The sequence below is a fragment of the Arachis ipaensis genome, chromosome B2, assembly GCF_059453495.1.
Source record: "Arachis ipaensis isolate K30076 ecotype BB chromosome B2, ASM5945349v1, whole genome shotgun sequence".
Lineage (NCBI taxonomy): Eukaryota > Viridiplantae > Streptophyta > Magnoliopsida > Fabales > Fabaceae > Arachis > Arachis ipaensis.
In genome coordinates this window covers 118342795-118485749 of record NC_142437.1, presented here as the reverse complement: position 1 = coordinate 118485749, position 142955 = coordinate 118342795, and the positions used below count along the sequence as shown (strand labels likewise).

At 35.7% G+C, this 142955-nt stretch overlaps 16 protein-coding genes, 1 non-coding gene and 2 pseudogenes across 22 annotated transcripts; 13 read left to right on the top strand and 6 right to left on the bottom strand.

Moving 5' to 3' along the window:
• The first annotated feature begins 2414 nt into the window (after positions 1 to 2414).
• On the top strand, positions 2415 to 10036 carry LOC107626033 (disease resistance protein RML1B). 3 transcript variants are annotated; one of them, XR_015904941.1, is made up of 6 exons: positions 2416 to 3044; positions 6613 to 7708; positions 7794 to 8093; positions 8194 to 8869; positions 9096 to 9533; positions 9644 to 10036. XR_015904941.1 is itself a non-coding variant. In XM_016328803.3 (5 exons), the coding sequence occupies exons 1-4, from the start codon at positions 2545 to 2547 to the stop codon at positions 9535 to 9537; spliced, it is 3240 nt and encodes a 1079-aa protein (XP_016184289.1). In that variant the 5' UTR covers positions 2415 to 2544; the 3' UTR covers positions 9538 to 9552; positions 9644 to 10036. The 3 variants fall into 3 exon arrangements, 2 of the variants coding, with proteins under 2 accessions (XP_016184289.1, XP_016184288.1); XM_016328803.3 differs by having other exon boundaries at positions 2415 to 3044; positions 8194 to 9552; XM_016328802.3 differs by having other exon boundaries at positions 2415 to 3044; positions 8194 to 9533; positions 9644 to 9879.
• A 12360-nt stretch (positions 10037 to 22396) lies between these two features.
• On the top strand, positions 22397 to 22711 carry LOC110269315 (uncharacterized). Its single transcript, XM_021117077.1, has one exon. It carries the CDS (start codon positions 22397 to 22399, stop codon positions 22709 to 22711), a length of 315 nt encoding a protein of 104 aa, XP_020972736.1.
• A 16638-nt stretch (positions 22712 to 39349) lies between these two features.
• LOC107627894 (uncharacterized) lies at positions 39350 to 40072 on the top strand. The gene has a single exon (XM_016330707.1). It carries the CDS (start codon positions 39350 to 39352, stop codon positions 40070 to 40072), a length of 723 nt encoding a protein of 240 aa, XP_016186193.1.
• Positions 40073 to 44239: 4167 nt separating this feature from the next.
• LOC110269314 (uncharacterized) lies at positions 44240 to 44554 on the top strand. Its single transcript, XM_021117076.1, has one exon. It carries the CDS (start codon positions 44240 to 44242, stop codon positions 44552 to 44554), a length of 315 nt encoding a protein of 104 aa, XP_020972735.1.
• An 867-nt stretch (positions 44555 to 45421) lies between these two features.
• On the top strand, positions 45422 to 46822 carry LOC107627893 (disease resistance protein RUN1-like). Its single transcript, XM_016330706.3, has 2 exons — positions 45422 to 46384; positions 46484 to 46822. Exons 1-2 carry the CDS (start codon positions 45422 to 45424, stop codon positions 46820 to 46822), a joined length of 1302 nt encoding a protein of 433 aa, XP_016186192.3.
• A 9530-nt stretch (positions 46823 to 56352) lies between these two features.
• Positions 56353 to 65739, top strand: LOC107626034 (disease resistance protein RML1A-like). Of its 4 annotated transcripts, none has more exons than XM_088504006.1 (6): positions 56364 to 56898; positions 60001 to 60047; positions 62434 to 63526; positions 63612 to 63911; positions 64012 to 65411; positions 65502 to 65739. In XM_088504006.1, the coding sequence occupies exons 3-5, from the start codon at positions 62558 to 62560 to the stop codon at positions 65362 to 65364; spliced, it is 2622 nt and encodes an 873-aa protein (XP_088360132.1). In that variant the 5' UTR covers positions 56364 to 56898; positions 60001 to 60047; positions 62434 to 62557; the 3' UTR covers positions 65365 to 65411; positions 65502 to 65739. The 4 variants fall into 4 exon arrangements, with proteins under 4 accessions (XP_016184290.1, XP_088360132.1, XP_088360130.1 ...); XM_088504004.1 differs by lacking the exon at positions 60001 to 60047 and adding an exon at positions 60951 to 61685 and having other exon boundaries at positions 56371 to 56898; XM_016328804.3 differs by lacking the exon at positions 60001 to 60047 and having other exon boundaries at positions 56353 to 56898.
• Positions 65740 to 67254: 1515 nt separating this feature from the next.
• LOC148575372 (uncharacterized) lies at positions 67255 to 67566 on the top strand. Its single transcript, XM_088506197.1, has one exon. The coding sequence runs from the start codon at positions 67255 to 67257 to the stop codon at positions 67564 to 67566; it is 312 nt and encodes a 103-aa protein (XP_088362323.1).
• A 2570-nt stretch (positions 67567 to 70136) lies between these two features.
• LOC148575371 (uncharacterized) lies at positions 70137 to 71985 on the top strand. Its single transcript, XM_088504420.1, has 2 exons — positions 70137 to 70935; positions 71027 to 71985. The coding sequence occupies exons 1-2, from the start codon at positions 70137 to 70139 to the stop codon at positions 71983 to 71985; spliced, it is 1758 nt and encodes a 585-aa protein (XP_088360546.1).
• Positions 71986 to 79210: 7225 nt separating this feature from the next.
• Positions 79211 to 82706, top strand: LOC107626035 (ATPase GET3A). Its single transcript, XM_016328807.3, has 7 exons — positions 79211 to 79712; positions 80248 to 80372; positions 80476 to 80626; positions 80992 to 81102; positions 81369 to 81507; positions 81606 to 81721; positions 82227 to 82706. Exons 1-7 carry the CDS (start codon positions 79455 to 79457, stop codon positions 82395 to 82397), a joined length of 1071 nt encoding a protein of 356 aa, XP_016184293.1. The 5' UTR covers positions 79211 to 79454; the 3' UTR covers positions 82398 to 82706.
• Positions 82707 to 83374: 668 nt separating this feature from the next.
• On the top strand, positions 83375 to 83455 carry TRNAL-AAG (transfer RNA leucine (anticodon AAG)). Its single transcript has one exon. It is a non-coding gene; the product is annotated as a tRNA-Leu (tRNA).
• A 602-nt stretch (positions 83456 to 84057) lies between these two features.
• Positions 84058 to 86298, bottom strand: LOC107626032 (ubiquitin-related modifier 1 homolog 2). Its single transcript, XM_016328801.3, has 4 exons — positions 86148 to 86298; positions 85080 to 85155; positions 84901 to 84983; positions 84058 to 84455 (listed from the first exon to the last, which is right to left on the bottom strand). Exons 1-4 carry the CDS (start codon positions 86168 to 86170, stop codon positions 84338 to 84340), a joined length of 300 nt encoding a protein of 99 aa, XP_016184287.1. The 5' UTR covers positions 86171 to 86298; the 3' UTR covers positions 84058 to 84337.
• Positions 86299 to 86410: 112 nt separating this feature from the next.
• SSE1 (shrunken seed protein (SSE1)) lies at positions 86411 to 90713 on the top strand. Its single transcript, XM_016328799.3, has 8 exons — positions 86411 to 86728; positions 87599 to 87656; positions 88044 to 88260; positions 88384 to 88664; positions 89018 to 89286; positions 89498 to 89565; positions 89693 to 89754; positions 90204 to 90713. Exons 1-8 carry the CDS (start codon positions 86660 to 86662, stop codon positions 90263 to 90265), a joined length of 1086 nt encoding a protein of 361 aa, XP_016184285.1. The 5' UTR covers positions 86411 to 86659; the 3' UTR covers positions 90266 to 90713.
• A 3189-nt stretch (positions 90714 to 93902) lies between these two features.
• On the bottom strand, positions 93903 to 98469 carry LOC148575370 (uncharacterized; annotated as a pseudogene).
• A 10144-nt stretch (positions 98470 to 108613) lies between these two features.
• On the bottom strand, positions 108614 to 110492 carry LOC148575369 (uncharacterized). The gene is made up of 3 exons (XM_088504533.1): positions 109563 to 110492; positions 108923 to 109075; positions 108614 to 108748 (listed from the first exon to the last, which is right to left on the bottom strand). The coding sequence occupies exons 1-3, from the start codon at positions 110490 to 110492 to the stop codon at positions 108614 to 108616; spliced, it is 1218 nt and encodes a 405-aa protein (XP_088360659.1).
• Positions 110493 to 131391: 20899 nt separating this feature from the next.
• LOC107627889 (uncharacterized) lies at positions 131392 to 131766 on the top strand. Its single transcript, XM_016330702.1, has one exon. It carries the CDS (start codon positions 131392 to 131394, stop codon positions 131764 to 131766), a length of 375 nt encoding a protein of 124 aa, XP_016186188.1.
• A 751-nt stretch (positions 131767 to 132517) lies between these two features.
• On the top strand, positions 132518 to 133178 carry LOC148575368 (uncharacterized). Its single transcript, XM_088506196.1, has 2 exons — positions 132518 to 132632; positions 132748 to 133178. Exons 1-2 carry the CDS (start codon positions 132518 to 132520, stop codon positions 133176 to 133178), a joined length of 546 nt encoding a protein of 181 aa, XP_088362322.1.
• Positions 133179 to 135585: 2407 nt separating this feature from the next.
• Positions 135586 to 137053, bottom strand: LOC107627888 (protein FAR1-RELATED SEQUENCE 5-like; annotated as a pseudogene).
• Positions 137054 to 137065: 12 nt separating this feature from the next.
• On the bottom strand, positions 137066 to 137536 carry LOC148575367 (protein FAR-RED IMPAIRED RESPONSE 1-like). Its single transcript, XM_088506195.1, has one exon. It carries the CDS (start codon positions 137534 to 137536, stop codon positions 137066 to 137068), a length of 471 nt encoding a protein of 156 aa, XP_088362321.1.
• A 30-nt stretch (positions 137537 to 137566) lies between these two features.
• LOC107627886 (putative protein FAR1-RELATED SEQUENCE 10) lies at positions 137567 to 138007 on the bottom strand. Its single transcript, XM_016330699.1, has one exon. The coding sequence runs from the start codon at positions 138005 to 138007 to the stop codon at positions 137567 to 137569; it is 441 nt and encodes a 146-aa protein (XP_016186185.1).
• Between the last annotated feature and the right edge of the window lie 4948 nt (positions 138008 to 142955).

Here is a 142955-nt window from a genome sequence, read left to right as displayed (position 1 = left end):
TTAATTTTGCACTCTCTGTCTTTTTCCGCTCTATGGCTTTTACATACAAACCTCACTGTTTGCCTTTTTCCATAAGACTCAAGACATGACAAAATTAAACAAAAAAATACAAAACAGAATACATTGAAGGAGAAGAAAAACTACTAGCTTAGGTAGCTCTGAGACTTCTGTGCCTTGCACTCTCAAATCTTACTCTTTACTCCAAACAGTGGCTGTTCTCTCTTTTTAAAGAAGAGGGAAGCCTCCACTATTGAAGCCAAAAGCCAAGCTTAACTTCTAACTCCTTCAAGAAACAGAATCGGTTCGGCCACATAGAGAGAGAAGAGATAACCATGCAAAATTCAACATGCAATTACCTCTAGTCCTTTCTTGATCATCACTCTTCATCAATCCGAGCTCTCCATCCTTGACTTGCTCTCCAAGATGAATTTTTGGCCCTTGATGCTTCATGATGATAATGACTTCATCTGCTTCAATCTCTGCCTCAACCATCACTTCGCCACTCTAGCTACTTCCTGTGGTGGTTGAGCAGAATCAAAGACAAGCCATGCTTCAAGAATCTCCTCCTTGCTGGCCGAATCTTCATCCTCCATTTTTGGTATGGAGAGGCTAAGATATCATCACCATATCTTACCATATGTGATAAGAATCTCAGCCACTATATTTTTTGTGTTTTCTTGCCATCTTCATGATGGTCTTGAAGCATGCAACTTCTTCTTTTTCTTGGTAGATGAACATAGCATCCATAGTTTCATGGACAAGGACCGAATAAGAAGAGAGAAAGAGATGAGAGAGAAGAAATTGTGAAAGAAAAAACAATCAAGTGTTTGAATAAATTAATTCAAACGAGTTGCTTTTACTTCCCTAGCTAGAGTGGCGTGTAGCACTATGGCCATCAATCAATTCAGCTGCAACTTTCTCTCTCATAGTTCCCATGCAATAAATGACAATGTAATGAATTTTGGAATCCATCACATGGTGAAGTGCTTGGATCCGTTGGAAGCATTTTTGCTTTCTTTTTCATTTGTTTCGGATCATGCATGAGGAACTCTCATCAAATGTGAAGTTGGGCTTAGTTGCAACAACATTTAATTTATGACCCAATAATAACATTTGTTTTCCTGATGAAATTTGGATCAAGCCATGAGCAAATGGGAAAGCATTCTTTGAGCTTTGAAGTAATAAGATTTATTCCTGCCCAACATCTATTATAACCATTCAGCCAAAATGTAAGAAACATTAAGCAAGGTTGATTGCAAATTTTAATTTTGGGCTTGCTGTTTTTTCATTTATTCTCGGCCCAGTAAAAAACTGCACAGCAAAATTAATTTAATTAATATATCAATCAAAATTAGATTAATAATTTTGCTGTTAATAATATTTGATCATCATCAATTTAGTTTAGAGTTTTCCAAACTCATCAAGGTATGATTTTTTTTAATAGAAAAACTTATCTTTCAGCAAAAATATAGCCTATAGGGATACATTTGTAAATTAATATTTTTTTTATAAAAAAGGTAAATAGATAACTCAGAAATACATTTGTTATGTGCTTAAATTTAGTGAAAAATTAGAAAAAAAAATAGAATAATATCTACAAATATTAATATATAATATAATAAGTATTATATTCAAAAATCTTATATTCAAATTGAAAAATGGAATATTGTATTAATTGATCAAATTAAATAAAATAACTAAAAACAAAATACAGAAATAATAAAAAATTTATTAAAAAATGTATTTATTTTATTCCAAATTTTATTTTAATCTAAAAAAAACAAAAGATTCTAATCTAAAAACCGTTAAAGAAAACATTTTTCTTCGTAGAAAAAAGTACAAATAAAAAACTCAAAATATAAAATAAGTATTTTATTTTTTAGTACTTCTTCTTGTATGTTGTATACCTGTATGTCTTAAAATGAGGAATATAGATTGAGACACGGAGTAGTACTCAGCGTAATTGAAGGGGGATGAGCCCACTAAAGTAAAGCAAAGCTATCATTATATATAGTTACTTTTAATAAGGGAGAGGAATCAACCAAGAAACATCCAGGAAGAACCTAGCTATCATTATGGCTGACTACTTGACTTCACTTGCCTCTTTATTTAATCTTAGTCTTTAGCTAAGAATTTAATCACACCATACTTGCTAACACACAACATTCGATGGCATATTCTCCTTTCTCTAGTTCATCGTCTTCTTACTTTTTCTAAAAAAAAGTACAAATAAAAAATTCAAAATATAAAATAAGTATTTTATTTTTTAGTACTTCTTCTTCCTGTATGTCCTAAATGAGGACCATATATCGAGACACGGAGTAATCCTCAGCGTAATTGAAGGGGGATGAGCCACACTTAAGTAAAGCAAAGTTATCATTTATAGAGACCTTTAAATCAACGAAGAAACAACCTGGAAGAACTATAGCCACCTAGCTATCATTATGGTTGACTACTTTGACTTCACTCACTTAGCTCATTATATAACCTTAGTCTCTTCAGCTAAGAATTCATCACACCACACTAAAACACACACAACCTTCAATGGCATATTCTCCTTTCTCTAGTTCATCCTCTGCTTTCAATGTTCCTCTAATCAAACATGATGTCTTCGTCAGTTTTCGAGGAACAGACATTCGCACTAATTTTCTTAGTCATTTGACAACAAACTTGAAGCGTAATCAAATTGATTTCTTTGTTGACGATGAAAAGCTTCATCCTGGAGATGAGATTTCATCCACCCTCCTTCGAGCAATCGAGCAATCATACATTTCATTGGTCATCTTCTCCGAACATTATGCTTTTTCAAGATGGTGTATGGCGGAGCTTGTGAAGATTATTGAATGCATGGAACAGTATGAAAGGATTGTGATACCTGTTTTTTATAATGTTGATCCTTCTCATGTAAGGTATCAAAAAAGAACTTTTGCAGAAGCTTTTGATGTCCACAAAGAGAGATATGAAGAGAAAATTATGCAGAATTGGAAATCTGTTCTCAAGAAGACGGCAAATTTATCTGGAATTCATTATCCATCAAAATATCAGTAAGATCTTTCACCATGAAAGTATATGCTTTTGTTATGTAGCCTCTTTTACTATTTATTGTTTAATTTTATATTTGTTACCCCTATATTACATCAAATTAGTTTACTTTAAATAGATTAATAGAGAAATCGTATCTATACCATTTTCTATATAATTTTTGTTGTATTTGTTTTAGGTAAAAAATTCATTTTTTTTTTATTTCTTATGAATCACTTCTAATATTAAAGTTAAAAAATGTATAAAAAAGTGTACAAAAAAATACATATAGCATTTTTTCTTTAAATATTGTTGGCTAAAATCTAAATATTAAGAGAGATATGTATCTAGCAAGCAACAATCATAGCAACTAGGAAGGAATATATTATGGAGAGTGTTAGGTAAATAATGACTATCTTAAACAACATGAATAACTATTAATCAAATAAAAATATAATACATCCTAATTTAATACTACTAATTACATTTAAGATTAATTTATTCTTTTAACCCTATTAATTCACATTGTTCACACATTATTCAAAAATGTTATTGATTACCTATACTTTTCCATATATATTATATACATGGGTGAGTTTTATCGTATCCCTCTTAATTAAGAATAAAAATTATTCTTTCTAGTTGATTTTATTTGAATTTAATTTAATATTATATTATTAATCAATAATTAATAAATTATATTTTAAATTTCAATATTCATATTTGTATACTTTTATTCAAAATATTAATTAAATTTTAAAATATATAAGAGTTTATCTAATCCTAAAATATCCTTTAAATTATTTATAAAAGACTAAAATATTATTTTGAGTAATGTTAGTATGTTACAAAAGATTTAGAGCATCGTTTTTAACATTATAACAAAACAACCTTTTAGTATTAATAAAAAACTAAAATACCCTTTTAACTTAAAGATTTTTAACTGATATTAGAACTAAAATTTGAATAGGATTTTAAAAATATTAAAATATTCAGAGAGTTTATTATAAAAGATTAAAATGCACATTTAGCATTAATTTTAAAAAGACTAAAATATTTTTATAGTTTATTTTCAAAAAACTAAGAATAGTGAAATATTATTTTAAAATTAGTTTTAAAATATCTAAAATATCCTTATATGATTAATAATGATTATTTAATTTTATTAGAAAATATAAGTTTTAATTTTATATTAAAAAGACTAAAATACATTTATAGTTCATTTTTAAAAGACTAAAATACCTTTTTAGAATTAATTTTGTTTAAATATATTTAAAATTATAAATTTAAGTATTTAAAAATATTAAAATATCCATATAATTAATTTTTAAAAAAAAATTAAATCACATTTTAGGATTAAGTTTTATAAACACTAAAATATCCTTATATATGACTAATTAATATTGTTTGATTGTATGAAAAATTAGACATTTAAATTTAATTTTAAAATGATTAAAACACGGAAAGAGTTCATTTTAAGAAATCAAAATACGTTTCGAGAATTAATTTTAAAAGACTAAAATATTTTTATAATTAATTTTTTAAAAGACTAAATAATCTTTTAGGATTAATTCGGAAATTAAAATACTAAAATACTATAGGATGAAGAACGATTATTTGGTTTTTTTAGAAATTAGGAACTTGACTTTAATAATAAAAAGACTAAAATAATAGCTTCTAGAATTAAAGTTGTTTAATTGTATTAAAAAAATTGAATTTGATTTTAGAAAGACTAAAATAAAATATATTTCTAGTTAATTTTGAAAAGATTTAATTACCTTTTTAAAATTTAATTTGTTTAATTGTATTATAAATTTAAAACATGTGATACTAAAACATCCTCTTAATCATATTTTAAAAAACCAAAATATCTTTTTAGGATTAATTTTGAAAGACTTTATAAATAGTTTAATTATTCTGTCGATACAGAATAATTATTTTGTTAATTCCAATGTTTTTGTCATCACATAGACTTAATTACAAAATTTGAAATAATATAAAAATTTAATAAAAAATATAAAAACCTAATTAAAAATTTAATAAAATTATATGAACTGATACCTAATTAAGCCCATACAGTAGTGTATTAGTGTCTGAAATATCTTTAATAGTCTCACTTTCTTCTTTTTTAGTTATTGTTCATTATTTTGGAGAAATCCACATTCTTGTGTTGTTGTCCTATTCATATTCGGCTAATTTTTTTTAGAAATGGATGAGCATGCTGTTGTGTTATCCATTATTATGGGTAAGTTTGGTGTTTTTTATTTTTAATATAAAAATTCATTTTTTTAATTGAATTATCAAATTAAATCATCATATTTGAGCGTATGAAAAATTCAAAAAAAAAAAAATTTGAGGGTAATTTTATGATGGCTGAGATGTGAACTTTGTAAGTACATAAAAAAAATTCAGATTTATGATTTTAAAATAATAAAAAAATTTATAAACACAAATTTGATATTAAAATTTATTATTTCAAAAAAATAAAAAATTCATATACGCAAACCTAACCATCAGATTTTGATATCAAATTTTGATTTTTAGAATTTTTTTTAACTGTCTTCCACAATTTTGTGATATATTTTTCACTTTTATAATACATCAAAAGATATATTCCTCTCTAAAATTTAAAATAAAAATACTATTCTAACCATCCATTTATTTTATTAATCAATAAAATAACTATCTTTGAGAAAAAATAATTAATTTTAAAAGATTAAAATATTCTTTCTGAGTTAAAATTATTTAATTGTATTAAAAATTAGAAGTATCAATTTACTAATACTAGACTACTTTTTTTTGAATTTTAAAATGGTTAAATTTAGGATTAGTTTTAAAAGGAATTAAATAAATTACCTTTTAACGTTAACTTTGTTTAGTTGTATTAGAAATTTGGTTTTGATTAAAAAAAATATTATTTCACACATACATAAAAATATTAGTATAAGAATCAAAGTATTTTAATATCATAATTATTATTATCTTGGAATTCTAAATTGAATAAAGTTACATAAACAATTTTGAATCAAATATTTTCATAAATTTTCACATAGCTTTATAAATTTGTAATTACATAATTGTTAAATTTTATATTAATTTATATATCTATCTAAATTTCGTCACATGCGCGGATATAGATCTAGTTTCATACTAAATTGTACAAATAAACAGAATTATGCATTCACCTTAAGTTGGTCATATCTGTTTCAACGTAGAAAAGCAAACTGACAAAGATTTGCATGATTTTCATACTCTGTTGGATGAGAGTAAATGCACATTAGAATAAGAAACAGTAATAAATAATAATATTTAGTTACTTTAGATATTAAAAAAGTTAGCTACACATGGAAAAAAAATTCACTTTTATAAAAAAAAAGTTAAAAATTAATTTAATATATTTTACTAAATATCTAAATTGCTTGATATAATTAGTATTAAAATATAAATTCACTAAAATCACCAGCTTAAACTTGCTCATTTTCTTTTTTATTACTCGTCTCCGTTATTATTGTTTTTTTCCCTCTTCTTATTCTTCTCTATTTTTACTTGTACTATGATATACTTTCTCCTTTTCTTTTCCATATACGATAGAAATGAATCAGAACTCATCCAAGATATTGTCAAGAATATTTCGGAGAAATTATCGCATCTTTTTTCAAATGCACCCCAAGACCTTGTCGGAATTGATGAGCATTTTAAATTTTTTCAACCTTTAATGGCAATGGAGTCTGATGAAGTTCGAACTGTGGGGATTTGGGGGATGGGAGGCATAGGTAAAACAACAATTGCTAGAGCAATATTCGACAGATATGCCTCTCGATATGAAGGTTGCTGCTTTCTACAAAATGTAAGAGAAGAATCTCAGAAGTCTGGTGAACACAACTTATATGAGAAACTTATTTCTGAACTACTTGAGGGAGAACATCTCCTTGTGAAAGGATCAGCCCATGCAAGATCTATGTATGTTAAGAGAATGTTGAGTCGGAAAAAGGTGCTCATAGTGCTTGATGATGTGGATGCATTAGACAAGTTAGATTATCTAACAAGAGAAGCAATCTGTCTGGGAGCAGGTAGTAGGGTCATTGTAACAACAAGAGACGAGCAAATTCTAATTGCTAAAGGAGTGGATATAAGATACAAGGTTTGGGGATTGAGCTTTGAGAGTTCCCTTGAGCTTTTTTGCTTAAAAGCCTTTCACAAAAGCTGTCCTGAACATGGATACCAAGAGCTTTCAGAAATGGCGGTTAATTATGCAGAAGGCATTCCATTAGCATTGAAAGTATTGGGATCCTTTCTACACTCAAGGAGCATAAAAGAATGGGAAAGTGCATTGAGAAAACTCAGGGTTCATTCTAATGTGGACATCTATAATGTCTTAAAATTGAGTTATGATGGATTAGATGATTCAGATAAGAACATATTCCTTGACATTGCATTCTTTTTCAGAGGAGAATACATGGATAATGTTATAAGCTTTCTAGACTCTTGTGGTTTCTTTGGCGACATTGGAATAAGCACTCTTGAGCGTAAAGCTCTTATAACTATTTTCGGCAATAGAATAGGAATGCATGACTTGATACAACAAATGGGTTGGGAAGTCGTTCGCCGAGAATCAAACAAAGATTCTGGAAAGCTCACTCGAATAAATAAAGCTGAAGATTTCTGCAACTTATTGAAAAATAGTGAGGTAAGAAACTGGTACACCTATTTTGTTTTTGCTTGTATTAAACTATCACAATAGCATTTTGTTAGTACTCGTTTTTGGTTTTCAGGAAAAAAGTTTAGTAGAAGGCATTATGATAGACTTGTCCCAAATTGGAGATTTACACTTAAATGCCGACACCTTTAAAAATATGCCTCGTCTAAGATTTCTTAAGTTTTATGATCCTTTGAATCGAAGACAGTCCAAAGTCCATGTTCCCACAACCCTGGACCCGTTTCCGGCAAAACTCAGCTATTTGGAGTGGAATAGTTGTCCTCTGAATTCTCTACCATTAAGGTTTTGTGCAGAAAAACTTGTTGAGCTTAGGATGACTAACAGTCAAATTTCTAAACTCTGGGATGGAGCACAGGTACTAATACCAATATGAACTTCTGTTTTATCCATTTTCTTTTAATTGGAAATCAAGGATTTTTGCATAATGTAATGAATGTATCTCTAAATTGTTACAGGATTTTGTGAATTTGACAAAGCTTGACCTTAGTGGATGTATAAAGTTGGTAGAGCTCCCAGACTTGAGTAAAGCAACGAAGTTTAAAAGGTTAAACCTTTGGGGTTGTGAAAATCTATGTCAACTTCATCCATCTATTTTATCCATCCAAACACTTGAGGAATTGCAGCTTTATGGTTGCAAAAAATTGAAGAGTGTCAAAGGCAACACATATTTGAAATCTCTTAAAAGACTCGAGGTTCGAATGTGCTCAAGCCTGGAGGAATTTTCGGTGTCATCAGAGAAACTGACGACTTTGTATTTATCTTTTTTGAGAATTAAGAGTGTACCATATGAATTATATTGCTCTACATATCTTGTGTGTCTTTGTCTTTGGGATTGCAAAGAGCTAATTGAGCTTCCACACCATATCAAAACCCTATCAAGCTTATTGACTCTGGACGTAAGTGGTTGTTTTAGTCTTCGATCTATACCGGAGCTTCCACCATCTATTGAAGTGCTTCTTGCTAATGACTGCACATCACTGGAAAGAATATTCAGTTTGAAGGCAGAATTTAGTTTGAACAGAAGACATCTCTCATTTGAAAATTGCGTGAAATTGGAAGAGGAGTCGCTGAATGATATTGCAGAAGATGCCCATCTCACAATATTGAGAAATGTTTTGTTTTTTTTAACAGGTAAATATCAGATGATAAATTATTATCATTATCCTAGAATGGATGGTCGTATTTGTTATCCAGGGTACAAAGTTCCAGAGTGGTTTGGATGTCAGACAACAGAAGCGTCCATAACAATTGAACTTGATCAACCTTACTACCAATTGTTGGGTTTCATCTTCTGTTGTGTTGTTTCTCAAAACTTACCTCCTCCTTTTTTTAATAAATGGGGTTTTCTCAACATTAGGTGTGAATACGGCCACTTCGGAGATGATGTAAAGCACACATTTCTAATTACAAGGCGAAACTTTGTTCCTGAAAGACGACGGAACTCTGAAGATCACGTTTTTATTTGGACATATCAATTTCCTGATGAAGACATGTTTAGGGAAATTGAAATGTGTGATGATGATGACAGTACTAGCAACCAAAAGATGTCATTCGGATTCAGTGTTGATAGACATGATGAATATGGGAAGAGAGTAGAAGAATGTAAAAAACATTATTTTATAAAAGGGTGTGGAGTTGTGCCAATGTATGCCTCAACTGTCGTGGATGTCATTCAAAAACTTGAATTGGAGTTGAACCCTCATCGTCATAACTCCATCACAAGGCAGAGTATAGACGCACTGAAAAGCAAGATGATCCGGAAGATTAAAGGAAAATCACATCGACTCTTGAAGAAGTAAGTTGCATGATCAAAGGTATTATTAATCAGGCACATTCTAAAATGATTATAATTATAGAGTGTGCACGTTTATGTTATTGAAATGCACTTATTTTATTCATTTGCAGAGTAATCTGGATTTAAAAGGCAGCAAGGGGAGTAATACCACTACATTTGATTTTCAACATTAGCAAAAGCTTCATGCCGCTAATTCCACCTTGTACTACTATTTGAAAGTTTGTACAAACAGATGCACTTACATTCACTTTTGTGGTCTTGTGAAACTCTTATTTGATTTGTGTATCCTAATGTAATTGAACCACTTTTTGTCATGATTCTTGGGATTGCCACACTTTTTTTTACACAAGTGAGGAGTTTCTATTCTTAAGTTTTAATTTATGTATTACTGCATGTAAAGCCTTCTCAAATTCACACGATTTTAATTTATTCTAGTACTTCTAGCATTCAATCAAAGATTCTTGTTTCAATTTTAATAGCATGATACATTTTCATTAATTATACAGATTCTGTTAGCAGACATGAGTAAATGGTTTGAGTAATCATTTAAGCCCAATAATCCAAGCCTGCCTCCATTGAATTTATGCATCATTACCAAGTTTTATTTTTCTGTTTCTCTACTTACATATATGCACATGGTTCCTCTGTTGGTAGAGAGAGAGAGGCAGAGAAATAAAACTACTCTCATTAATCATTATTGTTGCTCAACTTCATTTGTCTCTCATTTGTCTCTCACTATTTCATTTGTCTCTCACCATTTCAAAACTAGGTCTAATTTATTCAATACTTAGTTACATTATCACATGACTCATCATAAAACTAATTTATACTTTGAGTGAGTTATGATTTATGCATTTAAAACTAAAAAATTTATTGACATACTATAATCCAATCTAGAGATAAAATAAAAAACCAAAAAAATTGGATATTAGAATGTGCAGAGTCACACTAAAATTTAAAGTTAATATAGTAAATGTAAACAAAATGAGTTTGAATTTTTTTTAATTGACAAGTTAGAACAGGGACTAATGACTCTCTGGTCAACTGGTCAAGTAGTAAAGATAATTAAAGAAGAGAATTTGACAACATCAAACATTTCAAATTCAAGCATATATTCAATCTTAACAGTTAACACTTTTAAGTCATGACAAATAATTATAACAATCGGATCGATAATTAATGTCAAGATACACACTAAAAAAATATATTTAAACAAAATTACTCTCAAGAATGAAATTATTTTTAAACTAATTAATTATTAGCGAGCTAAGAATGCCTAAAATTATTCATAAAAAAGAAAAATAAAAAGAACATTTTATTCGGATGGTTTCAGTGGCTAAGAGAAGGGGGTTGAATCTTAGCCCCCTTTTTGGTTGCTAACACTTGCTGAACTTCAGAGGAGACTTTTCTGTTTTAGCTCGTCACTGGACACGAGACATTTTCTTTTGTCTCGTTCCAAGTCACGAGACTTTTTGTTTTGTCTCGTCACTTTGCACGAGATACTTCTGGTTTTTGTTCCTGTGCAGTAGAAACAGAAATGGAGTAGAGAAGAAAGAGAATTACACCCAGATATATCCTGGTTCAGCTGCTAAGTGCAGTGCAGCCTACATCCAGTCTCCATCACAAATATGATGGAATTTCACTATAATCAATCTGATTACAACCTGTAAAGTGCTAACCCAACTTACAAGGGGATTCTCACAGAATCATGAAACACAACATAGATGAACAAAGGAACTCTAAGACATCTATGGCTTTTTCTTTTAATTTTGCACTCTCTGCCTTTTTCCGCTCTATGGCTTTTTCTTACAAACCTCACTGTTTGCCTTTTTCCATGAGACTCAAGACATGACAAAATTAAACAGAAAAATATTAAACAGAATACATTGAAGGAGAAGAGAAAACTGTTAGCTCAGGTAGCTCTGAGAACACTGTGCCTTGCACTCTCAAATTTTCTCCTTGCTTCAAACAGTGGCTGTCCACACTTATTATAGAAGAGAGGAGCCTCCACTTATTGAAGCCAAAACCGAACCAACTTCTTCCTCCTTCAACCAACAGAACCGGTTCGGCCACATAGAGAGAGAAGAGATAACCATGCAAAACCCAACATGCAATTACCTCTAGTCCTTTCTTGATCATCACCCTTCATCAATCCGAGCTCTCCATCCTTGGCTTGCTCTCCAAGATAGATTTCTGGCCCTTGATGCTTCATGATGATAATGACTTCATCTGCTTCAATCTCTGCCTCAACCATCACTTCGCCACTCTAGCTACTTCCTGTGGTGGTTGAGCAGAATCAAAGACAAGCCATGCTTCAAGAATCTCCCTTGCTGGCCGAATCTTTGCCTTCCATTTTGAGCATGAAAAACTCAAGATAACCTCACCAAATCTAACCACATTTGGTGAATATCTTAGCCACAGCTCATTTTTATTTTAGTATGTTTTCTTGCCATCATTAGCTTAATGGTCTTGATGCATGCAGCTTCTTCCTTTTCTTGGTTGATGAGCATAGCGTCCATAGCTTCCTGGACAAGGATCGAAGAAAGAAGCAAGAAAGAGATGAGAGAGAATAAACAACTTAGAAGAAAAGCAATTCAATGTGATAAACCACTTTGTTGGTTAAAGTTGCTTTTACTTCCTTAGCTTAGAGTGGCGTGTTGTCATAATAGCCATCAATCAATTCAGCTGAACATTTCTCTCTCATATTTCCCATGCATTAATTAACAATGTAATAGATTTTGAAATCCATCACATGGTGAAATACTTGGATCCGTTGGAAGCATTTTGCTTTCATTTTAATCTTGGTTTCGGACCAAGTTTGGAACCATTCATCACAAATGAGATTTGGGCTTGTAGCATTGAAATTAAAACTGGCCCAATTAGTTAACATTTGCTTTCCTGATGAATTTTGTTTCGGATCAAGCATGAGAAAATTAACCATGGGCTTGGTTGTAACAATATTGAGTTTGGCCCATCAATAAGAATTCAGCCACTTGTTATAAACCATGCATCAAGGTTGATTGTTGGGCTTAAACCAAAAGCTCATTTTTCGGCCCAACATAAAATCTGCACAACAAAATTATTAATTAAGCAAATATGAATTAAGATCAAATCAATAATTTTGTAATTAAATATTTTAATAATATTTGTTCATCATCAAAATTAAATAAGAGTTTTCGAAACTCATCAATCTCCCCCTTGATGACAAACATTATTAAAATTGAAATGGGAAAAATTTAAAAGGTTGAGTAAAGAATACTCCCTTTGAAGATTGAATTTCTCTCCCTTTCTAAATGTCACATGGCTCCCCCTTGATGTATGCTTGTTTTACCAAGGGAAGCACTTACCTGTAACATTTTAATCAAGCTTGAAGAACTATGTTATTTAGCATATTATTTGATGCTAAATGCTTGATTTATGAGCAGTTTTAATTGATAATCAAAACTCATTTGATATCATAAACTGATTTACTGCTCAAACTTATTCATACATCAAAAAAAATATCCAAACATTTTTCAAACATTTTCCTATTTAGGATATCAGAGCAGATAGAATGATGGAAAAAATATTTGAAGTACACATGATCAAAATAAGGCAGTTTTTATACTTTATATAATTTAAAGGAATGCCAAAAATAAGTTTTCAATCCAACAAGTTTATCAATGATGAATCAACAGCCAGGCATCAAAATAAATCAAACATCATTATAAATCAAATGCCATATGCAGTTCAAGCAGCAGTGACCAAGGTAAAACAAATGCAATAAACACATGCATTCTTTGAACAAGGTGATCATGAATTTTCAATTTGAAAATTTCATTCCCTGTTCTTATCCCCTGTTTTTTGTTTTTATTTGTTCTAATTTCAATTTTGGAAACTAAATTTCCTCCCCCTTTTGTCATCACGGGGGCACCTGCACAAAACATGATTATCATAGCAAAATATTCAAGATAAAGTAGCAAAAGTATTTCACAGTATCCTAGAGATTATCCTAGAGCAGGGAGTATTAAGTCATGCTCCTACAAAAAAATAGATTGAGCCTAATGGAGCCAATATCAAACAAAGTAAACAAACAGTTCATTAATCATCAGAAAAATTAATGTCTTCTTCCCCAACGCCTCCTTCACTATCATCTCCCAGATCTTCTTTAAAGCTTTCGATCATCAGATTGACCCTTTCTTTGCAATTTTTCCAAGCTTTCTCGTTCTCAGAGGCTTGCTTGCGAGTTTCTTTGTGAGACTGAATCATCATGTCTACTATGTTTGAGAATTCACCCAAAATTTCTTTGATGGATTTGACTGTTTTGGAGGATTCTGGCCGTGACTCATTGTCACCATCTGATGCAGCCGATTTGCCTCCTTTTGTTCCCTTAGTTGCTCCTCCTCCTCTGATTGAGGAGACTTTGTTTTCTACTGCCTCATTCAACAAATCAACTTTAAAGTATTCAAAGATTCTAGTTAAAAACATACCATAAGGCAGGTTAGCCTTTTTGGTACTTCTAACAGAATCCCACATATGCCTAATCATAACATAACCAAAGGATATAGGTGTAGAGGTAACCAAAGCAAATAATATGAGACAGTCAGAAAATGTTACTCGGTTGTGTGAGCCGCTTTGGGGAGTCAGAATGTGGGTGATGATTCGGTGAATCAGTGAGTTGACTGGTCCTAGAGCTTGATGAGTTGGAGTTGTTCCATGCAAGCCAGAAAGATTCTCGCAAATGTGCTGAAGAACTGTTTTGTATGAAACGCCTACTTGTGTGTCCCATTTGTCTGCCATTTACGCTCGTGGTCCTTCTTCCTTGAAGCCCAGGGCCGCTCCAAGGGTTTCAGCATCAAGGGCTATTTGAACCCTTTTGACATAGGAATGAATAGTGCCATCAAAAAGACGCATATTGGCGTAAAACTCTCGGACAAGGCCAGGATAGACTGGTTTCTGAATGAGAAGAAGCGGCTTCCAGTTGAGGAGTTCAAACAGAGAGGAGATGTTAATGCCTTTGTTGGTGAGAGTGTCAAGATTCACAAGGTAGGTAGCACACAGATGGCGTTTTTTCATAACCTCATTGTGGAACTCAAAGAAAGTGCAACAGTTGAATCTGCTTGGATCAAAGTGAGAGTGAGTCTTGGCATACTTATTTTTGAATTTCAGGGATTCCAAGTTTGATGGTTCGGTGGTGTCATTGAGTGCAAAACCCTTAGTCTTTTGAGCACTCTTCCCGGATGCATGGGGACTTGATCTCTTTGGTGGTGATTGTGGAGGGGAAGGAAATGGGAGAAGTATGAGACTCTTCTTCTTCTGCCACGGGAACTCCTTTCTTCTTCCTTGAGGAAGTTTTTGTGGCAATGACTTTTCTTCTCATTGTGTCTGTGCGTTTTGAAGGGGGTGAAGGTGATGAAGATGATGTAGAATGGATGTGAATGTGTGTGTGTGATTGTGGAGTAGACTGTTTTTGAGAGGATAGAAGCCTTTCACTCTTTCTTGGCACGGTTTTCTTTTTCATGGTGATGGAAGAATGAAATATGAGGGGTTGGTGAGGTAACCGAATGAGTGGGGAAGAAGGAAGGTGAGAGACGCATTAAATGAGGACATGAGAGAGAATTTGGTGGGAGTAATGACCATTAGTGGGCGGTTAATGACAATAATGGAGAAGTTATTACCCAAAAGTGATTTCCCTTTTAATTTTGAAATCTAAAAACTGAAAAGTTGTTGCCTTAAATCAAGGGATTAGATGGAGAAAGGGATTTGATTTGACAATAACTACTTCCAATAAGATATGATGACACAAGGAAGAAGATTCTCATTTGCATAGATAGATAACTAACAAAACTGTTAGGGTGGGGTCAAGGAATTTTGGTGGGGCCCATAAAATTTTGAAATCTGCGTTGCTTCCCCCTTGACCACAGCTCTTCCATCATGCCATTATTTTTATCTCGTCCAAACCTACGAGCAAAACTGAACAGAGTCACTTATTCACAAATTTTCAATGAAACTTAAATCAAACATCCCCAAAATTTTTCTCAAGGTACAGAATCTGTCTTCACAGAGGGGTTTTGTAAACATATCAGCAATTTGGTCTTCAGATTTTACAAATTGAATATCAATAGTACCCTTTTGCACATGTTCCCTAATGAAATGATATTTTATCTCAATGTGCTTAGTTCTTGAATGCAAAACAGGATTTTTTGAAATATTTATAGCACTCATATTATCACAAAATAAAGGTATACTATTGATTTTTAATTTGTAATATTCCAATTGTATTTTTAACCAAATTAATTGTGAGCAACATGATGATGCGGAAATATATTCAGCTTCGGCTGTGGATAGAGCCACTGTGGCTTGTTTCTTGCTTGACCACATGTTGAGTGAGCTTCCAAGGAAGCAACACATGCCGGAGGTGCTCCTTCTATCCACTCGATCTCCCGCATAATCTGCATCACAAAAACCTACTGCACAAAAGTCATCAGATTTAGGATACCATAATCCATAATTGCAAGTTCCCTTAATGTATCTAATGATGCGTTTAACAGCCGTGAGATGGGATTCTTTTGGGTGAGATTGGAACCTTGAACATACACCCACACTTTGGACTATATCCGGTCTAGAGGAGGTGAGATACATGAGTGATCCTATCATTCCTCTATACCTTGTTTCATCCACATCTTAGCCATCATCATCCTTTTCAAGTTTAGTATTGGGATGCATAGGAGTACCCATTGATTTGGAATTTTCTAAGCCAAACTTTTTGATAAGTTCTTTTGCATACTTTTCTTGGTAAATAAAAGTACCACTAGGAGTTTGTTTAATTTGGAGGCCAAGAAAGAAAGTAAGCTCTCCCATTAAACTCATTTCAAACTCACTAGTCATGAGTTTTCCAAACTCTTCACACAAGGAAGTGTTGGCCGATCCAAATACAATGTCATCAACATAAACTTGAACAAGAAGTATATCATCATTAGATGCTTTAATAAATAAAGTAGTGTCGGTGGTACCTCTTTGAAATTGATTTTCCAACAAGAAGGCACTAAGCCTTTCATACCAAGCTCTTGGAGCTTGTCTAAGACCATAAAGAGCCTTAGTTAATTTGAAAACATGATTTGGAAACTCTTTATGTTCAAAACCGGGGGGTTGTGCCACATACACTTCTCTATCAATAAAGCCATTAAGAAAAGCACATTTAACATCCATTTGAAATATTTTGAAACCTTTATGGGCGGCATATGCAAGAAGCAACCGAATTGCTTCCATTCTAGCTACCGGAGCAAAAGACTCATCAAAATCTATACCCTCTTCTTGATCGTAACCTTGGGCCACTAATCTAGCCTTGTTACGAACAACTTGTCCATCCTCACCAAGTTTATTTTTAAATACCCACTTAGTACGGGTCACTTTCTTACCATCCGAATGAGGTACTAGTGTCCAAACCTCATTTTTTTTAAATTGGGCAAGCTCCTCTTGCATTGCTTTAACCCATGATGGGTCTTCTAGAGCTTGTTTGACATTGTTGGGCTCTATTTGTGACAAGAGAGCAAAGTTGCTAGGTTTGGTTTGCCTTTTGGTGGAGGATCTTGTTGTTACACCATGAGAGGGATCACCAATGATGAAGTCATGAGGATAACCCCTCATAGACTTCCATTCTCTAGGTTTTCGGCCAGGTGTTGAACTTTGATGAACTTCTGGTGGTTTCACTGTTTCAGTTTCTCGTGTCTGCTCAGGAGATAAAATGGAAGTTTCTCCTTCAATCTGACGAGATAAAACCGGGCTGACAGATTCTTCATTTTGCACAGATTTGGGATTTTCTTTACTTGTTCCAGCCTCTTCACAATCTGAATCATTATCCTTCATAATACTGGGAATTAAGTTAGAATCACAAAAAGTAACATGTATGGATTCCTCTATTGTCCTATGCTCCTTGAGATAAACTCTATAGGCCTTGCTTGTGGTTGAATATCCAACAAACATTCCTTCATAAGATTTTGGATCAAATTTTCCAAGGTTTTCCTTATTGTTGAGCACAAAACATTTGCATCCAAAAACATGAAAATACTTAAGATTTGGAGGGGTTCCTTTCCATAGCTCATAAGGTGTTTTCTTTAACCCTTTTCTAATGATTGTTCTATTCAAAATGTAACATGCTGTGTTCACAGCTTCAGCCCATAAAAATTTAGGAATTTTATTCTCACATAACATAGCCCTAGTCATTTCTTGAAGGCTTCTATTCCTTCTTTCAACCACCCCATTTTGTTGGGGGGTTCTAGGACATGAAAAGTTATGAAAAATCCCTAAGTCATCACAAAATTTTTCAAAATCTTGATTTTCAAATTCTCTTCCATGATCACTTCTCAAATGGGCAATTTTCAAATCTTTTTCATTTTGAATTTTCTTACATAAAAAGCATGAAAGGCATCATTCTTATGAGCAAGGAAAAGTACCCAACCAAATCTAGAGTAATCATCTACCACCACAAGACCATAGTATTTACCTCCTAAACTTTGAGTTCTAGTAGGACCAAAAAGATCAATATGTAACATTTCCAATGGCCTTTTGGTTGAGATTCCATCTTTAGATTTAAAAGAGGATTTTACTTGTTTGCCCAATTGACAAGCGTCACAAGTAAGATCCTTGTCAAACTTGATGTTTGGAATTCCTCTAACTAAATTTCTTTTGACTAGTTTAGAAATTTGATACATGCTAGCATGTCCCAACTTTCTATGCCAAAGCCATTTTTCAGATTCAAAAGATGTAAAGCATGTTACATTTTGTTTCTTTAAATCCTCAAGAATTAATCCATACACATTGTTGCATCTTTTAGCTTCAAGAAGAACATTCCCAGTTTTCTCACACACAACTAAACAAACAAATTTCTTAAAAATAACTTCAAAACCCAAATCACAAAGTTGACTAACACTAAGTAAATTATGTTTCAAGCCATGTACAAGGAGAACATCATTTATACAAGTTGAAAAATTTTTACCCACTTTTCCAATAGCCACAATTTTTCCTTTTGCTTCATCACCGAAAGTGACAAGTCCTCCATCATATTCATCAAGCTTTATGAAGAAGGTTGTCTTTCCAGTCATATGCCTAGAGCATCCGCTGTCCATATACCACATGTTTTCCTTCCTTTTGGATGCTAGGCACACCTACAAAACAAGCTTAAGTAACCTTAGGTATCCAAATCTTTTTGGATCCTTTCACGTTAAACCATCTTCTATGTCCTAAGCCATTGTAATCAAAAACAATTTTATAAACTTTATCACCCACCATTCTTTCACCAAAAAAACATTGAATGGGAAAGTGTCCATTTCGATTGCATAGCCTACAAAATCTTGGAGTTGCTATTTTGTTAAAGTAGGTTGGGTCTTGATACCTTGTATCATTTGAAGATGAAGCAATGTTTTCAACATGAGATTTTTCAGTTTTAGGGTTATGAAAGACTACCTGATCTATGTGGTCTGCCATGAGACATGTTTGTGACTTGGTCTCGGTTTGTTCATCATCATCAGAGTCATTCTCCAAGTCTTCCCATGATGCTATCAATCCTTTCTTCTTTCCTTTTTTCGGTTTTTCCTCCTTCTTCAACTTGGGACAATCAGATTTGAAATGCCCCATTTCCTTGCAATTGTAGCAAATTACTTTGCTAAGATCTTTCTTCACTCTCCTTGAGCTGCTACCTCTGCTTTTGAGCTTTGCCATTTTCCTGAATTTTTTTGCAAACAACACAAACTCATTTTCAGAAGAGTTATCACTGGATTCATCATCCAGAGGGTTAGTCACAGAAGAAAAGGCAATTCCTTTCTTTTTTGTATCCTTTTTCAAATAGGTGTTTTCAAAAGCAAGAAGATTTCCTCTTAAATCATCAAGTGTCATGGAGTCTAAGCTACTACTCTCAGAAATGATTAAGGCTTTTGTTTCCCACTCTTTTGTAAGACATCTCAACACTCTTCTCACTAGCACAGATTCTGAATGTGTGATTCCAAGAGCATCTAAGCCAACAATAATGGAGTTGAACCGTTCGAACAGTTCATCAATGGACTCTCCTTCCTTCATTGCAAACATTTCATACTCTCTATTCAACATGTTTGTCCGAGTCTTCTTTACAATGGTGGTTCCTTCATGGGTGATTTGCAATTTATCCCAGATTTCCTTTGCCGTTGTGCATCTTGATACCCGTCGGTACTCCTCAAAGCTGATAGCACAGTTTAGCAGATTTACTGCCTTGGCATTTAATTCTATCTTCTTCCTATCTTCCTCAGTCCATCTTGCTTCTGGTTTGAGAGAGACTACTCCTTCTGCACTCGTGATAGTTGGAAATTGAGGCCCTTCCAGAATAATCTACCAGAGTCTGTAATCCACTGCTTGTACAAATATCTTCATCCTCTCCTTCTAATAGGTATAGTTTTTCCCATTGAAAAGAGGAGGTCTGTTGCTTGATTGTCCTTTAGTCAGATTATAGGACACCACATTTGCGCCACTGTTTTCCGCCATAAGGATCTTTACTCCAAGCTGCAAAGCTTGATCTCTTTGAGACCAAGCTCTGATACCAATTGATGGTTTCAGTGGCTAAGAGAAGGGGGGGTTGAATCTTAGCCCCCTTTTTGGTTGCTAACACTTGCTGAACTTCAGAGGAGACTTTTCTGTTTTAGCTTGTCACTGGACACGAGACATTTTCTTTTGTCTCGTCCCAAGTCACGAGACTTTTTGTTTTGTCTCGTCACTTTGCACGAGATACTTCTGGTTTTTGCTCCTGTGCAGTAGAAACAGAAATGGAGTAGAGAAGAAAGAGAATTACACCCAGATATATCCTGGTTCAGCTGCTAAGTGCAGTACAGCCTACATCCAGTCTCCATCACAAACATGATGGAATTTCACTATAATCAATCTGATTACAACCTGTAAAGTGCTAACCCAACTTACAAGGGGATTCTCACAGAATCATGAAACACAACATAGATGTACAAAGGAACTCTAAGACATCTATGGCTTTTTCTTTTAATTTTGCACTCTCTGCCTTTTTCCGCTCTATGGCTTTTTCTTACAAACCTCACTGTTTGCCTTTTTCCATGAGACTCAAGACATGACAAAATTAAACAGAAAAATATTAAACAGAATATATTGAAGGAGAAGAGAAAACTGTTAGCTCAGGTAGCTCTGAGAACACTGTGCCTTGCACTCTCAAATTTTCTCCTTGCTTCAAACAGTGGCTGTCCACACTTATTATAGAAGAGAGGAGCCTCCACTTATTGAAGCCAAAACCGAACCAACTTCTTCCTCCTTCAACCAACAGAACCGGTTCGGCCACATAGAGAGAGAAGAGATAACCATGCAAAACCCAACATGCAATTACCTCTAGTCCTTTCTTGATCATCACCCTTCATCAATCCGAGTTCTCCATCCTTGGCTTGCTCTCCAAGATGGATTTCTGGCCCTTGATACTTCATGATGATAATGACTTCATCTGCTTCAATCTCTGCCTCAACCATCACTTCGCCACTCTAGCTACTTCCTGTGGTGGTTGAGCAGAATCAAAGACAAGCCATGCTTCAAGAATCTCCCTTGCTGGCCGAATCTTTGCCTTCCATTTTGAGCATGAAAAACTCAAGATAACCTCACCAAATCTAACCACATTTGGTGAATATCTTAGCCACAGCTCATTTTTATTTTAGTATGTTTTCTTGCCATCATTAGCTTAATGGTCTTGATGCATGCAGCTTCTTCCTTTTCTTGGTTGATGAGCATAGCGTCCATAACTTCCTGGACAAGGACCGAAGAAAGAAGCAAGAAAGAGATGAGAGAGAATAAACAATTTAGAAGAAAAGCAATTCAATGTGATAAACCACTTTGTTGGTTAAAGTTGCTTTTACTTCCTTAGCTTAGAGTGGCGTGTTGTCATAATAGCCATCAATCAATTCAGCTGAACATTTCTCTCTCATATTTCCCATGCATTAATTAACAATGTAATAGATTTTGAAATCCATCACATGGTGAAATACTTGGATCCGTTGGAAGCATTTTGCTTTCATTTTAATCTTGGTTTCGGACCAAGTTTGGAACCATTCATCACAAATGAGATTTGGGCTTGTAGCATTGAAATTAAAACTAGCCCAATTAGTTAACATTTGCTTACTGATGAATTTTGTTTCGGATCAAGCATGAGAAAATTAACCATGGGCTTGGTTGTAACAATATTGAGTTTGGCCTATCAATAAAAATTCAGCCACTTGTTATAAACCATGCATCAAGGCTGATTATTGGGCTTAAACCAAAAGCTCATTTTTCGGCCCAACATAAAATCTGCACAACAAAATTATTAATTAAGCAAATATGAATTAAGATCAAATCAATAATTTTGTAATTAAATATTTTAATAATATTTGTTCATTATCAAAATTAAATAAGAGTTTTCCAAACTCATCATATTCCATAAAATTATGCATTAAAAAAGAGTTTAATTTTAATAGACAAACAGAGTCATAATGTAAAATATTTTATCCCATCTTATATTTATATCAATTTATTGGCGAATGATAAATCTTTAAGTGGAGTTTTAATCTACAATAAATCAGTCTTTGGTCTATCAGACTATTAGGAAATATTGAAAAAAAACAAAAAACTAGACGTGCATCAAAGTTAATTTATATATATATATCCATGTCTTGTTGCTCTATTCCACAACCCCATGTATTGTCCTGAATAACCGTCAAAACTGACCCTCACAAGCATCGTGGCCCCTATTTTCTCTCTTTCTCGTATTTCATCCTTATATCTTCATTTATATAATATTAATAACTTCCAAGTTACAAGTTCCAACCATGAACCATCGATCTTAGCTTGCTCTCTTTTGTGAAAAAGTGACCAAGACAATGTCTTTGAAGTCCATAAAGGGAAACGCCACAGCTGAAGAAGCTTCATGGTACTGTGCACTTCTCCTTGTTTCTTCCACTGTCCTAATCATGCTAACCATCTTCACTGATGAACACAATAGCAGCACTATTATTACTCTCCGACGACCCTGCGAGGAGATCTATGTGGTCGGAGAAGGGGAGACGCTTCACACCATAAGTGACAAGTGCGGTGACCCTTACATCGTTCACAACAACCCTCATATCCATGACCCTGATGATGTCTTCCCTGGCCTTGTCATCAAGATTACACCTTCTTCTTCTTCTTCTCAATAATATTTGTAGTCTTATTAGTTGTGTTCTTTTGTTATTAGAATAGGAAATTTTTAATAATCGTCATATATGCGTTTGAACATTGAACTGTTTTATATGCTACTATATATAATGTGAAACTCTTTTAGTATTGATGAGGTGAGTATAAAATGCAACATATTATTATTTCATTTATATAGTGTTGCATACAAGTTATGAATAATTTGTGGAAGCAGCAGCCAGAGCATACATATGGTTATGGCTAAAGAAAGTTTAATCTGTGTAGTAGTTTCATCAAATAATATAAGAATGTATAAAAGATAAAGATTTGATTGTGGAACACTAGAACTTGTCGATTCGAGTGAGGTAGAAGATGTTTTGTTTCATAGCTAGAATTATATAAGATGGGGAACCTAATGTTATAACAAAAATGCTATTTATATATTAAAATTAGTTACTAAAATGAATTATATATTATGTATTTTTATATCAATACATATCTATGTAGTTTAATTTATTTTAAATATGTATTTTATATTAGTAATTAATTTTAATAACTGATTTTAATGTATATCTAGTATGGTTGAATATACAATGATTGACAAACATTGTAGCAAATAGTATGTGCAGTTGATGATTCAAAGATTTTAGGACAAACTTTCAAAGCTTTGATTGTCAAGGAAGCTTTGAATTGGATCTGAGGTTGAACTCTCATCGTAACTCCATCACAAGGCTGATGAATCTACAGGCACTGAAAAGTGAGCGATGATCTGGAAGACTAGAGGAAATTCAAAACTCCAACTCGATAATTGGAGGTCATGCAAGAACCTGGGTGAAAAATGCTAATGCCCCCTTACTTCCATCATTAGGGGTGAAAAATGCTTATCAATCTTTAGCAAATATTTTTAATTAGGAAAAATATAGGTAGACAATGAAAATATTAAATAATGTAAACAATAAATATATCGAATGATCATTTTACTAGTGTAAGGATGATTATTTTAATATTAAAATTTAGATAATTAATTTAGAAGTGCAGGATTGGTGGTTGTTCATGTTGTTCAAAATAGTCATTGTTCCCCTAGCATTCCCCAATTAATTATTGTAGGGCGTTCTTTCTTAAACCGATCTTTCTCTTTGCTTCAATTAATTGCCATTGTTAGTTTACTTAAACTTGCATCCTTGTAAATTTTATATTAATCTTTTTTCCCTTGCTTTTGCAACTGCTTACCTTTATATTTTTATATATTAAGAAACTATTTTGCATGATTCAACAACTCAAGTCTCATAGACGGAAACATTTGATTGATCGGACAACAGGCTATAAATAAAAGTCTATTGTATACTATCTAAATCTTTAAGAGCATTACAATCTAGAATTTTTTTTTCCTTTTTCTTTTTCTTTTAAGAATGCTTCTTGAGCAGTACCATTGACTATAAAAGGAATTAATTAAGGAAGTATTACATTCAATAAGAGATCCCTATTTCACTTTTTACATTTAAGCTATGCATATAGCAATATTTCTTATATTCCGAGTAGAATATAGGCAGTATGAAATTATTTATGCTATTAATAAGAAAAGAGGAGTGCTAAGGGGCCAGCAGAATTCGTGATGTGTAGCCATCAATTAGCTATCATCAATAATGTTACTGGTGTGAGATGACATCTAATAGTGTAGAATTATTCATTTTTCTTTTGATTGTTAAGTGCTGGCCAGATTTCAATAAAAGTATTGCCCCCTTAGACTTTCTCATAAGAAAATTCAATTTTGTCAATTATGTGAATTCATTCTAATCATTGCCAACTATAAAAAGTTTAAGCAGACTTATATTATTTGCTAACTATAGTATTTTGCAGAAATTTAACCAAAGAATTTCAGATATATTAAGATGGGTAACCGGAGATCATTGGGTTGGATTAGTTTGGTTGGCCCAATCATCTGAAAGAGGAAGCGTTCGAGTGGGTTTGTGATCCAGGGCCTCCGTCCGACTTATGTGGAGAGAATGGGGGGTGGTACCTGCAAAGACACTCCGATGCCAAAGTCAGCAAGGGAGCAAAACAGGTCTAGAGAGTATTGGGCTTAGGGATGCCTGAGAAGTGTCAGTATATTTATAGTGGTGAACCCATAACCACCGTTGGAGTAGTTCCGCCATTTAAGGGGGATAATCGTCCCTTTATCTTAGGAAAGTTGAGATATGGCTTCTGGAAGTGGGTAGAGAGAGAGAGTATTGGGCTTAGGGATACCTGAGAAGTGTCAGTATATTTATAGTGGTGAACCCATAACCACCGTTGGAGTAGTTCCGCCATTTAAGGGGGATAACCGTCCCTTTATCTTAGGGAAGTTGAGATATGGCTTCTGGAAGTGGGTAGAGAGATTTTAGGGGCAGTTACTCATTTGAATGAGTGATTATCTGCCAGGTAATCATTGTTCCCGACTTCCTCAGAGCTAGTCGTGGTATGAACCGACTTCGTAGATTGAAGGTTGGTGTAGGGTGAGGCTCAATCCTTTGGATTGGGCCTTTCGTTCGGATCCTGGGCCTTAGCGTTGGGCCAGGGTATGAACAAGATATTTCTAATATAAATATTGGAAAAGCTTGATCTAATATTCGGATTACTTTTCCGCCGAGCTCTATGGTGTTGATTTCCTTGCCTTTTCCCCTCAGGTTCAAGCTTTCATTGTAGCACTTTCTTGCCAATTTCTGGTCCCCCCGCACCGTTGCTATCCCCGCTGGTGTCGGGAATTTCATGCAGAGATGGGGAGTAGACACCACCGCTCCGAGTCGATTTAGGGTAGCTCTGCCGATTAGGGCGTTATATGCCGACCCTACGTCGATGACTATAAAGTCTATGCTCAGAATTTTGGATTTTTCCCCCTTTCCGAAGGTAGTGTAGAGGGGTAGAAATTCCAGTGATTTTATTGGCGTGTCGCTTAGCCCGTACAAGGTGTCGGGGTAGGCTCTTAACTCCTTTTCATCCAACCCTAGTTTGTCAAACGCAGGCTTGAAAATGATGTCTGCCAAACTTCCTTGATCTGCTAGGGTTCTGTGGAGATGGGCATTGGCTAGGATCATGGTTATTACCACTGGATCATCGTGTCCAGGGATAAATGAGATGGTAGGGAGGTCGGATGATTCGCTTCCGACCTGGTAGACTCGCTTGAGGTGTCTCTTGCGAGAGGACTTGGTGAGTCCCCCTCCTGCAAACCCGCCTGAGATCATATGTATATGTCTCTCCGGGGTTTGCAGTGGTGGGTCTCTTCTGTCTATGTCATCTCGCTTTCTCTTCCCATGATTGTCCGACCTTTCCATGGGATATCTATCAAGTCGGCCTTCTATGGCCAACTTTTCTATCACATTTTTGAGGTCGTAACAATCGTTTGTTGAGTGACCATATATCTTATGGTACTCACAGTAGTCGCTGCGACTTCCTCCCCTTTTATTTTTAATGGGCCTGGGAGGCGGCAGCCTTTCAGTATTGCAAATTTCTCTGTATACATCCACTATGGAAACCTTTAGAGGAGTATAAGAGTGATATTTCCTTGGTCTGTCGAGACCGAGCTCTTCTTTCTTCTTGGGCTCCCTCTCCCTTTCTTTTGATGAGGGAAGATGCCCAGGTCGCCAGTTCGGCTCTCGTAGTCTGGCATTCTCCTCCATGTTGATGTACTTTTCGGCTCTTTCTTGTACATCACTTAAGGAGGCAGGGTGCCTTTTTGATATGGACTGTGAGAAGGGACCTTCTCTGAGCCCATTTACTAGCCCCATTATGACTGCCTCAGTGGGCAAGTCTTGAATCTCTAAGCATGCTTTGTTGAACCGTTCCATATAGGCCCGTAGAGATTCTCCGACCTCCTGCTTTATTCCCAGGAGGCTTGGTGCATGCTTTACTTTATCCTTCTGGATGGAGAACCTCATAAAAAACTTCCTCGAGAGGTCCTCAAAGCTGGTGACTAACCTCGGGGGGAGGCTATCAAACCACTTCATCGCCGCTTTCGATAGGGTGGTCGGGAAAGCTTTGCAGCGTGTCGCATCAAAAGCATCAGCCAGATACATCCAACTTTTAAAATTGCTTAAATGATGCTTCGGATCTGTGGTTCCATCGTAGAGGTCCATATCAGGGCTTTTGAAGTTTCTTGGAACTTTTGTCCTCATTATGTCCTCACTAAATAGATCCTCACTAAATGGGTCCTCCCCTCCTAGGGGTGATTCTTCTCGATTGCCACGAGAGTTCCGACCTTTTAGGGAGGATTCTAACCTTAAGAGTTTTTCTTCTAACTCTTTTCGTCACGCCATCTCCTCCCTTAGGTTCTTCTCTGTCTCCCTTTGTCGTTCCAGCTCCTGTTCCAGCTGTTCCAAACGACCTTGGTGGCCATGGACTAGCCCCATTAGTTCAGTCGCATGGGGTGGTCCATCCTTTCCTGATTCACGTCCATCCGAGGAGTTCATCTTCGGATTTTTTAATCCGGAAGTGCCTTCTCTATGTTGGTCATTGATTTCTTGGTGGTGAGTTAGGTCTGCGTCGTTGTTTCCGGTATCTTGATTCTCTTGTTCGAAATCTGACGCTACATGACCATCTTCAGGTGACATATCCGCCATCACTGGTTGACCTCTCAGGTCCCCGGCAACGGCGCCAATGTTACGATGGGTAACCGAAGATTATTGGGTTGGATTAGTTTGGCTGGCCCAATCGTCTGAAAGAGGAAGCGTTCGAGTGGGTTTGTGACCCAGGGCCTCCGTCCGACTTGTGTGTGAGAGAATGGGGGGTGGTACCTGCAAAGACACTCCGATGCCAAAGTCAGCAAGGGAGCAAAACAGGTCTAGAGAGTATTGGGCTTAGGGATACCTGAGAAGTGTCAGTGTATTTATAGTGGTGAACTCATAACCACCATTGGAGTAGTTCCGCCACTTAAGGGGGATAACCGTCCCTTTATCTTAGGGAAGTTGAGATATGGCTTCTGGAAGAGGGTAGAGAGATTTTAGGGGCAGTTACTCATTTGAATGAGTGATTATCTGCCAGGTAATCATTGTTCCTGACTTCCTCAGAGCTAGTCGTGGTATGAACCGACTTCGTAGATTGAAGGTCGGTGTAGGGTGAGGCTCAATCCTTTGGATTGGGCCTTTCGTTCGGATCCTGGGCCTTAGCGTTGGGTTAGGGTATGAACAAGATATTTCTAATATAAATATTGGAAAAGCTTGATCTATTTAATTTGTGGTTGGTTAATCACTAACCATAGCTTTATAAAACTTCATGCCTCTAATTCCCACCTTGTACTACTGTTTGAAAGTTTGTATGCAAAGAGATGCATTTCCATTCTTTTAAAACTCTTTAGTTTGTGTATCTCGACGGCTATTTGAATACTGTACTTGTAATTGAACCACTTTTTGTCATCTTTTTTCTGAAGCTAAGGTAAACAAACTATATATATGCTCTTTTTTTCTTTTTCTTTTTTTTTTTATGATTCAAATTAAGAGACATCATCAATAATTTTACATAAATGAGGAGTTTCTTGTCACAGTAAATTTTAGAAGGTTGATTTAACAGCGTTTGTATAATTTTCTGGAGTGTTTGAAAATGCTCTAGATGGTTCTGAAACGTTCTAGAATGTCCTAGAAGGTCCCGAAATACTCTAGAAGGTTCTAGAATACTCTAGAAGGTCATAGAGTATTCTAGAAGAGTGTGGATGTATATAGGAGTATAAAGAGTAGTATGAAAAAATCTAGAAGTATTTAGAAAGTTGTGGTATGATGGATATTTGTAAAGAAGGTTTTAGATGATTAATCTAGGCCGTTGATTAGATTTAATCCTAACCATCGTGGATGGCTATAAATAGGAGGTGAGAGTTAGTATGAGATGTGTGTGAATCATTTGTAACAAACACTTCAGCAATAAAGAGTTCTTTCCACCAAAGCTTCCTTTCTCTTGTGTTCTCTTGCGTTCTTAGCTTTCTTACTAAGTATTGAGGGTTAGGCTGACTTGGTCTTAGCTCAAGAGGTTGAGTAAGTCCGAGTGCCGGCACGGTAGCGTTGGAGTGTGTCCAAGGCCGTGACAATTTGGTATCCGAGTAAGGTTCGAGAGGGAGCACAAGTCGCTTGTGGGAATGGCTTCTAGTATCACCATGGAGCATGTTGAGTCTCAAAGGGGAAGGAATGTTATTCCTTCTCAATAGGGAGGCAAGAAGATCCGTTCTTCAAGTGAGCCTAGAGGTAAGGACTCTAACTTCTTAGAAGAGAGAGTTTCTGTGTTGGAGAATGTTCTATCCTCTATGGATGAGCGTTTCCAAAGGATAGAACATGATAAGGAGACCCTCGAGGTTCACGTGTTAGGAGAACTAGATGCTTTCAAAGAAAGCATGCTCCAAATTGAAGAGAAGCTTGAGAATTCCTTAAAGCTATTTGAGGAAGTTCGAGTTTGGTTCGAGGAGGCGAAATCTTGACCAACCATTATAAGGGAGACGACAAAGATTGATCTCCCCAAGTCAAAGGAGTTCAAGGGCGTAAGGGATGCTCGCAAGGTGGAGAACTTCCTATGGCAAATGGAGAGGTACTTCGAAGGCCAAGGGGTGGTCGGAGAAGCAATAAAGATACGCACTGCAGCTCTCTACCTTTCTGATAATGCTACTTTGTGGTGGAGGAGAAAGTGTGTAGATATAAAAAAGGGTACTTGCAACATAGCCACATGGGAAGTTTTCAAAAGGGAATTGAAAAGATAATTCTTCCCTGAGAATGTGGTTTATGAAGCAAGGAATAAGTTGAGGGAGTTGAAGCACAAGAGTACGATTAGCAACTACGTAAAGGAGTTTACTACTCTCACGCTTCAAATCCCCAACTTAGCATCAGAGGATGCATTGTTCTTCTTCATTGATGGACTCCAACCTTGGGCAAAGCAAGAACTACAAAGAAGGAGTGTTAAGGATGTCGATGAGGCCATCGTGGTGGCCGAATCACTCACTGAGTATCATAGGGGAGACTCTAAACCCAAGTCTTCCTCCAAGCCTAGTTCTGCTAAAGGTGGGGGAGACAAGGGAAAGAGTTTCTCAACCAAGAAGGAAGGAAAATACTCTTCAAAGAAAGAGTATGAAGAAAAGAAGAAGGCTTTCGTGCCCAAAGGGGGATGCTTTGTGTGCAAGGGACCACACCAAATGAAGGATTGTCCCAAGCTAGGGACTTTGGCATCTATCGCTGAGGAATGAGAAGCTCAAACTCAAGTAACTGAGTGTGTTGGATCTATCCAACACATAAATGCTTTAAAGGGCAAAGAAGCAAGCACTGCAGAAAAGAAAGGCTTGATGTATGTCAAAGCCTTTATTAATGAAAAACCTGTCATGGCTATGATCGACACTGGTGCTACACACAACTTCATCACGCCTGATGAAGCAAGGAGGCTTGGGTTGAAGATCACTGAAAAGAATGGCTGGTTCAAACCCGTGAACACCAAGGGTGAACCCTTTAAGGGAGTAGCGAAAGGGGCTGAGATGACTCTTGGTTCTTGGAAGGGCCTTGTGGATTTCTCAGTAGCACCCATGGACGATTTTAAAATAGTCATCGGGCTCGATTTGCAAAGAAAGGCAAATATAATACCTATGCCATACTACGATGTAGTATGTGTCATGGAAAAATGGTCTCCATGCATGGTCCCTACAGTCTCTAAAGTTGGCGGACCACCGATACTGTCTGCTATGCAACTCAAGAAAGGGTTTAAGAAGGGAGAGATTACATATTTGACTCTATTACAAGAGGAGTCAACATCCGAAAGAGAAGACGTTCCTCCCAAAATCAAGGAAGTCCTTGAAGAAAATAAGGATGTGATGCCTCCCGAGTTGCCAAAACAACTACCACCTAGGAGGAAGGTGGACCACAAGATTGAATTGGAGTCAGGAGCAAAGCCGCCCGCCTCAACACCTTATAGGATGGCACCGTCAGAACTCGAGGAGTTAAAGAAGCAACTCATGGATTTGCTAGATGCTGGGTTCATCCGTCCATCGAAGGCACCTTATGGCGAACCAGTCTTGTTCCAAAAGAAACATGATGGTTCATTGAGACTATGCATCGACTATCGAGCACTGAACAAGGTAACCATCAAGAACAAATATCTCATTCCTTTGATAGCCGATTTGTTTGATCAACTAGGTAGAGCCAAGTGGTTCTCAAAGCTAGATTTGAGGTCAGGATATTACCAAGTGAGAATTGCCGATGGTGATGAGCCTAAGACCACGTGTGTCACAAGGTATGGATCGTATGAGTGGTTGGTGATGCCTTTTGGCTTGACCAACGCTCCTGCAACCTTCTGTACCTTGATGAACGAGATCTTTTGACCTTACCTTGATCGGTTTGTAGTGGTCTACTTGGATGACATTGTTGTCTATAGCAATACTTTGGAGGAACATGTAGAACACTTACAAACCGTGTTCAAGATCTTGCGAGAGAATAACCTATATGTGAAGAAGGAAAAATGTTCCTTTGCAAGGGACGAAGTCTACTTCTTGGGACACATCATTAAAGGTGGAACTCTCTGCATGGATTAAGGAAAGGTGAAGGCTATCAAAGAGTGGGAGCCGCCAAACAAGGTATCTGAATTGAGGTCATTCCTTGGGTTGGCTAATTACTATCGGAGGTTTATCAAGGGATACTCCGCCAAGGCGGCACCATTAACTGATCTTCTCAAGAGGAATCACTCTTGGGAATGGTCGAAGGAGTGTCAAAAGACCTTTGATGAGTTGAAGGCTGCTATCACAGAAGGACCAGTACTAGCACTACCCAACTACTCAAAGGTATTTGAAGTCCACACTGATGCTTCTGACTATGCTATTGGAGGGGTTCTGATGCAAGAAGGACATCTGATTGCCTTTGAGAGTCGCAAGTTGAATGATACAGAGAGGCGATACACCGTCCAAGAGAAGGAGATGACCACGGTAGTGCACTGTCTGAGAACTTGGCGTCACTACTTGCTTGGTTCACACTTCATCGTCAAGACAGACAATGTAGCTACAAGCTACTTTCAAACTCAAAAGAAGTTAAGCCCCAAACAAGCTAGGTGGCAAGACTTCTTGGCTGAGTTTGATTTCGAATTTGAATACAAGTTAGGCAAGACTAATGTGGTAGCAGATGCGCTGAGTCGCAAGGCTGAGTTAGTGGCCATTTCTATGGTTGAAGGAGATATTATGCATACCATCAAGGAAGGGTTACATCACGATCCATTAGCCAAAATGTTGGTGGAGTTGGCTAGAGAAGGCAAGACCAAAAGATTTTGGTTAGAAAACGACCTTCTCTACACTAAAGGCAGAAGACTATACGTCCCTAAATGGGAAAATCTAAGAAGAAAATTAGTGAGGGAATGCCACGACACCAAGTTGGCTGGTCACCAAGGTCAGCGAAGGACCTTGGCACTCATTGAATCTTCTTATTATTGGCCTCAAATGAGAGATGAAGTGGAGAGCTATGTGAAGACTTGTCTTGTGTGCCAACAAGATAAGATTGAAAACAAGACACCAAGCGGGTTGTTGGAACCACTGCCTCCATCAGAGCGACCGTGGGAAAGTGTCTCTCTAGATTTCATCTCTGCCTTACCGAAGTCCGAGGGGTTTGGATCTATTCTTGTGGTAGTGGATCGATTTTTGAAGTATGCTACCTTTATACCTGCCCCTACTGACTGCACTGCAGAGGAAGCAGCACGAATATTCTTCAAGAATGTGGTTAAGTACTGGGGATTGCCTAAGAGCATCATTAGTGATCGAGATCCACGCTTTACAGGACGACTATAGACAGAGTTGTTCAAACTCCTTGGGTCGGAGCTTCATTTTTCAACAAGCTTCCATCCTCAAACCGATGGGCAGACTGAGAGAGTGAATGCCTTACTCGAGTGTTACTTGAGGCACTTCGTAAGCGCTAATCAGAAGGATTGGACAAAACTCATCGACATTGCTTAGTTCTCATACAATTTGCAAAGGAGTGAGTCTACAGGGAAGAGTCCGTTCGAGATTGTGACTGGACAACAGCTGCTTACACCTCACTCTCATCCTTCCTCTTACTCAGGGAAGATCCCTGGAGCTTATCATATGATTAAGTCTTGGGAAGAACAAGCAGATGTCACTCGTTCTTACCTTGACAAAGCTGCAAAGAGGATGAAGAAATTGGCAGATAAGAAGAGGAGGCATGCAAGCTATCAAGTGGGAGACAAGGTAATGATTAAACTTCTTCCACAACAATTCAAAGCCTTTCGCAAGGTTCATAAGGGCTTAATCTACAAATACGAAGGGCCATTTGAGATCATTGGACGTGTTGGGGAGGTTGCTTACAAAGTACAACTCCCTCCCTCTATGAAGATCCACCCGGTCTTCCATGTGAGTATGCTTAAACCATATCATGAAGACCAAGACGAACCGAGTAGAGGTAACTCGAGTCGTGCTCCGCCTGTGGTGATTAGATCCTTTGATAAAGAAATCGAAGAGATCTTAGCTAATCGCGTCGTACGACGAAGAGGGGTACCACCAAGTATTCAATACTTGATCAAGTGGAAAGGACTTCCGATAACCGAAGCTAGTTGGGAAGCTCGTGAAGATCTGTGGCAATTCCAAGAACACCTACAGCGCTATCATAAACAGAACGCGACGAGGACGTCTGTGCATTAGGTGGGGGAGAATGTCACGGTAAATTTTAGAAGGTTGATTTAACAACGTTTGTATAATTTTCTGGAGTGTTTGAAAATGCTCTAGATGGTTCCGAAACGTTCTAGAATGTCCTAGAAGGTCCCGGAATACTCTAGAAGGTCATAGAGTATTCTAGAAGAGTGTGGATGTATATAGGAGTATAAAGAGTAGTATGGAAAAATCTAGAAGTATTTAGAAAGTTGTGGTATGATGGATATTTGTAAAGAAGGTTCTAGATGATTAATCTAGGCCGTTGATTAGATTTAATCCTAACCATCCATTGAGGAGGTGGATGGCAATAAATAGGAGGTGAGAGTTAGTATGAGATGTGTGTGAATCATTTGTAACAAACACTTCAGCAATAAAGAGTTCTTTCCACCAAAGCTTCATTTCTCTTGTGTTCTCTTGCGTTCTTAGCTTTCTTGCTAAGTATTGAGGGTTAGGCTGACTTGGTCTTAGCTCAAGAGGTTGAGTAAGTTCGAGTGCCAGCACGGTAGCGTTGGAGTGTGTCCAAGGTCGTGACATTCTGCTCTGGATTTTTAATTTATGTATTATTCCATTTAGACCTTACTAAATTTCAATCCACATAATTTTACTAAAGAGATTGGATAAACTTAAAACAAAATTGTCTGATAATTTTTGGTAAATGATTTTAATTTATTTAAGCGCTTATAGCATTTAATATAAAGGGAAGTGAATATTCAATTAAACATTCCTATTTCAATTTTAACATTTTCAGTTGTGTATGGTAATCTTTGATACATCTTCAAATCAAATCATTGAAATCAGAAACAGTTAAAATTATTTTTTTTTTGAAGAACTCTGACCAAAACAAAAATTTCGGCAGATAGTTCAGGATGCAATTCATCATGACTAGCAATTCATCTTTGATTTGTGATTTCTACTTGTTGGATTGAGATTCTGTTGCTTGTTTCATTTACTGGCTTTGTTAACTGATTAGACCACAATTAATATAACTAACATCCGTGTCATGTATTTTGCTTGCTTTCTAAGGTATATGTTCCCCTTTCATCTCAGCTACCGATGACTATGTTTCAAAGAATTTGTGCTCCTTATTGAAATAAAAGCATGTTGTGGTTGGAGTTCATTCAATTGTAGTAGGCAAACTTATTTTAATAGACAAGCATGTTTATTACAGAAAAAGAAGCCCACGCTATGCTAACCTAATTAAAAAAAAAAAAAACAACCACACGTATGGTTACTTAAAACTTTGGAACTGGAATATAGAGGGAAAGAACATAGAAATTGTAATACACACAGGAATATAGAGACATGGCGTGTATTGATTGAATGAGTGGAGTCCATGAACAAGTTACTCACATGATATTGTTTCAGAGTGCCATGCGAATGGTGAACAGTGAACACAGTACACTTCCACCTTCAATTTCCATCAATTAAGCCACATCAACTATTTTGTGAGAAAAGTCTCTAATAAATTCCTAATAACATTCCTAACAATTTTTCGGTAATAGGTGATAACCACTAATAAAGTTGTTTAGAGGACTTTATTGAATTCAAAAATATGAACTCAATTTTAATTTTTAAGGTTATAGTGATATAATATAAATTGAGTAAATAATATAGAGACGAGGTAATAAACCTGAAATTTATAACAAATGACAAAAGCTTGTTGGTGGTAACCACTTGGTAATTGACTAATTGCCATAAGACCAAAAGCGTGTTGTTTTTAGGTTTTGTTTCTACTTTCTATCTCAAGTTCTTGGAACCATTTGGAAAAGATACAATAACTGAGAGCAATGAAGAATAAAATAATAATAGAACCGATGGATATGAAAGAGGAAGCAAGTTGTGGAAGAAGCTAACATGATTATTTGTTTGGGGTTGACTTATTAATTTATATAATTTTTTAATTAAATAATAAATCATTAGAACAATTAAATATATAATAATAGAATAATCAAATGTATTTATAATAATACATGTAAGAATTTTTTTTATAAAAGATAAGAAAAATAAATAATTTTTTTGAAAGCCAATTAAATTGACCCTTAGGTCCAGTTTGGCTAAACAGTTTAATTAAGCTCTTTTTAAAAAATAATTTAAATAATAAATATCTATATTAAAAGTAGTTTATAAATAAGTTATTTTATTTTTAGATTTTTAGTTCTAAAAGTGCTTATTTAAAAAAATATGATAAAAAATTTATTATTATAAAAGAAGTCATTCTTATACCATGGTAATATGTTTTTTTTTTAAATATTATTCCATAACGAGCGTATTCTTAACGTACTCTTAGTCTATATATTGGTAAGAACTTTATAATCACAGATAAAAAAATATAAATAATAAAAATAATATTTTTTAAATAATATTCTAATAAATTACATTGACTTTTTTTTTCTAATCCTCTTTAATATTTTCTTGATTTTAATCAGACGCCATCAGGACATTGGCACCCACGTATCAGGAAGACGGATCTTAGATTCTCACAGAATTTTGGATTGCAATGATAAACGAGCCTGCAACGTTTATCAACACTCTTACGGGACAATTATCCGTCTTGCAGCGAGATTTGCACTTACAGGATTGGAAATACCTCGAAGGAGGATCCTTTCGCTTAAGGTTGGACTTTGGAGGCTCTCCTCCACCGATTCCTCCTCGTTTATCTCCCTTGGAGGAAGAACCACTAGGAGCGATAGTAACTTCAGCCATTTGAGAAAAAAAGATAGAAGAAAACTTTACACTAGAGCGGTTTTGGATTAACCGCTCCATGCTATTTTATATCTATATGTAAAAGGAAAAGTTTCACGCTTATTTCATGAGGGATTTATACTCAAATAAATTTTTTTTGCCAAAAAAAACGTTACCATGGTACAAAGAATTTAAGAGAGAAACGAAGAATTATTTAAAAAAATTATTATTTTTATTATTTATATTTTTTCATCTGTGATTATAAGATTCTTACCAATATATAGACCAAGAGTACGTTAAGAGTACGCTCGTTATGAAATAATATTCTAATAAATTATATTAATTTTTTTTCTAATCTTCTTTTATATTTTCCTGATTTTGATATTTTCCTGATTTTTTTTCTAATAAGTTATGGAGTGTGCAAGGGGAGTACTACTACTGCATTTGATTTTCAACATCAGCAAAAGATTCATGTCTCTAGTTCTCACATTGTACTACTATTTGAAAGTTTGTACAAACAGATGCACTTACATTCACTTTTGTGATCTTGTGAAACTCTTATTTGATTTGTGTATCCTAATGTAATTGAACCACTTTTTGTCATGATTCTTGGGAATGCCACACTTTTTTTTTTACACAAGTGAGGAGTTTCTATTCTTAAGTTTTAATTTATGTATTACTGCATGTAAAGCCTTCTCAAATTCACACGATTTTAATTTATTCTGGTACTTCTAGCATTCAATCAAAGATTCTTGTTTCAATTTTAATAGCATGATACATTTTCATTAATTATACAGATTCTATTAGCAGACATGAGTAAAAATGATTTGAGTAATCATTTAAGCACAATAATACAAGCCTGCCTCCATTGAATTTATGCATCATTACCAAGTTTTATTTTTGTCTCTCTACCTACATATGCACATGATTCTTCTGTTGGTAGAGAAAGAGAGGGGCAGAGAAATAAAACTACTCTCATTATTGTTGCTCAACAGTAGCCCAGGCCCCAGCAGTGTAAATAGAATCAACTTCATTTGTCTCTCACCATTTCAAAATTAGGTGTAATTTATTCAATACTTAGCTACATTATCGCATGACTCATCATAAAACTAATTTATACTTTGAGTGAGTTATGGTTTATGCATTTAAAAATAAAATATTTATTGACATACTATAATCCAATCTAGAGATAAAATAGAAAACCAAAAAAATTGGATATTAAAATGTGCAGAGTCACACTAAAATTTAAAGTTAATATAGTGAATGTAAGCAAAATGAATTTAAAATTTTTTTAATTGACAAGTTAGAACAGTAGACTAATGACTCTATGGTCAAGTAGTAAAGATAATTAAAGAAGAGAATTTGACAACATCAAACATTTCAAATTCAAGCATATATTCAATCTTAACACTTTTAAGTCATGTCAAGTAATTAGAACAAGAAAAAGTATAAAGTACCAATATATTATCTATTAATTTATTGTCAATTATAGTTAATTATTATATTTTAAACACATATATAAAAAAATACATCCAAAAAATATATTTATAAAGACACATTCATTAGACACAGCTATAACAAAGACATTTTTAAAACCTATAGATCTCTGTTCTTTGAAGAGAGTAATTCACACAAATTGGTAGTTTGTGGAGGATGTTAGGGAGATCGGGGAGACTAAAGTGTTATTAACTTTTGAAACGGTTGAGCACGCCCAGGAGGCTTATACGTTTAAACTGGACAGTATGCTGCAGGTCTTTCATCAGGTCCGGAGGTGGGAAGAGTCAGAACGATGCGGGACTCGCAGGGTGTGGTTGGAGTGCTATGGTATGCCTCTTCATGTTTGGTCGCCAGAAACATTCAAAGCGGTAGGAGGCCTATGGGGGGACGTTCTCCAGTGTGATATCCCAACAGGTGCAGGGGATTCATTTAGGGTGGGCAGGTTTCAAGTGGATACTGATGAATTTAATGAGATTAGGGAGAGGGTACATATTGCGATTGGAGAGAAGGGGTGTACAGTATTTGTGAAAGAGGTGGGAGTAGAGGTTAGTGAAACTGGGATTTCGGTGGAAAGGAAGTCAGTATATAAAGGGAGGGCCGCTGATGGGTCCTGTGAATATAATCGGACGAAGGCGGCGGTGCTTTGGGATCCGGCGGCGGCCATGATTACTGGTGATGTACAGGGGGGTGATAGTGGGAAGGACAGAATAGTAATTCCTGAAGTGCTATTGAATGATGTGAACGTTGAGTTTTTGAATTTGAAAAAGATTGGGGATGCAACTGAATCGGAGAGTAGTACAAAGAATAAGGGCAAGGAGATTATGCAGGGATTTGGTGTGAGTGAAGAGGGTGATTCTGACAGAACGGTTACACAGGGGTTCGGTACTGGGGGAGAAAGGGATTTTGCGTGCTATGGTGCACATTGTGGGCCTGTTCTATTGGGCCAGCCATCAAGGAACCAAACTGAATGTCACCTGGAGGGGTGTGACTTGGGCTTAGATGGAACAAACCCAATACCAACTCAGCAGGGCAATGGGACACGAGAGGGAGTGCAGCTAAGGCGTGGGAGGACGGATGGGCCTGTGCTGGACTGGAAGGTGGCGAACCGGGTTGCTGGAGCCCTGACCCGGGAGAAGCTGGAGTGGGCAGAGAGTAGGCAGGTTGCGCGTGTTTCTTCTGCTGCGTCTGGGAGGGACATGCGAAACTTGGCGACCAATCTGGTGAGTGAGGAGGGTGAAGCCGGGTGGTCCAGGCCGATGGTGCAGAGCCAGACGCCGGGTAGTGTCGAGGAAGACGCGGCTAAGTGGCAGGGGTTTGGGCCAGATCTGGGTGTGGGAGAGGAGGGTGGAAGCGGGAATGTGAGGAGGCCGGGGGTGTGCGTCGGACAGGAGGCCGAAGAGGGGCTGACGGACAAGGTAGGGCTTATTGCTGATGGGATTAGCGAAGAGAGGGCACTGCCGAACATGGCTGCCCGAGGAGGAGAAGCGGACGTTAATTGCCTAGATAAGGAGGCGGGAAGCTTTGTGGAAGAGGTTGGATCTGACACGGACAGAGGAAAAACCACCACAGGAGAGGGCGACAAGATATCCAAGGAAGCAGAGGTCGGGGAAAATAAGATTACCTGGGCTTTGGCGGTAGAATCTGGAGCGGAATTGTATGATGACGAAGTGGATATCATGAGTATTTTGCAAGCTCAAAATGAAGAAATAGCGAAAAAGTGAAAACTGGCAAAACAAAAGGAAAAGGCAAGAAGGAGTCGTCCAAAGAACAAACATAAGGTGAGTAGTACTTTGATTAAATGATTGTGAGCTATTGGAATATTAGGGGTTTGAGGGGGGATGGAAAGTTCAGTATGGTAAAAATGTTGAAGAGGAAATATAACATAAACATGTTAGGTTTGATTGAAACAAAAAGAGAGGATATTTCGAAATATGATGTTGGCAGGATTTGGGGGAATAGTACGGTAGGTTGGGAGTTTGTGGAGTCTGATGGGGCATCCGGGGGGCTGTTGTTAATGTGGGATGATATGATGTTTCAGAAACGTAATTGTTATAAAGGAGAGAGGTGGTTGTGTGTTGAAGGCGTGTTAACAAAGAATAATTTTCAGTGTGCTTATTGTCTAGTGTATGGGGCACATGAGAGGGAGGCAAAGCGGGTGGTGTGGGAAGAGTTGAGCTATATTGTAGGCTTGTGTTCGTTGCCTTTCTGTTTGTTGGGGGACTTCAATGAGATTCTGCAAGTGGAGGATCGTAAAGGGGTGCAGAGCTTGCCGGTCTCAGCGGAAGATTTTAAGAGTTGGGTTCTAGACATGCAGTTGGTGGATCTACCCCTTACTGATAGGAAGTTCACATGGTTCAGGGGTCAATCTTGTAGTAGAATTGATAGGGTGTTGGTTAATATTGAATGGGTGGAGGAATTTCCTGACATTAGGCTGAAAGGTGGTCCTAGGGGCTTGTCGGATCATTGCCCGTTGATTGTGGAGGTTACAAGGGTTGGAGGGGAGCATCGACCGTTCAGAAGTCTAGATTCTTGGTTCACCCATGAGGGTTTTCTAAGGATGGTAAAAAATGAATAGAGGAACTTGGGAAGAGCTCCATTCCTTGGTAAACTGAAAGCCTTGACGATACCTCTGAGGCAATGGCACAAAGATAAATTTAGTAATATGGAAAACAGACTGAAAAGGTTTGAGGATGAGATAAAGAAGCTGGACGATCAGGTTAGTGAAGGGATATATGATGGTACAACGGAGGCTAGGAGGAAGGCGTTGGTGAGCTTTTGTGAAAAGTGGTACATTAGGAAGGAAATCCATTGGAAGCAGATGTCTCGGTCCCAATATGCTAAGGACATGGACAGGAATACCCGGTACTTTCATAATATTGCCTCAGCTAGAAGGCGGAATAACAGGATTGATACTCTGTTGATTCATGGGCGGCTTGTGAGGAATCAGGCAAGAATAAAGCATGCAATCAGGGGATTCTATAAGGAGTTGTATCGGCAGGAGTTTGCACCAAGGATCGGTGTTCGGGATGGGTTGTTGAAGCAAATTGACAGAGCTGAGACAGAAGCATTGGAGGTTGTACCGACTGCAGAGGAAATCAAGGAAGCAGTTTGGGATTGTGAATCTTCTAAGGCCACAGGTAGTGATGGCTTTAATATGAATTTCATAAAAAAATGTTGGGAAGAGATTGGTCAGGAGTTCACGGCGGCGGTGTTGGAGTTCTTCCAAAGGGCAAAGTTACCATCGGATGTGAATATAACATGGGTGACACTGGCCCCAAAATTTCTGGGTGCGAAGGAGATAAAGGATTTTCGGCCGATTAGTTTGGTGGGATGTGTGTACAAGGTGATTTCGAAGGTATTGGTGAGAAGAATGAGGTCGGTTATGCCAGGCTTGGTGGGAGAGACTCAGACGGCATTTGTGAAAGGCAGGAAAATTCATGATGGTGCTCTCATAGCCTGTGAGACAGTTCATTGGCTCAAGGCGCGGAGGAAGAAAGCGGCAATTATTAAGCTGGATTTTCATAAAGCTTATGATAGAGTCAGATGGAGTTTCGTGAATATAGTGCTACAGAAAATGGGATTTGGTCAGCGTTGGAGGAATTGGGTGATGGAGTGTGTCAGTTCGGCAACTATGTCAGTTATGGTAAATGGGTCACCATCCAAGCCGTTTAACATGGAGCGTGGCCTCAGACAAGGGGATCCTCTTTCTCCATTCCTGTTTGTGTTAGTGGTTGATGTGTTGCATCGGATGGTGGGAGAAGCTGTAAGGAATGGGCGCATTGAATCGTTACTGGTCGGAGGGAAGCATATCGAATTGTCGCACTTACAATTTGCAGATGATACAATATTGTTTTGCCCCCCGGTAACAGAGACAGTAGTGAATTATAAGAGACTTTTGCAGTGTTTTGAGTTGATGTCGGGACTGAGCATCAATTTTGACAAGTCAAGTCTGATATTGGTGAATTGTGAGAAGGATTGGGTAGATCAGGCGTGTGGGTTGCTGGGATGCAAGCAAGCGGTGCTACCTGTGAGGTACCTCGGGATTTCCTTGGGGGCGAATCCGCGGTTGGTGAAGACTTGGAAACCGATCATAGATAAGGTGGAAGAGAAACTCAGCCTTTGGAAAGCAAAGGTTCTAACCAAAGCAGGCAAGCTTGTGCTCATCAAATCAGTGCTGAATAGCCTACCGATATACTACTTAAGTCTATACAAGATGCCAAAGGCGGTTGCGGAAAAGCTTATTGCATTGCAGAGACGATTTATGTGGTGCAAGGGGGATGGTAATGACGGTATCCCGTTGGTCAAGTGGGAGTTGGTTCAGGCACCGAAAAAGGCTAGGGGACTGGGAGTTGGGGATGCAGTACTTCGAAACACAGCGCTCTTGTTTAAGTGGTGGTGGCGGTTTTCAAAGGAGGATTGTCCGTTGTGGAAGAAGATAATATGCTCGTGTAACAATTTGAGCCCTGGTGAAATGCTATTAACTCAGCAGTTACCGGTGAAAGGAGGGCCCTGGAAAGACATCTGTCAATTACATATAAAGGAGCAGCGGATAAGAGACAAAATGCTTAATGGCCTAGCAATGGAGGTAGGAAATGGGAGGCGAACCTTGTTCTGGGAAGATAACTGGCTGCAAGGTGGGCCGCTGAAAGTGACTTGTCCAAGACTTTTCTCTCTCTCGAATCAACAAGGATACATGATAGGGGATTGTGGCTTTTGGGATGGACTTGAGTGGATATGGAATTTCCAGTGGAGAAGGGAGTTGTTCCAATGGGAGCTGGAACTTGTGAACCAGCTTCATGAGAGGCTAAGGCCGGTGAAGTTGTCAGAGGATAAAGAGGATAATATGGTGTGGAAGTATGATAGTAAAGGGATATTTTCTACCCAGTCAGTGGTGCAGGTCCTACAATCAGAGTATCTGTCGGATGAGATAACGAGTTACAGTTTCACAAGTTCAGTCTGGCGCGGATTTGTACCTCCGAGAATAGAGCTCTTTGGGTGGTTTGTGCTGGTGGGTAGAGTTAATACCAAAGAGAGGTTGAGTAGGAGGCGTGCTTAGGCCCAATGATAATCTCTGTGTACTATGTAAGAAGGAGATAGAGTCGGTGCAGCACCTATTTCTTCTATGCGAATTAACATGGCAGGTGTGGTGTACTTGGTTGAGGTCTTTTGGTGAAGTTTGGACTATTCCTGGAACTTTAAGGGAATTGTTTGAGAGGTGGACCGATAGGCATAAGCGAAAACAAGATCAGAAGAAGTGGCTAACAGGGTTCTTTGCAGTGATTTGGAACATTTGGGTGGAGCGCAATGCTAGGATTTTCAATAACAAGGAAGCAGGTGTTGAGATTGTAATCAGGAAGACGATTCTGAGCTACAAAGAATGGACCGATAGTGATCCTTTTGAGTGTTGACGACAACATCGGATATCTCAGGGTTTTTGTAATGTTTATAGTACTTGTTGTTTGGTTCAGTTGCTCCACATTACTGTGTTGAGCTTTCTTTGGTTCAAAAAAAAAACAAAGACATTTTTATTAGATACATCCACAAAGACATTTTCATTAAACACAATCATAAACAAGAGTTGACAGAAGTTGGCAAAAATACTGTTGGTACCGTAGCGAGATTGTTAGAACAATCAGACCGATAATTAATGTCACCAAAAAATATATTTAAACAAAATTACTCTCAAGAATGAAATTATTTTTAAACTAATTAATTATTAGTTAGCTAGGAATGCGTAAAACTATTATTTAAAAAAAAGTAAATTATTAAATTGGTCCATTTGTTTAGTTGTAATCTTGTTTTGGTCTTTAAAGTTTAAAGTGTCTTATTTGAATCAAAAAAAGTTTCATTTAGCTTCAATGTAGTCCCACCGTGAGGTCAAAAGTTAAATAATTAATGGAATGTCCTATATGACAGCAGTATAAGAATAAGATCGATAATCTGGAGAACAAGTACGAGCTCCAGAGGCAAAAAATCAACCGTATTTATTTATCATTTTTCTTACAATTTAAATGAAATATTTTCTATAGAACCAAGGAGAATGATAAATAAATATATTGATGCATCCACGGTTGATTTTGTACCTTTAGAGCTTGTACTTGTTCTCTAAATTATCGACCTTGTTCTTGTATTGCTGTTATGTAGGACATTTCGTTAATTATTTAACTTTAACTTCTCGGTGGGACTAAATTGAAGCTAAATGAAATTTTTTTTATTTAAATAGGACACTTTAAACTTTAAAGATCAAAACAGAATTATGCCCAAACATAGAGGATCAATTTAATATTTTACCCTTAAAAAACAAAAAGCACATTTTATTCCATAAAATTATGTATTAAAAAAGAGTTTAATTTTGATACACAAAATTAGTATTGTAAAACACTGTATTCCGTTTTATATATACATTAACTCATTGGCCAATAATAAATCTTTAAATGGAATTTCAGTATGCAATAAATTAGTCTTTGATCTATCAAACTATTAGAAAATATTGAAAAAAATAAAAAAACTAGACGTGCATCAAAACTAATTCATATATATATATATAACCATATGTATTGTCCTGAATAACCGTCAAAACTGACCCTCACAAGCATCGTGCCCCCTATTTTCTCTCTTTATCCTATTTCATCCTTATATCTTCATCTTCATTTATATAATATTAATAACTTCCAAGTTTCAAGTTAGAAGTTCCAACCATCGATCTTAGCTTGCTCTCTTTTGTGAAAAAGTGACGAAGCCAATGGCTTTGAAGTCCAGAAAGGGAAACGCCACAGCTGAAGAAGCTTCATGGTACTGTGCTCTTCTCCTTGTTTCATCCACTGTCCTAATCATGCTAACTATCTTCACTCATGAACACAATAGCAGCACTATTAGTAGTCTCCGACGACCGTGCGAGGAGATCTATGTGGTCGGAGAAGGGGAGACGCTTCACACCATAAGTGACAAGTGCGGTGACCCTTATATTGTTGACAACAACCCTCATATCCATGACCCTGACGATGTCTTCCCTGGCCTTGTCATCAAGATTACACCTTCTTCTACTTCTTCTCAATAATATTTGTACTAAAATTTGTTATAATCATTATAATTAGTTATTAAGGTATATATGCATTTGAACATTGAACTCTTTTATATGCTACTATATATGATGTGAAACTCTTTTTAATTACTATTGATGAGGTGATAATGCAACATATGTTATTCATGTAGCCAACATATGAATTTTCGTTTTATGTATAGATGAATTAAGCTGCTTATTATTTCATTTATATAGTCGTCTTGCATACAAGTTATGAATAATTTGTGGAAGAAGAAGCCAGAGCATACATATGGTTATAGCTAAAGAAAGTTTAATCTATGTAGTAATTTCATAAAATAATATAAAAATAATGTAAAAAAAGATAAATATTTGATTGTGGAACACTAGAACTTGTCGGTTAGATAGATGAGCTAGAATATGTTTTGTTCATAGTGTGTGCGGTTGATTCAAAGATTTTAGGACAAACTTCTAAAGCAGTCATTGTCAAGGAACCATTTCTTTTACATTCTCGTACAGCTAAGGACTGAACAAATTGTATGCTTCTCAATTTTTAAAGATTTTCTCTCTTACCTCTTACCGATTTTATTTTGTTTTTTTTATGCAATGCTTTTTATGTTTATCTTCTGATTCAATTGTTGTGTTGTCATCACAATTCAAAAACTTAAGTGATAAAGAGATTGATACATGACATGTATAGGCCAAACTAAAGATTATAATCAATAGCTCTACAAAATTTCATAGCTACCTCTACTTTTATTATATAAAAATTGATACCAATTTTTTATAGAATAAATTTAAATTATATATAAAAATTTTGGAACCTATTCCTGACTTGTTGGAATTGATGAACAAGTCAGGCCTATTGAATGGTTATTAGCAAAAATGGAGCTGAATGAAGTTGGAATCCTTGGAATTTGGGGTATGGGCGGTATAGGTAAAACAACCATAGCTCAATTTATATTCAATAAATATTCCTCAGAGTACGAAGGTTGTTGCTTCTTGAAAAATGTCGGAGAAGAATCAGAAAGACATGGTCTGGATTATTTGTGTGAGCAACTTGTTTCTCAACTACTAAAGAAACAAAATATCCCTGTAAGAGGATCAGCCAACCCCATATCTGTCTGTGATCACAAAAGTTTGAGTGGGAAAAAGTTTTTTATAGTACTTGATGATGTGGATGCATCAAGGAAATTAGAGTATCTTGGTGAACAACTCACTTTGGGAGCAGGTAGTAGAGTCATCGTAACAACTGCAGACAAGCAGATATTTAAAAAAGTGCATGGAATATATGAGGTCCGGCCGTTGAACTTTTCAAGCTCCCTTCAGCTGTTCTGCTTAAATGCCTTTGGCCATGCTTCTCCTAAAATTGGTTATCAAGAACTTTCTAAAATGGTGGTTAACTATGCCAAAGGCATTCCATTAGCGTTAGAAGTTTTGGGTTCTTTTTTACGCTCAAGAAAAAGCATACGAGTCCGGGAAAGTGCGCTGGAAAAACTCAGGGTTCATCCCAATAAGGTCGTTTACAATGTCTTGAAATTGAGTGTGGATGAACTAGACTATCATGAGAAAATTATATTTCTTGATATTGTATTCTTTTTCAAAGGAAAAAATAAGGATGAAGTCTCATGTTTTCTGGAGTCTTGTAAATTATTTGGAAGCATTGGAATAGACAGCCTCCAAGATAAGGCTCTTATAACTATTTCACCGCTGAACAAAATTGAAATGCATGATCTGATAGAACAAACGGGTTTGGAAATTGTTTTCAATGAATCACCTAACGACCTCAAAAAGCGTAGCCGATTGAGGAATCCTGAGAATGTCAGGAATGTATTGGAAGATAGTGAGGTGAGATAATATGTACGTATCTTGCTTTTGCTTATAATGTTATATAGAAAATGGAGCTTGCATTGTGCACTTTTTTACTGTTGGTTATTTCTTTTTCAGGGAGAAAAATCAGTTGAAGGCATTTTGTATAACTTGTCTGAATCTGGAGATCTACACTTAAGTGCAAACACCTTTAAAAATATGCCTCACCTAAGGTTTCTTAGGTTTTATGGTGCTTGGCATGGAAGAAAATCGAATGTATACGTTGAAACAACCCTGGAGCCGTTTTCTGCTAAACTCAGATATTTGGAGTGGTGTGATTATCCTCTGAATTCTCTACCATCAAGGTTTTGTGCAGAGGTTACAGTCAAATTTCGAAACTCTGGGATGGAAAGCAGGGAGGCTCTTGATTCTCAATTAGGTCTCTGCAATCACGAATTCCTGGATGTAAAACAATAAATCTTGTGGGGTGTGAAAAACTATGTGTCACGGCCCAATATGAATCATGACCGGTGCTCAGGAAAATAGTCTCTTAGCAGGCCTAAACCGACTCAAATATAAGTTGAATAAGAAAGTCATAAATATCTTACAAGTTCTAAAATAAATAGTTATATATTTTTAACAAAAATAAAATAATTACAAATGGTTGAATCCTGCCTATGACATATGGAGCATATACTCGTTGCAGATTGTTACTCTTGAATAAAAAGTCTCACATAGTTAAGTATTTGTTCCTGAAAAATGTTTTAAAAAAAAAACGGGGCGAGTTTTACAACTCAGTGACTAGACAATACATCTATAATCGACATGAGACCATATAAACATTATTATCAAAGTAACTTTAATTAGAAAATAATAGTTGATAATAATAAGTGAATCAATAAGGGAGTTCTCATACAGAAATCAAATCAAAAGTCCACACATGGGCGGCTCCACCTCTATGGGTAGCCCTTTCCTCTTGTGTGTCCTAACAGAATAACAGATCTAACGTGTGGCCTACACGTTAGGCTAGCAACACCCCTGCTAGATGGAGTCTGAGCCAAATGCATTTAAGTTAACGTCATAACCGCCGTTAACTACGGTTTTCTAATACGAGCCTCCCAAACCAATTCAAAACATATAGTTTAATACAATAAATCTTTAATCTCTCAAATATATAAGGTATCGAATCAAATCAATCAGATAATATTTTCTTATCAAAAATATTTTCAAATCATACTTTTTCAATCATAAAACATATTTCATAATTTCAAAGTGAGTGCCAACAAATACTTTAATACTTCAAAAGTATATATTCGAATAAAACCAATATTCTAAAATAATATAAAGCTTTATCAAACATATATATACTCTCATGTAAAATTTCTAATATATGAATTTCATAAGAATAATTATTCAACTATAATAAATCAATTATTATAATTAAATCAAAGTTCTTCAATAATAGTTTTATAAATATAATTAAAAACTCATAATAACATAAACCAAAAGCTTAACGGTTATAAATATAAAGCCTACTCACAAAGTGGTCCCAAGGGACCGAAGATACCAAACCCGGAGTGCCAAATTCAAAGTAAGGAGGATTGAAGTGAAATGGAACGAATGACCACAGAATTTGGACCGGAGTAGCGACAAGATGGAGCTGGCGATAGTTCTTGATGACGTCTTGGGATGCAATTCCACCATCCAAAGCAGCCACAGCAAGAAGCTCTGCCGCACCAAATTGATACATCTCATTGGTAAGATCCTCAGCCAAAGCAACACCTTTGCATCTCAGGTCACTTAGGAGGCCAATAGCTCTACTCTTCAATCATGGTATATCCTCATTAAATCACAAAGCCGCCGAGAGACAGAGGAGGAGAGGGGAACGAAAGGCAGAGCAGAGGCAAGACGAGACACAGCGCCGCCGGGACTCCGATTTTGTGATGACTAACGAGATGAGACAGGGACAGGCGATGTGGGAGACCGACGACGAGAGGCAGCTCGCAGAGAAGAGAACTGGAGCACGCCGCCCGGCCGCTGCGAACTGCAATTTGTGACGCCACAAAACTGAGGCAAGGCCGCAGGCGCAGGCAGCACAGGAAACACCGAAACAGCGAAGATCGAAGAGTGAGGAGGGAGCTGAGCTGCTGAAGCTCATGGAGTCAGAGTCCGGGAAGGGACGAAGGGTTAGGACTTAGGTGGCTGTGGGGTGTGGGGTGTATGCGTAAAAGAGTGAGTGTTAGTGGGTTTAATTTGGGAAAATGGGGTTAGGGTTTGGTTTGGGAAAAAGAGGAGAAAGGGTATTTGAGGGATTTTACATTCTACCCTCCTTACAAAATTTTCGCCCTCTAAAATTGATATAATCTGCAAGACTTTACATGGTTTCAGCACTTTTACCAAACATGAGAAAGAAGTATTAAGAGGTGCAAAAGTTACAAGATAGGTTTCCGTTAAAAAGATACGATTGACATTCACCGACTCACATTCCCTTGATAGCTCAGATGTACATAGCACTCTTCACTTCGTTCGTCAATCTCCTCAAAATACAATCTTAATTCATACTCTCCTTGGTTCTGTAGTATATATCCATGGAAGCAACTGGTCTTATGTCATGTCTTAGAATTGCAACTTTTCGAACTTCAGTATCGATAAGCTGTGTCCTAATGAACTAACGTATCGTTTGCTATCTGGGAGTTGCACGTGACACCGAAACAAACACGAGTTTACTCGAAAGGATTCAAAACTTGGAAAGAGAAGAACAAACCTCACAGATAGTGTTCGCATGAACGTGGAAGGATGCTTAAGATTTCAATTAAGCAATGATGTACAGAAACAATGAAGTGTCCCAGAAAGAGAGTCAATTGAATCTTAACGAGAAAATCTGAATCAAGAAATTTTGATAGAAACAATAAAAGAAAAGATAGTGCAATAGGTCAAAACAAGTTTAAGTAGGATCAAAGAAATACAAAGTTCACCAGAAGAAGGTAAGCAAAGTCAATGGCAATTTTTTTTTTTTTTTGAGAAGACATGGAACAAGAATTCGAGAATACTAGAAGATATGATGTATCATAGTAAAGCAAATTCAGATTACATCAAGGAGTTACATAATTCACGTAAAGGAATGCAACGTCAACACCTATGTTGTTGAGAATCTATGGGATAGCCAAAAGCACGATAAGATCGAGATATGCATAAGATGTAGGACATGAAACAAAATAATCAAATTTTATTTCAACAAGAATTAAAACAAGGAACTCCCGATATGAAATATAATGGAATGAACGATACATCAAATCACGTAGTACGATTATAGCGCATACTTCAACACAAACCATCCCAAGAAGAACACCTAACATTCCCAAACTTAACGATTACCATTACTTAAATAAAAGAAACAAAAGAGTTTAGAAGAACTATTTCTTGCAAGTTATAATTTTTGGTCCTCCGTAGATTTGACATCGCTAGATAGAATATAGATTTTTTTTTTCAACAAAACTAGAAAGCGAACAAAACAAAACAGAGTCCAACCGAACAATATCATCATAGCATAAGAGGCTTTAGGGCATAAGTAAATATTGAAATCACCGAAAAAGCTTCACCATATTCCTTATTCCATAACCATTTCTCATCAACATCATCATCAAAACTCTAAAAGGCCAAAAATGATAAGAGTATTGCAAATAACTGAGAGAGCAAATTAGGAAAAGGACATAGATGTTTCATCCAAAATTAGAAGCTAGCATATATAAGAAAAAAATAGTATCACCTGGAGATTTCTACTTCTAAACATCAACAACAATAACAAAACGGAATATTTAAACACAATCAATTAAAGTATAATAATAAAGGAAATATTTAGAATGAGCAAATGCAACATATGAAAAAAAATCCAAAATAAATGAACGAACTAAAAATAAAAACTCATGAAAAGAAAATATTGATAAATTTGACATTTCCAAGATCAAACTATGATCAATTCATACCCATCATTTCTCACGTTACCAAGTTATGATCAAACAACTTAAGATTAAATCCAATGACTCAAAATGAACCCATCAGTTTAAAAGAATTTAAACATTTCCAATCTTCATAGATTGCAAACAAGTACCAAAGCTGTCATAAAATTAGAAAAGTAATCAATTATATATATAACTTTATGATAATCCATGAATATAATAAGGGAAAAACTCATATAAAGAATTTGTTCAACTTTAAGGAATTAGATAGCCAATCTTTTTCATCCAAAATCGTCAGAAGTTCTTTCCAATATCTAAAACCTATAATCTCAATCTCACAAACCCAGAAAATCAATCTCTCTAAATCTCTGAGAATAAAACAATAGTTGAGAATAAAGAAATTTTCAAAAAAAAATAAGTGTTAAAAAGATTTCCAAATTTCAGATCTTAACCAAAAAGCAAAGTTCATCTTTTACTCATCAACAAAAAGCAAGCGTTCATAATTTATATTTTACCTTCACATGCATTATTCGTTTGAGAGTAGATCAAGTTCCTTCACAATTAATAAATTGAGATACCACTCAAGCAAATATCCAGTTTAAAATCAAATTCAAACAACAAAGTAGCATTATTGCTATCACAGTTACAGTTATATATCTGAAATCAGCTAATAAAAATAAAAGACAAACATCACCAAAACAAATAAAATTATCAGAGTTGATTCCAACACACCCACATCTATACATAAAGGAATTTTTTTTTGTCATGATAATACACATAAAATAAGTTGTTTGAACAGCCATTTAGTAAGGCATTCGCGTCTAAATGTAATCTACTGTCGCAACAATGAAATCAAAGCATAGCACAGAATTATTAAAAGACACAGACACATCGGCTGTGCGCTTCTAAAATCAGGCCAATCAAATTATTTCAACTTCCAGTTTCAAAATAATGAACATGATCATAAAAATTCACTTGAAAGTACGAAGTCATTTGACATAATCACGAAAAATATTTCTTAATCTAACTAATGATAAACCTGAAAAAAAGTATAAAGGTAGTATAATAGAAAGTCTTCTGAGCTTTACTTCCATCTAAACAGAATGGAAGGGATCCCAATTGAATAAATGGAAAGTTGTGTCAACCAATAAAACATTATATTGTAAGCATTCAAAAGTTAACAATTTTTCTCCCTGTTCCTCAATTTAAGTCTGCAAGGTTAGCTCTCATCTCTTTCTTTAAGTATTATATATCTCTTAAAAATCTCTTGAAATAACTAATTTCTCTCACAAGCATCACATTTCACAGAAATCATCAGAATTCAGTGACAATAGAAAAATCATAGAACAACATAATCACAACAATTCTGTGACAGGAAAGCCATGTCTAGCATCACAATACCATAATAGAACCAGATTATCAAATTAGACAAATTCAAACAAACTTCTAGATTAGAAAGACCTTCGATCCATCTAACTAATCACCCAATTAATTCACTACACTTAAGCACACAAAATCACAAATAGAATAAACAACAATAATACTCTACTCATATGTTTCATCACATAGTCCTTCTTGAGCAACTAAATAACAATTTTCAAAATTATTGATTTGAAAGAAGAATCAAAAGCAATTCAAAATTATGTTATAACTTCAAAGATAATCAACATAAGAAAAACTCGTAGAACAAAGTATTTCGATCAATAACTCAACAAATTCATGCAATCCACAAATCCAAATACAATTCTATAAGGGAATCAGATAATAACCCATGGCAAACACCGATCGAATCTTCTAAGTAATGCATGAGATATTGACGTCAAGAATCATAGAGAACAACGTGAAGATAAAAAAGATTAAAGCATACATTCACAAAAGTGAGAAAGATTAGCATTAGCTACAATGCAGATATCGCGAACCAAACCGAAACTGAAGTCATTGCAAAAGCAAGTTTGAGAAAAGCTACAAAATGATAAGTCAAGATTGGGTACAAAGGGACAGGAGTAGTAAGAAGTGACGGAAGACGCATGATCACAATCAAAAGACAACAATGACACATAGGACAAGGATGACATTCCTATAGGCCTCTGATATTGCCACAATTTGTATAAATAGACGCGCTTCTATTTATACAATTGTGATTCTACCATAGGACACTTGCTCCATATTACACAGATTAAACCTAAGCTCTGATACCACTTTGTCACGGCCCAAAATGAACCATGACCGGCGCTCAGGAAAATAGTCCCTTAACAAGCCTAAACCGACTCAAATATAAGTTGAATAAGAAAGTCATAAATATCCTAAAAGTTCTAAAATAAATAGTTATATATTTTTAACAAAAATAAAATAATTATAAATGGTTGGATCCTGCCTGTGACATATGAAGCATATACATCTAGGAACTCAACAAAGAATACATACTCGTTGCAGATTGTTACTCTTGAATAAAAAGTCTCACATAGTCAAGTATTTGTTCCTGAAAAATGTTTTTAAAAAAAAACGGGGTGAGTTTTACAACTCAGTGACTAGATAAAGCTTGATCTATTTAATTTGTGGTTGGTTAATCATTAACCATAGCTTTATAAAACTTCATGCCTCTTAATTCCCACCTTGTACTACTATTTGAAAGTTTGTATACAAACAGATACAGTTTCATTCACTTCTGTGTTCTTGTAAAACTCTTTAGTTTGTGTATCTCAACGGCTATCTGAATACTGTACTTATAGTTAAACACTTAAACCACTTTTTTGTCACCTTTTTTTTTCTGAAGCTAAGGTAAACAAACTATATATATGCTCTTTTTTTTTTTATTTTGATTATTCAAATTAAGAGACATCAATAATTTTACATAAATGAGGAGTTTATGCTCTGAATATTCAATTTATGTATTATTCCATTTAAACTCACTCAATTTCAGTTCACATAATTGTGAAGAGATTGGATAAATTTAAAACAAAATTGTCAGATAATTTTTGGTAAATGATTTTAATTTATTTAAGTGCTTATAGCATTTAATGTAAAGGGAAGTGAATATTCAATTAAATATTCCTATTACAATTTTAACATTTTCAGTTGTATATGATAATCTTTGATATATCCTCATATCAAATCATTGAAATCAGAAACAGTTAAAAATTATTTGTTTTCAAGAACTCTCACCAAAACAAAAATTTAGGCAGTTAGTTCAGGATGCAATTCATCATGACTAGCAATTTATCTTTGATTTGTGATTTCTACTTGTTGGGTTGAGATTCTGGTGCTTGTTTTATTTACTGGCTGTGCTAACTGATTAGACCGCAATTAATATAACCAACATTCATGTCATGCATTTTGCTTGCTTTCTGAGGTATATGTTCTCCTTTCACCTCAGCTATCGGTCGTGACTATGTTTCAAAGAATTTTGTGCTCCTTATTGAAATAAAAGCATGTTGTAGTTGGAGTTCATTCAATTGTAGTAGGCAAACTTATTTTAATAGACAAGTATGTTTATTAGAGAAAAAGAAGCACACGCTATATATGCTAACTTAATTTAAAAAAAAAAAAAAAGCAACCAACCACACGGTATGGTGACTTAAAACTTTTGAACTGGAATATAAAGAGGGAAAGAACATAGAAATTGTAATACACAAAGGGATATAGAGACACGGCGTGTATTAATTGAATGAGTGGAGCCCATATATAAACAAGTTACTCACATGATCTTCTTAGAGATTGCCATGTAAATGATTGATAATTTATTCAAATATATTAAATTATTTATTAATTTTATAAAAAAAATAATTATATATGAATTTTTACCTAATAACATACCTAACCATTTTTTGGTAATAACTACTAATAAAGTTATTTAAAGGATTTTATTATAAATTTGAATTCAAAATATGAACTCAATTCTAATTTTTAAGGTTATAGTGATATAATATAAAATTGAGTAAATAGTATAGAGACAAGAGGTAATAAACCTGAAATTTATAACAAATGACAAAAGTTTCTTGATGGTAACCACTTGGAAATTGCCATAAAAATATAAAACCAAAAGCGTGTTGTTTTTATATTTTGTTTCTATTTTCTGTCTCACATTTTTGGACCCATTTGCGAAAGATACAATAACCGAGAGAAATGAAGAATAAAATAATAATAGAACCGATAGATATAAAAGAGGAAGCAGGTTGTGGAAGAAGCTAACATGACTTTATTAGTTTGGGGTTGATTTATTAATTTATATATTTTTTAAGTCAAATAATAAATCATTAGAATAATTAAATATATAATAATAGAATAATCAAATATATTTATAATAATATAATAAAAAATTAAAATAATAAATACATATTTTTATATATATTAATTAATTGATTAGTGATTGATTTTTAATATATAGATAGAATGATTGGTATATTTTGATCATGTTGCATCACGGCTCTGTGCAAAGTTGAGAACAGCAGCATTAAGCAAAATGAAATGCAAAAGATCACCACTAAACGCGTAAAAACAACATACAGACTCTGTGCTTTCACACCATATATTTTACATAAATGAACCCCACACACATATTTTGGGGGATTATTCTATTCACTTACAAGTTGGTTCTCCATTAATAATGTTTATGTAATTATGTAATTATTATTTGCTTTTAAAATATTTTGATAAATTAATGTTAGTTTGGATTGATTTTTTTTGAATAAAAAATATTTTTTTTTAATAAATACTTTTATTTATTAAAACTTATTTAGATACGTTTTTTTAAAAAATATTTTTATTAAAAAAAGTAAATAATTTAATTTTTTTAAAATTAATAATACCTTATTTTTAAAAAAGTAGAAACAAGATATATTTTTAATATTTAAAAATAATTTTTAAAAAACTTATTTAAATATAAAATAACTTTTGTATGTAAAAGTTTTCTTTTCAAAAGATAAAAAAAATAAATATTTTTTTTAAAAGCTAATTCAAACTCACCTTTAATCTCTTAAAAAATCTTTTCGTTTTTAGTTTAATGACTTGCGAGTCATTCTCCAGTCTCCACGACACTAATACATAACTGTCCTTGTCGATTCAACCTTAGAGTAGGACCAACTATCCAACTTTTTATTTTTTTATTGTTTGTACAATTGAGAGATTTTTAAAACCAAAAATAAAAATATTTTATGTCTGGATTTACTTATAAAAGTACATTTTATTAGAATAAGAAGTAATTTAATTACTTTAATAAGAAATATGTAAGCACCTTTTATCAAAATTACAATTATGGTCATACGGAATAAAAAACTATTTGGCATTATATGCTATGTTTGAAAAGTATTGTTCTGTATTATTTATATAAAATAGAATAATTACATAAGTTATTAATAAAAAAACATGTTATATTATTAACACTTTAATTCAAAATAAATTCTTTTAATAATAATATGAAATACATATAACAAAATTTTGTATACACATATTACTGCGTGCACACACCAAACCAATTTAAAAAAAAAATTAATGTTTTAGTTTTAACAAGCAATAAACAATTATAATTTTTTTTTATTTTTAAAGATGAGTGTAATAGAAAAATCTCACATTAAAAGTATTATTATTTGTATAGTATTACATTTAAAAGGTATGAATTCTTTTAATAGAAAAACTTATCTTTCAGCAGAAATATAGGAATACATTAGTAAATTAATATTTTTTTTTTTAAAAAATGTTCCAATAGATAACTCAGGAATACATTCGTTATGTGCTTTTCAAAAATTGTAAAAGAAAAAAATTTTCTTCCTTACTTTTTTTTTAAAAAAAAAAAGTACAAATAAAAAACTCAAAATATAAAATAAGTATTTAATTTTTTAGTACTTCTTATTCTTGTATGTCTTAAAATGAGGATCATATATGAAGAGGAATCAACCAAGAAAAGTAAAGCAAAGCTATCTCTATTATGATTTTAAGTTTTAAGTTTTAACAAGGGAGAGGAATCAACCAAGAAACAACCAGGAAGAACCTAGCCACCTCGTTATTATTATGGTTGACTGCTTGACTCACTTGGCTCTTTATAAAACCTTAGGCTTTAGCCAAGAATTACACGACACTAACAAACACACACACAAAACATTCGATGGCATATTCTCCTTTCTCTAGTTCATCTGCTTTCAATAATGTTCCTCTAATCAAACATGATGTTTTCCTCAGTTTTCGAGGAACAGACATTCGCACTTCTTTGCTTAGTCATTTGACAACAGACTTGAAGCGTAATCAAATTGATTTCTTTGTTGACGATGAAAAGCTTCATCCTGGAGATGAGATTTCATCCACCCTCCTTCGAGCAATTGAGCAATCATACATCTCATTGGTTATCTTCTCGGAACACTATGCTTCTTCAAGATGGTGTATGGAGGAGCTTGTGAAGATTATTGAATGCATGGAACAGTATGAAAGGATTGTGATACCTGTTTTTTATAATGTTGATCCTTCTCATGTAAGGCATCAAAAAAGAACTTTTGCAGAGGCTTTTGATGTCCACAAAGAGAGATATGAAGAGGAAATTATGCAGAGTTGGAAATCTGTTATGAAGAAGACGGCAAATTTATCTGGAATTCATTATCCATCCAAATATCGGTAAAATTTTTCATCCATAAAAATATATGCTTTTGTTATGTAGCCTCTTTTACTATTTATTATTTAATTTTATATTTATTACCGCTATGGTGAGTTAATCGTTGCTCTTACATCAAATTCGTTTACTTTAAATAGATTAATAGAGAAATCATATGTATACCATTTTCTATATAATTTTGGTGTATTTTTTTAGGTAAAAAAAAATTAATTTTTTAATTTTTTATTTCTTATGAATCACTTCTAATATTAAAGTTAAAAAATGTATAAAAAAGTGTACACAAAAATACAAATAATATTCTTTCTTTAAGTATTGTTGGCTAAAATTTAAAAGAGAGAGAGAGAGATGTACTACTAGTACTATCTAGCAAGCAGCAATCATAGCAACTAACTAGGAAGGTATATACATAGGTGAGTTTTATGGTATCCCTCTTAATTAAGAATAAAAATTATTCTTTCTAGTTGATTTTATTTGAATTCAATTTAATATTATATCATTAATCAATAATTAATAAATTATATTTTAAACTTCAATATTTATATTTGTATACTTTTATTTAAAATATTAATTAAATTTAAAAATATATCACAGTTTATCTTATCCTAATTAAAATATTCTTTAAATTATTTATAAAAGACTAAAATATTATTTTGAGTAATGTTACAAAAGATTTAGAGTATCGTTTTTAACATTATAACAAAAACAACCTTTTAGTATTAATAAAAAACTAAAATACCCTTTTAAGTTAAAGATTATTAAATGATATTAGAATTAAATTTGAATAGGATTTTAAAAATATTAAAATATTCAGAGTTTATTATAAAAGATTAAAATGCACATTTAGCATTAATTTTGAAAAGACTAAAATATTTTTATAGTTTATTTTCAAAAATCTAAAAATAGTGAAATATTATTTTAAAGTTAGTTTTTAAAAGTCTAAAATATCTTTATATGATTAATAATAATTATTTAATTTTATTAGAAAATCTAAATTTTAATTTTATATTAAAAAGACTAAAATACACTTATAGTTTATTTTTAAAAGACTAAAATATATTTTTAGAATTAATTTTGTTTAAATATATTTAAAATTATAAATTTGAGTATTTAAAAATATTAAAATATCCCTATAATTAATTTTTAAAAAAAATTAAATCACTTTTTAGGATTAAGTTTTATAAACACTAAAATATCCTTATATATGACTAATTAACATTGTTTGATTGTATGAAAAATTAGACATTTAAATTCAATTTTAAAATGATTAAAACACGGAAAGAGTTCATTTTAAGAAATTAAAATACCCTTTGAGAATTAATTTTAAAAGACTAAAATATTTTTATAATTAATTTTTTAAAAGACTAAATAATCGTTTAGGATTAATTTGGAAAATACTAAAATACTATAGGATGAATAAAGATTATTTGGTTTTATTAGAAATTAGGAACTTGACTTTAATAATAAAAAGACTAAAATAATACCTTCTAGAATTAAAGTTGTTTAATTGTATTAGAAAATTGAATTTGATTTTAGAAAGCCTTAAAATAAAATAACTTTATAGTTAATTTTGAAAAGATTTAATTACCTTTTTAAAATTTAATTTGTTTAATTGTATTATAAATTTAAAACATGAGATACTAAAAGATCCTCTTAATCATATTTTAAAAAACCAAAATACCTTTTTAGAATTAATTTTTGAAGACTTTATAAATGGTTTAATTATTTTGTCAAAACCTATAATTTTACCGAATTTTCAATTAGGTCTCTATATTTTTTATATTTGTTTTGTTTAGCGAAATATTCTGTTAATTTCAACGTTTTTATCACGACAGAAGTTTAATTACAAAATCTGATATAGTTATAGGAACTTAATTAAAATATATATATATATAAACTTAATTAAAAATTCAATAAAACTATATATAAAAACTATATAGTAGTGCACTAGTATCCGAAATATCCCCAATAGTCTCACTTTCTTCTTTTTTTTTTTAGTTATTGTTCATTATTTTGGAGAAATCCACATTCTTGTGTTGTCCTATTTGGCTAATTTTTTTTAGAAATGGATGACCATGCTGTTGTGTTATCCATTATTATGGGTAAGTTTGGTGTTTTCTTTTTTTAATATAGAAATTCATTTTTGTTAATTGAATTATCAAATTAGATCATCAGATTTGAACGTATTAAAATTTTAAAAGAAATTTGAAGGTCAAATTTTATGATGGCTAAAATGTAAATTTTGTAAAAATTCAGATTTATGATTTTAAAATAATAAAAAATTTATAAACACAAATCTGATATTTAAATTTTTTATTAAAAAAATAAAAAAATTCATTAACACAAATTTAACCATCAAATTTTGATATCAAAATTTAATTTTTAGAATTTTTTTAACTATCTCCCACAATTTCGTGATATATTCCTCAATTCTATAATCCAGCAAAAAATATATTCCTCTCTAATATTTAAAATAGAAAATACTATTCTAGACCATCCATTTATTTTATTAATCAATAAAATATCTATCTTTGAAAAAAAATAATTAATTTTAAAAGATTAAAATATCCTTTCTGAGTTAAAATTATTTAATTGTATTAAAATTAAAATTAGAAGTATCAATTTACTAATACTAGAATGAGTTAAACCTCAGAGTGGTCCCTGAACTTGCACTCGACATTCAAAGTGGTCCTTAACCTTGCACTGGCCTCAATATTATCCCCGAATTTAACACAAGTGTTTCACGGTCGCTGAAACATTTTCCGGGGAATATTCCCTAACGGCGCGCTGACGTGTGTGGAGAGGCGCCACATGGATATCTGAGGTGGCTGTTATCATTTTTTAACTCAATTTAGTCCCTGAATTATTTTATAACCCTAATCCCCAATTTATTATCAGAAACCACTCTGGTTCTTCTTCTCTGCTCTCCTTCGTCTTCTTTGTCATTGTTGAGCTGCCATTGTTGAACGTGATTTGAGTGGGTCATGATGGGTGGAGTAATAGTTGAAGTACCTGGTGGTGTGATAATTGGTTTGGCCCTTACTTTCTTGATTATGGCATTGAATACTTTGCAAGCATTGTTACATATGTTGTCACATTTTGGTTAGGAGGGGAAGAAGGTCCGACTCCATGCATCTCTTCGTCATTTGGAAAGGTACTCTCATGCTTCCTTTTTAGCTCTCTGGATTTTCATCATTCCCTCAATGAATCCCTCTTGAGCAGTAGATCTTACACACTCCCACAGTAATCCTCTAAGTTCATTGTCTTTCCACTGCTTATTGAAGTTTCTCCGCAAGTGCTATACACAAAATCTGTGGTGGACATCAGGAAAGACCTCCTGCACAGCTGTGATTAGTCCCTGCACAAAACCACTGAAATTAATAACTTACAATATCAGGACCCAAAATGGTCCCTCACCTTACATAAGTGACATCAAAATAGTCCCTACACATACATAAGTGACATCAAATTAATCCCTACACACAATTTATTAAGTTCTACTCCTACCCCATTCTATCAATACAGGCAATAACAATGTGTGAAACAAACCAGTAAATATAGAAACAGAATCATGAAAGCAAAACATGGCTACAAAAAATACATCAACCTAAGGAGTTCAACCCTTACTAAAATACAATAACCAGTAAATAGCAAAGACATCGTTACTTTTACATGTTTAAAATGAAACACTACCCATTTTGGGTGTAGCTCCCTAGATCCTCTTGCAGCAGCTCAAGAAACTACCTCCAATTATTCGTGTTCTCCACTGGTACAATAGCATATGCAATGACGTAAATGGCTGCCAAGATTTGTCCACCAAATCTGGTTTTCTGGAATGCTCCATCAAGCCCTATTAGAGGTCTGCATCCCGCACTAAATCTATTCTTGCACCCATCCAGACAAATATACATCTTGTCAAAAGTGGGCTCTTCTGCGGGGTTTGAAGTATGTTAAAGCTTCAGAGTGCTTCAGATTTGGAAATTTCATAAGCTTCTTCACCAACTTGTTTGCTAACCACCATCTGTTAGCTAATTTATTTTTTGTCTCCCTTGGGCAGGTATGATCATCATTGAAGGTTTTAACTTGCCAGCAAACAATCTCACTATCCTTAGAGATATAGATAACCCATGGACATTCCTCACCCCTACATAAAGCCCTGCATCATACATTATCATTTTTCTTGAATCTAACTCTTCTACCTTCCTGGATGCAATACTCCCTCACAGCCTCCTTAAAATCCATCTTCGTGTTGAATTTCATCCCTACCTCTAATTGGAGTTTTCCAAACCTGGTTTCTTCTCTGAAAACAGGAAATGAGTCATCATCCTCTGAGTTAGGGGTGTCTTCATTTCTTCGGAATGCCAAGAATTTGTCCCATCTAACTCATCATGATATACATCATGAGCATCATAACCTCCAAAATTCGGGCCTTCATCATAACTTCAATTTGCTGCCTCCACCCATCATGACCCACTCAAATCACGTTCAACAATGGCAGAGAAGACAAAGGAGAGAAGAGAAGAAGAAACAGAGTGGTTTCTGATAATAAATTGGGGATTAGGATTATAAAATAATTCAGGGACTAAATTGAGTTAAAAAATGATAACAGCCACATCAGATATCCATGTGGCGCCTCTCCATACACGTCAGCGCGCCGTTAGGGAATATTTCCCGGAAAATGCTTCAGGGACGACCGTGAAACACTTGTGTTAAATTCGGGGATAATATTGAGGCTAGTGCAAGGTTAAGGACCACTTTGAGTGTCGAGTGCAAGTTCAGGGACCACTCTGAGGTTTAACTCTACTAGAATACTTCTTTTAATTTTAAAATGGTTAAATTTAGGATTAGTTTTAAAAGGAATTAAATAAATTACCTTTTAACGTTAACTTTGTTTAGTTGTATTAGAAATTTGGTTTTGATTAAAAAAAAAAGATATTATCTCACACATACATAAAAATATTAGTATAAGAATCAAAGTATTTTAATATCATAATTATTATTATTATCTTGGAATTCTAAATTGAATAAAATTACATAAACAAATTTGAATTAAATATTTTCATAATTTTTCACATAGCTTTATAAATTTATAATTACATAATTGTTAAATTTTATATTAATTTATATATCTATCTAAATTTCGTGACATGCGCGGATATAGAGCTAGTTTCATACTAAATTGTACAAATAAACTGATAAAGATTTGGATGATTTTCATACGCTGTTGACTAAGAAACAGCAATAAATAATAATATTTAGTTGGTTTAGATATTAAAAAAATTAGCTACACATGGAAAAAAAATTCACTTTTATAAAAAAAGGTTAAAAATTAATTTAATATATTTGACTAAATATCTAATGCTTGATATAATTAGTATTAAAATATAAACTCACTAAAATCACCCGCTTAAACATGCTCATTTGCTGTTTATTTCTCGTCTCCATTATTAATTTATTATTGTTTTTTCTTCTTCTTCTTATTCTTCTCTAATTTTACTTGTATTATGATATACTTTCTTTTTCTTTTCCATATACGATAGAAATGAATCAGAACTCATCCAAGATATTGTCAAGAATATTTCGGAAAAATTGTCGCATCTTTTTTCAAATGCACCCCAAGACCTTGTCGGAATTGATGAGCATTTTAAATTTCTTCAACCTTTAATGGCAATGGAGTCTGATGAAGTTCGAACTGTGGGGATTTGGGGGATGGGAGGCATAGGTAAAACAACAATTGCTAGAGCAATATTCGACAGATATGCCTCTCGATATGAAGGTTGCTGCTTTCTACAAAATGTAAGAGAAGAATCACAAAAGTCTGGTAAACACAGCTTATATGAGAAACTTATTTCTGAACTACTTGAGGGAGAACATCTTGTGAAGGGATCAGCCCATGAAAGATCTATGTATGTCAAGAGAAAGTTGAGTCGGAAAAAGGTGCTCATAGTGCTTGATGATGTGGATGCATTAGACAAGTTAGATTATCTAACAAGAGAAGCAATCTGTCTGGGAGCAGGTAGTAGGGTCATTGTAACAACAAGAGACGAGCAAGTACTAATTGCTGCAAGAGTGCATGCAATATACAAGGTCCAAGAATTGAGCTTTAAGAGTTCCCTTGAGCTTTTTTGCTTAAAAGCCTTTCACAAAAGCTATCCTGAACATGGATATGAAGAGCTTTCAAAAATGGCAGTTAATTACACAAAGGGCAATCCATTAGCATTAAAAGTATTGGGATCCTTTCTACACTCAAGGAGCATAAAAGAATGGAAAAGTGCATTGAAAAAACTCAGGGTTCATCCCAATGTGGAGATCTACAATGTCTTAAAATTGAGTTATGATGGATTAGATGATTCAGATAAGAACATATTCCTTGACATTGCATTCTTTTTCAGAGGAGCATACAAGGATAATGTTATAAGGTTTCTAGACTCGTGTGATTTCTTTGGCGACATTGGAATAAGCACTCTTGAGCGTAAAGCTCTTATAACTATTTTCAGCGATAGAATAGAAATGCATGATTTGATACAACAAATGGGTTGGGAAGTCGTTCGCCAAGAATCAAATAAAGATCCTGGAAAACTCACTCGAATAAATAAACCTGAAGATTTCTGCAACTTATTGAAAAATAGTGAGGTAAGAAAACGGCACACCTATATTGTTTTTGCTTGTCTTAAACCATTACAATAGCATTTTGTTAATACTCGTTTTTGGTTTTCAGGAAAAAAGTTTAGTAGAAGGCATTATGATAGACTTGTCCCAAATTGGAGATCTACACTTAAATGCGGACACCCTTACAAATATGCCTCGTCTAAGATTTCTTAAGTTTTATGATCCTTCGGATCAAAGACAGTCCAAAGTCTACATTCCCACAACCCTGGACCCGTTTCCTGCAAAACTCAGCTATCTGGAGTGGAATAGTTGTCCTCTGAATTATCTACCATTAAGGTTTTGTGCAGAGAAACTTGTTGAGCTTAGGATGCCTTACAGTCAAACTTCTAAACTCTGGGATGGAGCACAGGTACTAATACCAATATGAACTTCTTTTTTATCCGTTTTCTTTTGATTGAAAATCAAGGATTTTTGCATAATGTGATGAATGTATCTCTAAATTGTTACAGAATCTTGTGAATTTGACAAGGCTTGAACTTGGTGGATGTAAAAAGTTGGTAGAGCTCCCAGACTTCAGTAAAGCAACAAAGCTTATATCGATAGATCTTTGTAATTGTGAAAAACTATGTCAACTTCATCCATCTATTTTATCCATCCAAACACTTGAGGGATTGTTTCTTGATGGTTGCAAAAAATTGAAGAGTGTCAAAAGCAACATATATTTGAAATCTCTAAAAGTACTCGGGGTTCAAAAGTGCTCAAGCCTGGAGGAATTTTCGGTGTCATCAGAGAAACTGACGACTTCGTATTTCTCTTTGTTGAGAATTAAGAGCTTACCACATGAATTCTATTGCTCTACATATCTTGTGTGTCTTGTTCTTTGGGATTGCAGAGAGCTAATTGAGCTTCCACACCATATCAAAACACTATCAAGCTTATTGACTCTTGACGTAAGTGGCTGTTGTAGTCTTCGATCTATACCGGAGCTTCCACCATCTATTCAAGTGCTTCTTGCTAATGGGTGCACATCACTGGAAAGAATATTCAGTTTGAAGGCAGCATTTAGTTTGAACAGAAGACAGATCTCATTTGAAAATTGCGTGAAATTGGAAGAGGAGTCGCTGAATGATATTACGGAAGATGCCCATCTCACAATATTGAAAAATGTTTTGTTTTCTTTGACAGGTCATTATCCGATGATAAATTATTATCATTATCCTAGAATGGATGGTCGTATTTGTTATCCAGGGTACAAAGTTCCAGAGTGGTTTGGATGTCAGACAACAGAAGCGTCCATAACAATTGAACTTGATCAACCTTACTACCAGTTGTTGGGTTTCATCTTCTGTTGTGTTGTTTCTCAAAACGTACCTCCTCCTTCTTTTAATAAATGGGGTACTCTCAATATCAGGTGTGAATACCGCCACTTCGGAGATGATGTTAAGCACACATTTCTAATTATAAGGCAAATCTTTGTTCCTGGAAGACGACGGAACTCTGAAGATCACGTTTTTATTTGGACTTATCAATTTCCTGATGAAGACATGTTTAGGGAAATTGAAATGTGTGATGATGATGACAGCACTAGCAACCAAAAGATGTCATTCAGATTCAGTGTTGATAGACCTGATGAATATGGGAGAGTAGAAGAAAGGAAAAAACAGGTTTTTATCAAAGGGTGTGGGGTTTTGCCAATGTATGCCTCAACTGTCGTGGATGTCATTCAAAAACTTGAATTGGAGTTCAACTTGCAGTTGAACCCTCATCATCATAACTCCATCACAAGGCAGAGTATGGACGCACTGAAAAGCAAGATGATCCGGATGATTAAAGGAAAATCACATCGACTCCTGAAGAAGTAAGTTGCATGACCAAGAATAGGAAAAGAAAGTTAGCTGCTTGATCAAAGGTATTATTAATCAGGCACATTCTAAATTATTATAATTATAGAGTGTGCACATTTAAGTTATTGAAATGCACTTATTTTATTCATTTGCAGAGTAATCTGGATTTAAAAGGCAGCAAGGGGAGTACTACCACTGCATTTGATTTTCAACATTAGCAAAAGCTTCATGCCTCTGATTCCGCCTTGTACTACTATTTGAAAGTTTGTACAAACAGATGTACCTGCATTCACTTTTGTGATCTTGTAAATCTCTTATTTGGTTTGTGTATCCTAATGTAATTGAACAACTTTTTGTCATGATTCTTGGAAATCCCACACTTTTTTTTCTGAAGAAGAGGCAAACAAACTACACACATGCTCCTTTTTTTTTATAATTTAAATTAAAAGGCATCAATAATTTTACATTAGTGAGGAGTTTCTATTCTTAAGTTTTAATTTATGTATTACTGCATGTAAAGTCTTCTCAAATTTACCCGATTTTAATTTATTCTGGTACTAGAGCATTCAATCAAAGATTCTTGTTTCAATTTTAATAGCATGATATACATTTTCATTAATTATATAGATTCTGTTAGCAGATATGAGTATATGGTATGAGTAATCATTTAAGTCCCGAAGCCAATATAATACGACCAATAATCCAAGCCTGCCTCCATTAAATTTTCAAAAAATCCATCATTACCAAGTTTTATTTCTCTGTCTCTCTACCTACATATACACACTCTCAGTATTGTTGCTCAACAGCAGCCCCATCAGTGTAAATAGAATCAACTTCATTTGTCTCTCACCATTTTAAAACTAGGCCTAATTTATTCAATACTTGGTTATTCAATACTTGGCTACATCATCCCATGACTCATCATAAAACTAATTTATACTTTGAGTGAGTTATGATTTATGCATTTAAAAATAAAATATTTATTGACATACTATAATCCAATCTAGAGACAAAATAAAAAACCAAAAAAATTGGATATTAGAATGTGCAGAGTCACACTAAAATTTAAAGTTAATATAGTAAATGTAAACAAAATGAGTTTAAAATTTTTTTAATTGACAAGTTAGAACAGTGGTCTAATGACTCTCTCGTCAAGTAGTAAAGATAATTAAAGAAGAGAATTTGACAACATCAAACATTTCAAATTCAAGCATATCTTCAATCTTAACACTTTTAAATCATGTCAAATAATCAAAACAATCAGACCGATAATTAATATCAAGATACACACTAAAAAAATATATTTAAACAAAATTACTCTCAAGAATGAAATTATTTTTAAACTAATTAATTATTAGCGAGCTAGGAATGCCTAAAATCATTCTTAAAAAAAAAAAACAAAAAGCACATTTTATTCCATAAAATTATGTATTAAAAAAGAGATTAATTTTGATGCACAAACAGAATCACAATTTAAAATATTTTATCCCGTCTTATATATACATCAAATCTGCAATAAATCAATCTTTAGTCTGACTATTAAAAAATATTGAAAAAAACCAAAAAATTAGACGTGCATCAAAATTAATTCATATATATATATATTTCCATGTCTTGTTGCCCTGTTCCACAACCCTTTGTATTGTCCTGAAAAAAATTCCATATATTAGATACGTGACCATATTTCCATAGATATATATGTTGCTGCTCCTTTTGTTGTTCCACAACCACCTCTGTATTGTCCTGAATAACCGCCAAAACTGAGCCTCACAAGCATCGTGCCCCCTATTTTCTCTCTTTCTCCTATTTCATCTTTAACTTCATTTATATAATATTAATAACTTCCAAGTTACAAGTTCCAACCATCGATCTTAGCTTGCTCTCTTTTGTGAAAAAGTGACCAAGACAATGTCTTTGAACTCCAGAAAGGGAAACGCCACAGCTGAAGAAGCTTCATGGTACTGTGCTCTTCTCCTTCTTTCTTCCACTCTCCTCATCATGCTAACCATCTTCACTGATGAACACAATAGCAGCACTATTATTACTCTCCGACGACCCTGCGAGGAGATCTATGTGGTCGGAGAAGGGGAGACACTTCACACCATAAGTGACAAGTGCGGTGATCCTTATATCGTTGACAACAACCCTCATATCCATGACCCTGATGATGTCTTCCCTGGCCTTGTCATCAAGATCACACCTTCTTCTTCTTCACAATAATATTTGTACTAAAATTTGTAATAATCATTATTATTAGTTATTAACGTATATATATGCATATGAACATTGAAATGTTTTATATGCTACTATATATAATGTGAAACTCTATTTAGTATTGATGAGGTGATAATGCAACATATGTTATTCATGTAGCCAACATATGAATTTTCGTTTTATGTATAAATAAATTGTAATGAATTAAGCTGCTTATTATTTCATTTATATAGTCGTCTTGCATACAAGAACAAGTTACGAATAATTTGTGGATGAAGAAGCCAGAGTATACATATGGTTATAGCTACAGAAAGTTTAAAGTGTAATCTATGTAGTAGTTTCATAAAATAATATAAGAATAATGTAAAAAAGATAAATATTTGATTGTGGAACACTAGAACTTATCGGTTAGATAGATGAGCTAGAAGGTGTTTTGTTCATAGTGTGTGCGGTTGATTCAAAGATTTTAGGACAAACTTCTAAAGCAGTCATTGTCAAGGAACCATTCATTTTACATTCTCGTACAGCTAAGGACTCAACAAATTGAATGCTTCTCAATTTTTAAAGATTTTCTCTCTTACCTCTTACCTCTTACCGATTTTATTTTGTTTTTTTTTATGCAATGCTTTTTATGTTTATCTTCTGATTCAATTGTTGAGTTGTCATCACAATTCAAAAACTTAACTGATAAAGAGATTGATACATCACATGTATGGGCCAAACTAAAGATTATAATCAATAGCTCTACAAAATTTCATAGCTACATCTATTTTTATTATATAAAATTGATACCAATTCTTTATACAATAAATTTAAATTATTTTTTTTCTTCTAATAATGTCAAGTTAACAAAGGTAAAAATAAAAAATAATAAATAAAAATACAATTTTGTATAACTTTAATATAAAAGGTCTATATTATTTTTAAAAAATAAATAAATTTAAATTTTTAACCTAATAAACTATATTTTAATTTATATGACATTTTAGTTGAATAATTATATTATACAAATTATTAAATAAATATTCTGCAAAATATTTTTAATATAAATAATTTAAATTTAACATTAGTTTATATATTATCTAATTAATTTTTAAATAATATAACATTTTTTAAAATACATTATATAGTATAATTAATTTACCTTTCTGTATGTCAACGAATTATAACTCAAATGAAATAGTCTTCTCTCCTTGCCTAGAGATATCAGATTCAAGTCATGGTATTTTTAGAGTTTACACATATAAATTAATAAAATTTATCTTGATAAAATAATAATCAAAATTAAAAAAAAAAAAAACTAATGGCTTTCAAGAATTTCTCATTTTTAAATGTATCAACATAAAAGATAGTGTTTATTATCCAGGTTACAAAGTTCCAAAGTGGTTCAGATGTCAAACAGAAGAAGCATCCATATTTATCTAATCCAGTTTGTAGTGAAGACATAGTGGCAGTGATGTTTATGGCTGCACTTGTAAACTGTTCGGTAGGTCGGGTACCGGACGGTTCGGATTAGGACCCTGAGATCAACGCTTCGGATGGTGGAGAAGCTCGTCTGGTCGTGGTTTCCTGGTTCCGGGTGAGCGAGGTCCCGAGCACTTCTGATGGAAGAGGGGGGTGCCACCTGCAAAGACACTCCGACGCCCTTGTCAGAATATGTGCAGGCGGAGAGGAAATGATGCGTGAATGTGACGTACCTTGGGGGGAGAGCCAGTCTCCCCCTTATATACATGTCAGTAGTGGGCCCTTCCAATGGGCAGGCCCATACCCTCAAAGGTGTTGTCCCACGGCTGTGTCCGAGCCGTACGGGACGCGTGTCCGGGTCGGGTGGAGGACGCACCACTGGGCCGGCGAGGACTCGGATCGGGTTGGCCCGCGCGAGTTTTGGGCCAGGCCGTAACAGTGCCCCCGACGCGTCAGCGATGGCCGTGGAGGCCATTGGTGGCGCGTGATGTTTGCACTCGTGCGTTGTCGTTGGGTCGGCTGATCGTGGGAGGGACGCGTCTCTTGTGCGCGTGTCTCTTGATCTGCTGTGGCATCTGTTTGCCGCTTCGTTCTCCGCGCTGGGCATTTAATGCTCATAATGATTTGAAAAAATCCGTGCGCAAAGACTATCTTGCCCCTGCTTCCTTTCGCGCTTTTGGGGGTGGTTTTTAAACAGTTTTCTCCCTATCCACCTCCCACTCTTATCATTTCTAACTTCTTCTCTCCCTAACATCCAAAGCTTCCTGCGCGAACTCCTTCCTGCTTCAACTTCCAGCCCAGATCTCCTTCATCGCTCCAGGTAATCTTCTGGTTTCTCTCTTCTGGTATCTGCGTTATGCTCTGTTGTTGTGTGATTTGTTGTTTGCATCTACTGCATGGCTGGTTTTATTTTTGTTAAGAGGTTTTTGTAGTGTTGGGATAGGTGAGTTAGGGAAGGGGTACCATTCCAGGATAGGTCTTTTTGGGTGGTTTGTGAGGTAGGTGTAGTTTCTAGTCGTATATGGTTATGATTGAGTTGAAAAGGTATAGTTTCTGAGAATTTGTCGGGCTCCCGACCTCATAGACTAACGGAGTGGTACCCCGCTGTAGGTATGCCTCGCGTTGTCTCCCGGTCTTCCGGATCTGCTGCGGCTTACGACCCGTATGCTTGGGTGACTGACGATATAAGGAGTTCACCCAACCAGATGGACTTGGGGGAGCTGACGGAGTTCCGGCAAGCCGGCTACTTGTGTGGGGGTACTGATGAGGAGGCCAACTATGAGGCCATTGTCCCGCTTCCTCATGAGCGTATTTATGAGCTCAATTTTCATTCCCCCCGCGTCCCCGACTGGATCTGGTTTTACAAATCCATGTTCACACAAGTTGGTGTTCGGATACCGTTCTCCGATTTTCAAATGGCGCTGCTGAACCGGATATCCGTCCCCCCGTCTCAACTTCATCCGAACAGCTGGGCTTTGATTCGCTGCTTCGAGATGGTCTGCGAGTACTTAGAGCTACCGGCGTCGGTGGACGTTTTTCTCTTTTATTTCAACCTTACCAACCCCTCCAAACAGGGGAAAGCAAGAAAAGGGTTTCTTTCTTTCCGTGCTGCCCAGGGTAGGAAGATTTTTAGCCTTTTTGAGGATTCCTACCATGGTTTTAAGGATAAGTATTTCAAGGTTCGTCCCGTCAAGGGTCGCCACCCCTTCTGGTTGTCGTTAGAGGGGGAGCGCCTTATCCAGACTTACTGGAGCTTCGGCGCGGGGTCGAATCCTTTTGTGAAAGTATCGTACAAGAGGTTGTCGGCTGTAGATAAGAAGATAGCGAACGTTCTTCTTGCTATCTTTGAAAAGAATCCTGTGAACCCCCACCTTCTTATGGGTGAACGGGAGGCCGGTCGAAGCTATATTCGTGAGTTGCTTTTCTTGTTTGTCTATGTTTCTTTGTCGTTGTTCTTCTTATTTCCGGTTTGGCGACTAACGTTCTTGTTGTTTATTCGCAGTGGAAATGTCTGCTACCGTGACCGGTCTCGAGAATCTGATGAAGACCTTTTTTGAGGCTAGTGATGATGAGAATGCCGAAGAGAGGGACGCCGGCAAGTCGGAGGGTCCGTCAGGGGAAAAGGAGGGCCAGGCTTCCCCTGCCCAGGATACCGAGACGTCGGGAAAGCAGGGCTTAGGGGGTCAAGCTTCCCCTACCCATGAGGAGGGACCTGCTGACGGGAAGGCGACCTTCTCCCCTCATCCGGATAGCGACGTGGAGCTTATCCACACTCCTAAGAAGCGAAAGATGTCTTCCAGCCCGGAGGGGGTCCTAACCGTAATGGAGAGGAATTTTGATGCTTCCAAGTTCATTGACTCCCAGCTGATACCCGGGACAGAAGAGCATTTTCATGCAACCGAGCTGTCCGGGCAGGCGAGGTGGATGTATCGCACCTTGCTTCGTGGGGCCGTGATAGCTCGGAAGGCCGAGTTTGAGCTATCTGGTATGGAGGCGCTTCGGAGGAAGCTTGAGTCTTCTGTTAAGGCGAATAATGACTTTAAGGCTCAAGTTGAGCTCCTCCAGGGTCAGCTGTCCGAGATGGGGGGAAAGCTTAATGCTGCTGAGGAGAAGTCGTCGTTTGTTGCGGAGAGGCTGAAGGCGTCCGATGAGACCGTGGCTCGGCTTCTTGAGCGTGAGATGACATTAGAAAATCAACTGAACGCCGCTCAGGGTCGAGTTGTCGCTTTGGAAAAGGAACGGGAGCAGGCCATCTCGGAGGCGAAAGCCGCTAAGGCAGAGGCCGTTGATCTTAAGAAGAAGCTTAAGGTGGCCAAGGAGCAAGGGAAGAATGCCATCTTGATGACCGAAGATGCCCTGAAGGCCCAGCTGAAGATTGCTGCTCCTGATTTCGAGATCTCGTCAATTGGTGTTTTCAAGACTATCCAGGACGGGAAAATTGTCGATATGCCGAGGAAGTGAAGTCTCGTAACTTAGGATATTTTGTAATGTATTTGTTGAACAACCTGTTGATGCTTTGTCGTTTTGTTTGCCTTGAACAATTTTACTTGTCCGTTGCATATTTTGACGCTTTGTAAGTTATCGTCGTTTGATTGCTATGATTTTTGCTTGTTTCATTATTTTGTCGTGTTGTCGTTTTCGTGTTACCGTTTATTCTGGGCGGGCTTATGTCTTGTGCCCGTCTTGCCGTTTTCGCATTTGGTAGCAGTTCGGACCGATTCGGTCGCGTAGTCGTCGAATTGGTTGAGGCCTATGAGCCGTCTGGCTCCCGGGGTGATCAGTCCCGGGGTGCCGTTTTAGATTTTGGTCACGAGGAACAGATATCAAGTAAGAAAGTTTTAACAAGTAAAAAATTTGAACAAGTGAAAATTACTCGTCAGTTGGGTAAGTATTTGACAAAGTAAGTAAACAAGTTGAATTAACATGTGGATGGGGCGAATACTAACTATCTGGCTAGGCTCCCTGGTCGGTGAGCCGGTGGGTCAGAAGTAGAACCTCTTTAGGTTACTTGCGTTCCATGTTCTGGGTATTTCCTTGCCGTCCAGTTTTTCGAGTTTGTAAGCGCCCTTGCCGAGTACTCCCTTACCCTGTAGGGGCCTTCCCAATTTACCACCAGCTTGCCTTCTCCTGGGGTCGGGACGCCGATGTCGTTGCGTCGCAGGACGAGGTCCCCTTCTTCGAAGTCTCGTTTGAGGACTTTTGCGTTGTAACGCAGGGCTATTCTTTGTTTCAGCGCCGTTTCTGTTAGGTGAGCCATCTCCCTTGTTTCTTCGATCAGGTCTTTCTCAACCGCTTCGCTCATGCCCGCGAGGAGTAGTCGGGGGCTTGGTTCGCCGATTTCAACTGGTATTACCGCGTCGACCCCATAGGTTAGGCGAAAGGGGGTTTCCCCCGTGGCGCTTTGCTCGGTTGTCCGGTAGGACCATAAGACGGAGGGGAGTTCGTCGGCCCAGTTTCCCTTCTTACTGTCTAGGCGCTTCTTTAGACCAAGAAGGATGACTTTGTTTGCGGCCTCTACCTGCCCGTTTGTTTGGGGGTGTTCTACTGAGGAGAACTTTTGCTTTATCCCCAGGCCAGAGAGGAATTCCATGAACTTCTTGTCGGTGAACTGGGTCCCATTGTCCGAGATAACGACCTCTGGGATGCCGAAACGGGTTATCACCTGCCTCCACATGAACTTCCGGCAGTTGGAGGACGATATGGTGGCTAGTGGTTCAGCCTCTACCCATTTGGTATAGTAGTCAATGGCTACAATGAGGTATTTGACTTGTCCTGGGCCGACCGGGAAGGGTCCCAGGAGGTCGACTCCCCATTGTGAAAAAGGACGTGTAGTCGTTAGCGAGCTTAGCTCGGAGGCTGGTGCCTTGTGGAAGTTGGCGTTTTGTTGATACTTTGTGCATTTTGTGACAAATTCCTTCGAGTCCTTCATCATTGTTGGCCAGTAGTATCCTGCTCGGATGAGCTTCCTTGCTAGGGCTTTGCCCTCGATGTGATGTCCGCAACACCCTTCGTGGACTTCTCTAAGCACGTAGTCCGTTTGGTCGGGGTGCAAACACTTCAATAGGGGCTGGCTGAGTCCCTTTTTGAATAGTTGTCCCTGTATGATTGCGTATCTGGCCGCCTCCCTTCTTAAAGCTTTGGCCGCCTTCTCATCTTCAGGTAACTTGCCGAGTTCCAGGAAGTTGGTAATGGGATCCAGCCATGAGGGGCTCGCCTCCGTCAGGTGGAGGGCGACCGTTGGTTCCTTCACCATGCCCTGGATGAGCGACCGGTTACCCGATCCTGGCTTTGTGCTCGCTAGCTTCGACAAAAGGTCTGCTCGTGTGTTCTTTTCTCTTGGAACGTGCTGGATAATGACCTCCTGGAACTGGCTTGTCATTTGCTTAACCTTTTCCAAGTACTTTTGGAGGAGGGGGTCCCGGGCTTGGTAGCTTCCGTTTACCTGCGAGGTGACGACTTGGGAGTCGCTGCATACTTCGACCCTCGTCGCCCCGACTTCCCGAGCCAGCATTAGTCCGCCTAGGAGAGCCTCATATTCTGCTTGGTTGTTCGACACTGGGAACTCGAACTTGGTCGATTGCTCATAGATGACCCCTGCTGGGCTTTCCAAGATGACCCCTGCTCCTCCGGACGTTTGGTTGGAGGCTCCGTCCACATGAAGCCTCCACCGTGTGCCCGTTTCCTCGGGAGGATCGCCCGTTACCTCCACCAAGAAGTCAGCCATTGCCTGGGCCTTGATTGCGTGTCGAGGCTCATACTGTAGGTCATATTGTGAGAGCTCGATGGCCCAGGTCATCATCCTTCCAGCCAAATCAGGTTTTTGCAGTATTTGCCGAATCGCCTGATCTGTCCTCACAACTATACGGTGACTCTGGAAGTATTGTCTTAACCTTCGGGAGGATACTAGGAGCACCAGCGCCAGTCTTTCCAGTTTGCTGTACCTCAGCTCTGGTCCCTGGAGTGCCCTGCTCACGAAGTAGACGGGCTGTTGTGTCCTCGCTTCTTCTGTAACGAGGACCGCGGCAAGCGCTTCCTCGGTTACTGATAGATAGAGGTAGAGCGGTTCTCCGGCTCTGGGTTTCCCGAGGACTGGTGGTGCCGCCAAGATTTGCTTGAAGTGGTTGAATGCCTCTTCGCACGCTGGTGTCCATTCGAACGTCATTCCCTTTCTCATTAAGTTGAAGAAAGGTATGACCCTTGCCGCCGATGCGCCGAGGAAACGGGACAAAGCTGTCAATCTCCCAGCGAGTCTCTGGACGTCTTTGATGCGACCCGGACTCTTCATTTGAAGGACGGCTTGGCATTTTTCGGGATTGGCTTCCACTCCTCTTTGAGTGATCATGAAGCCTAGGAACTTTCCGGCCTCCATGGCGAACGTGCATTTGAGTGGATTAAGCCTCATGCCGTGTTGTCGTAGGGACGAGAAAACGTCGTTAAGGTCACTCAGGAGATCGTCAGGTCGGGCGGTCTTTGCGAGTATGTCATCTACATAAACTTCCACTGTTTTGCCCAGGAGTTCGCTGAATATCTTATTCATCAACCTTTGGTATGTGGCTCCTGCGTTTTTTAGGCCAAATGGCATGACCTTGTAACAATAGATGCCTCCTGGCGTTATGAACGCCGTTTTTTCCTCGTCGGGTCGGTGCATCGGTATCTGATTGTACCCTGAATAGGCGTCCATGAAACTCAGATATCTGTACCCTGCCGCTGCGTCGACGAGCGTATCAATATTAGGTAGGGGGTAGCAGTCCTTGGGACAAGCCTTGTTGAGGTCAGAGTAGTCTACGCACATTCTCCACCTCCCGTTGTGTTTTTTAACCAGAACCACATTCGACAACCAAGTCGAGTAATCCAATTCCCGGATGAATCCCGCTTCTAAGAGGCTGGCCGTTTGCTTGGCTACCTCGTCTGCCCTTTCCTGCGACATTTTCCTCCTTCTCTGGGCCACTGGTTTGGCTCCTGCCTTTACGGCCAGGTGATGCGACATGAGCTGGGGGTCTATCCCTGGCATGTCGGCAGGCGTCCAGGCAAAGAGGTCGGCGTTAGCCCTGATCATCTCCATCAAAGGCTCCTTTATTTCGTGCGGGAGGTTTTTGTTTATGAATGTGAACTTATCGTGCTCCTCGCCGACTCTGAACTTCTCCAAGTCTCCTTCTGGCTCTGGTCTGGGTTTGTCGTCTACCCTGGCGTCCAGGTCGGCCAGGAAAACCCCTGACGCCTCCTTTGATTTTTTTCTGAGAGAAAGGCTGGCATGGTCGCAAGCGACTGCCGTTTCCAAGTCGCCCCGGAGGGATCCCACGGATCCGTCATCGGTGATGAACTTCATCACCAGTAGTTTCGTACTGATAGCTGCCCCCAGGTCGTTAATGGTCTTTCTCCCCAGGATGATGTTATAGGCCGTTGAATCTCGTAATATTACAAAGTCTGCCATGATTGTCCTTCGTCTTTGCCCTTGTCCCACAGAGGTCGGGAGTGTGATGATTCCGTCTGGCTTGATGAAGTGGTCTCCTAACCCTACCACACCGTGCTGGTCGGTCGTCAGGTCGGAATCTCTCAATCCCAGGGCATCAAAAACGTTTCGGAACATGATGTTTGAGTCTGCCCCCGTGTCTACCAGGATTCGTTTGACGAGGCCAGTTCCGACCCTAGCCGTGATGACCATGGGCGGACTTTCCGGCACTTCGTCAAACCATTGGTCCTCCGGGCCGAAAGAGATAGGTGGGAGACCCTTAAGACCTCTAACAGGTGGGGTGGAGACCGCTAAGACCTTGGCATCTTTCTTCTGCGCCGATTTCGACCTCGGGGCGGTATTCCTGGCCGTCACCACGTTTACCACCGTGAGACCGTGGTCGTCACCCTCTGGCTCCTGTCATCGTCTTGTTGATCGGGATCTGTCCTCGTTGTCGTTGTCCCGGTTGCGTCTCCTTGGTTCCCTTATAAGGTGGGAGAAGTCGGCGAGTTTGCCGTCCCTGATAGCTTGCTCGAGGGCATCCTTTAGGTCAAAGCAGTCTTGGGTCTTGTGCCCGTAACCCTTGTGGTACTCGCAGTAGAGGTTCTTGTTTCCTCCCGTCCTGTCCTTCAGTGGTCGGGGCTTCGACAGTATCCCCTTTTCTGCTATCTGTTGGTAAACTTCAGTGATCGATGCCGTAAGGGGGGTGTAGTTGGTGAACCTCCCAACTCGGGGGAACGGTTTGGATGGTTTGCTCGGACCGCCGTCCTTGGCGTGTTCCTTTGGTCTTTCTCTGGCTTCGAAGTGCTGGGGTTGGTTGTAGGCGGGCTGCCGTTTATTGGCAGCCACAACTCGGCTGACTTCCTCGTCATTAATGTATTCTTTGGCCACGCCCTGGATCTCTTGCATCGTCCAGACGGGCTTCGTGGTGAGGTGTTTCCTGAAATCCTCATTCGAGAGCCCGTTCGTTAAGCACAAACTTGCCACTGAGTCCGTCAGATCGTCAATTTCCAAGCACTCGTCATTAAAACGGTCCAGGTACTTCCTGGTCGGCTCTCCGGGTCTCTGGGTCACCCCCAGCAAATTGATTGGGTGTTTGGCTTTGACAATCCTAGTTGTGAACTGAGCCAAGAAGGCGCGGCGGATGTCTGAGAATTGGGTCACCGAGCCTTGCGGGAGGTTGTTAAACCACCGTATTGCCGGGCCCGCTAAGGTGACCGGGAAAGCGCGACATCTAATCTCGTCTCCCACCCCTTCTATGTTCATCCTGGCCTCGAAGGCCGTCAAGTGTTCCAGGGGGTCTTGCGTTCCGTCATACTTCATGTCTGTCGGCTTGTCGAAATGTTTTGGTAGTCGGACCTCGAGTACAGAGCGGTGGAAAGGGGTCGCCCCTATTATGACGGGTCCTCGGGCAGTTCTTCTCGACTCATTGTTCTCGCGGTGGGCTTCCTCGTTGCCTCTGTTCGACGCGCGCCGCCTTTCGTGTCGGGCGTAGATAATGGGGTCGCGACTTCTTCTTCTGGGACGTACCCGTTCCCCAGTGCTCTCCGACTCGTATTGGGGGCTCGGCGTGCGCCTCGAGCGGCTTCTTGAACGGGAACGGGTGGGGCTCCGCTCTGGGGAGCGTTGGTCGCGCTCTCTTTCTGCTAACCTGCGCTCTAAGTCCTGCATTCTGTGGCGTAGTTCTTGCATTATCCTGGCGTGGTTGTCACCCGTCCCCCCGAAGGGGCGTCTCTCGTGAGTCTGCGTCGCATCCCTCGGGGGCGACCGTTGCTGCTGCCGGGATTCCGTCGCGACGGCGCCTCCCCCGAGAATGGGAGGCGCTACCTCGGAACCAGTCCCAGTCTGGACCAGCACGAAATCCATGAACGAGTCCCCACAGACGGCGCCAATGTTCGGTAGGTCGGGTACCGGACGGTTCGGATTAGGACCCTGAGGTCAACGCTTCGGATGGTGGAGAAGCTCGTCTGGTCGTGGTTTCCTGGTTCCGGGTGAGCGAGGTCCCGAGCACTTCTGATGGAAGAGGGGGGTGCCACCTGCAAAGACACTCCGACGCCCTTGTCAGAATATGTGCAGGCGGAGAGGAAATGATGCGTGAATGTGACGTACCTTGGGGGGAGAGCCAGTCTCCCCCTTATATACATGTCAGTAGTGGGCCCTTCCAATGGGCAGGCCCATACCCTCAAAGGTGTTGTCCCACGGCTGTGTCCGAGCCGTACGGGACGCGTGTCCGGGTCGGGTGGAGGACGCACCACTGGGCCGGCGAGGACTCGGATCGGATTGGCCCGCGCGAGTTTTGGGCCATGCCGTAACATAAACGAAAGATGTCAATTCATTATATTCAGTGTTGATAGGATTAAGAAAGGGAAGAGAGTCGAAGAAGATGATGAAGATTATTTTATCAAAGGCTGTGTTCAATTTGTTATTATTATTATTATTATTATTATTATTAGTTTTAGTTTTTTAATGTATATATGCATATGAACATTGAACTGTCTTATAAATTATACGTTACTATATATAGAGAATGTGAAACTCTTCTATTATTGAGCTCAATATAAAATGCAACATATGCTATTCATATAGCCATTTTCTTTTCTTATCTCAAAATCGCAAACACCCTAGGCCTATATACAGGCTATAGCTATTTCATTTATATATGCTATATATACACTTGGAATTCAAGCTAAACTTATTAGATTTCTCATCTAATTCTTAAAAAAATTTTAAAATATTTTTTTAGGGAAAAAAACCTGATGTTTACATTATTATTTCTTATGCACACATTTTTTGTATTTTTTATGGTATAAAAGATTGTTTTTTATCTTATCGCATTTTTTTATAAATCACTTTTAATATCAAAAATAAAAAATCTACAAAAGAATATACACGAAAATAATAATAATAATAATAATAAATTATTATTATTATTATTATTATTATTATTATTTGGTGTAATTAAAACCACATTAATAATTCATATTACCTGCGATTTGTCCATATTTATAGGATTATTTTTTTTTTTAAGTTAAGAGTGAAATTCGAACCCATAAATTTTAGGTGAGTATGAAAAAATTATATTATTTAAATTATAATTTATTGGTTACATAGAACTATTAAAACCATATAAAGGACGATTTTAATTCATGAAATTATTTTTAATTAGAACAGAAAAATAATAAAAATTGGTTTCTTCCTTCATTTTTCTCCCATTTTTTCAGAACAAAAGTAAAATATATTTTCAGGTAAGATTTCCATTTCCCCTTGAATATTTCCAGAATCTGAGAAAGGAACATATAAAAGTTCACTTTTCTCAGCTTAGATTTCTTCATAAACAAACAACCACACACAATAACAGAAAACGAACCACCCCGGTCTTCTCTCTCTTTCCCAAGATTCATTCATTCAATCATCAAACCAAAAACCACATCACAGAAAGAAAGAGAGAGAGAAGTGGGTGTGTTTGTTATATAATCATAGAATGGAGAAGACTTCGGAGGTGGAAGGTACGGTGAGGAACATTCTAGAAGAAGAGACACTGAAGTGGGTGTTCGTTGGAGGAAAAGGGGGAGTTGGAAAAACAACATGCAGCTCCATCATCTCCGTCCTCCTCTCCCAAGTTAGATCCTCCGTTCTCATCATCTCAACCGACCCTGCTCACAATCTTAGCGATGCTTTCCAGCAGAAGTTCACTCACACCCCTATTCTTGTCAACGGTTTCACCAATCTCTATGCCATGGTACTAACTATGCATGCTATCTATCTGCATTCATGCTTCAAAGCCATGTTTTTTGTGATGCTTTGTTCCTTCTGTAATATGATTTATTATGTTTATTGTTATTATTAATGAAAGTTTATGTCTTTTCATGAATTTGAGCATGCCCATCATGTCATTTCTATTGGTCCATGCTTCAAAACCATGTATTTTTTATGAATTTGAGCATGTCTCTTGTTGTAATTCTTTTGCTCACGGTTCTAAATCATCTCATTTGATGCTTTGTGATTGGATGATATGATTTTTTCCATTCTTAATTAAAAAAGCATGCCTTCTGATGAATTTCAACATGGCCATTTTAAGTTGTTAGTTCTTCCGGATTATGTTGCAAAAACATGTCATGTAATTTGATTTATTACTATTATTAGTAAAAGTTTAGGCTTTTGATGAATTTGATCATGCCCATGTTGTCTAAGGCTTTCTTAGGAACCTGATATGCAGGAATTCGTTTCGGTTTTTCTTTTTTGTAATTATATTCTGAAATTTTGATCCTTTGCAGGAGGTGGATCCTGTGGCTGAACAAGAGAACCCCTCAGGCTCTGATGGGATGGAAAAATGGTTCTCAGAGTTAGCTGGTGCAATTCCTGGAATCGATGAGGCCATGAGCTTCGCGGAGATGCTAAAGTAAGATTACTTTGACTCTTAATCATGTTAAACAATTTCTTTTAACTACCTTCTAAATTAGTTTTCATTTGATAAGCCTCTGTTGACATATAATAACTTACAGATTGGTGCAGACACTGGATTATTCTGTAATAGTATTTGATACTGCTCCCACTGGCCATACACTCAGACTATTGCAATTCCCATCTGTTTTAGAGAAGGGCCTTGCAAAAATGATGTCTTTGAAAAGCAAATTTGGTGGATTGCTTAATCAGGTATGAACTTAATACTTCTTTTCTTCATCACATGATATTTCATCCACTAGTTAGAAGTTGATTACATTCTGGTTATGTTTCTAATACTGTGATGACCTTGACCTATTTCTAACATATAGAAGATTTATCTGATAACAGGATTTTGTTCTTTCATCATATTTTTTCTTTATTTTTTCTTTTATAGGTAGATGGTTCTCTAGCCATCTTTTGATGCATGATGAGTTATTTTGTTATTAATATTATTTCTTTTCAATAATTATATATCTGCTGAGTGGAATATTGTTTGATTTTTCATCGGATAGTACGAGTTTGTTTGCTTCAACATCCATAGTGTAATAGGAAACTTTTTTAAATTTACACCACAGATGACTCGTATGTTTGGTATGGGTGATGATTTTGGTGATGATGCAATTCTTGGGAGGCTTGAAGGCATGAAGGATGTAATTGAACAAGTTAACCAGCAATTCAAAGATCCGGTATTTACTCCATTTAATGTCTGTTATTAATTGTTTTTAACATAATGATTTTTCTCCTCTTCACCAAATTAGATGTTCTTTTAAGGCTTGGGAATCTTGTTTTAGCTCTCTTCGTTTGACAATTAATGTGATCAACTAAAGCGTTCTAATTACCATATTTTAATTATTTACGGTAATTCTTATATGCTTGGCGTTGTATTAGTCACCAAGTACGGTACCAATAATCTTCTTCCAATTAATCTCTGTTATACTTCTTTTGATCACAGGACATGACAACTTTCGTCTGTGTTTGCATTCCGGAATTCCTCTCACTTTATGAAACAGAGAGATTGGTTCAACAACTTGCAAAGTTTGAGATAGACACACACAATATTATTATTAATCAAGTAATCCATGACGAAGAAGGTAGTGTGCTTGTCATATCGTTTAGAACGAGTTCATCGGAAGTTAGTGAAATTCTATGTGTGTATGTATACTGTCTGCTAAACTGTTTGTCCTTGTAGATGTTGAATCCAAGTTACTTCAAGCAAGAATGAAAATGCAACAGAAATATCTGAATCAATTTTATGAATTGTATGATGACTTTCACATCACCAAGTTGCCATTACTCCCAGAAGAGGTAAGTCGTTCACTTGTTGTATTGTTGATAATGATATTCAGGGACGATCGATGCATATATGTAACAATAACAACTAAGTTGGTTACATGGCTCAGAGGATGTCATACTGTCATATCATAGAATCTAGAGAATATTCAATTGCAACCCCCAAAGTGAACAACGGCTCATGTGCATTTTATACCCTAAACTTTGCAATTTGACACTCTAAAGTTGTCAAACGATGCAAAAAAGGACATTCAATTAACTTTTCTTCCAAACTTTCTCTTCTTCAAAGGGTAATTGTGTTCATAGAACACTTTTCACATGAACATGTGATTTTGTAGGGAATGAAAGTTAACTAAAGGTCTTTTTCACACCGTTTGACACCTTAAAATTGTTGGATTGCGAATTAAGAAAGTTTAGGGTGTAAAATACACTAAGTTTATTCCTTAAAAGTTGTTACATGGAGCATACATATATAGTACCTTGTTTATGTCAACCTTTAACTAGGAAGTGCACATTATAGGTTACTGGCGTTGAAGCTCTGAAAGCATTTTCAAAACATTTTAAAACACCGTATCAACCACCATGTAGTACAGACCCAGAGGAGCGGTTAGAGCGCAGGGTATTGGGACTAAAGCAGCAGCTAAGCGAGGCGGAAGAACAGTTGGCCATAATCAGAAAGGAGAAGGCTTGACGGATCTTCCATTAATGAATAATAGGCATTTTTGGTCCACATTCTTTTTATTCATTCTATTTATTTTATTAATGTTACAACTTAGAAGTAGCTTTCTCATGTAAACAACAAAGAGAAAAAGAAAAGAAAAGGAAAAAAAACAGAGGTTAGTCCAAGTTGTTTCATGAATATTCTTTTATTCTTCACTTGTATATCACAGATTTTTGAGTTGGACACTTTCATATCAATATACTTTAGTTTAGGTTGCTTCAAATTCCAAGTAAAAGTGACATGCAAAATAATAACTCTAGTTTGTTATTGGTAGAAAATTTTCTTGTGTGTGACTTTTTTTTAAAAGCTTGACACATGATAAAATGATGTTTGGTCTTGCTTCTGCTTCAAATTTCTGATGATGGTTAAATTTTGCTCACTTATTTTTTGGGGTGAAATTAAACTTCCAAAGTGTGCTATGTGAATGGTAGTAACTTTATTAACTTTTGGTAACATATGTGCTTGTAAATATGTAAATTCACATTGTAAACAACTTGCAGAAAGAATAGTACAATGTATATTTACCATATTGTTAATGAAGTAAGAACTTAGTTCTCAAGAAAGTGACATTTTTCTTATTATTTGATGGGATTTTCAATGCTTAACTGGGATTACTTTTGTAAGAGAATACCGATAAATTTGACAAAATAAAAAAAAATTAATGACATGTTTAACGGTGTTCTAACTAATTTCAGTTGATATCTTTTTAGTCTAGAAAGCAAATTAAGCTATGTAATAATAATGACAATAACAATAATAAGGTAATTCCATGCAATCTATATTCCCTCATATGATGTTTTACATGATTTTAAGAGTAAGAATATCATTTAGAGAACCATTTTTTTAAACTGCTTCAATTAACTTCGTGCAAGTGCTTACACCAAAAATAATTAATCTACCAGAAAATACTAATACATAAAGAACTTTATCAGCTACAATAATATCAAGTTGAGATGGCCGAGTTGGTCTAAGGCGCCAGATTAAGGTTCTGGTCCGAAAGGGCGTGGGTTCAAATCCCACTCTCAACATCTCTTTATTATATCTTCATTTTAATGGACTTGGGCTTCCCTACTACTTATTTTGGTTTTTTTTCCTTTGCCTTTTAACAATGGGCTTCCTCTTTGAGCCTATTTAATACAACTCCAACACCTTCTCACAATATCATACACGACCTATACGCTTTCAATTTCACAAAAATTTTAAAAAACTAAACTCATTTTTCAGTTCAAAGTAAGAACTAACTAGTAAGTAGTAACTACTACAACCCCAGCAGAAAAAAAAAAAATTTGTTTGGTCTACTATAAAAAGGGAACTACTTAGTCATAAGCAAGGTCATTATTATCATATACATACTTATATAAATATTTCTATTTAAACCATGTTAAATTATTTTTCAAGTTACCACATCAAAATTACGCATTTTGAGGACTTAGGTTGAGCATTATCAGTCATTGAAAATTTGAGTAAACACCCCAACATTCATTATGAAACCAGCTAAAAGAAACAAAAGAAAAAGGAACTTCAAGATACTGAATTCTTATTTTTCGTCGTTGGATTGGATTTGATGTTCACAAAACCCCAATTTTTAGAGTTCAAATATATACATTTGTCCAAAGATATGTTTCACAAGTTTATACCAAAAAAAAAAGGATAATTCATCATCAAGGTGCTCTTGGAACAAAAAGTAAATATTACTTTCTCAATGTCATACAAAAGGATATAATGTTCAACCCATATGGCATAGTTAGCACAGTAAATGGATTCCCCCATTAGAATGCCAAAATTTTACTTATCATGTAAATGGTTCACTAATGAGTTCAAAAACCGTGTATGTATATCAATAACAATTACTTCATCAACTAGATGATGATGATGATGATGATGATGATGATGATCTTCCATAGTAGTGATTAGCCACCATGCAAAGTTGATATGAAAACTACCACATCTTTCTCTTCTAGTGATGTATTCAGCTGACCAGATAGCTCCCAATCACAATCGTTCACAAGGACAAGAACTCCAGGTCGCCTGCATCACGAACAGCAGAAAGCGGAAATAATTATCAAACTTCAACACACGTGTAATGATCAAAATTGATAATACTTCAAATTATATGTAGATGGAACTTTAGTAACTGACTTTAGCATTTTACACCTTAAACTTTCAAAATGTATAATTTGACACTCTTAAAGTATACTAATGGTTCAGAAAAGGTTTCTATAAATTTCGCTTCCAAAAGTTAACCGAAGGTGTCAAATGTAAATTCTGAAAGTATGTGATTTAAAATGCATACGTGCTAAAGTTCAGGGATCAATTAACAATTGCATTTTTTCCCGAATCGTAAGTTAGCTTAAGCATAACTCAATTGTCTCTCCTCTTGTCCACTAAAGAATTCAAGGTGCATGCATGAGTGATGAACATGATTAATTGTTTGCAATGCAAAACTAAGATCAATTTATGTTATTAAACTTACACGGTATCTCCTTTCATGAACATTTCAGGCCTCTCCTTAATCAAGTTGGTCCGCACCCAAGAAAGCAAATCTTTCATAGTTAGCTGAGAAACAAGAAGAAAAGAATCTTAAAAGAATGTCAATCATAAAAGCGGCTTCATGCATATCTTATTTCGTTAATATTTTAAGTCATGCATTACCTTGTCCTCTCCATTTTGGTTTTCAACATTGACATTGTGAATTTTCTTAGAGTCACAAAGAAGCTCCAATCCCCCTCTGTAATGGAAACATGAACACGCATCTTAATATAGCAGACAAAACTTCCAGGTTCTAACAGAACAATTATTTGAACACGACGCTGTATAAAACTCAGCAGTGTTTAGCTAAAACAGTGAAAAACCAATTTGAAAACCTATTTATAAAATAGCTTCCAATAGTTTAGATTAAAATGTAGCAAGCCTATTTCAAATTAAGATTACAAATAGTCACCAAAAAAAATTAAGATTACAAATGTAACACAACCCAAAAGATAGTACACAGTGAAATATCTCAAAATGAATTTTTTTCATCTGATGCTTTAATCTATTAACTGGAAAGTGGAAACGTAACTGAACGAATCCTGTCAATTCAATATCAGGAACAAACATTGTTTAAATTCTTAAGCATGTTAGGAGTTTTCAGAATTTTCGAAACAACAATCAGTAACATGTACTCCTTATTTCACACGAAGACACTTAAGGTTCACTTCGATATGGCTTTTTTTTCACAAAATAACATAAATCATGTCGACAATAATTTTTCTCATCCCTAAAAACATACTTGTGAAACATAGTTATGTGCTTATGTATGAATAAATGTGATCCAAAATCCAAATATTCTTTACTCATAATAAACAAAACCCCAAACAACAACAATATAAGAGACCAAGGAGAAAACTACTTGTGATGAACAAGAACCTAAACAAGATCAAGAGCTAAAATTTCAACCACAGCAACATTCAGATACTGTTGGATATTACCAATAAGAAAAGTATTCAAACTCGAGAGTTCACCTAAGCTCACAGATGTTAGATAAACTCCAATCCTAAAAATCAAATTTTGGAGACCTAAGTATACAAGTTAACTAGAGAGATTGTTAATCATGACCAAAACCTAAATCCTATTCTCACATTCTCAGTTATAAGCAACTCAAAAGACAAAGAAAAAGGAAATTTATTGATAAAAATAATTACAAGAAGTGATTTAAAAAAAGGATTAATAAACACTTACCCGAATTCCAGTGTTAGTTGCATGTTGAACAATGTTTTCTCAGAAATTCAGAAACACCAAACCCTATTAAGAGGAACCCTTCTTCACAACTAGCTAATCCAATTTTATTCCAACGCTATAATACTAACATAAGCTTATATATATCAACAACTTTTAACCGCGTGATCAAAATCTAATTTTTAATCTCCACCCTACATTTCTACTAACATAAAATCACTTGCAATCTGACGGTGTATGATTCAGAAAGGGAGTGTGGAATCAACGGTCAAGATCAAATCTTCAATTTTCATCATAAAATACGACACCTCCTCGTTCCTCTCAATGCCTTGCGTTACCTGTTTTTAGTGATTGGAAATCCCATCTTCAATTCGCGCAATCTGTGTCCAAAGTTTGAACCTTTGGCCATTTGGGTCGTTTCAGAAACCTGCAAATTATGCATAGGAGGTTCGAATTCGGTGCCTTTGAAGTTTCTATTTTTTGATAAATTTGTAGGGAGTGAGTGAAGAAGGGCTATGGAAGCTTACAAGAGATGGGTCAGAGAGAACAAAGATTATGTGCACTCGTTGGAGTCTTTGGCCAATGTAAGATTTTGCTTTTGATTACCAATTTCACTTTCTATCTTTTTTTTTTTTTAATTTGGTGTTAAAAATGGAAGTATTGATGAAATATTATTAGATTTGTAGTGATTATTTATGGGTCTTATATGAGAATTTAAGCATCTGTTTTAGATAGTTTATGACATAGTATTCATTTATAATCGAGCGGTGAAGAATTTGATCTTTGTTTATATCTAAAAAAAAGGTGAATTGCAGAGTAAGGTGGATACTAATGCTCCAAGTGCAAAGGGTTCTTACATGAGGAGTATGTTTAGATATATAGCTGTTCATGTGACTTTGAACTTCAACTTGTAGGGAGATTTTAGTATGATTACTTTGCTATGTTAATGTGATCATTATGCTGTTACATGTTTTTTATATTTATTCATTTTGCTTACTTGGATTCATGTATCTAATGTTTAATTGCATATAGTCAATCATTTTGATTACGGCAAGTCATGAACCCCAATGTTTAATTGTTAATCAGCCAAGTAATAAAATTTGTAAACAAAGTCATGATTGTGTTGTTAATAGTTTCAGTGCTTGTAATTATATAATGACACTGAAGTACACAGAAATCTGTGCAAAATGGCTATTTTAATATGAATTCACATTAAGTGGTAATGTGCTATCTTGTGATGCTTATGCTCTTCTGTAAGAACAAGAGGATAAAAATATTGTCACAATATGAGTAAACAAATGATAAGGAAAATTTCATTTTTGCTATGATTGTAACTCGCCTTTCATATGAGTCTATGGGGCATATTGTGTTGAAACTTGGAATGAAGTTTGTTCTATGTTGAGTATTTGTATGTGTTGCTTGTTATCTCATTGGGTGATTAAAAATGTGGACAGGGCTTGACATGGCTTCTTCCAGAACGGTTCTCAGAATCAGAGATTGGACCTGAAGCAGGTTTTGTGTAATTTTGGTAACTTTTAGCTACTTGTTTGGATTTCTGCAATTATACAAGACTTTATCTCAATTCAAACAGTTACTTCTCTGTGGATTCCTAAATTTGAAGTAAAAACTGATTATGGTATTCCACTTCAATTATTTGTTCATGTTGATCCTGAAAATTCTTACTAGAAAATAATAACACTTTACTTGGCAGAGATGTAAGTCTTCTTAGATCCCGTTGCTGCAAATTCCCAAATTCACATACATATTTTGGTTGCCTAAATTTCACTAATCTTATGACTTATGACTTATGAGATCTAATTATCATCTCTCTTTTCTCCAATAATATTTGTCTACAATGTAGAAATTGGTGCCTCATTGAAAAAATTATGATTTATGCAGTGACAACCGTTCTAGGCATTATCACTGCTATCAATGAACATATAATCGATACAGCGCCTGCTCAAAACATTACAGGCTCTGTGGAGCCTTATACATTTCCTTATCCATTATGCTTATCTGCACTAAAAGATTTGGAAACATTAGTTGAAGTTGTGGCACAACATTACTATGGGGATGATAAGAAATGGAGTTTCCTTGCTGTTACTGAAGGAACCAAGTAAGTAGTAGAATGTAATTTAGCATTCGGCCCCTCTTACTATCCTCAGTATGCCATTGTTTTGTTTATATTTATAGTCGTTGATCCATTTTTCTTATTATCTCGAGTCACTATACAATTCAGGGTACTCGTTCGGTTATCTTTGTTTCGGAAGAGTGGATATAAGATGCTGCTACATGGAGGGGAGACATCTAATGATGATACGCATTCAGGTCAAAAAGGGTCCAAGCCTGATGGCCATTATGGTTCTAGTTTCTTGTCAAACAAAAATGGTCCGAACCCATCGAATCTGGAAGGAAGAGCACTGTCTGCGTTGAGTAAATTTGGAGATACAGCAAGGATGGTGTCAGATCCTGCACAGTTTCGTAGGCTTCAACACCAACAAGCAATTATGGCATCTTCAAGTAATCTATTTTAAATATAATTTTTTTGCAATAGTTGTTAGTGTTATGGAAAACCTTTAGGTTCTTTATAGTGTTTCAACTAAGACACCATTTGGGAATGTAGCTTTTATATATATTTGGATACATGGTAATAGAAGTGCTATTTTAGATGAAGTGCTTCTGATAAGCTACATATTTTAACTTCTTAAAAAGTATTAGCAGTGACTTTTGAGAAGTAATAAGCTATGTTCCCAAATAGGATAAAAATGTTAAAAATAAAACTTTTTGATTTGTAAACAATAGAAGGAAAAAAATTAAATCATTAGTGTTATCCAAACTCAACCTAATAGTCGTTGCCCTCTGCATTCTTACAGTTCCAAGGGCGGAGAGACCAACACTTTCCACCATATTGTCAAAAAGAGGTCTTCCTGGGGCTTTGTTTCTGATTGGGGAAGTTCTGTTTATTTGCAGACCACTTATTTATGTTTTATGCATCCGAAAATGTGGTATTCGGTCATGGACCCCTTGGTTCCTCTCCTTGGCTACTGAATGCCTGTCAAACGCTATTCTTTCGCTAGTTTCCACATCAGCGACTAACAGGAATGAGCAGAAGTATCATCTTTCTTCCCTGGAAAAGGATGAGGTTTGAGCATTATGATTTTCTTTCAAGCTCTCAGAAACAAGTTCCTGAAACTTTAGAGTCATACTATATGGAGCCTTCCTTCTTGATTCTTGATTGTTAAATTGCAACTAGAACTGCCGTTTTTATTTTTCGTAGTTGTCCAATCGTTTTTTTGGTCGTAATATTCAACTTTAACCTATTAAATAGTTGTTGTGAAATGCTTACCGTTCAGATTAAACGAAGGAAGCTGCTATTTGTACTTTACCTTATGAGGGATCCATTCTTCACCAAGTACACGAGGTAAGATTGATTTTACATTTTCCTCTCTTTTCCTTCTTGTTTTCACTTTTTTAAATCTATACAATGTGATTCTTCTTCTAAGAAGGAGGAATGTGGATACTAAAATTTTCATATCTAATTTTTTTAGGCAAAGACTTGAGGGCACTGAGAAAGTTTTGGAACCTATACCTGTCATAGGATTTCTCACAGGTTGGTTTGGTGCTTATTTCCTTTGTCGTTACTCCCTCTGGTTTAGAATAACTGTCAATTTCGACAAAAATGGTACATTCCTTATTTGGCAACTGTTGGTAGAGTAACTAAAATGACACAAATTCGTTTGGAGAAAAAGACAGATACAGAAACAGGCAAAATATCGTTGTCTTAGGATAAAATTTTAGGAATTTTCTGTCGCGACAAAAAATTGGATACAGAGAAAAGACAGTCTTGTTTTTGCTTCCATTGTCTCAATATCTCATTATTTTCCATCCCTTAATACCTATGAAAACAGTTTAAAAGAAAAAAACCAATGTATAATTACATTGATTCTTTTAGTTTCTCACTTTGTCTAAATCGACAATTATTTTGTAACGGAGGGAGTGTTGTTTTATCATGGTAGACTAGTTTGAGCATCTGATATCTGATGTTAACAAATTTTGCAGCCAAACTTGTTGAGCTTCTGATTGGAGCCCAAACAAGATACACCTACATGTCAGGATCATGATAGAAAAACTAAGATACTCATAGAAATTGGGAAGATATTCTTAGTGTTTATATCTCCAATCAAGATCTTTCAAATTACCAAGAGATATCAAATCAGCAAAAGGTTTTGATTGAAATGTAAGAAACCATGCAAGGGTGAACATTTTCTTTTGCACAAGAATCCCAAAGTTGGGAAGTGTAAGGCTTGCATGTGCCATGTGTGGGGGATAAATTGTTAGCTATGATTATGATATGGCTCCACTCCCCACAAATTGTTATAAATAGGGATATTATATTTTTATTTAGGAGATTTTGTTCCTTTTTTTTAACAAAGTCCTCTCAGAAAGAATTTTATTATGTGTTGTTTTGCTCTCATAATAAGTTAAGGGATCATCAATTGGCAAGTTAATATGTGATCTTGGAGAAAGAAATTGTATTTTGTTTAAACTTGTTCATATTATCTTCCATGAGTATTCTTTTGTGTTTTGACAAATAAACTACCATTTTGTCTCTCATGTTAATTTCTACTTGATTAATTTACCAACAAAATAATATTTGTAGTCCAATATAGAGGTTTAATCAAACATTACCATCTTTTAAGTATCATGGGTGTAATTATTGATCTATAAGGATTGATTTTAAAAGAGCTAAAAAAATTTAGTGTTAAAATTATAATTTATTCTTATGTTGAATTATACTTTTAACCCAAAATAAGGTATATTATTCATAGAAGAGGTATCTTATTGTGTTGTAGTACCTCTGTGTAGATCTAAGAACCAAAGAGTTTAACTTGTCTTTGTTTCTATTCATTAAGGTTCCTTGTAATTGAACATAGAGGAAATTTATTTTCTTTCTTAAATATAGAACTAATGTTTTCTATGTTATTTATTAAAGGTTTAATTATTCTGTCGGTCTCTATAATTTCATCGAATTTTTAATTAGGTTTTTATACTTTTTTTTTTTCAATTAAGTTTTTATACCAAATCAGATTTTGTAACTAAGTCCCTACTGTGACAAAAATATTGAAATTAACCGTATATTCTATTAAACTATACAGAATATTTAGTCAAATGTTAGGCATATTCGTTTTGTTTAACAGAATATTTCGTTAATTCCAGCATTTTTATCACGATAGGGACTTAATTACAAAATTTGATATGGTATAGGGATTCAATCGAAAAAAAAAAAAAGTATAGGGACCTATTTGAAAATTCAATGAAACTATAGGAACTAACAGAATAATTGAATCTTTTATTTAAAAAAAATGAAAAAATGTAAAGGCTAGCTATGTCTTTACATTCAAGTTTGGCAGCAATGATTGTGTATGTTTAAAGGTCAACTAGGAATATTAATTTTGTAATTTAGTAACCATTGCTACCTCCAAAACTAAGATGTCCCAAGTTTTTTGTCTGTTTTTTGTTGCTACAGATAAGAATATGATGTCTCATAGTTAAACAATACTCTAGGAGGCTAAATCATTATCACTAGGCATACTATAGTGCTTTGGCATAATTTTTTTACTTTTTTTTCATTTAGAAATTTAATATTTTCTTATGTGTTGGATGTTTTAACAAAATGTCTATATTCTGGTACATTAGTGTGAAACTATTCACAAGCCTTTTGAATGTGGAAATTATTTTGAAGACTCATGATCAAGCACTTTGAATCTTCATCTCACCAATGTTCATGCATGTAGCAACTTCCAAAGTGGCATGGCATAGTATTTTGAGTACTAACTTCAAACCATTTACCACCAATTAATCATATAGTATAGTGAAAATATGTATGTTTTTTTTTTATATTTAAATCTATTAATCTAAAAGTGTTAAAGGAAGAAAAAGGTTATGGTGACATAAAATGAAAAGTGAAAGCTATTATAAAAATGTTAAATGCTTAACTGTATGAAAAATAATACAGTAGTATATTTTAAACCAACAATTCATAGAAATGGGATTTATTTAAATTTTATTAACATGTAATACTTCAGAAACAAAATAATATAATATGCATAAAAGCCATTTTATAAAAAGGAATAAGAATTGATCAATTGACTAGAGAGTTGTATTAGTGGACACTCCAACGGAGTCTTATATATGCTTAATTCCAAAGTGGGTCCCACACGCACCAAATCATTAGAACATGATATATTTGAAGGAAATATTGACCATTGATATGCTTTAAGGCCAAGTGTATCTATTTGGGATCACTAAAAATTTGGAATATCATTTTGATCTCAAAAACTTCAATTTCACTAATGAATTCTAAAATTTTAAATGATATTGTAATTTTTAAAATATATTATTATATTCTAGACTATTTTAGTATATTTTATTAGATAAAAATAAATTTTAAAAAATTACAACATGATTTCAATATTTTTAAATCTATTTTGTTAGAAATTGCATCTTAAGGCTAAAATTGCTCCAACAAAAAATTGACCGAAGCTTAGATTGTGATATTAGCCTAGATTTATTCATTTAGGTTCTCAATTAACTACTTGCCTCTTAATAAGCTGAGTTAATTCTTTATAAATGATTTCCTTTAGTTTTGGTTAAATATTTTTTATTAAAAAAGGTAAAATTGATTTGTATTGTCATCCCATACACAAACCAAATTAGAGATAGATATTTATAGTATTAAATAAGTTTTTATTCTTACCCTAAGAATAATTTAATTATTATTAGAGGCAGATTGCATTCTCATGTTAAAAAGAATAATAATAAAAAAAAATTCGTTTACTATCCTATTTGATATTATTATCATCTAATCATATACTAATTATATGTGAAAATCTTAACAAAGGAGTAGATGAAAAAATAAAAGAAAAATTTAAAATAAATTGACATGAATAAATAAAATGTTATCCATTGAGTAATAATTTAAGTAGCATTGATTGAAGAGGAATAAATAAAAGGAGACAAAAGAGAATTCAACTTAACAAAGCAGTGTGTCACGGCCTTGGACACACTCCAACGCTACCGTGCCGGCACTCGGACTTACTCAACCTCTTGAGTTAAGACCAAGTCAGCCTAACCCTCAATACTTAGCAAGAAAGCTAAGAATACAAGAGAACACAAGAGAAAGGAAGCTTTGGTGGAAGAACACTTTATTGCTCAAGTGTGGTTACAAATGATTCACACCCCCAAACTCTAACTCTCATCCCAATTTATAGCCATCCACCTCCTCAATGGATGGTTAGGATTAAATCTAATCAACGGTCCAGATTAATCATCCAGAACCTTCTTTACAAATATCTATCCTACCACAACTCTCTAAATGTTTCTAGATTATTCCATATCACTCTTTATACTTCTATATACATCTACACTCTTCTAGAATACTCTATGACCTTCCAGAGTCTTCTAGAACCTTCTAGGGTATTCCGGGACCTTCTATGACATTCTAGAACGTTCCGGAACCATCTAGAGTATTCTCAAACACTCCAGAAAACTATATAAACACTGTTAAATCTAACCTTCTAAAATTTTCCGTGACATTCTCCTCCACCTAATGCGCAGACGTCCTCGTCGCGTTCTGTTCATGATAGCGCTCTAGGTGTTCTTGAAATTGCCACAGATCTTCGCGAGTTTCCCAGCTAGCTTCAGTTATCGGGAGCCCTTTCCATTTGATCAAGTATTGGATACTTGGTGGTACTCCTCTTCGTCGCACGACGCGATTAGCTAGGATCTCTTCGATTTCTTTGTCAAAAGATCTAATCACCACAGGCGGAGCACGACTCGAGTTACCTCTACTCGGTTCGTCTTGGTCCTCATGATATGGTTTAAGCATACTCACATGGAAGACCGGGTGGATCTTCATAGAGGGAGGGAGTTGTACTTTATAAGCAACCTCCCCAACACGTCCAATGATCTCAAATGGTCCTTCGTATTTGCGGATTAAACCCTTATGAACCTTGCGAAAGGCTTTGAATTGTTGTGGAAGAAGTTTGATCATTACCTTGTCTCCCACTTGATAGCTTGCATGCCTCCTCTTCTTATCTGCCCATTTCTTCATCCTCTTGGCAGCTTTGTCGAGGTAAGAACGAGTGACATCTGCTTGTTCTTCCCATGACTTAATCATATGATAAGCTCCAGGGCTCTTTCCTGAGTAAGAGGAAGAAAGAGAGTGAGGTGTAAGCGGCTGTTGTCCAGTCACAATCTCAAATGGGCTCTTCCCTGTAGACTCGCTCCTTTGCAGATTGTATGAGAATTGAGCAATGTCTAGGAGTTTTGTCCAATCCTTCTGATTAGCGCTTACAAAATGCCTTAAGTAACACTCGAGTAAGGCATTCACTCTCTCAGTCTGCCCATCGGTTTGAGGATGGAAGCTTGTTGAGAAATGAAGCTCCGACCCAAGGAGTTTGAACAACTCTATCCATAGTCGTCCTGTGAAGCGTGGATCTCGATCACTAATGATGCTCTTAGGCAATCCCCAGTACTTCACCACATTCTTGAAGAATAGTCGTGCTGCTTCCTCTGCAGTGCAGTCAGTAGGGGCAGGTATAAAGGTAGCATACTTCGAAAATCGATCCACTACCACGAGAATAGATCCAAACCCCTCGGACTTCGGTAAGGCAGAGATGAAATCTAGAGAGACACTTTCCCACGGTCGCTCTGATGGAGGCAGAGGTTCCAATCAACCCACTTGGTGTCTTGTTTTCAATCTTATCTTGTTGGCACACAAGACAAGTCTTCACATAGCTCTCCACTTCAGCTCTCATTTGAGGCCAATAATAAGAAGATTCAATGAGTGCTAAGGTCCTTCGCTGACCTTGGTGACCAGCCCACTTGGTGTCGTGGCATTCTCTTACCAACTTCCTTCTTAGATTGTCCCATTTAGGAACGTATAGTCTTCTCCCTTTTGTGTAGAGAAGGTCGTTTTCTAACCAAAATCTTTTGGTCTTACCTTCTCTAGCCAACTCCACCAACTTCTTGGCTAATGGATCGTGATGCAACCCTTCTTTGATGATATGCATAATATCTCCTTCCACCATAGAAATGGCCGCTAACTCAGCCTTGCGACTCAGCGCATCTGCTATGACATTAGTCTTGCCTGACTTGTATTCGAATTCGAAATCAAACTCAGCCAAGAAGTCTTGCCACCTAGCTTGTTTGGGGCTTAACTTCTTTTGAGTTTGGAAGTAGCTTGTAGCCACATTGTCTGTCTTGACGATGAAGTGTGAACCAAGCAAGTAGTGACGCCAAGTTCTCAGACAATGTACCACCGCGGTCATCTCCTTCTCTTGGACAGTGTATCGCCTCTCTGTATCATTCAACTTGCGACTCTCAAAGGCAATAGGATGTCCTTCTTGCATCAGAACTCCTCCAATAGCGTAGTCAGAAGCATCAGTGTGGACTTCAAATACCTTTGAGTAGTCGGGTAGTGCTAGTACTGGTCCTTCTGTGATAGCAGCCTTCAACTCATCAAAGGCCTTTTGACACTCCTTTGACCATTCCCAAGAGTGATTCTTCTTGAGAAGATCAGTTAATGGTGCAGCCTTAGCGGAGTATCCCTTGATAAACCTCCGATAGTAATTAGCCAACCCAAGGAATGACCTCAATTCAGATACCTTGTTTGGCGGCTCCCACTCTTTGATAGCCTTCACCTTTCCTTGATCCATGCAGAGAGTTCCACCTTTAATGATGTGTCCCAAGAAGTGGACTTCATCCCTTGCAAAGGAACACTTTTCCTTCTTCACATATAGGTTATTCTCTCGCAAGATCTTGAACACGGTTCGTAAGTGTTCTACATGTTCCTCCAAAGTATTGCTATAGACAACAATGTCATCCAAGTAGACCACTACAAACCGATCAAGGTAAGGTCGAAAGATCTCATTCATCAAGGTACAGAAGGTCGCAGGAGCGTTGGTCAAGCCAAAAGGCATCACCAACCACTCATACGATCCATACCTCGTGACACACGTGGTCTTAGGCTCATCACCATCGGCAATTCTCACTTGGTGATATCCTGACCTCAAATCTAGCTTTGAGAACCACTTGGCTCTACCAAGTTGATCAAACAAATCGGCTATCAAAGGAATGGGGTATTTGTTCTTGATGGTTACCTTGTTAAGTGCTCGATAGTCGATGCATAACCTCAATGAACCATCATGCTTCTTTTGGAATAAGACTGGTGCGCCATAAGGTGCCTTCGATGGACGGATGAACCCAGCATCTAGCAAATCTGAGTTGCTTCTTCAACTCCTCGAGTTCTGGCGGTGCCATCCTATACGGTGTTGAGGCGGGCGGCTTTGCTCCTAACTCCAATTCAATCTTGTGGTCCACCTTCCTCCTAGGTGGTAGTTGTTTTGGCAACTCGGGAGGCATCACATCCTTATTTTCTTCAAGGACTTCCTTGATTTCGGGAGGAACGTCTTCTCTTTCAAGTGTTGACTCCTCTTGTAGTAGAGCCAAATATGTAATCTCTCCCTTCTTGAACCCTTTCTTGAGTTGCATAGCGGAGAGTATCGGCGGTCCTCCAACTTTAGAGACTGTAGGGACCATGCACGGAGACCCTTTCTCCATGACGCATACTACGTCGTAGTATGGCATAGGTATTATATTTGCCTTCCTTTGTAAATCGAGCCCGATGACTATTTTAAAATCGTCCATGGGTGCTACTGAGAAATCCACAAGGCCCTTCCAAGAACCAAGAGTCATCTCAACCCCTTTTGCTACTCCCTTAAGGGGTTCACCCTTGGTATTCACGGGTTTGAACCAACCATTCTTTTCGGTGATCTTCAACCCAAGCCTCCTTGCTTCATCAGGCGTGATGAAGTTGTGTGTAGCACCAGTGTCGATCATAGCCATGACAGGTTTTTCATTGATAAAGGCTTTGACATACATCAAGCCTTTCTTTTCTGCAGTACTTGCCTCTTTGGTCTTCACAGCATTTATGTGTTGGATAGATCCAACACACTCAGTTACTTGAGTTTGAGCTTCTCGTTCCTCAGCAATAGATGCCAAAGTCCCTAGCTTGGGACAATCCTTCATTTGGTGCGGTCCCTTGCACACGAAGCATCCTCCTTTGGGCACGAAAGCCTTCTTTTTTTCTTCGTACTCTTTCTTTGAAGAGTATTTTCCTTCCTTCTTGGTTGAGAAGCTCCTCCCCTTGTCTCCCCCACCTTTAGCAGAACTAGGCTTTGAGGAAGACTTAGGTTTAGAGTCTCCCCTATGATACTCAGTGAGTGATTCGGCCACCACGATGGCCTCATCGACATCATTAACATTCCTTCTTTGTAGTTCTTGCTTTGCCCAAGGTTGGAGTCCATCAATGAAGAAGAACAATGCATCCTCTGATGCTAAGTTGGGGATTTGAAGCGTGAGAGTAGTAAACTCCTTTACGTAGTCGCTAATCGTACTCTTGTGCTTCAACTCCCTCAACTTCTTCCTTGCTTCATAAACCACATTCTCAGGGAAGAATTGTCTTTTCAATTCCCTTTTGAAATCTTCCCATGTGGCTATGTTGCAAGTGCCCTTTTCCATATCTACGCACTTTCTCCTCCACCACAAAGTAGCATTATCAGAAAGGTAGAGAGCTGCAGTGCGTACCTTTATTGCTTCTTCGACCACCCCTTGGCCTTCGAAGTACCTCTCCATTTGCCATAGGAAGTTCTCCACCTCACGAGCGTCCCTTACGCCCTTGAATTCCTTTGGCTTGGGGAGATCAATCTTTGTCGTCTCCCTTATAATGGTTGGTCGAGATTTCGCCTCCTCGAACTTCCTCAAATAACTTTAAGGAATTCTCAAGCTTCTCTTCAATTTGGAGCATGCTTTCTTTGAAAGCATCTAGTTCTCCTAATACGTGAGCCTCGAGGGTCTCCTTGTCATGTTCTATCCTTTGGAAGCGCTCATCCATAGAGGATAGAACATTTTTCAACATAGAAACTCTTTCTTCTAAGAAGTTAGAGTCCTTACCTCTAGGCTCACTTGAAGAACGAACCTTCTTGCCTCCCCATTGAGAAAGAATAGTATCCCTTCCCCTTTGAGACTCAACATGCTCCATGGTGATACTAGAAGCCATTCCCACAAGCGACTTGTGCTCCCTCTCGAACCTTGCTCGGATACCAAATTGTCACGGCCTTAGACACACTCCAACGCTACCGTGCCGGCACTCGGACTTACTCAACCTCTTGAGCTAAGACCAAGTCAGCCTAACCCTCAATACTTAGCAAGAAAGCTAAGAATACAAGAGAACACAAGAGAAAGGAAGCTTTGGTGGAAGAACACTTTATTGCTCAAATGTGGTTACAAATGATTCACACCCCCAAACTCTAACTCTCATCCCTATTTATAGCCATCCACCTCCTCAATGGATGGTTAGGATTAAATCTAATCAACGGTCCAGATTAATCATCCAGAACCTTCTTTACAAATATCTATCCTACCACAACTCTCTAAATGTTTCTAGATTATTCCATATCACTCTTTATACTTCTATATACATCTACACTCTTCTAGAATACTCTATGACCTTCCAGAGTCTTCTAGAACCTTCTAGGGTATTCCGGGGCCTTCTATGACATTCTAGAACGTTCCGGAACCATCTAGAGTATTCTCAAACACTCCAGAAAACTATATAAACACTGTTAAATCTAACCTTCTAAAATTTTCCGTGACAAGTGGGTGGGAAAAATAAGAGAATTGAAGGCTTCTGAATTCTCATGATTCACTCATCAATCACCATTCACAAACAAGCATCGTGAATTAAGCTTCTTTTGGAGGGTCCCTACTTTCCATCCCCCTCTTCTAACACCATTCTCATCCAATGGAATAGTTCTTTCCATCATCTATTCTTAATATATAAAAGTAAGTACATAGATTTACTCACATTACTTCTAAATTATTTCTCTTCTTTTACGAACGTCATGTCAGCACCAACGCTTACTTGGCAAAATTTTAGAATCCACCACTCAAATCTTGCCAAATCAACTTTTATTTTCACATAAAAAAAACACAATAAAAACCAACAAATTAACTTTTTCCAAATCAATCTTTATTTCTAAAACAATAAAAACACAAATTAACATTTACCCCAACAAAAAGCTCTCAAAACCAAAGAGCTTATTACCTTTCTCAAACCCTCACCCTCTTAGCACCTCTCCGTACCAAGATCTTATTTCCTCCGTCCTCTTCCGGTCCCATGAGCCATTGTTTTTTCCTCAGAACAAATTGTACATCGCGATGTCCATCTCCGGCGGAGTCGCATTGCATAAATTGCAGAAACCAGGGCAAACTCCATTCCTTCTCTTGCGGTTTCCCTGTCAGAGCTCGATTCTGGGTCTCAAACCAACGTCACCATTCTGCGCTGCCAACGTAGGTCGGGTATCTTCCTAAAGATTTTCAACTTTGCCGTTTACTCTTCTCATTGTTCAATATCATTTTCAATAGCCCTATTTATTTGTTATAAATAATAACATTTTAATTGTGAACTCATTACAAGTAGCACAAGTTTATGTATTCCTCTTTTGTAAACGGTTCTGTCCAACACTCACAACCAAAATTAATGTGCATTTAAAATTATTGCTCCCTATATACTATCGATTGCAATATTTCATCATCAAATTATAAATTGTTATTTTACATGTGGAGTACTTCTTCCACAATTTACATTTACGTGTTTCTCTTTTTCAAATTGTTATTCCACATGTGCATAATTGCTTCCACAAGTTACTTAGAATGGATTATCATTCTTTGACCATGTCTTATTCTCTTTGTTGTAGAAGGATTTGCAGTGGTAATGACAGACCGAAAGAGTTAATACCCAAAATTGCTAGATGAAAATCAATCAATCACTATTTAGTAAAATGTTTTAAAAAAATTAAAACAAAAAACTCATATCTATTATTATTCAATTAAAACATCAAGTACTAATTAAATGCAATAAACATACATTAAAAGTGTCATAATAATAATAATTATAAAAAATTTCAGTTACAAATATTACTTATACATATTAAGACTCTTACTACTCTTCATTTCTTAATCTCTTATACTAATTGTCAAAAATTCCTTAAATTTAATATAACATTTTTATATATTTTCCATTCTCATTCATTTATTTTTTTCATTATTTACAAACAAAAAAATCGCAAGAAAAGACAAAGTGTAGCCATTAATGCAAATTGAAAAATGAAAAAAAATACAGTTTTGTATAACTCTAATATAAATAACTTATGTCTTTTTTAAAAATAAATAAATTCAAAATCTATTTATAATATGTTCTCTAAAATATTTTTAATATAATATTTATTAAAATATACTATATAGTATAAATAATTTACCTCTCCGCACATTGTGCGAGTCTCACTTTAGTTTAGAAATGAATGCGTCAATCAAAGTACTTTTTATTCATTATTTGTGACTAACAATACTTTTACGATAAAAGAGAACAGTGTCATGGCATTTTTTTATTCAGTTGAAAAGAAAAACTCAATGCGAATAGAACTTACAACTTTTTATTAATATTTTTAGTTATTAATTTAATTTTTTTAGTTTAACAATTTAATAATATATTTTTAGTACATATTTTTAAATATTATTAATTAATTATTAATAAAAAATATTAAATTATACTAGTAGTCTAGTATTTTTTTTAATTGAATAGAAAAATATTTATAATAATTTTATTTAATTTTCTACCAAAAATTAAAGAATAGAGGGAGAGATGAGTGAAACAATATAATTATTTACACGGGTTAACTATTAATTTAGTATCTGAAAGATTCAGTCGCAGGCAAAAAAGCTTTTGAAAAAAGTTATCAACAAATTAAAATAGTTTGTGAATGATTTGAAAATACGAACAAAAAGAACTAATAAATATTATAATTTTTGTAAGTAACAAAAAAATTTTTATATTTAGTAAACGGTTTATCTATTATATCTAAATTTTTGTGGCAACATTTGAATAAATATTTAAAAGATACACAAAAAATCGAAGTAAAATTTGATCTTTAGATTTTTCTTTTTATTTTTCAAACAAACAAATGAGGTCATTCACAATAATTTTTTTTAAAAAAAATTACTTGACAAAAAATTATCAAATATTTAAGAATAAAAAGATTTTATTTTTCTAATAATGTTTGTAAAAATTTATATCAAAATTTGATATCTAAAGTCATTTTTAAAAATATATATTTAATATCTAATTTTATTTTTGTCGTATTTTAAAATTTTTCAAAAACTTATTTGTAATATTTTTTGGGGTTCGTTTGTCCGCAGTGCGAACTTTTAGATACCATTTTAATAATTATTCTTATTTAGACTATATTGATATTAAAATTTAGCATAAAATATATTTTATTAAATGAAAATTTTCATTTATTATTAAAAGATTTATCAGATTTACGTAAAATATATTTACCACTTATTATTAATAAATTTTTTAATTTTTTGTATAGATCATAGTAGAAAAAAGAATTCTTCCCTCACATTAATTAATTACTATAAAATAATTTAAAATATACAAAAAATAACGAATGAATCTCATTATTATAATTAGGGAACGGTAATAATATGACACTTCTTATTAATATCACTTTTCTATTTTGTTATTGTAGGTTATTTTTTAGGTATCATTTTAGATATTTATAGTAATTAAATTAATTTAAAATTAAAATTTATATTAAATATAATATTTAAAATAAGGTTGGTATTAAAGAAAAAAAATCGTATTATTTTAAAGAAAGACTAATTAATTATTATTATTTGTATAATTTATTAAATAAAATAATTAAAGAACGGTGGAGGAGTATTCTATAACCTCAATTATAAGAGGTTGAAAGAGCGAGGCAAGGCATATGCCAGGTGTTGCGACGCCATTGGACTTAGACATTAGGTATTGGCATTCGACGAGGGACATCGATGGGGCCATATGACGACGAACCTTGTCGAGTGCATTAACTCAGTGTTGAAGGGTGCCGGTAATCTACCTGTGTTGGCACTAGTCCGAGCAACATATTATCGGTTAAATGAATTTTTTATGCGGAAGAGTGCTGAGACTCACGAACGCAAGCGTGCTGGATTTACTTATTTCGTATTCGCACAACTGCGGATAGAGGTAAGTATGCAATAGGTTGGAAATATAGTTGTGCACCGTTTTGACAGATGGAATGAGGTATTTGAGGTGCGCGAAATGACTAGCGGAAAGGTGTTAGTCGTTGATATTGCGCGACGGACGTGTGACTGTGGGCACTTTCAGGTAGAACGAATACCATGTCGCCATGTTATTGCTTGCTGTGCTAACCAGCGAATCGATTGCCAGCTCTATGTGCATGACGTGTACAAGATGACAGAGGTTCGTAAGGTATATAAATTCGAGTTTACACTGTTAGGTGATGCCGAGACATGGCCTGCATATGGAGGACCCACATTGGTCGCTAATCCCGCCTTGAGGCGAACGTTGAAAGGTCGCCCAAAATTAACCAGATACTTGAATGAAATGGACTCACACGACATGCATGGTCCTCGAATATGCTGTCTCTGTGGTGCTCAGGATCATAGTTGAAATCGATGTCCTCAACATGCTGAACCGAGTTCAACTGTCTATTTTTACCTTTTCTCATAAAGATTTCTCATGATAGCATGATACGGAATATTTTCTTTTTTAATGAAAACATTTATTTCTTTTACCATACAACAAATATTTCTAACCTTTTCATACCTTGTAAAATGCTGCAAACCTATGGTTTATTTTGTCTTTGTCTTAAAGTGTAACATTTATTAGCTGAGCTTTTCTTAGAATTGCACTTGATTTGGGAATTCTCATTAATTTTCTTGTTTCAGTTTTTGGGAATTTTCGTTCTTGCTTTTTGCAGACTTAATAAAGAATTTAAATATTTTATTCGAGTTTTTATTTGCTATTTTGCGTTTTTCTATTTCAACCAAATGTATTTATAATGATGACTGTAGGTAACAGATACTCCAGGCCTGCTGAAGAGACAAGATGGTAATTAATATTTCCTTTATTTTTGCCAATTTCTAAGTAGTATAATTTTATCTTATTTTCTAAAATGTTATCTGCTAGACTTCCAAAAGAATTTATGATACTAGGACGCTGGTACAAGTATCTAGAATGAACAAGTACGGAAAAGAAATAGATTATTGGAAGATTTTTAAGTGTATCATCATATCGGTGTATCATTGATTTTTAATCATTGATCTTAATTATATATATTATATATATTTTTTATAATTAAGATCAACAGTTAAAAATCACTGAAACACCGGTATGACGGCACATTTAAAAGTTTTCCTAGATTATTTTGTAAAAATTAAGGATATGAGTACAATTGGGTATGGCAAGTTATCCTGCAACTGTAGATCATTTTTGTCTCCATTGGGTAGAGACATGAAACCATGGTGCTCATGGCTTATAAAAGAAAAAGAGAAAGCTGCCACCATATAAAACCTCACTCCAATTAAAATGTATTGACTGGATTGTAGTCGAGCAAAATGAAACAATTAAGATACCATATTAAGAGAGTGTGAGTCAGAGAAAGAACAGAAATAAAGGCAGAAAATAATGCCTGAAGGTACCCTGCCAGGCCAACTTATCATAAAAGGCGGGTCGGGCATAGAATTTGAGCCCGAAAGACAGCTCGCTTAAACCACACTACCTAATCCGCTGGCTTTGGTAGCGTAGGCCGGCCAACCACCACTTTTTTGTGACCTTTTTTTTTCTACAAAAGTTATACACTTAAAACTAAAAAAAAAAAAAAGATTAATGAAACAATGAAACATTTTTTGGTATATTGCTAACTTATTATATAATAATAAAATATTTTTTCAAAATATTTTTTCATTTAAAAAAAATGTTAGTGCTTAAATCTTTTGAAAACTGTTTTTTTAATATTATTTTTAAAAAAAATTTTGGTAGGCTACTTGCCAGTTCGCCAAAAAAGGGATGGATCGGCATATTTGGCCCAGATTTTTTTGCCGGGCGGGATAGGGGGGCAGGGTGGGCCAGCCTGCTTGCCAACCCTCCCCGTCACTATCCAATTTCAAATTCTAGTTAGTCCTCTTTAGTTTGGTAGGTTTCATGATTTTCAATGCCTTCTCTGCTCTGCATCTCTGCAGATCATTGTTTAGGAGTTATGGTGTGCATTTTGCTGCTTTTGTTTCTGGTGTGTCCTGGACGTTCTACCTTAATTCTTCAGGCTTGGTATGTTCAAAAGTTTTCGGGTTTTCCCTATTAATCATTTCACCTGATTATGGTTAGAGATTGTATAATCTTTTTTAATTAAAAAATCCTGAAATGTATGTATGTTTCATGGTGTTTCCTTATCTGGTATACAAAGGCATTGGCATCCAGTACTGTAATAATTAGTTGATTTGTCATTGTTTCTCGTTGTTCTAATGTGGTTTTAAATGACTTAGGTCCTTCAATTTATGATTTATATGCTTTTATTTTCCTGGTTTTTAGAGGACAGGAATAATTTAGAGAAGTTGACTCTTGCTGTCCTTTCACATCTTCCAACAGCAGTTTTATATGTTCATGACCTTTCTGGGGAGTGTGGCACTTCACCATCTGATCAGGTGTGCTTTTTATGACAATTGAGTTGATAAAATAACTAAATTAAGGCTTAAACTCAATTTTCAATTACCGGCTATAAATATTATTGAAATATGTACTTTGTATGTAGCTCATCAGGTTCCTTTTAAATTAGATGTATGTGAAAGCCTTTTATTTTGTTTTTAAGATGTTTATTGCTTCTGTATTCATGATCCTTTGAATATTTGTTTCAGATGTACAATTCAAATTTTTACCTTAGATTTTCCATTGTATTTGAAGTATTGTCCATTGTGGCTCTTTTTGGTCTATATTGATATATGATAAGCTACAATTACATGATAAAGATATTACGATTGACCAATTGATGTTCATCCTTCAGATTTTTTTGTCTGTCTGTTAAGCGTTACTTTATTCCAGTCATGCTTTTTATTAATGGTGTTTATGACTTGGTTTGGATCAATTTTGATGTAACAACTAAACTGATTCAGCCAATTAGAATTATTTTCTCAGGATTAGATTGGTTTTTTTAATTAAAAAAACTAAACCAACCTAATGCAATCAAAACTGGTTTAGACTGTCCTGGTTAATTCAATATTTGGGGTTCTTTTTTAATGCAAAATTTGTAAATTAATAATAAAGGATATGAGACTTTTGTGTAATTGAATAGACTAGAAAGAGGACTAAATTTATATTGTTGCGCAGTCATCCTGTAGCTAGAGCTACAAGAAACCTAAGAAAATCACAGGAGATATTATTAAAAGAGATTTAAATATTAATAGTTCAAATATGAATGTGATTCCAGACAGAATACTATGATGTTATTTGATCCCGACTCCACCTTGTTGGAGACGGCTTGCGTCTTGTCTTATTGTAGAATTTGGGTGTTTGAGGAAAAAAGAATTGAAGAAACTTAAAATGGGACTAATTGTAGTGTAAATTTACTTGGGAGTATCCCCAAGACTCCAATCAGTGTGTGTACATATATGCTGAATACATAATTGTGTACATAATCAAGTGCCTTAAATTTATAGAATGACGAACAAGTTGACATTAATAAGTATCCTATGTCCTATCCTATTTCTGTAGCATGTCAACTTTATTTACATCAAAACAACGCTCCTCAAGGCATGCATGTATATTTTATGCATCAAACATGTTACATATGTTTGTAACTCTTACTCCCATGTATATTGACAAAGCATAAGTTGATGATGGTTGGTTACTTGGTTATGCAGTTTTCAATATACAAAGAGATCAAAGAAAGGTTTAGTGGACATTTGTGGCTTGATGTTGTATCCAAATTTGATCTGTTGAAGCCATCACCTGTGGTCTATGCAACAGAAAAGCCATCTCCCACAGAATTTGAGCTGGAGAAGTACCGGAAATCAGGTCCTGATGGAGCTATTCATGTATCTGTCAAAACACAACAGGGACTAAATGAGGTCAGGCAAATCTGTTTCAAGATTTCATATTTTAGCTAGAATATTTCATGGTTCGGGTTATATAAGAATAAAGCCACGGCAGTGTCTAGCAAGTAACATTTTTGTCGATGAAAATGGGTAGGGTTAAGTGTAGATCTTCTTGAATAGGAATTGGCACTAAATTAACTACTAAGATTCATTGCTTTTACTGTGTAGCTGAAGAAAAAAGTGCATGAGCTGCTTTGCCTGCAGATGGCGAAGATAAAACATACAATGGAACAACCAAGAGAAGTGAGAGGTACCACTCAAAGCGTAACAGCAAATTTGTGAAGAAACTCGCAGCTAAAATAGAGGAAGTTGAAGTCTTCATAAAGCCTGTAAATCTTTGTAAAATATGTTAGGCACCATCTATGCCGCACCTCCATACTCGAAAACCAGCAAAAGCTTCATTACAGGCTCCTCTAAGCAATTAAGCACCACAGAATTGATTTAGCGTAGCAACAAGAGCTGAATCTTAAGTGCTTATGTACCTTGGCATCTTTGACATCTTTATTGTTACATTCACATTGGAGATACAATGAAAGCTTGTTTGTTCATCGCCTTTGAACTTTCAATCAATTTGGCCACAGCATGTAATTTTTGTTATCATTTCGTTGTAACGTTGATGAGCTCAAAACTCAAATCTTGTCAGAAATAATGATAAAATTGGTTTGACAAAACACTGATAATTTATTTTCAAATCTTGTTTGTCATGTAGGTGAGAGTAAAGTTTTACTTTTGTCCCATAAATAATTATCACAAGTTTAATTTTGCTTGAAAAGTAGATATATTGTATGGAAGACAGCATATATAAAGGAATGTTTTTCATTTGATGAAAGAATTTACATTCTCCCAAACGTCATGGTTAGCTTCTACATTCTATTTACGAAGAAAAGAGAATGCTTGAGCCAGAAAAATAATAATGCAAAAATGCTGTTGTTCAGTTCATTCTTGTCAAATGCTAATTTAGGCGCAATAATGGTGGTAATTTGATGGACTTGGTTGGTTGCCTTTTGTTCTTTACTGGAAACATAGTCCATAATTTGACCAATCAAGACACTTCAAGAAAAGAGCACCAAGCTGCATGCAGCAAAGTTGGAGGGTCTGCTCCAAGCCAGGAAGATATCCAGATGGTGAAGCTGTATTCTTGGTTTAAACAACCAAGTATTCTTGGAATCAGCTACAGTTTATTTCAGAGGCTTACCGGCTTGAAGCGTGATAGAAGCTTGATAGTTCAGCTTTACTTGAAACATAGTAAAGCAGAACTATCAAAGACAAATTGAAGTCCTCTTCTTTTTTTGCTGAGATGAGTAACCAGTTCCTGCTTTATGTAAAATGCATCACTGTCTCTTCAATAATAAGTTTTAAACTTCACTTTCACCCAACAATGGTAGTGAAGGTGGATTACAGCAAAATCACAATTTACATAAAGTCAAAACAAAAGAAAAAGAATATGGAAATAGCTCAAGAAGTAGGACAATATAGTTTCCCCCTTCATCTTCAGTTGCAAAAGTAAACCAAGACCAATGACTCTGACAATCACACTTTAAGATTAATCCATAATTACCTCCCTGCACTAAGAATCTGCTGTAGTCTCACACCTGCATAGGGAACCTGCTGCTAATTTCTCCATGACAACATGATGAAGGGGGAAACCATATTGTCCTACTTCTTGAGCTATTTCCATATTCTTTTTCTTTTGTTTTGACTTTATGTAAGTTGTGATTTTGCTGTAATCCACCTTCACTACCATTGTTGGGTGAAAGTGAAGTTTGAAACTTATTATTGAAGAGACAGTGATGCATTTTACATAAAGCAGGAACTGGTTACTCATCTCAGCAAAAAAAGAAGAGGACCTCAATTTGTCTTTGATAGTTCTGCTTTACTATGTTTCAAGTAAAGCTGAACTATCAAGCTTCTATCACGCTTCAAGCCGGTAAGCCTCTGAAATAACCTGTAGCTGATTCCAAAAATACTTGGTTGTTTGAACCAAGAATACAGCTTCATCATCTGGATATCTTCCTGGCTTGGAGTAGACCCTCCAACTTTGCTGCATGCAGCTAGGTGCTCTTTTCCTGAAGTGTCTTGATTGCTCAAATTATGGAACGGAATCTCATTGTCCCACTTTCTGAACTCATATTCCCAAGTTAGCAGTAAGCTATCAGGAGCAATAATCATGGGATGGCAATCTGGAAACACTTCCAAGTATGTCTGAAGGAACACGATGGTCAGCCGCGTCTTTCCAGTCCCTGGAGCATGAGAAATGATGCATCCACCCCTGCTGTTCGAGTCACAACTCTTCAATTTAGGAAGCTCCGTGGTTCCTGCCAAGTTTTTCCAAAGGAATTCAAAACCTTCAAGCTGATGAGCATACAGGTTTTGCTTAGAATCTGCTGGAATCAGGTCCCAAACTGTGCCTTCCTTGTTACAGTAACCACCTTCTCGGACACCAAATGGAGCATCATCAAAGCATAAGCCATTAGGCCCATCAGATAGCAGCTTCTTTCTTGATCCTTCTCTTGGATACTCACCACCTGTATTATGTACAACAGAAGCATGCAAACAAGCTCATCCCATAGTTCAAATCAACACAAGGCATCAATTAACAAAATTAAGCATTGATTATTGGATGAAGTGAGTATTATAGTTCAAGAGATAATAGCTCACATCAATCTTGATGTCCTAGTTCATCAATGAAGTCTACTTACAAAGAGTACCGGCATGCCTTTTATGTCTATGACCATCCAATGGCAGAGTATGCAATATATTCCAGTCTCTTCGTCATGGACAAACTTGTGCTTACAATGGGTTGCTGGAGCCTCCGTGTTCTGTTGCGTTTCGACAGTCTCAAGACAGCCAACCTGCAGTTCATAATATAAATTATGATATATATCTTTTAGAACGTCAAAGATCAAAAGAAGCTTATGACCGTAATATGTTTTAATTACAATATAAATGGTTATTTAGTGAATGACCTTCATCAACTTATAAAGGTATCAGACCTAAGGCTATGAGATGAGAAATCAGAGAGAATGAAAATGTGATCAATGAGATTGTGGTCTTAATTGTTTTCTTACACTGCAGTATATGATTGATATATAGACTAACTATCATAACTAATAGTGCCACACCAGCTCTTACTCCTAACACGACTCGTTACTAGTTACATCAACTCTTTGAACATTTAACAACTCACCAGAATTTCAGAAAATTAATCAATCATTGAAAATAATATAATGCGCCTACCACTATTGTTGCACATAAAAACACAGATACAAAATCCAACATTCAATATTATTATAAGTTAGACATTTTATTTAGTGTTTCAGCAAACGAAAGATGACTTACCAAGGAGTCAACTTCACCTAGTCTGGGCAAAGCATCCATTTCTTCCCACAACATATCCCTCTCCTTCTCAGATTCAGTTTTTTCAATTGGCACTTTCTTTGGAACAAAAAATTTTCTCTGAATATTGAGAGCTGATTCCTTTGAGATTGTATCTTGCTTATGAACATTATCTGGATAATGATTAATCCGAAAGCATTCAGCAAGAAGTTCAATCAACGGTGCCTCCTTTGGCCTAGATGGATTTGTTGTCACTCTATGTTGCTCCCTATCTTTGTAACTACTTTCGCAATCCGCCCCGGCCTTATGCTTCCCTTCAGCCTCTCCTTCCTTCTTGTTCTCCCTCTCTTCCTCTGCACTCTCCATTCTTTCATCATTCATCTGCACTCTTTCATCGATCATCGGCGAGTCCCCTTTGTCCTTTGCCACAAAATCAGACACACTTACACGACCCTTCTGTTTTACCGGTTTCTTTTCATCCTTTTCTGAATCATCCTCCTCAGGTGGGGATGGACGCGAACGCTTTTGGGAAGAGGCTTCAATATCAGCACCAACATTTTCTCCTGTTCTTTCCACTCTCTTCCGTGCTCTATTCCCCGCTGGCATTGGTTTCTTTGCCACCTTGTTTCCTTTGTCTTCGTTCTTCTTTGAAGAACAACCCTCCACTGGTTTCTTAGCCACATTCATTGAAGAACAACCCTCCACTGGTTTCTTAGCTACATTCTTTTCCTTATCTTCATTCTTTTCTGAAGAACCCTCCACTGGTTTCATAGCTACATTCTCTTCCTTATCTTCATTCTTTTTTGAAGAACAAACCTCCACCGGTTTCTTGGATACATTCTTTTCCTTATCTTCATTCTTTTCTGAAGAACAACCCTCCATATTGCGTTCTCCAAAGAGAACACTAGCACAATCTGCATCCTTTGGTAGCATTTTCTCTTGCTGATGATTAAACACATTATTCTGGGTTGAGGATGAATTGTTCTTATTCTCACCATTCTTCTTGCGAATTCCAGAGCATTCAGTTTCCACAATCACCTCGTCGCAGCGCAAAACTTTATTGCTATGAGACTCAAAAGTTGGCTCTCTTCTCTTCTCCTTCTTCCTCCTCTTACATCTCCTCTTCTCCTTTTCCTCTTCTTCATCCTCATCATCAAAAGAATTTGAACCACTATCAAAAGAACTTACAACCCGATTTGCTTTCTCTCTTTGGCGCCTTTTACATTAACACAGTAGACAACCAAGCCAGAAACTTCATAGCTTTGCCATTGTCTGTCTTCTGCCACCTACTCTCTCTTTTTTTCTTTCTTTTTTTTTTCCACGTTCCTTCCTCCCTTAGCTGTTCTGCAAATGTATCTTTTATAATAATAATAATAAAAACGTTTTTCTGCGGAAGCTGAAAAGGAGCAGGAAGAAAGAAGAAAAATTAACGAAAAAAAAAAGGCTTCTTTTTGGTTCAGGAAGAAAGAAGAAAAATTAACGAAAAAAAAAAAAGGCTTCTTTTTGGTTCAGCATGGTGATCGTTAATGGTGTTGCTAGCAGAAAAAGATGCAAGAAGAAAGAGGGGTCTTTGAATTCGTCACCGATTGGATCAGGATCCCGAAACGTGTTTCCTATTGATGGTGCTGGAACTTCTGCCAACGATCCTATAATCCTTGGTTTGAATGATAGTAGTAGTGATGAAGGCACTGATAACAGTGATGAGGGCCGTGGAAGAAGTTTGGACTGGATTTTGGGCTTTCAAGTGAGTCAGAGGATGAGGGAGAAGGTTCAGTTTCACCATCAACTTCAGCATCAACTTCATATGCTGAAGCTGAACCTTCTCCCTCATCCTCATCCTCTGACTCATTTGAAAGCCCAAAATCCCAGTCCAAACTTCTTCCACGGCCCTCATCACTGTTAGCAGTGCCTTCATCACTACTACTATCACTCAAACCAACGATTATAGGATCCTTGGCAAAAGTTCCAGCATCATCAATAGGAAAAACGTTTGGGGATCCTGATCCAATCGGTCACGGATTCAAAGACCTCTCTTCCTTCTTGCTTCTTGTTCTGCTAGCAACACCATTAACGATCACCATGCTGAACCAAAAAGAAGCAATTTTTCTTCTTTCTTCCTGCTCCTTAGAAAAAAAATATTTTTTTTAATTATAAAAGATACATTTGCAGAAATAGAACAGCTTAGGGAGGAAGGAAGGTGAAAAAAAAAGAAAGAAAAAAAGAGAGGGTAAGTGGCAGAAGACAGGCAATGGCAAAGCTATGAAATTTCTAGCATGATTGTCTACTGTGTGTTAATGGAAAAAGCGCCAAAGAGAGAAAGCAAATCGGGTTGTAATGGGTTTTTCAAATAGGGTAACTTGGTAAGTAAACTTGACTGGCAACACACAGTACTCTTAAAAAGTCTCGGTTTTTAACTTTTTATTTTGTTCCGCGAAATCCAAATCGTACTAATAAAAACGGACTCTATCTTTTCAAATTTTTTTATATTTGATAAGCTTGGCATGTATGAAGTAAAAGTAGTGTTATAATTTTTGGTTTTTTTCGAAAGTGTAGAAGATACACAAATTGGAGGGTGTAATTTTTATACTTTAAATTTTTTAATTTTTTTTAACAGAAATTACTCGGTCCGATTTTTGTACTGTCACAATTTTTTCGATCCGATTTTATAAATCCCTCAATCTGATTTCTATATCCTCATAAATCGGATGGTCTGATTTTTGTTTATCAAATTAAAAGGTCTCATATTTAACACCTCATCAACCCACATTTTAAAAACGGTTTAACTAGGTATCCTTTAAAAATAGTACAACATTCAACTTTTTATTACAATAATTAAAAAAAAATTAAAACAAATACAACTAAAAATTATAAATAGATTTACTGTCTTTTTAAAATTAAATACACATTCAAAATACAATTTAAAAAACTGAAATTTAAAATTTAAATTTTAAATTTATGTTTCAGATTTAATATATTTAATTATTAATATATTATAATTTAAATACATATCTAAAAATCAAATTATTCAAAATTCAAAATTTTGATTTTAAAATTATAAAATAAACCTTAAACTATCAAATTATTAATTAAACTCGTACAAAACACTCAAAGAAGCAGAGAAGTCACGTTTGCGCCATGTCGAAAATCCAGAGGCGCACATGGAAAACTCAGAGGTGCACATCGAGAAGTCATCCTCCGCTGTCATTCATCCGTGCCACCTTCCTCTTCCGCGCTCATCTCAACGCTGTCTTTCTCCTTTTCGGGGCTCATTTACAACAATGTCTTTTTAATGTTTAAATTTAAATTTTAGATTTATGATTTTGGATGTGTTTTAAAAATATTTTTTGTATAACTTAATATTTTAGATGTGTTACAATTGAAAAAGAAACTACAATTGAAAATATTTTAGTTTATATATATAATTATATTCGACCATTCATAATTGTATTATTAACATTTATATTGAATTATTAAAGTTGACTAATATCAGATGTGTTATAATCGAAAAATAACAACACAATTTTAAATTAATTGTTGATTATAATAATTTTGAAAACTAATAAGTATCGAAAAAAAATTAACTGATAATTTAAATAATAAATATTATATTCATTTGATCGAATAAAAAATCAAAAGATTAATTGTATTATTAACGTTTAAATTTAAATATTTAAAGTTAGCCTGATTTTGGATGTGTTTTAAAAATATTTTGAATAAAATATCATAATATCATGTTTTATAATTGATAAATAACAACAGAATTTTTATGATCATATCAACTACATCTTCTCTCTTAAACTCCAGATTTTTTTTTGCTTCTTTGCTCAAACTACTTACGTAGAAAGTATTTTATTTGCAACAACTTTATTAATAAAATTAAATAAGATCAACCTTGTTCCAATTAAATCAGCAGAGTGTTTTTATGTTTAAATTAAAATATAATTAAAAATATTGAACATGATATTTCATAACAAATTACATAAACACATGTGTGGAAAATAATGATACCTTTCACCAATGCAAAATGAGAGAGTGCTTCAGCTGGAAGGTGGTGATGGTCTTCACCAATGAAGACGAGACTGGCAGCGTCCTTTTTGGTTTGGAATTCACTAATGCGTGTGAATGTCCCGGTTTGGAATTCACTAATGCGTGTGAATGTCCCGTAGAATAAGGAATTTAAAAAACAGTATCTGTTACATGAAATTACGAAAGTAAAGCAAAGTCACCGTAATCACCAATGAAGTGGGTGGGTTTTAAAATTTAAATTTAAATTAAAATCTAATTATAGATATGTATCTACAAAATAGGAACATGTTACATTAAAAAAATAATTAAATATTATTTAAATCTAATTAAAGACTGATTAAAGGCTGATTAGTATTGTACGACTAACATTTCCCTTTTAAAAATACACAGTTACTACTCTAATATCAAAAACAAAATCTTCTATGACCTCCTACTCTCACTCTGTCACCTAAAGAAATACTCTCACTCTCTCAAATTTAATATAAAAGAAAAAAACAAATTACAATTATGTATATATCTTTTTATTGTTAAGTAATATTTTTTTAAAAAAATATTTTTAATAATAAAAATATTATTTTAATTTTAAAATATTATAGTCTATGTAATATAAAGTAAGTTTGGGTAGGTTCATAAGTAATTTTTAGTTTATGAAAAATTGTAACATTAATATTTGATATAATTTTTAAAATCAAATTATGACTTTTTAAAAAGTTATTTAAGTGTTTATAGAGAAGTTAAAAAAATTATTTATCTTATAATAAAAAAATTTTATTATTTTTTTTAAATAAATACTTTTAAAACTAAAAAATTAAATACAAAATAATTTATTTATAAATTATATGTTACTTTTAATATAAGTATTTATTATTTAAGTTTTTTTTAAATTTAATTAAATTGTTTTTTTAATTTGGCCATAATCATGACCCACATATATATATTTGTTTTTCTTTATAGATTATAGGATGAGGGATAGAAAAAAATTATAAAGATCCAAGATTCAATTTTTAAAATTTGTATATAAAATAAAAAATAATATAAGATTTTTGTTATTAACTGTATTTGTTAAAACGTTATTGCATCATATATTTTAAGTTATGAATCATGCATATGCAATGACAAGAAATTATAAGGTGTGAAGTCAAATTGGTATCTAATGATATTGGAAGAAATTATTAAAATGTTTGGATTCATTTTAATTCAACATTAAAATTTTGTTTTCTTTAATTCTTGTAGGGGGATGGTACTTTTTTTACTTTATAAGAATTGTTTTTGTAAAGGTTGGCCATGGTATAGTTTCTCTGGGATGAGTATTTATAAATTTTTTTGTCAGGATGAGTTATACGTCGACAATGAAAAAAATAAAAAGGTGAGTATTTACAAAAGGTATTTTAACACTCAAGTCAGTAATTAAATAATAAGTTTTACAAATTAAAATAATCTAAATAATTTTTTAACTTCTTTTTATATCTAAAACAAAAAATAATAGTCATGTCTCCGAATTAATTTCGCTTTAAACAGAAAATAATATTATATTTTATCATTTTAATATTTATTTTAATCATTGTTATTAATAACCGACTTATAACATATATAATTGAATTATGACGTATAATCGAACTATAACGATCGTGTCAAAAAATACGAATCTTATCTTATTAAAACGTTTTACTAAAAATGTTTTAGTGAGGTAGAAGTCATATGAATAAGCTTTGTGTGAGTGCCAACTAATATATTATCTTGTATTTATTCACCTAACTTTTGTTTAAATTTTTAATCCATTTATTAAAACAAAATAGAAAAAGATTGACTCCTTTCTTTACGAGATGAGCATAAAGAGTGTAAAATTAAAGAATAATATATATTATTTTTGTTAAATTCGTATAGATTATTTGATAGATCTTTAGTTATTTTTATGTCTGTTTTAATGTTTAAGAGTTCTTACGTTACTATAATCACTAGTAGATTTTTTAATTGTATTTTTAATGTTTAGGGAGACCTTAAATACTTAGTGCATTAAGTAGAAGTGTCATTTAGTTTTTCTACTAAGCATTAAAATTATAATTAAAGACCTATTAATAATTATAGTGACTTAGAACGGAAATATTTAGTTAAAAAAAATAATAATTATCTATATTTATAAACTTTGCGAATGAAGTACTTATTAAATGAAAAAACTAATATTGTATTCATAAAAGATAAATTTTATGCAATAATGGATCCAAAAATTTTTAAAAATGGGGACAAAAATATATACACTAAAATAAAATTTGTTAAACATTATTTATTAATTAGAGATATAAAAATTTTAAAAATTAGTAAATATTTTTATTCTTAAAATACTATTCATTATATATAATTTTAAAAAATATTTTTTTATTTCTAAAATTTGAACCTAAAATATTTTAATTAAATTATAGAAAGCTTGTTATCCTAACTAATTTTTTATACACATTTAATAATAAAAGACCGAATCAATTAGCACATTAGCGACTAATGATACACTAGTAGTATTTATAATTTGAAACTAAAATTATATATAAATACTAAAAAAATTAAATTTGTATTTAAAAATTATGTTTATATAAAATAATAGAAATATAATTTACAATTTTTTTTCTTTCTTTCTCTTTAAAATAATTAATTTTGTTATAACATTTTTAATTTAATTTTGATATAATGTTAGATGAAAGATTTTATGTATCTATTTAATTATGTATTGTAATTTAAATATTTTTTATTATTATTTATAAAAATAAAAAATATATTCTAAATTAGTAAATTAATCAATTTTTTTTTAAATTTTATATGCAACATACGTGCGTATAATAGAACAAAAGATATAAAATAAATAATAAGGATGAATAAATTGAAAATAAAATAAAATATATAAAGTCATGAAGAAAATAAAATATTAGATTAATACCTAAACTATAATTGTTTGAATTAAAATTTGCAATTGAAAATTTTAAAAAGAGAAACAATAAAATTGGAAGATACATAGAGACATAGAGAGTTATATAAAATAATATGAAGAATTTAAAATTTATCTTTTGATGAAAAGAAGATGACCACTAGACAAAGAATAAAAAAATGTTATAAAAATAAGAAGAGAATTTAAAGAAATAAAGGAGTAATGGCACAAAACTAAATTTGATTAGGTTAAATAATAGTCAAAATAATAAAAAAATAAAAAAATAAATTTAAAATTTTGACAAATTGAATTTAATTTATTTATAGTGAGATCATTTAAAATTTAAAATAAAAGCACATTATTTTTTTTTTGAAATAAAAAGCTCAACACAGTAAGGTGGAACATTTAGAAAGTCTAGAATTACAATACAAACACTAAACAAGAAACTATAGTTATCTCCGGCATTGCCATCAACAACTAGACGGAACAAAGTCAACTCACTCTTTGTAGCTCCTAATCGACTTGGTAATAACTTTCGCAACGCCTGTTTCTTGATTCCTGAAATTCTGACATTCTTTTCCAACCACGTATTCCAAATGATAGCAAAAAAGTCAATCAGCCACCTGTTACGTTCGACTTTTCTTACAGGAGCTCCTGTCTAACTCTCAAAGTGTTTCTTATAATGGTTCTTGGAATAGACCAAAGTTTATTATAGGCATATAACCAAGCACACCACACCTGTCACGTGAACTCACAGCAATGAATAAATGAAAATCATTCTCAGTTTCTTTTTTACATAAAACACAAATCATATCCCTGTGATCAATAATGCCCAATCTAATCAATATTTCCTTAGTATTGACCCTACCAACTAACACAAACTAGGTGAATAGCTCAACTCTTGGTGGTACTAGTCCTCTCCATATAAATCTAGTGAAACTATAACTCGTAATGTCCTTCGGGAGAGTCTCAACCTGCAAAGCCTGCACAAATGAGTTAGTAGAGTAAACTCTTTATCTATCAAATTTTCATACTATTCTGTCCTCTCTCTCACTTGTTAACCTGACAGGTTGTAGAACTCCATGAAGTTGGTTAACTAATTCTAACTCCCATTAGAAGAGTACCCTTCTCCAATGAAAGTTCCATATTCACTCTAACCCATTCCAGAACCTACAGTCCCCTATTATAGATCCAACTTGGTTTAAAACCGAGAAAAGCCTTGAAAATACATCCTGCAACACACCACATGGTAGCCAACTATCTTCCCAGAAACAAATTCTTCTACCATCTCCTAACTCTAATGATAATCTTCTGACCATCTTATCTCTCGCTTGCTATTCTCTTATCTACAACTGACAAATGTCCCTCCACAGATCCTTTGTATTAGGAACCAGCTGACAAGAAAGAAGAGCATTGGGATTCAAGTCATTGCACGAACACACAATTTTCTTCCATAATGGGCAATCCTCCTTTGAAAACTGCCACCACCACTTGAACAACAATGCTGTATTCCAGAGCACTACATCACCCACGCCCAAACCCCCAAAGCATTTTGGAACTTGCACAATATCCCACCTTACCAAAGGTACCCCATCCCTTCCGTCCTCATTACTCTACAAGAACATCCTCTACAAAGATATTAACTTATCTGCTACTGCTTTGGGCATCTTATATAAGTTAAGGTAGTAAACCAGTAGACTATTAAGCATAGATTTAATGAGTACCAACTTACCAGCTTTATTAATCAAGTTTTGGCTTTCTACATATTGAATTTCTCTTCTACTTTGTCTAAAAGCACATTATATATAATTATTTTTCTTTTTAAAAAAAAAAAAAAAAAACACAGTGGGGCAAGTGCCCCCTATACTTGTGACTGGTTCTGTCTTTGGTTCCATGTGACAAAAATATCAAAATCCAAATTTTTTGTTAACTTCTTAATAAAATTTTTAAATTACTCCTATCTTTCATCTTTAACCTCAACCCCGCACTATCTATTCTTCTCCAAAGATAGTCCCTCCGTCATCACCTGCCATACTTCAGTTGCATAGCCGCCGTGCCTCTCTACTTTCCTTTTCTCCGTTACTAGCGTCCAACAACACAACCATCATTGCCTTCCCTTACTATTCGCAATTCACAACGCTTTGTAGCCTTCCGTTCACAGTCGTCCAGCCCTATCGTTTATGTCCACTCAATCCTTGTTTTCTCTATCCAACCCTGCAATTTTTGTCGGTGCAGTTTCATCATCGTCGTTGTTCGCGCAAAGTTTGGTGCATCTGACCCTCTCTCTCGCACAAGCTCTTTTCCTTTTCTCTTTTACAGTTGTTTGATCTTCTTTTCCTCTTCTCTCTCCTTCATCAAATAAGCAGAAGTTAAAAGTCTGATATTCCAACCAAGCTTCCATTGCTTGAGATTCCTCTTAATACAGAAAATGAAAATAATAGCTTGAATAGCTCCTGTTGTAAGCATCAAAGCTATGCTTGAGTGATGGGTATTATTTGGTCATCTTAGTTTGAATGATGATCCAATTTGAACCCTTTGACAAAAGTCAACACCATTGTTCAACCAATTTTCAATTATCGCTCCAAACACCTTGGTCTTCCGAGCTGCTTTTCCCAATTTCGATTTCTCAAAACCAAAGATTATGGCCACACAAAAGTGATGCTTGGTATGAGATTGTAGATGGCACACACAAACGTTTATGACATCGAAGTCCGCACCTCATAGAAAAGGTTTTGAAACAAACTTTCAGCAAATTAAAGAAGAGAAAATATGGTTAAAAATTAACATAGTGACAATAGAAAGTTGTGAAAGTTTGGAATATGAACAAAAAAAAAGTTAATGTGTGATTGAGGTTGAAAATAAAGGATGAAATTGTTGGAATAAATTAATTTTAATAACCCAGATCATCCATATTGAATCATCAAAAATATATCATATCATACTCGAATGCGGAAGCGTACCTGAATTCATAAACATGAATCATACGATCGGAAGAATTTGGATCTTGTGGTTCTTTCGATCTTCCTCAACCAAAGCCTTCTGTATTCCTAGGAGGCTGTACTGTAACTCTTTTGATGGGGAAAGAGCAACAAAGGCGGCTTTGGTATATTGGGGACCGAAACCCTGAAGGTCTATTTATATTTGAGCATGGCACCCATTAAACCCTTAAGCCCAAATAAAATAGTATCTAAAGCCCAAAAGATAATATATCTAAAATCCAAAAGATAATTATCTAAAGAACAAAAGATAATATCCGGTTTTATTCTCATTTAATTCCAAATCAAAAGTAATAATAACTTATTCAATTTAGCATTTATAACAATAAATGAGATCACCATTATATAAGTCATTTAATTTGAAATAGCATAATTTGTGATTATAATTAATATATGTATTGCCCACAAATAAGTTAGGAAATCAAATAATTTTCTAACAATCTCCCACTTGGGCTGTACATATATTATTTCTTGACATAATCACATCTTTATAAACTTTATGCGCGCATCTGAATGCTATTTCTTTCATTACTTTAACAATCTGGTCCGTCTCATACATTAGATATGGAACTACCGCAGCTTTTATCACATTAAATGCCGTGACTAAACCACGCCAATCACCATCCTAATATACTCAACGACATAGATCAAATTTGGATGAGTAATATGGAAATTACATGCCAAGTGATCTCATGCATGTCTATTTCCAGCTGGTCCAACTTTATTGAGATCAAACACAATACAAATATTGCAAAATGAACATTTCATATAACATGAAATAAACCATCAACTTAATTCTGCAGAAAAATAATTCAATATCTGTCATAGGACATATAGCATGAACTCCCACTAAACCAAGGCATCACAAATATTGAAATCCATCCGAGCAGTGTGCTCATGAAAAACTTTAGGGGTCAATCCCTTGGTAATGGGTCTGCTAGCATATACTCTGTTCCTATATGTTCTATGGAAATCTGTTTTTTTCTTAAACTTTCTCCTTGACAACTAAGAACTTGATGTCTGTATGCTTCGATTTTGTCAAGCTCTTATTGTTATTGGAGTATAGTACTGCTGACTTATCGTCACAAAATATCTATAATGGCCTTTCAATGTCATCTACTATATGAAGCTTAGTGACAAAGTTTCGCAACCATATGCCATGAAATCGGAATCAGAGTACCTAATGATCTCCAAATTTTCTGATCTCCGATAAATAAGCATGTAATCCTTTGTTCTCTTTAAACAACGCATTACGCGTTTAACAGCTATCCAATGATCCATGTCCGGATTGCTCAAGTATCTACCCAACACTCCCACTATAAATGATATATCGGGATGTATGTAGACTTGAGCATACATTAAATTCCCTAGTGCTGATGCATAAGGTTTATCATGCATTGTTGTCTTCTTAAGATCATTTTGGGGTATTACTTGAGACTAAACTTGTCTCCTTTAACTACGGGTGTGTCCATTGGTCTACAACTTTCTATGACATATCTACTTAAAATCTTTTCGATATAGTTCTTTTGTGACAATCCAAGAATACCTTGAGAGCAATCTCTTAGTATCTCGATTCCTAATACAAAAGAGGCATCACCAAGATCTTTCATTTCGAATTTGTTCGATAGAAATTTCTTAGTTTCATGCAACAAGCCTATATCGCTACTGGCAAGTAGAATGTCATCAACATGTAAGACCAAAAGAATGTATTTACTCCCACTGAACTTGCGGTATACACACTCATCTATAATATTTACCTCAAAACCGTATGAGGTAATAACTTGATGAAACTTGTGATACCATTGATGGAAAGCTTGTTTGAGACCATAGATGGATTTTCTCCTTTTCTATTAGATCTCCTTAATGACACTTCTTGAGGTTGTTGAGCTTGCTGTATGGGTTGGGATTGAGGGGGATTCTCATTATTTTCCTGTGCTGTAGCAGTATCTTGAGCAACAACGATATTCTCATTGTTCTCTTGTACTGTAACTGGATCTACAGTAGGATTCTCATTGTGCTCTATAACTGTGTCTTGAACAATAGTAGGTACAAAGACCTGATCATTCTCAGTTATAGAATCCTCATCAAAAGCAACATTCCTAATATTTCCTTCCCCCCCAAACTCAACATCCTCAAGAAATCTCGCATTTCCCGTCTCAAAAATAGACCTTGATGCAGGATTGTAAAACTTGTACCCCGTGAACGCTCAGCGTAACCAACAAAGTAGCAACTAATTGTCCTTGAGTCCAATTTTCTTTCATGCGGCCTATAAGGTCGCGCCTCAGCTGGACATCCCCAAATATGCAAATGCTTTATACTAGGCATTTTCCCAGTCCAAATTTCATATGGGGTTTTGTTAACTGCTTTGCTTGGCACCCTATTAAGGATGTACACTGCGGTCTTTAAGGCTTCTCCCCAGAGTGATTCAGGCAAGGAAGAATGACTAATCATACTTCTCACCATGTCCTTAAGAGTTCGGTTCCTTCGCTCTGCAACACCATTCATGCTAGGTTTGCCTGGCATAGTGTATTGCGGAACAATACCACACTCCTCTAGGAAAAGAGCAAAAGGCCCAGGACGTTGCTCACCTGAACCGTCATATCTTCCGTAGTATTCACCACCACGATCAGATTTGACAGCTTTAATTTTCTTTCCAAGTTGAAGTTCAACTTCAGCTTTGAAAGACTTGAAAACATTCAAGGCTTGGGACTTTTCATGAATTAAATATAGATACCCGTAACGAGAGTAATCATCTATGAACATAATAAAGTACCGTTGTCCATTCCAAGAGACAGTAGGGAATGGGCCACATATATCGGTATGTATTAGTTCTAAGACATCTTTAGCTCTCTCGGCATCTAATTTCCTTTCGTTTGTCCTTTTCCCCTTTATGCACTCAATGCAGACTTCAAAGTCCGCCAAATTTAGGGGTCCGAGAATTCCATCCGACACAAGCCTCTGAATTCTCTGTTTAGAGATGTGGCCTAGGCGTTTGTGCCATAATGATGCCGAATTCTCATTCAGTTTTTGTTTTGTACCCGTTTGCAGTATTTCATTATTATAGGAATTTAAGTTAAGCCTATATAGATTATCCACCAAATGACCAGAGCAAATATTATTCGAATTGTAAAAGAGACTGACTTTATTATCTCCGAATGAACAAAAATAACCTGATTTGTCCAAATGAGAAACAGAAACCAAATTTCGTCTAAATGACGGTACATAAAATGTCTCTAATAAATCCAAGTAAAATCCACTCGTGGAACATAATCTAAAGGTTCCTATAGCTTCGACTGCAACTATATTGCCGTCTGCCACGTAGATGTATCTTTCAGCATCTCTTGGCGGTCGGCTCCACAGGCAACCCTGCATAGTGACACTTACATGAGTAGTAGCAGCAGAATCTACCCACCAAGTATCAACAGGTGCATAACTTAAACTAGCCTCAGAACAAACGAAAGTAAGAATTATACCCTTCTTTACACGCCAAGTGGCATATTTGGTACAATCCTTCTTCATGTGTCCCACCTTCTTACAGAAGAAACAGGTTGAAACTTGATCCTGTTTCTTAGCCTTTTTCTGCTGAGAAGGCGCATCCGCAGTAGTATCACACTTTCTTTTATACTTTGAAGATAAAGCCATGTGAGCATTGAATTTCTTAGTAACGAATTTCTCAACATCCTTTAGGAACTGTTTGGCATCTTTATCCTCAGTATTTGAGCCCCGAAACGCCTCAGGAATTGAGCGTTTCATGATCATAATGCTCATTCGATTGGATCTTTCCCACTTCTCTATTTTAACCTCATTGAGATTTTCCGGAGTGGAAGTGGGTTTCTCCTCTCGAAGAGCTATATCCAGATCCATACAACCGAGGACAATTTCCATGGTATCCTTCCAAACTTTAAAGTTTGAACCATTCAGCATAGGAATACTGCTAATTTGCGCAGAAACATTGGTAGCCAAAGCCATAGTTTCTGGATTAGAACAAAAGAACATGCAGTAAATATTAGTTAATTAATGGGTAAAAATCCATATTGAGATATCCAGCACAACATTAATTTTTAATCTTTGGATAGAAAAATTAACTGTAAGTGATACTCTCATTGCAGTAATCAAATATTGTCAAAATTCCTGTCACACATTAAGCCTTTCTTTGGACCGACTTAATGCGCACATGAAAACTTAAACTTCGCAACCTATTTATTACCGCATATATTTTCTATTAATTGGCCAAACAATAACCTTCCTTTGGGCCGATTATTGACCGCATAATTAATAGAAAATAAACAGAAGTGTGCAATGCTTATTATTTGGCCAAACAATAAACTTCCTTTGGGCCGATTATTGTTCGCATAAATAATAAGTATTACTTTATTCTTAATCAGTTACCCAAATATTTATTTACCATTAATATGTGTATGTAATTCGGCCAAATATAGGCCTTCCTTTGGGCCGACCAATATTCGCATGAATTACATGTCACCATATTCCTAATGTTTTAAATAAATCAATTTTCACAAAAGAGGCTACTTTGGCAGCATAATGTTCAATCAATTTATTTTAAAACCAAATCTTTATAAAATTAGTGGGTACAATAATTCAAATTGTTACTAGTTTCCTTATGTAACAATTAATTTTTTTTTTTTATTATTATTAATATGTACACATAACTTGGCCAAATATAAATCTCCTTTTGGATTAATTAATATTCGCATAAGTGACATATACATATTAATCCTTATATCCTAAACGGATAATCAATTCACTTTACACTAAATTAATGGCACACATAATTTAAAATTTTTTTTTTTTGAACAATCAGAATTTAGCAAAACTCTATTAATATTTTAAAATAAATAAATTTATTACTTAAAAAAATAAAAATTCTGCCGAGCTGAAAAATTGCCTCACAAAACATATACGTGCCTCAATGTAAATATATACATGTCTCAATGTATAACCAAATAATGATATATGTCTATCAACATATATACCGATTAACACGTCTTTACTCATATATAGAAAATTCATGATGTGCATCAATAAACATACTAATTAATACATATATGACAGACGACGCACATCATGAAAACAATTTCACGAAGCCTTTAGTGATTTTATATGTAATGTAAACCGTGCATTTGTATATATATTGATCTAATAAAAATCGAATATTTTCGATGATTAAATTATGGATGGCTCTGATACCACTTGTTGGAATAAATTAATTTTAATAACCCAGATCATCCATATTGAATCATCAAAAATATATCATATCATACTCGAATGCGGAAGCGTACCTGAATTCATAAACATGAATCATACGATCGGAAGAATTTGGATCTTGTGGTTCTTTCGATCTTCCTCAACCAAAGCCTTCTGTATTCCTAGGAGGCTGTACTGTAACTCTTTTGATGGGGAAAGAGCAACAAAGGCGGCTTTGGTATATTGGGGACCGAAACCCTGAAGGTCTATTTATATTTGAGCATGGCACCCATTAAACCCTTAAACCCAAATAAAATAGTATCTAAATCCCAAAAAATAATATATCTAAAATCCAAAAGATAATTATCTAAAGAACAAAAGATAATATCCGGTTTTATTCTCATTTAATTCCAAATCAAAAGTAATAATAACTTATTCAATTTAGCATTTATAACAATAAATGAGATCACCATTATATAAGTCATTTAATTTGAAATAGCATAATTTGTAATTATAATTAATATATGTATTGCCCACAAATAAGTTAGGAAATCAAATAATTTTCTAACAGAAATAATTTAAAAATTTTATCAAGGTTTTGGTACTTTTATCACATGAAACCCATATTTCATAGTACAACATTAGTTTTTTTGTTTGATAAGTATTTTGTCCGTATTCGCAAAATTTATGAGTACAAATAGTTATTTTTTTAAAAAAAATTAGTAAAAAAAAGTCAAAATTTATTTTATTTAATATTTATTAATTGTTGTCAAAATTAATAAATATTAAACAAAATAAATTTAGATATTTTTTATTTTCTAACATTACCAACCTTAAAAACTCTTAAATATTAAAATTGGTAATATTAGAAAAAAAAAAACAATCGATCCAAATTTATCTTATTTAATATTTATCTATTATAATGTGTATTAAATAAAATAAAAAATAATAAATTTTAATAGTTTTTATTTAATATTTTTTTATTACTAAATATTTTCATATTAAAATCAACATAAAAAGATAATAATCAATTTCTAATATCTACAAAATAATCTATACAAATTTAATAAGAATAAGTGAATTAATAACATAAATATTCTTTAATTTTGCGTCTCTTTATGTTCATATCAGTATCTTTCTTTAAAAAAAAAAAGGTTAACAAAAAAAAAAAAACCACAACTTTGCTTCCACAGCCATACTCATCACTTTATGCGTTATCAAGAATACTACTATACTAAAACTAAAACAAATACTTCAATGGGTACGGATTTGGTGTGCCGAAATTCTTTGGCACACCAGTGCACATAACACTTATGTTCGGCTGATCGGTGCGCTATTTGATGTTGGCCGTCGGATCTCTCTGTTTTTACAATTCAATGGTAGAGATTACTCTTTCTCTTCCCTCCTATGATTGGTTAGTGGGCATCATGTGTCAGAGGGGTTAGTTTGCAAAATTCATTTTGTAGCTGGTTATTTTTGTTACATTAAAAAATTATTTGGGTTTATGTAGAATTAGTTTATCATATTTTAAGAACTAAATTAATAGCAGTTAGTGATTCTGTTTAACGCTAAATCAGAGATGCTGGAGGTGGGCTGGGAAGGAAGGAAAAGTGTCGTGGACGTCCTTTGACGCATACAAGATAAGCTTCGATGTCTACGTATCCGTCACTGACCGTCAATGGAGTTGCAGGAAGCTTTCTCCCGCGAAATCACACTGCAAAGCTGCCTGCTCTCCGAAGTGCGGCATCTGCCATGACTCGTTGGTTCGGAGGATGAAGATCTGCATAGTGACCTCGCCGGAGCTGGATTCGATCACCGTCGAATAACAATGAGTGATGTTTCGGCTAGATGTATGGTTTTGCCGGAGACAACCAACAAGAAAGGATCAAAGCGGCGTGGGATGGTGGGCGACAGGATGACGAAGGAGAGACCGATGGTGTTACGGGTCGGGCGGGTTAGGTTGGAACACAATTGGTTGAACTTGGGTCAATCCTGATGGGCCTCTAAAGTATATTTTTTTCTGGAGATGCATATTTTTTCTGAAACCAATGCTGGGCTCAAGTGTTGGACTATTAAAAATGTTGTTAAAACTAGATAAATGGTTTAGTATGGTCCTTTTTACTGTACGAAAAAAATCCTCACATGGCTGAACAAGGAAGAGGAACACCAAAATAGTTATTGCATGTATAATAAGTTGTTGAACCGTTTAACAGCAATATTAATTTTCTGTATGATATAATAATTAAAATACTATGCAAAACAAACTTAGCTGATTAATGTAAGGTTTTGTCACATGTGCACTAAAAAAATGATACTGGTGCATAAAATTATAGAAACGTTGATGCATATATTTTCCAATTGAACACGGGTTGTATTCGTACAATATAGTTGGTTGAGGTTCAATACCTGTCCTTTAATGAGCAGACTTTGATGAGGTTTTTTAAGGAGATTTTATTATTTGATTTCACTAATTGGTTTATTATAACTTCAGAGAGAGGTACTTTGAAACTTGTTTAAATCAGTTCCTTCGTATTTTTTGTTGATCCAAGCATTTTAATTGGAAACATGTTTATCCTTTATAAAGGAATTTGTTCCTTTATAACGGAATTTGGCATAACATTACGATACGGTAAATAAAAATAATTCTGAATGTTTCTTCCGGTAGTGTAAAACTGATTTGCAAGGATAACTCGATAAACAGGTCTTTGATAACGCACCCGTAAATGGTTGTCGAAATATTCTGGGAACATGATTTGAAAACGTTAAATGCTAACAGCGCAAGATAATTCCCTAATTTTGTTTAAATTGCTCAAACGACTTGTTTTATTTTGGCTGATTTATAAGCAGAGGGACTGAGTTATGAGTAATTTCAAACAATTCACGATAAGCAGAGAACGAACCGATGAAAGTAGATATAATAATCGCTACTGAGTTTTAATTAGCATTTCATAAGATCAAAAGGGCGACCTAACAAACAAACCAAATAGATCATTCAGGGCTTCAGGCCTCAACAGAAACTAACACAACATAAAGATATCACACATGTGCACCAGGTCAAATACCTCCGTCACTGTGTTCACTCTGCTCCGGTTGAACGCCTGCCCGACGGGACAAAGATTTGTGCTTGACCTCCAAAACATCGACGACCCTTTGTGCCAGGTCACGCCACTTTGAGCTTTCCACCATCATTTTGTTTGCTTTGTCATACATTCGGCGAACGGTCGCTTCAGACTGTTGCTGCGCCCTGTGCAGCAACTTTTCCTCCCGGAGCCGTGTCTTCTCCTTTTCCTCCAGTTGATCCTCCTTTTCCCTCAACTTGACCATTAACTTTAACCACTCGACCGGTCGACCCTGACCTTGAAGATTTCATCTGAGATCTTTACAAGTCTAGCCTCCCAGATCTCCTCCCTCCTGACAAGTTTGGCCTCAACGAGGTCAAAATACGCGGACTTTTCATCTGTACGGACGATGTCGATCAGAGAAGGGATCGGCTGTTCCGTGAGGTCGTCGGGACTAACGGTGTGGTCGGTGACGGACTCCTTCGACATTTTCTCAGAAGTATACAGTGGAGAGAGCAGTGGAGGATGGCAGAAATAAGGAGGGGGATAAGGATAGACAGAGAGGTGAGAGAAGGAGTTACGGCAGACAATAAATGGGAAAGAAGCGTTAGGATGGATAGGGTTAGTCATTTAACGGGCACGTATACATATACAGTGTAAATTGGGAAGCTGCTTCGAATACTTTTTTTCGTAGAAAATGAGTAATTCATGTACTTCATTTTTTTGGGAAAATAAACGATTTATATTTAAACTAGTTCGATGGAAGAAAAAAAAAGAAGAGATAACAATTTAATTACATATTGGCTTAAGTTAACATTTCGCATTAATATAGTTTTAAATTTGTTTTTAAAATTATTTTTCAATGCTCAGCTTTAAAAATTACGTTTACGATCTCTTTGATTCCCGTGCCAAACCCACAAACGAAGCATCGGTTACAGTGGGCGTAAATGAAGGCGTATGTGGCACGGTACCTAACTTATCTGGTAAGGCGTTTTGCAGTATATAAGTTCCCTCCCCAGCATTCCTTTATCGCATCTGGTGTTCCATACTAACGACGGTCCTCCTGTAACCTCCCCCCCCCCCCCCCCGCGTCCAACAAATTTAAATTAAATAGGATGAAATTGGGTGCAACCTCCAACAAAGGCAGAAGGGAAAAGAATGCCGGATATGGGAGAAGGAAAGGGAAAGGGGTGCCCCACGCGGCTGTCCGCTGACTCTTCTGCATTGCAAAATATGGGAGAGAATTGCAGCAAGGGTTACGTCGGCCTCGATCCAGAATCTGTTTAACATGCAGGCGACCTGCAAGGTGTTTTTGGATGCAGCCCGTTCATCTGCGGTGTACAAGGTGGCCTCCATGGCGGAGCTACCCGTCGCGTTCGGTTATGACGACGAGGACCGTCCTGAGGATGGGTTCCTTTATAGAAGCACGCGCGCATGAAATCCGGTCGCTATATTCCGTATAGGGATGAGAGAATTCTTCTAGATGGGGCGATACGTCGGTGGGATCGACACCCTGCTTGCGGCCGCTGAAGTGGGCGATGTCCAAGCCCGCTACATGTGTGCGATGCTGCTACTTACGCCAGGTGTTGGGAACGAGGCGGACGCTGGCAGGGGGTTGAATTGTATGCCAACGTACTGCTGCTGGAAAAATCGAAACGTGTAGAGAACTCTTCGGGCAGTTGTTCGCAAATCCGCTGATTGGGGTGAACCTGTCGGATCCAGGGAAGCCCGTCGTCTGCCGGTCAAGCGTCTGCCCGACCCGCGGGACCATGGGTGCCGCCAACGATTTGTCGAGTGTGTCGTGCATCCACTACCTTGCCGAGTTCGAGGTGTTGCATTTCTTTAGTCTGTTTACGTTCAAATGAAGCTTCGTTGTAACCAAAGTTGAATGTATTTCATTGCTAATGATTCGGGTGGTTGAGTTTGGTGGCTTTGTAATTTGCCGCTTTCGTGGGTCTGACAAATGACATATTCGAACCGATGCATATCACCATATTTTAAACGCTCACACGCATAACCTTCGATAGAAGCACTATTTCATAACTTCATTGGCAAATAGGCCATGCCGAATATAAAAAAAAAACAAACAGACCAGAACAATTCAATATTAGTGTTGGGCCTAAACAGTACAATACTAGACCTAAACATACATTGTCGGGGAGGGGAGGGGAGGGGTCGGTTTACGGTGTCTCCATCCCATTGTTGCACTGACCCCTAAGACCTGGGACTTTACATGTCCAGCAAAATGTTGGCCAGCTGTAGTATGATTTCTCCCAGTTAAGTCTTGAGTTCCTATCTCTCTCTCTCTCTCTATCTGGGATACACGGTACTCAATCGACGCAACGACCTATTGTATGTCCTCAATCAATTGGCTGGCTGCAAGTGATGTAACTTTGTTAGCAATATATTGATACCGACGCAAGTGACTAGACGTGGGGGCGTCGCAAGAACACATTTTTTGCTTACCATATGCACCTGGTACCGCTGCGGGAGTCGTCGTCACCGTCACCATTATATCGTGCCGTCCGCCATGAAGGAATCGATTGAACTCAGACGCCGGCGGGAGCTCGCTGCCGAGGCCCGGAACAGGCGTATTCGTCGTCACCGTCGAATCGTGCCGTCCATCGTGAACAAGTCGATTGAACTTCGACGCCGGCGGGAGCTCGCTGCCCAGCTCCATAACAGGCGATGCAGTCACCTGGAAGTAGTCGTTCCAAGCGTTCACGGCCTCTTGGTAACTCCGGTAACGAAGAAGCAGGTTCCGTGGAAAGCCATCTACCTGAGCTGATGCCGACTCGCAGTTGGGGTATATTCCAGGTATCCTCCCTCTAAAGACGACATACCACCCACCTTCTATTCGCATTGCCATCCGACTGTTAGAGAAAATCTGGTACACCTTGCAGAGGGAGAGGTGGTTAGGCTTGATGGTGGAATACAGTTTATGGGTTTTTGTCTCACCTGGAGGCTAAGAAATGGAAGAGTAAATAAGTAAATCAACTAGAATAGTGCAACAGCAGTCGAGGTTTACTTGCACGCGGACCCTATGTTCAAGAGTAGGGGTGTAGGGACTCTAGGTTCAAGAATAGGGGTGTACTTGCACCAGCAAAGAAAAAATTAATAACATTTGTCTTATTCACCACTATTAAAGCTCCTTTAAATTACTTCATTCTTGAGAATATTAGCCCCACCTAGGAAATGGGCATCCAGTTAAATACGATAAATACTTTTTTAATCAATATAATTATTATACCATCTGAACGTATTGGTAAACAAAAACGTCTAGGAAAACGTATGCGGTACTGAACCACAACCCCCCAACTCCCTCCCCCCAATGGCAGTATATTAAAAAGCAAAATGCCACAAGCTCAGTTACAAACTCGTCTATCCACTTTATAATCTCCAATAATCCCTCCACGAAGTCCTTACAAATGGCCGGAAGTTCCTAGAAGGACATTAAGAAAGTGGACATATCTGTTCAACACAAATGCCCGCTGAATCTTCTTCCTCGTGAAATATGGTCGAGTATTGCCACGATAGTTGCATCGAATTCGATTGAGGATCTGTTCAACATGCAGGCAACGTGTAGGGTGTTCCTCGGTGCAGCGAGTTCAGACGCTATATACAAGCATGCGACGATGTCGTATAAATTGTTAGCGCACTTTTTACTTCACTTCGACGGGCCTGAAAGGATATTCCTTGATCGCTGCGTGGAAGTAGGAAATATGGATGCTATAGTCCGACATGGGTTCGCGGAGTATCTCCGATTTGGCCACCGTGACAAAGGGATGGAACTGCTTGCTAAGGCCTCAACGGAGGGCAGCGTCGAAGCAGGTTACCTGTGTTCCATGTTGCTAATTTTTTATCACGAAGACGAGGAAGACGTACAAAGAGGTGTTCAAATGATGGAGGTTTTCCGTATTTCTGGGCAGCTCGAGAGCTACACCAATTTCTTGACAGACGTTTGCAAAGATACCACGGTGCTCTTGAAAAAAATGTTTGCACGCATCTGAACGACCGTGACTATGTACCACTCTTGTCAATCCTACCCCAACTGTACTGTTGTGGGTTTCTCTTTATGTAATCCTCCAATACGATGGCTAGCAAATGCCGGTTTGTTATGATCCTTCAATAAACCCTTTCGTTAAGCCCTTGCTATGCGTACTGATGGTGTAATTCATTTTATTTTATTTGTTAAAAAATTGTCAGTTTGATCAATTAAATTATCATTAATTATGTGGATGGCACAGACAACGCAGTTAATGCGTATCTTGGCTATAAGCCTATAACTTAGTCCAAATAATGCTTTCTTCTTGAGTGGGATATGATCTGAACTTTGCACTATTACAGTGACGTTTGAATGGACAGAATACTGTTTATCCAAGCAATCTAATTTGAAAGATGCTTATTTCCTATAATTTCATATAATATTAGGATATAATAAAAACGATACTATGTCGTTCCTAGTTAAATATGTGTTCCCAGTTAAATACGATAAATACTTTTTTAATCAATATAATTATTATACCATCTAGACGCATCGGTAAACGAAGAAAACATCTAGGAAAACGTATGCGGTACTGTACCACAACCCCCCTTCCCCTCCCCCCAATGGCAGTATATTAAAAAGTAAAATGCCACAAGGTCATTTACAAATTCGTGCATCCTCTTTATAATCTCCAATAATCCCTCCACGAAGTCCTTGCAAATAGCCAGAAGTTCCCAGAAGGGCATAAAGAGAGTGGACGTATCCGTTCAGCACGAATGTCCGCTGAATCTTCTTCCTCACGAAATATGGTCGAGTATTGCCCCGATGGTTACATCGAATTCGATTCAAGATCTGTTCAACATGAAGGCGAGTTGCAGGTTATTTGCAGCTGTATGCAATTCTGACGCCGTGTACAGGCATGCCTTGGGATTGGTGTTGCCGATTGCTTGCTTCCTGGACTATGCTGGGCGGCCTGCAATGACATTTCTGCTTTGATGCGCCACAGCGTGGAATCCGGCCGCTCTGCTCCGGATGGGGATGGCTCATTTATTCTTGTTTGGCCACCGCAGAGGTGGTATACAGACCCTGGCCAAGGCAGCAGAGTTGGGCGATGTGGAGGCCTGCTACATCTCTTTGATGCTGCTACTGTCGCTTGGTGACAAGGACGAGGATGAGATCCGCCTTGGATTCGAATTTTTTGGTGTGGTCCGTGAGTTCGGTGTTGTCAAAAGGTGCAGAGAGGTCTTCACGCAGGTGTTTGCGGGCCCGTGGTTGGAGATACCCCCGGCAGACCCAGAGGAGCTCATGTCATGCCGTTTCGGTAGTTGCCGTACCCGCGAAACCATGGATGATGCGAGCGATTTGTCCAGTGTGTCGTGTGTGCAATGCCTGGCCGAATACGAGGTGCGGAAGTTCTTGGGGACTGTTTATGTTTAAGTAGTTTTCTAAACCCCGATGATGGAGGTGCTGATCATGCTCCGTGCGTGCATTGTCGGTCAGACTATGATGTAATCCGTCAATACAGTGGCTAGCAATTGCCGGTTTGTTACGATCCTTCATTAACCCCTTCATTAAACCCTTGCTAATTGCTATGCGTACTGATGGTGTATTTTATTTTATTTTGTAATTTTTTTTGTTAAAAAACTGTCTGTTTGATCAATTAATTTATCATAATTATGTGGAGTACACAGACGACGCAATTAATGCGTATCTTGGCTATAACTTAGTCCAAATAATCCTTTCTTCTTGATTGGATATGATCTGGACCTTGCACTATTGAAGTGACGTTTGAATGGACGGAAGACTATTTAGTCAATCAACCTTTTACATCATCGGAAGGTTTTTTTCTGGGGCTGGGTACTAATCCTGAATTTATACAAAACTAGTAACTTGGATAGGCAATAGGGAGTGACCGAAAGGGGTCAGGTAAAAAATGGGTACGAGATAATTTTTGTATGAGCAATGATAATTTACGATGGTGTATAAAATCTGTACAAACGTTGAATAATGAACATGCGGATATGCTCCAATTGAACCACGAGATTGTATTCGTATAATATAACCGGTTGAGAGATTGAATACTTGTCCTTTAAAGAACAAAATTTTCTTTCATATGTTAAGGAGTTTTTATTATGTAATTGCACTAAATGTTTTATTATAACATGAGAGAGAACTAATTTGAATTTTGTTTCGATCAATGGCTTCGTATTCTTTGTTCATCCAAGCAATCTAATTTGAAAGATGTATTTCCTATAATTTCCCCAGGTCAATGCACATAGCCGATGGGTTCAGATCAACCAATCCATTTTTTGTCAAGCCAATCGTACACCCCCTGACATGCCGTTTTCTCGTAAGTGTGCCGACAATTATTTTTAAAGGCAACTATTTCTGGTGATATTGTTCTAGTCAATGATTTCATTGCTCTCACCCTAAAAAATATGTCATCGCTTCCAGCCAAATGTCCCACCTCTGCCGGGAGTCTACGAGGATAGCCCAATTTTGATTACCAACGAGAGGGGCGCGTAGACCGTTCAGTATACGCACTATGCCGAGAGGACGAACGGATGTTTTGGAGTAGGCTGGTCTGCCTTAGCAACTACATGCCAACTAAGACACGGCTATGTGTGTGTCTTTGAGCGGCTGGCGCCGCAAGACTACCGGTTGCATATATATTGAGAACTCCTGTATCCTAAACCCCCCAACCACCACCCCCCACCCCATCCAAGTAACTCGGTCCATGTTATTTTCTTGCCTCCGTTTGTCAAGTACAATGCTGCAAGCTGCATGTCCATATATTTGTATCTTTAATCTATATTTTATTTTTAGGCATACCTTGCCCTCATTAACTTATGCTTTAGATGATAAACACGATAATATTTTCTGGTGTTAATGTGCACGTAGCATTGCAAATAGAGTGATCTCCCAATATTAGAAAGGTATGTCAATTAGTGCCAATGGCTGTGAAGTTTGAATGTAATTTTAAGCTGTGAAGTTTGAATATAATTCGCTTCACTTTACCTAATTTTTGTAATTTTGAATTTTGAAACTTCACAATGATTTATTAATCTCCTAAAAATGATAATTAGTAGTAGTTATTTATTGATTCAAAGTTGTTACCGTACTTCATTTAGTGCATTCAATTCACACATCCGGTGTTTTAAGCGGGTGTTTTAAATTACATCCAGAAGCCATGATCCATTACAAAGCATTTCAAAACCGCGATTGAACCACATGCATTTTCCAACGAGTACACAGGCTACTGCAAGACGTAACCAGTTCCGAATGTCTACTACAAAGAGGCAGACGAAGGGAGCTTTTTTAGGAGACGTGCATCTGAATATCCACTAAACGTTACATACAAAATATCCACTTACCATACATACAAAATATCCACTAAACATAGAATCTCTATAAAGATGCCCCCTAACTACCATGTCCGGTTCAACAAAAGGGTCAACAACGAGCGATACATAATACATCAGGTTTGACAGTGGATTTGCAGCTCTTCGCACGACACCACTTCACACCTCCACTTCTGGAATCAGTCGTCGCTTCCTCTCTATGGTTTTACTGAAAATACACGATTAAAATCAGCTAATTATAGAGCACAGCCACATACCAACGAAGGCCAACATAGCAAAAACTTGTTTTAACTTTGACGGCATATAGACATCCTCAGGTATATGTAGTTTAACAAAATCAACTTTGTAATTCAGACGGTTCTGTACCAAGATGAAATGAAGACAATATTCGGTGTGCGGCTACAGCCTACTGAAGAATGTGAAAGGGTTCGACCAACCTACCGTTGCAACACACGGTGGTGACGACTGTAGGCCCCCTTTGCTCAATCAGCGAGAGACATGACTGGCCCGGATGTGTTGGTCTCAGCGAAGTCGCTGTTAACAAACCCAGCCTGCATGTCACTATCAGAGCATTGGAATAAAGGAATCTTTGCGGTCGCATACAGATCGCCGGATAGGTTATCATAGAGCTGACACCAAGGTAAAAAACAAATGATTAGAACCATTTAACAGGGCAGAAATCTTAACTAGATCATCTATAAAGCGACTAACCCACCATGTCAGTGTCCATCGAATCCATGTCATCTGCAACTGCGCTGGATGACTCCATTGTGCGGCGGTCTGGACACGTCGTCTTGTTGTGTCCCACCACCCGGCACAAACGACATCGCTGGGGTTTCTTTTCACCGTGAGCACCGTTACCCTTTGTATTGCGCCTGGGTGGATTCTGCGCCGGGGCTCTGCCACCCTCAGTAGGTGGCCCCTCGGGTGGAAAACTGGTGTCCCCTGCATCTTCGTTCTCGAAGTGCTTCAGCATCAGCATGGCAATGTCTCTTGCAAACTAGAACTTTTCAGTGCTGTGACATGCAATCTTGCACACTTTCCAGTACCAATCCATCAGGCACTAGTGTTGCGTCAGTTGTACAGAATCCCAAATCACGCCCATCGACTGCACCGCCACAAGTTTTGCATCATTGGTCCATCTCGACAATATCAGAGACCTTGGGATTTCATGAACATTGTTAAGAACAAGCACCGCAATTATATGTTCGTAGGGGACCCCGAAACATTCCATTCTCATGCACGTGCATCGGACCGCCCTCATATCAGACGTTGCAACAACACGCCAATCCTTTCCCGAAGTGCCGTATCGAGAGACGGTGTGGATAAAATAGAAACTGTTGTCTTCATAATCAACCACCCTCATTGCACAGGCCCTGTCAAGAATGGGAACAAAAAAAATAGAAAATTGTCTGAGTGTAGTTCTGCACTCCGCTCCAACTGTTTCAGGTTGGTGGTCATAACAGGGTCACCCTTTGTACACTCGAAATCAGCCTCCACTTTCTTTGCACGCACGAACATCAAGCATCGATGGAAATGACGTAAAAACTCAGTGTAACTATATCGAGACTTAACATACCGTGATATCACAGTGTGCAAGGCCTCGCACCTTGATGTTGTTCGAAATCCGGCAAAGAACTTTCCCCGTATGTGTGTTGTGGCCCAACTGTGCCTTCTCTCGTACATGTCTTGTACCCATCTTTTATCGGCGATGCCAAATTTCTCAACCATCTCAAACCACTTTCTCTGGAATGTTCGGACCTCGTAGTCGCCAAGCATGCAATCCCTAAACATCCTGGTGAATTTAGGCTTTTCGATGTTGCTCGTGGTATTTCGGAGTAGATGCCAAGCACAGATTCGATGGTGAGCCTCTGGAAAAACTTGCTCGATCGCAGACTTCATTTGCCTGTCACCGTCGGTTATTATGGACATGGGAGCCTTCCCTTTCATTGAAGTTTGCAACTATTTAAGCAGCCAGACATAGGTCTCTTCTTTCTCGTCTGCCACCAGTGCAGCGGCAAAGACAACCGTTTGGTTATGGTGATTCACACCGGAGAATACTACAAGAGGTGAAAGGTAAACGTTTTTCTTGTACGTTGCATCAAATGCAACCACGTCTCCAAACACCTGGTAATCAATTTGGCTGGTGCCGTCACACCAAAACAAATGTTGCAACACGCCCTCACCATCAACAACTTCCTTGTAGTACAGTGCTGGATCATTTGCCTTGCACTCTTGAAGATACCTTAGGCACGATTCCGCATCTAGGCCACCCTCCCTTCGTTGCTTCCCATTTACATTGTGCATGTCCCTTGTTGCGTACGGGACATTATGATATCCGCCGGCTAGGCTCGCCATAAAATCGTGGATTCGCGAGACGCCAATGCCCCCTTTGCGCATGTCGTTCATCTGCTCGATGTCTGCTTCGCTCATCCTCCGATGGCCTGGGAGCATGGAAGAAAATCACAACTCAAGAACGTGGTGGTTATGCATGTCTGAAAAGTACGCAACGTGCCAACGTCCTGATTCATCGTCCATGCGGAGTAGCATCCTTGCAGGGCATCCACACCATGTCTCGGCCCTCGGCCTCTTTTGCTGGTTAGGCATCGAGTAGAATTTTGGGGATCGGTACCCTTGTTGGTGGCACACGAACTCCTGCTGTATCCTTACTTCGCCACGTTTTTCGCTTCTGGAACGTCTCGCGCCGAAGCCATGGTGCTTTGCATATTGCTGGTAGAACTCAAATGCAATGTCAACATCTGCGAAATTAAAGCAGAGAACATCCTCCTCGCTCAAGTTCAAAAATTCAATCCAACCTATCGATTCGCCGGAATCAACAGCGTACAAGTCATCATCCGCATAATTGTCAGACATTCCTCCGACGCCGTCCAAATTGTCTTCCATTTCAACCGCATCCCCATTGTCGACATCGGCCTCTTCATGATGGTCGTGTTCTGTTTCATCTTCCTATAAGTCGTACTCGTCCGACTCCATCCTTGCAAAGCCTTCGCCCTCAAACGATCCAACTCCGTGGTCTGCTTCGTCGCACATTTCTGCTTCCTCGGCGACATGCACGCCCCCAGTGGTATCTTCATCCCAGCAACCCTGTGCCAAACAGCAACAATGCGGTAATTTAGCGAAACACGCAAAATTGGGGGATGTCCTTCCAAGAAAATTGTAGACCTATGACGAAACAAAGGGAGATATTTGTAAATCAAGTGAAGGGTGATAATACAACGGGTACCTTCTTTCCATTGATGGAGACGGCGAAGCCATCAACTGCCGAAGACAACCGACAATGCAGATCAGACTCCGTTGTCGTCAGAGGTGAGAAAAATAGAATCGTTAACACTGAACACTTTCTCAATCCCAAAGAAAAATAGCGTTTCGTGGTTCAAAATCTCCGAATCTCGTCGGATGAGTTGCTGGAACAAGACGCTGCCCAAGCCACCGTCGGTGAGTGGTTAGGAGAAGGAGTTAAGCTGAGTCGGGAGAAGAAGGAGTTAGCGGCGGTGGAGTTAATGGAATGGACGGTGCGATTGCGACGGAGGGGAAGGGGAGGAAGAGAACTTGGGCTGGAGGAGGCACTTAGCGGCAGTAATAGTTGTTAACCAAATGCTGAGTGTCCAACTAATTCTGACCATTAAGTTAAATGTATTCATTTTAAAAATTCTAAAAGTGATCCCTCTAACTTATACGAAATTGCGAAAAAAACCTACAAAAAATATGTATTTTTATTCTTGCCTCCTTCGACTGACTGGTGCACCAAACAAAAAAATGGCGTTTCAGTGCGCTATGTATAGCCGCCCTACTTCATTATATAAAGCATAGATTGACATAGTTGGTTTTTATTATACTACTAGCATTATATTTTATATTATAGAATTTATTATGATATAATATTTTTGTTTTAAGAGTTATATATATTGTTTTTTAACGTACTACAAAATCAAAAAATTTTCTATTATTATTTCAGTTACCTTTAAAAAATTATGTACAAAAATTTATAATACTATTTTTTTGGATATTACGCATGTTTTAACCCAGTTATAAGTAAAATTTAAAACTAATCATATTTAACTCTTAATTGATGGAAAAAAATAACGAGGATAGTAGGATAATTTACAACATTATTAGAAATTAAGGTTATAATTGATAACTGAATAGCATTTTTTTTTTTTTTGAAAAAAGTGAGAATGATGATATTGTGACGATATAAAATAACGTGGCAAATCACCCAAAAAAAATCGAGAGAATATATAAATAAGTCATTAAATGAATATAAGTCATCAATTATTTTTCATTAATTAAAACAAAGCAAATACTACACGGCTTTTCAATAATATTAATATATTATTGAATATACGATAGAACTTATAAAATCATTCCCATATAAAACGGCTGATTAAGAATTTAAGATTATATATATATATATATATATATATATATATATATAACAAGAATAAATGAGACTATGCATCATTGGCCCCTTTTTGGTTTTAGGATTTTTCAAAGTTTATCTTTAACAAGTGCATTAGTCTACCGTACCTTGGAATCTTGGATAATTGCTGACTAATAAACCATAAGTAGAATACAACACCTTTCTTAGTTAATTAACTTAAGTTGCAAGTTATCTAATATCAAGTATCCAATTTTGTTCCCCAAAAAATGCTTAAAACTTTGGGTAAGTACGTACTTTATTTGGTATGGAGTGTTCCAACTTCCAAAATTTAATTTTGGCATCACACATGAAAATAAAATTGTGCAATAAATAAAAAATAATTAATTATTTTTTACTATAAAAAATTTGAAAACTAATAAAATTGACTGTAAAAAATTAAATGAACATTATATCCATAAAAAAATTAGTATTATTTAGTAAAAATATTCAATCATTAAATTTTAAATTGATCCGTTAAAAAATGTTAAATTTTTAAATTGCTTTTATCATCATGGTCAACCTCTTTTTTGTTTGTCATGTCCAACCCGTAAACAAACCCAATTACAACCCTCAAATTCAAAACAATAACTACAAATAAAAAATGATTATTTATTCACAAATAAATGCGTCAATCAAAGTACTTTTTAATCATTATTTGTGACTAACAATACTTTCACGATAAAAGGGAATAGTGTCATGGCATTTCTTTGTTAGTTAAAAAAAAAAAACTCAATGCGAATAGAACTTACAATTTTTTATTAATATTTTTAGTTATTAATTTAATTTTTTTAGTTTAACAATTTAATAATGTATTTTTAGTACATATTTTTAAATATTATTAATTAATTATTAATAAAAAATATTAAATTATACTAGTAGTCTAGTATTCTTTTTAATTGAATAGAAAAATATTTATAATAATTTTATTTAATTTTCTACCAAAGATTAAAGAATAGAGGGAGAGAGGAGTGAAACAATATAATTATTTAAACGGGTTAACTATTAATTTGGTATCTGAAAGATTGAGTCGCAGACAAAAAATTTTTTGAAAAAAGTATCAACAAATTAAAATAGTTTGTGAAATGATTTGAAAATACGACAAAAAGAACTAATAAATATTATAATTTTTATAAGTAACAAAATAAATTTTATATTTAGTAAACGGCTTATCTATTATATCTAAATTTTTGTGGCAACATTTGAATAAATATTTAGAAGGTACACAAAAAATCGAAGCAAAATTTGATCTTTAGATTTTTCTTTTTATTTTTCAAGCAAACAAATGAGATCATTCACAATAATTTTTTTTTTAAATTTACTTGACAAAAAATTATAATGTTAAGAATAAAAATATTTTATTTTTCTAGTAATGTTTGTAAAAATTTATATCAAAATTTGATATCTAAAGTCATTTTTTAGAATATATAATTAATATCTAATTTTATTTTTGTCGTATTTTTAAATCTTTCTAAAACTTATTTGTAATATTTTTTGGAGTAGCGAATTTTTGGATACCATTTTAATAATTTACTCTTATTTAGACTATATTGATATTAAAATTTAACATAAAATATATTTTATTAAATGAAAATTTCCATTTATTATTAAAAAATTTATCAGATTTACGTAAAATATATTTACTACTTATTATTAATAATTTTTTTAATTTTTTATATAGATCATAGTAGAAAAAATAATTCTTCCCTCACATTAATTAATTACTATAAAATAATTTAAAATATACAAAAAAATAACGAATGAATCTCATTATTATAATTAGGGAACGATAATAATATGACCCTTTCTATTAATATCATTTTTCTATTTTATCATTGTAGGTTATTTTTTGGGTATCATTTCAGATATTTATAGTAATTAAATTAATTTAAAATTAAAATTTATATTAAATATAATATTTGAAATAAGGTTGGTATTATAAAAAAATCGTATTATTTTAAAGAAAGACTAATTAATTACTATTATTTGTATAATTTATTAAATAAAATAATTAAAAATAATATAAAATTTAAAGTAAGTTGAAACTAAATATTAAAACAATAAATTTTACATTAAATTTCAAATTAATTTTTATAATATATAATTTTATAAATATTTATGTAGTTGTTTATAAAATCTAAAATAAAATTGAACTAAAATTAAACATGGAAGATGCTCTAAAAATAAATTAATAAGAATAGATAATAATTTGAAAAAATTAAACAAAAAATATATTATTAATTATGGAATAAAAAATTTGTATTTCTTGAAATATCTCCTTTTGTTTTTACACAATTTACACTTCGAATTTGTCACCTGGTTTTGAACATTGTTTTTGGCCGTACCTTGAGTCTTCAATAAAAGCGTTTTCAATTTCAATAGCAGCAATGGCTTGTATCCTCTTTGCAATTTCTCATCTTTCCCTACAACTGTAAGCTCCCTCTCAAATCTCAATCTCAATCTCCTCTTTCAACTGTCTTTTTTCACCTTCTCTTATAAAGATTTCTCTGAATATCATCATAGCATGATACGGAATATTTTCTTTTTTGATGAAAATATTTATTTCTTTTACCATAAAACAACATTTTCATACCCTGAAAAGTACTGCGAACCCATAGTTTATTATGTCTTTGTCTTAAAGTGTAACATTTATTAGCTGAACTTTTCTTAGAATTGCACTTGATTTCGAAATTCTGATTAATTTTGTTGCTTCAGTTTTGGGAATTTTCCTTGTTGCTTTTTGAGGATTTTTTTTAAATAAATAATTTATAGCATATTTATCAATTTTTATTTCTTTTACATATTTCATTTACACGGTAAACAAATTAAAATTACTTATATCTCTGTTATGTTGTAGATAGGGCTGGAAGTGAGTCAAGCCAGCTCATGAGCCAGCTCGAGCTCGACTCGTTAACAGCTCGATAAGCTAAGCTCGTGAGCTGGTGAGCCAAGCTTAAGCCTGAAATTGAGCTCATAAATTAAATGAGCCGAGCTTGAGCTTGGATAAGCTCAGCTCATTAGCTCGTGAGTTGGCTCGATTATATATATATATATATTATAACAATCTTAATTATTTAATATTTATATTTATTTTTTACATATAATTTTAATATAAGACATAAATAAAAAATTTATAATTTATTAATAGATAAACAATATATAAAATTGATCTTTTCAAATATTTTTAAAAATATATAAGTTATAATTTATTGATATAAAATTATAGATTATGTATCTATGTTTCTCTTATTTGAGCCAGCTCGTGAGCTCGAGCCAGCTCGTGAGCTTTTGGTGAGCCGAGCTTGAGCTTAAGAAATAAGCTCGATTGTTAATGAGCCGAGCCGTGAGCCAAGCTCAATTTTCGTGAGCCGAGCTTGAGCTTGGTCTAGCTCGGCTCAGCTCGACTCACTTCCA

Excerpts from the sequence above, each read along its gene's own strand:
- LOC110269315 (XM_021117077.1), top strand. The coding sequence starts at position 22,397 with ATGTCTTTGAAGTCCATAAAGGGAAACGCCACAGCTGAAGAAGCTTCA.
- LOC148575371 (XM_088504420.1), top strand. The coding sequence starts at position 70,137 with ATGCCTCGCGTTGTCTCCCGGTCTTCCGGATCTGCTGCGGCTTACGAC. Across the intron at positions 70,936-71,026 it reads GGCCGGTCGAAGCTATATTC|TGGAAATGTCTGCTACCGTG; the intron begins GTGAGTTGCTTT and ends GTTTATTCGCAG.
- LOC107626034 (XM_016328804.3), top strand. The coding sequence starts at position 56,399 with ATGGCATATTCTCCTTTCTCTAGTTCATCTGCTTTCAATAATGTTCCT. Across the intron at positions 63,527-63,611 it reads ACTTATTGAAAAATAGTGAG|GAAAAAAGTTTAGTAGAAGG; the intron begins GTAAGAAAACGG and ends TTTGGTTTTCAG. Across the intron at positions 63,912-64,011 it reads AACTCTGGGATGGAGCACAG|AATCTTGTGAATTTGACAAG; the intron begins GTACTAATACCA and ends AAATTGTTACAG.
- LOC107627893 (XM_016330706.3), top strand. The coding sequence starts at position 45,422 with ATGGAGCTGAATGAAGTTGGAATCCTTGGAATTTGGGGTATGGGCGGT. Across the intron at positions 46,385-46,483 it reads ATGTATTGGAAGATAGTGAG|GGAGAAAAATCAGTTGAAGG; the intron begins GTGAGATAATAT and ends TTTCTTTTTCAG.
- LOC107626035 (XM_016328807.3), top strand. The coding sequence starts at position 79,455 with ATGGAGAAGACTTCGGAGGTGGAAGGTACGGTGAGGAACATTCTAGAA. Across the intron at positions 79,713-80,247 it reads TCACCAATCTCTATGCCATG|GAGGTGGATCCTGTGGCTGA; the intron begins GTACTAACTATG and ends GATCCTTTGCAG. Across the intron at positions 81,508-81,605 it reads AGTAATCCATGACGAAGAAG|ATGTTGAATCCAAGTTACTT; the intron begins GTAGTGTGCTTG and ends TTGTCCTTGTAG.
- LOC107626033 (XM_016328802.3), top strand. The coding sequence starts at position 2,545 with ATGGCATATTCTCCTTTCTCTAGTTCATCCTCTGCTTTCAATGTTCCT. Across the intron at positions 3,045-6,612 it reads CATTATCCATCAAAATATCA|AAATGAATCAGAACTCATCC; the intron begins GTAAGATCTTTC and ends CATATACGATAG. Across the intron at positions 8,094-8,193 it reads AACTCTGGGATGGAGCACAG|GATTTTGTGAATTTGACAAA; the intron begins GTACTAATACCA and ends AAATTGTTACAG.
- LOC107627894 (XM_016330707.1), top strand. The coding sequence starts at position 39,350 with ATGGTAAAAATGTTGAAGAGGAAATATAACATAAACATGTTAGGTTTG.
- LOC148575368 (XM_088506196.1), top strand. The coding sequence starts at position 132,518 with ATGTCCGCTGAATCTTCTTCCTCACGAAATATGGTCGAGTATTGCCCC. Across the intron at positions 132,633-132,747 it reads GTTGCAGGTTATTTGCAGCT|CGTGGAATCCGGCCGCTCTG; the intron begins GTATGCAATTCT and ends GATGCGCCACAG.
- LOC148575367 (XM_088506195.1), bottom strand. The coding sequence starts at position 137,536 with ATGAGCGAAGCAGACATCGAGCAGATGAACGACATGCGCAAAGGGGGC.
- LOC148575372 (XM_088506197.1), top strand. The coding sequence starts at position 67,255 with ATGTCTTTGAACTCCAGAAAGGGAAACGCCACAGCTGAAGAAGCTTCA.
- LOC110269314 (XM_021117076.1), top strand. The coding sequence starts at position 44,240 with ATGGCTTTGAAGTCCAGAAAGGGAAACGCCACAGCTGAAGAAGCTTCA.
- LOC107627886 (XM_016330699.1), bottom strand. The coding sequence starts at position 138,007 with ATGGAAGACAATTTGGACGGCGTCGGAGGAATGTCTGACAATTATGCG.
- LOC148575369 (XM_088504533.1), bottom strand. The coding sequence starts at position 110,492 with ATGCTACCAAAGGATGCAGATTGTGCTAGTGTTCTCTTTGGAGAACGC. Across the intron at positions 109,076-109,562 it reads TAGGTGAAGTTGACTCCTTG|GTTGGCTGTCTTGAGACTGT; the intron begins GTAAGTCATCTT and ends TATGAACTGCAG. Across the intron at positions 108,749-108,922 it reads AAGGCATGCCGGTACTCTTT|GTGGTGAGTATCCAAGAGAA; the intron begins GTAAGTAGACTT and ends TACATAATACAG.
- LOC107626032 (XM_016328801.3), bottom strand. The coding sequence starts at position 86,170 with ATGCAACTAACACTGGAATTCGG. Across the intron at positions 85,156-86,147 it reads CAACTAACACTGGAATTCGG|AGGGGGATTGGAGCTTCTTT; the intron begins GTAAGTGTTTAT and ends TTTCCATTACAG. Across the intron at positions 84,456-84,900 it reads TTCATGAAAGGAGATACCGT|GCGACCTGGAGTTCTTGTCC; the intron begins GTAAGTTTAATA and ends TTCGTGATGCAG.
- SSE1 (XM_016328799.3), top strand. The coding sequence starts at position 86,660 with ATGGAAGCTTACAAGAGATGGGTCAGAGAGAACAAAGATTATGTGCAC. Across the intron at positions 88,261-88,383 it reads GCTGTTACTGAAGGAACCAA|GGTACTCGTTCGGTTATCTT; the intron begins GTAAGTAGTAGA and ends TATACAATTCAG. Across the intron at positions 88,665-89,017 it reads AGCAATTATGGCATCTTCAA|TTCCAAGGGCGGAGAGACCA; the intron begins GTAATCTATTTT and ends GCATTCTTACAG.
- LOC107627889 (XM_016330702.1), top strand. The coding sequence starts at position 131,392 with ATGTCGTATAAATTGTTAGCGCACTTTTTACTTCACTTCGACGGGCCT.